Raw genomic sequence first — 139,178 nt, forward strand, 5'->3', positions numbered from 1 at the left:
TACAACGTAACTAAGACCATTTCATTTACGGCGAGTTCGTGTGGTAAGAAATTTCAACCTTTGAATAGCCCGTGTGGTAAGAAATTTACGACGAGTCCGTATGGTAAGAAATTTCAACCTCCGTGTGATAAGAAATTTCAATCTCTGAATAGCCGTGGAAAGTTGGTTAGTGTATTTTAATATCTTTAAAATACTTTTGTTTTTGTTTTTTTTAATTAAGTGTATTATTAAATTTTTTGAAATTCGATATTTTTAATAACGTAAAATGCATTTTTTTAATATTAATTTAGTATTTTTTTTTTAATATTTATACCATGATTTATATCTTAGTTATAAACTATTAAAATATGTTTTGAATCAATTTATTTTTTTATGAGTTTGTATAATATATTTCATGATTTTTTTTTTCTCTAAAATATATAATAACATTTTTTTGGGTTAAATTACAATTTAATTCCTAATTTTTTATATTTTTATCTATTTAGTGCGTGACTTTTAATGAATAATGAATTATTATTAGCTTTTTCTAACAATTTCAGAAAATAAAAGAGGAATAATACAATAAGACAAGAGTAATTAGATATTTTAATTATTTGTTGGAATATTTATAAAATTAAAATGGAAAATAAAAAAATGGGTATATTATTATTTATATAAAGGATTTAATTATTCACAAGCAACCAAAGTCGATTGGGCCTGGTTGAGTGAAGCGGACACGAAAGGAACCGAATAAGACCCGTGAAGCCCAGACCCGGATCCATTAACTCCGAGAATTTCAACTCCCCGACAGCCAGCGTTTGAGGATCGCCGGAACGCCATTTGCAATCCACTGGGAGCAGCGAAGATTCTTGATTGATACCTTTTGAGAGTAATTTATCTTTCAGAGGTACAATTTTCTTCGTGATTTTTTCTCCGAAATGAGTTTGTTGGATTTATTGCAAGTTTTCGACTAGTCTTTTTTGTTCGTCTCTCTAAATTTAGTGGAATTAGGGCCTAATTCCTTAATCAGATTTGTTCTCTTGTCTTTCCATTTTTGTTCTTGGGAGCTTGAGAGTAGTATTTGGAGTAAGCTAGTGTTTGTAATAGCGTCGGATTATGATATCAGTAATCGGATTTTCTTTTCTTTTTTTTTAATCTCAGATTTCTTCTAGGTGAGTTTGCGGTTTTGATTGTGTATAAATCGATGGATTTGAAGGCAGCGCACTGATGTCATTGTTCTGGATTGTGATTCGTCAATTTGCAGAAAACGAAGCGATGGTATATGACTTCAAACGCACATTCTTGATTGCATAATCAAACAACAGCCTTTTGTTTTTTATTCTAGTTTAGTGTTCTTTTAAGGAAGTGAATTTAGAGTTCACCACTGAAAGGGCTACAGATCTTTCAATCAAGATTCTTTCTTCGGATAGGTTTATAGTTTGTTATAGTTCTTTTCCCCCCATAATATGATTCGGCCTTTGCTTTACTCTCTCAGGCCACGTCAAAGAAAGTTATTACAAGGGAAGAGTGGGAGAAGAAGCTTAACGACGTGAAGATTAGGAAAGAAGACATGAATAAATTGGTAATGAATTTCCTTGTCACTGAAGGTTATGTTGATGCAGCTGAGAAATTTCGGATGGAGTCTGGGGCTGAGCGTATCCATTATTTAATTCAGTAACTAAGGCCCTCTTTTCATTTTTGTTTATGTGGAATGTTGATTTATGTGGTGTTCTTGAGATTTGCCTTTCTATTTGCTTCTCCTTATGGATATATAGCAGAAATCGATCTTGCGACCATAACGGATAGAATGGCCGTCAAGAAGGCTGTACAATGCGGTAATGTTGAGGATGCAATTGAGAAAGTGAATGATTTGAATCCCGAGGTTTGTTTCCCACACTAAAAACTTTGTTTGGTGGTGGTTAGAATAGATGTTCATCAAGATCTTTAGTAATAAACGTATAGGACGAATTATGCTCTGCAGCCTTTTGTTATGTTCTCTTCGTGCACATACCCAGAACATGAAAATATTTAACTGCTGTTGGCTTCCCGTGATGAAGATTCTTAATTTCACTTGCAAATTTGAGTGTTTTATGACATGTTATATGCTGTAGACCAGCTACCAATCAAAGTTCTTTACATACTTACCGCCTTCCCTGTCTTTGTAATTTTCATGTTCATTGAACCAAATCTTGTGTGTACTTGTGATATTAGATGCTAGTGGTCTCTTTAGCATCTACTCATGGTATATAGCTTGATGAACTGATGACACGGGTTTTAATGATCGATTAAGAAATTATCAATAATATTTTCTTCTTTTTCCTTCCTTTCTGAGGATGTGATTTCACTCCATTTGTGGTTTGATCCTAAGTGATCTTTTGAGTCGTAAATATGTATGGACTGAGAAGTTGGATTCCCAATCATCTTATCGAACAATAATAACTTTTTTAAAGAAAGGAAAATAGTAGTACACACACACGGAACAAATAAATATCATTCGTTGCTATCATGGCAGCTATCTGATTAAGTTTGATATGGTAACTGGAAAATAGTTGGATATTGTTGGTTTGATGTTCCCTCTTCAGTTCTTGATGTTATGTTATCTAAACACACGTCTAAAGTAAACTCTCTTGCAGATATTGGATACAAATCCCCAATTGTTTTTTCATCTCCAACAGCAAAGATTGATCGAACTAATTCGTAATGGAAAAGTAGAAGAAGCTCTTGAGTTTGCTCAGGAGGAGCTTGCACCAAGGGGAGAAGAAAATGTAATTTATGTGGCTTTCGCTTTCCACCTTTCTATCATCATATTGTAGCTTAGATCAATAAAGTATATAAATGCTTATGTACTCGTTGACATTTGAAATGTCTTATGTACACTTCAACTGTGGATTTCCCTTCACCTTCACCTGCTCTCCAAAATAACCCTTTTACTTCTTTCAGCAAAGCTTCTTGGAAGAGTTGGAGAGAACAGTTGCTTTACTTGCTTTTGAAGATGTTTCCAACTGTCCGGTGCGAGACCTTCTGGACATCTCTCAGCGCCTGAAGACAGCAAGTGAAGTTAATGCAGCCATCTTAACAAGTCAGAGTCATGAAAAAGGTTAAAATTCTTGCCACCATTTGCATTTGAAGTGCATAACATTAAAATAGTACTCTCTTTCCTACTTGAGAAATGCTGCTAGATCTCTGCCATGTCCAATAATAACACCATGGCAATGAGAATTGAACCTTTGGTTAATATCAGTACTCGAACAAAATCATTGATTTTGATCTCAACTCTAACAGAGACATGATAGTATTTTGAGTAAGCAGGCGCATCAATGGCAGACCAAAAGAAGTCAAGAACAGTCTAGTTTTCACCTGCAACCTGATTTAGTGTACTTATGGCTAACAAATTACAATTTGTTGTCGTTTTACAGATCCGAAGCTGCCAAGCTTGTTGAAGATGTTAATGTGGGCACAGGACCAACTCGATGAGAAAGCAGCGTATCCTCGCATCAATGATTTATCCACGGCTATGCTTGAAGATCCTCCTATTTGAATACGTCTTCCAAAAGAACGGTGAAAGAGATTTCTCAGCGTGTTTGATCGGAAGAAAAATAAAATCACGTAGGTTGATCATTTGTAGTTTCCTTATTGTCTTTCATCATCTTCGTTTTAGAATTTCCTTAGTTACATTACTGGCCTCAAATGCTAAGATGGTTGTGTACAAAAGATTATCAAACCTTTATTCTTCAAGTGTCAAATTGTGTGCAACATGTTTGTCCCGCTCACCTTCCTCACCTTACTTAGAATCTTACAATAATACAACCAAAATCCTTTCCATTTAGGCAGTGAAATGAAAACCAAGCTTGGGACTTTCTAAACCTCTCTATCCTATTCAAAAGGACATAATGATGAGAAGGAAACAAGCTATGTGCAAACAATCATCACTCAGATTTGACCCAAAAAACATAAACCCACATGGCGGAATTGTAAGGATTGCCACAATTCTGAAGTGTTCATATTTGGATGCATCATCAATATCCTCGCTGACTTTGGTGTGCCCATCATCAAAATTAAGAGCATAGCTACTAGGATCGTACTGAAACCTTAGTGGCCGCTTGCTTCCATTCTTGATGGCCTTCTTTAAAGCCGCCCTCACCCTCCAGAACAGATTCATACATTGTCTTTTACCGTAGGCATTCATCCTAGCCAGCCCTCTACTGCCCTTCAGTTTCATCCCAAGCGCGCAGGACCCGTTCGATGAAATTCCCCAGAGAAATGGCTGCAGATTTCTTGATAAATTAAAGGGTGTTGTAAATGAGGAGAGACACTCCCTTATACTGCTTGGATCGGAGGAGAAGAGACGATGCATATATTATAAGTAAAAGCGTTGGAGTTTTGAAGAGAGTGGGAGGAGTAGAGCGCAAGCTTGTTGGAATGAAGGCTAAAATTCTATCATTAAGAGGGAGGGGGATTGGTGGGGAAAAGAGGACATGGTTGGCGCAGAGGTGCAGTGGGCAGAGAGCCTCTCCAATGTCGTATCACTATCAGAAACTGTTGTTGGCTTGGCTGCTGGTGCTGCCGCTTCTGGTAGAAGCCACTGCTTTGATTGAAACGGTAATTTCCTAACCCATTATATTAGCAAACCATATGATGTATGATATAGACAAATTAGAACTATATGCAACAAAATTAAATGTTGCTACCATGTGGTCATTCATTAGGGAGAATTGATGTAATGGCCCAAATCCACTGTCAGTAGATATTGTTCTCCTTATACTTTTTCTTTCTAGATTTCTCTCAAAGTTTTTAAAATTTGTCTGCTAGGGAGAAGTTTTCACACCCTTATAAAAAAATGTGTTGTTTTCCTCCCCAACCGATGTGGGATCTCACAATTCACCCCCTTTCGGGCCTAGCATCCCCATAGGCACATGTTCCTTTCTCCAATCGATGTGGCACCCCCCTTCGGGGCTCAACCTCCTCACTAGCACATCGTTCGGTGTCTAACTTTGGTAGATATTGTTGTTTTTGGGCTATCTCTTTTGGGTTTCGTCATAGTTTTTAAAATGTGTCTGCTAGGGAGAATTTATCATATCTTTATAAAGAATGTTTTGTTCTTCTCTTCAACAGACGTGGAATCTCATAGTTGAATAGGACGAGGGAAGAGTTGATATAAGATATTAATAGTGGGTGGCAATATTCTGATGCCTATATGATTTTGTGGTGTGCTAAAGAGGGAGACTGGCAGTGGGAGTGGTAGTTCTAATTGAATAAGGCTGAGGAGTTGGATTTTACAGTCTCTACAGACAAAGGGGTAGCAGGCATAAATGAGGGAGGGTGCCTCTTCATTCATCAATCACTATCAAAAAGAATTCTTTGTCTTTGCTTTTCTTCTTTCAATCCTTACTATTTTGTCTCTAACTAAAGCCATTATCAACCATGGTAATTCAATTTCATAGCTTTGTGGGGCTTTTCTGTCATGCCCCTTTCACCTTCTTTCTTCTCTTCTCTTCTTCACCTTTCTTACCCATCCCTTTGCTTTTTCCTTTTTTTGTGCTCCCAATTTCCTTCGTCGATACGAAATGTTTTACTCAAAGATCTACGTTGATTCGATAATAAATACTGAAAACAACGTGTGAGATCTCACATTTGATGGAGAGGAGAACAAAGCATTCTTTGTAAGAGTGGAAATCTTTATCTAGTAGACTCGTTTTAAAAATCATGAGGCGGAGCCCGAAAGAGAAAATTTAAAGAGGACAATATCTACTAGCGGTGGGTTTTGGCCATTACGAATGGTATCAAAGCCAAATATCAAGTGAAGTGTCAGCAAGAAGGCTAAGCCCCGTAGTCATGAGGCGGTGTGCTAGCAAGGACACTGGGCGAAGTTAGGTAAGATGAAGATAATAAGCATTGAAAACAATGTTTATTGGTACGAGATATTTGAAGCGAAGTTAGGTTTATGTCCAAAATGAATAATATATACAGAATCCAGCTCTTGGGAGCTTGTACCTAATCTACCCGAGAGTCCCATTCCTTCTTTCGGCGAGATAATTCCAGGTGTTAGTCTTTTTCTTCCCTAGTACAGAGTTTTAGAGTTTTTGTGAGGGATATGAAACTATAACTAAAGAATAACAACTCTATTGATATCAGTTTCTTTTTAAGTGAAATCGAAAGAAAATCTATGAAAGTTTACGTCGAAAGTGAGTTTAAGTTTTCCTTCGTTTATTGGGTCGTGGGATTTTCTCGACAACCAATGGCCCAAGCTGAAAGCCTATTTATGTCTTTGGACCAATTGGACCATTGGTAGGTTGCTTAGTAGAAGAAACTAAAAGTCTATACCATATTATAATGAACTATGACCAACTCGAAATTTTAAATTGAATGCATGATAACTTGAGCAATTCGAATAGAGTTCACAATCTAACTTTGTATTTTCGAGTTAGGTTGAATTAGTCGTTTTTCTTTTTTAATTATTATTTTTTAAATCCTACTTATCCACCGTGCATATGTCATTAATAACTAATATTTAAATTTTTTGAAATTTTAGTTATTAAGGACATTTCATAAAGTTGAAATATCAAATATTTATAAGTTACTATGCATCACTAACATTGATTACTAATGTTCTTAAGTTAGTTTGGGTTTTAACCCTATTTTTGGATTGGTCGGGTTAGTCAGGTTGACCTAACAAAAAAAATATTGACCCACAAACGGAACCAAATTTTAGATATTCAAAAAATTCAACCATATCAAAATCGAAAAGAACCTAACCAATACTTCGGATTAGTCGAGTTATCAGATCACATGAACACCCTAAAGTCAATCATAAAACAACTACAATTGATTATTTAAAGAAAGATATAAAGATTTGATTTTTTTTAACTTTAAAAAAATAAGATTTATTACAACTTTATTGGTTACTAATACCACACTTTTGAAATTGTTTCCATTGTATCATATAATTTAGTTCATAAATGATAAATCAATTAAAGTTCATAAAAGCCAAAACAAATGATTTGAAATAAATAAAATTATAGTTAATATCACACTTTATTGGCTGCTGTTTGTCCCCCCTCAAAAGTCACATCTTTCCTTTAAATATGTTGTCATTTTCATCCGATACCAACGAGTGCGATGTTGAGGATAGAATGATTAAACTCCTTTTTCGATGATTCAATCATAAGAACTCCATGGTTAAGCGTACTTTACTTGGAGCAATTCTATAACGACTCAGATCCACTGCTAGTAGATATTGTCCTCCTTGGGTTTTCCCTTGCTGACTTTATCTCAAGGCTTCTTCTAGAGAAAGGTTTCCACACCCTTATAAATGGGTGTTTTGTTCTCATCTCCAACTAATGTGGGACATCACAATTCACTCCCCTTCGAACCCAGCGTTGTCGCTGGCATTCGTTCCTTTCTCTCATTAAATTTTGAACCTTTTGATGACTTTTTTTTTTTTTTTTTTTTTTTTTTTTTTTTTTTTTTTTTTTTTTTNTAGGTTCTTTTTCATAGTTTCTTTCTTTTTTGTTCCCTCAAATATTTGCCTTTTCTTCACACTATAAATAAAAAAATAAAAAATCACTTTTAAAATTTTTTGCCCTTTTTCTTTATTAAATTATATCCATAGCCAAAAAGCATGATTTATATAATAAAATCCATTATATGTAACTAATAGGCATGGTTTACAATAATGTTAAGTTCATAAAGTTGAATTATTGAGCCAAACAAAGGTCCCTCCCAATTTTCCACCACTCCTTTTGTATTATTCTTTTGAAAATTAAATTTTAATATATTTTTAGTTCTTTCCTACCCCGGAAGATTATTCCAATCCCAATTTTTATGTCAGGAAGTATGTCTAATCGATTCAGTCTTAGAAGATTCGTCAAAGAAAGGGTTAACATTGTTGGATGAAAGTTCCACATCAGCTAATTTAGGGAATGATCATGGGTTTATAACGAAGGAATACTCTATCCATTGGTATGAGGCCTTTTAGGGAAGCCCAAATCAAAGTTATGAGAGCTTATGCTCGAAGTGGACAATATCATATCATTGTGAAGAGTCGTGTTCATCTAAATCTAACATGGTATCAGAGTCATGCCCTAAATTATCCATGTCAATAGAATCCCCACATGTCGAACAAAGGACTCCAAAAGAAAAAGTAGTTGAGCCTCGATTAAGGGGAGGGGTCGGGTTCATATAAATAAACTTATATATATATATATAAATAAGGACAATATCTAAGGTGGGCCAGAGAAAAGGGATTGAATGGGGCCCATGGGAAGGCTTTTCGTACACTTAAGCCCATAGGGATAGGGCTGGTGTTGGTAGGGAGCCCAAATCCGTAACAGCTAGGCCTGCTATGGGCCCATCCCATCAAAAGCAGAGGATAAAACAATGCCGCCCTGTCTCTCACTCTCCCTGCACCCAAACAAAAGATTAATGCATAAAGTATACCCAACCCAACCATAACCATAACCAAACCCTACCTCTATTCACGGTCGCTATCACGTCTCGACTGCTAACTTTGAATCTATGATATAAATTTAATTTCAAATCAATAAGTCGAAAATATATTAAAACAATGACCCATATTTGAGTTGTTTCAGTTTGACACGATAGGTGAATGAAACGACAATAAGATAAAAAGAGGGTGTTCGGGGTTTTGAGTGATCACCGTGTGAATGATGGTCATACACTTGTCACGGCTATAATGCCCCAAAATGTACTATAGTCGTGAAATCTTCCTACCATGAGTTATATGCTATTTAAGTCGTGACGTATAAGGGTGATCAGAATTGTAACAAAATCACTGTTACAATTCCGATCGCAAAAATTTTGAAGTAATATGTCGCATTTAAGGGTGGACCAAAGTTTTATTTTTTTAATTAGAAATTACATTATTGTCTCACTCACACTCAACACACTTCATATTTTTTCTAATTTCTCAAATTTAAATAATTATAAATAATATATTAAAAAAAATTGACTCGTGGACCTTTTGACTGTTTTAACGGCTAGGATCCATTCTCCACCGCGCGGTAAGATCTGAACCGTTGATTACAATTACAAGACAATCTAACGGAACTTGATGCTCCAAATGTTTGTCTACGGTCTGACAAGCTGGACTGAAGCTGACGTGTTGTACCAGTGCAGTCCTTTTTTGTCCCCCACCCATTTATTTTTATTTATTTATTATTCATAGTTTCTCCACGTGTCGGATTTTTAGTGGTGGGACTTTCGGCCCGGGCACACGACCCGACACGGTGGCATGTGAGAGTGTGGGTCCGGTTTGATGGGATTCGGTCCGCAAACAAGGTGGGTCGGATCTAGTACCTTTATTTTATTTATTTAAAAATTAATTTTGTAGGGCTTCGTATGTCGGCGTGGCGTGTATTTTTTTGGATTTTTTTTAATACTCCGATTTTTTTTTTTTTAAACTTTTTATTAAAATATATTAATTTTAAAACCATTTCTTAGACTTTTTATTAAAAATATCAGTTTTGAAATTATTTTTATGATATTTTAAGTTACACCCATTCCCGCAAAGGCCAAAAAGATAATTTTTTTGTTTTTTATTTTTTATTTTTTATTTTTTATTTTTTATTTTTTAAAACCAATTAAATAATGGTAGTTTTTTTCCTTTTCAAGTTGTCTTAGGACAAAAAAATAAAATTATAGTATTTAATTTAGTGTAGAAGTGTTGGAGGGGAAATGGCAGTTTATGTAATTTTATGAGAATTGAAGGGGTAAATGGGAATTTGGAGTCGATCCAAAGGCTGGGGGAAGGAGGAGTGAGTTGTTGGGCTGGGCCCAATGTTGGCCCATTTTACAGCCTATGTGTTGTCCTCTGAGGAACCATCATTTTATTAATTATTATCGACGTTTTTTCTGTCTCAATAATACAAATAAAAATTATTATTTCTCGGCTGAGGGAGCTGAAATTTTTTAACTGTTCCAAGTTGATGTTCCTCGGCTATGGTATTGATGAGACCATCCACCTGTCGACTAGTTATGTATGATTGTCAGTCTCATAATTCTACGATTGACGTGGGATCCGATCTCATAATCCTACGATTGACGTGGGATCCGACAATTCACCATTTATTTCCTTTGGAGTCTAGCGTCCATCAGTCTCATAGTTTTCTCCTATCGAGGTGGGATTTGACAATTCACCTTCTTCTCTCCTTTGAGGCCAACGTCCGTCAGCCTCATAGTTTTCTCCAATCGATGTGCCATGTGACAATTCCCCCCTTCTCTCTTTTGGGGCCAATGTATGTCAGTCTCGTGGTTTTCAGTAAGTTTTCTCCAACTGATGTGAGATTTGACAATTCACTCCTTCTCTCAGCTTTCACTGATCGATGTGGGATATGACAATTCAACCCCTTCTCTCCTTTGGGGTCCAGTGTCACAATCACGGTTTCTAGGCAGCGTATTTGGACAAGCATGACTGTGACACCTAGTGTCTGTTAGCCTCATGGTTTTCTCCAACCGATGTGAGATCTGCAATTCACCACCTTCTCTCCTTTGGGGCCCAACATCGGTCAGTCTCATAGTTTTCTCCAATCGATGTGGGATATGACAATTCAACCCTTCTCTCGTTTGGGCCCAGCGTCCATCAGCCTCACGATTTTATCTAATCAACGTGGGATCTCACGATTCATCCCCTTCCTCCTGAGCCCAGTGTCCTCGGACATTGACACACCACCTGATGTGCCCACCACTAATTGATATTATCAGCTTTTGTCTGTTACATATTGTTGTCAGCTTCAACTGATGTGAGATTGCATTAGCCTTACGATTTTCTCCAACCAATGTAGGATATCACAATCCCCCTTCAAGACCAGAGTCCTCAAACGTAGGCACACAGTCTAATGTATTCATCGCTAGCCCATACTAGTAGCTTTCCCTCCGCGGTGAAAATTGGTGACTCAAAGAGGAAATCTGAAACACGGCAGAAATTGTGAGGGCTAAACCAAACCATTTCCAAAAGTGACTGTGGAATTACAAATTCCCAAAGAAAGCAATCCAAATTCCAAAGCTCTGTTTTCACCCTCCGCTGAACTGTGTTGGTGTGATGGTAGCCCACACCCTTTCTTTCGCCTGTCTCTCTCTCTGTTTGGGGCCTATATTACAACTTCAGTACCTGCTCAAGTTCTTGATAGCACCCAGAAGCCTCACTGCTCTGTGTCCCTCCCATTTTCTCTCCCTAATTCACCTACAATGACCTACAAAACCACCAGCCATGCCGAATCGCCCAAACTTCTCTGAAACTCTTCACCATCGCAATATGGGTGAGGAAAGCTATGGATGGTCCCCAACTGGGGCTCCTCTCGACGTCCAGAGACAGGACCACTGGAGGCACTTCGACAACTCCGTTGATGCTGTCTCTTTTGGTTTTGTTGCTACCGCCATTCTCGTCTCAATGTTCCTGCTTATGGCTATCTTTGAAAGGTTTTTGCGACCCACTCCCTCAGCTTTCTCTCACGACGGTGGCCGGAGGAGCCACCTTGACCCTGAGGCCCAGATGGGTTTTGCTGCAAAGCTTGGCCACCCCTCGCCCAAAGTGAGTTTCCCCAATTTGTGCCTAATTCTTCTGCAGTTTTTTTTAGAGTATGCTGTGTTTGGCAAATTTTTTTGAGGTGCTTCTTGTTCATTGTTGTTGGATTGTTGTATGTTCTATCTTTAGTTGGCTGTATGGGGATGCCATTGTTGCTCATTTGTGATGGCCCTTCTTCAAAATCCTTCTATATCTCTGTCTGTATGTCTGTGTTTGTTGGTCAAAGTTCTTGAAGTCTTGAATTCAAAATGGAAAAATTCTCGTCAGGTACTTGTCAATTGAGACAACCCATGTTGTAGGACTTGATATCAGAACAACTTGCTTTGTGTCTATCTTTGTCTTTCCTTCCAAATTACAATTTTAAAGGGTTCCTTGCAGTTTTGAAAGTTCAAGTTTATCTTGTAGTTCTTGCTTTCTTCCTGAATTCTGCAGTATTGGTTATGAGCACTGTGTTTTTATCACACCACATTATTGTCTCCTAATTATGGATTCTAGGCAAGAACCGGGTAGTTCTTTTGTGAGGTCCGATATCGGTGGGGGAGAAAACCTCTCCCTAGCAGACCTGTTTTAAAAACTTCGAACAGAGAAACTTGATAGGGAAAGTCCAAAGAGGACAATATTTGCTAGCGGTGGATTTTGACTATTACAAATGGTATTAGAGCCAGACACCTGGCGATGTATCAGCAAGGAAGCTAAGCCCCAAAGGAGGGTGGACATGAGTCAATGTGCTAGTAAGGATGCTGGACCCCGAGGGGGGTGGATTGGGGGTCCCACATCGATTGGAGAAGGGAACGAGTGTCAGCGAGGACGTTGGGCCCAAAGGGGGTGGATTGTGAGATCTCAGTTGGGGGAGGAGAACGAAGCATTTTTTATAAGAGTGTGACAATTTCTCCCTAGCAAATACGTTTTAAAAACCTTGTTTCGTTCATATTCTCGAACAATCAAGTTTGATAGACGAAGAATAGACTTTAGAATGTAATTTTTGAAATCTTACATTGTGACAAATGAAGAATGCTGACCAAATGTAAGAGCTCAAGTCCACTGCTAGCAGATATTGTCTTCTTTGAACTTTTTCTTTCGAACTCCCCTCAAGGTTTTTAAAATGCTTCTGTTAGAGAGAGGTTTCCACATCCTTATAAAGAATGTTTCGTTCTCCTCTCCAACCGATGTAGGATCTCACAATCTACCCCCTTCAGGGCCCAGCATCCTCGCTGGCATTCCGGTGTCTGGCTCTAATACCGTTTGTAACAGTCCAAGCTCACCATTTGCAGATATTGTCCTCTTTAAACTTTTCATTTTGGGCTTTTCCTCGAGGTTTATAATGCGTCTGTTAGGGAGAGATTTTCACACTTTTACAAGAATGTTTCGTTCTCCTCCTCAACCGAAGTGGGATCTCACACCAAACGTTGTTGATAAGATAACATTTCATAATTATTATCATGTGACCCATCTTTAACCTATGGATACGTCTTGCAGCCTTCTAAGAAACATATAAGGCCTACCTAGTGGTCTTGTCTAATTGCTCAATCACTGAGCTTGATACTAGTAGGTATATGTTTGGGACACTAACAAGTGCATATTTGTGTACTCAAGAACATAAAAAGACATATTTGTAACTACCTAGAAGTTGTTAGAGTTGCGTGGATATAAATAGAGTGAGCTTGGGAGGTAGCTAGAATTTGGATAGTAGTTTTTGTGAGATCCCACACTTTTGGAGAGGGGAGCGAAGCATTCCTTCTATCTAAGAGTGTGTAAACCTCTCCTTAGCAGACGCGTTTAAATCCGTGAAGGTGACAATGATACGTAACAGGCTAAATGAGACAATATCTACTCGCGGTGGGCTTGAATTGTGTTACAAATGGTACCAGAGCCAATCACTGGATGGTGTGCTAGTGAGGACGCTGGCCCCTAAGGAGAGTGGATTTTGAGATCTCATATTGGTTGGAGAGGGAAATGAAGCATCCCTTATAAAGGTGTGGAAAGCTCTCCCTAGCATATGCGTTTTAAACCTGTGAGACTAACGGTGATACGTAACAGGCCAAAGCAGACAATATTTGCTATCGGTGGGCTTGGGCTGCTACAAATGGTATTAGAGCCAGTCACCAAACGGTGTGCCAGCGAAAACGCTGGCCCCCATGGAGAGTGGATTGGAGAACAAAGCATCCCTTATAAGGGTGTAAAAACCTCTCCCTAACAGACACGTTCAGACAATATCTACTACGGGTCTTACCATTTTAGTTTTGGGTGAATCCACCTCTATTGCAGTGCTTTCATTTAGTTTCCATTTCAATTTATAGTTCCTATCAAAAGACAAAACATTTGGATCTATCTAACTTACCGACGAAGCTACGAGCAATGTATGGACTCGATCGTAAGTGCACCCTTATACAAGTGCAAACTTGAGCTAGTGCATGCTTGGGAGTAGTTTTATAATGGTCAAAATCACTTTTATCGTACCGTTTCTAGTTATTTTCGATCGGACAGCAAGTGATTTTCGTTGTTCTAAACCACTCCTAAACATAAACATGTAGGTACTTTGCTACACTGAGCAGTGAGCACTACACTGTTGGCTGTCTTCTGATATGTTGGCTTTTTATGTCTTTAGCTTTGTGTATCACTTCATTTTTGTTGTGTTTATATGCAGATGACTGTGTATTCCTATGGAGTTTCAGTACTAATGCCTGGAGATCATATTCCAACCTACATTGCTCACCCGGCTCCCGTCCCGTCTCCCCCGGAACGAATTCCATGGCCACAGCTACAACAAAACACCATATCCTACGCCACCACCAGCTCCCATTTCACTGAAACTTCAAGCTCCTTATAAGCTCAAACGAACCGAGCATGAGAGAGGTTCCTTAGGTTCTTATTCTGTACATACCCTCACAACCCTCCTTCAAGGTAGCAAGTTTCACATTTTTATGCCTCCCACAAGGTTTAGCTTTTATCTCTTTCAAGGCTCTTGGCTTCATCCCCTCAGCAATCATATAGAAAATGTAAAATGGTTTTCGAGTACAAGCAAACTTCGAACGTCGAGATATGTATGAATTCCTTGAGCTTTGAATTCAAACTCTTGAGCTAAAATTCTCGTCTCTGCTAAAGATCAATGAGTTCATAAACTCCCAAATGATTGATACTCTTCCTTGTATATTATTATGCCAGAGAATCCAAGAAAATGACGGCATATACACAAAATCTTATAAAATGACAGCCATTTCTTCTCATGGATCTTGTCTAAATTCTCCAGTTTTGGACTTGCTCTGTTTTTTTGTCGGTTCATATGCAGAAAAGCAAAAGTCAGACGCAATGTTAGAAGAATTGTTACTACCAATGCTGAAGAAAGTAAGTTAATGATGGTGATCGATCCTTCGTTTCCACTCAAACTCTGTTCTTCGATTCAGAAATCATCGCTGGGCTGACTCAAATTTACTTTTTCTTTCTTCCTTTTTGTCTTTAACTGATGTAAGAGCTAGTTCTGAGAGTTCAGAGTGTTTGTACCATAAAGAAAAACAGAGCCCATCAGTAGCTGCTTTGTTCATTTTGGAATACCATAAGAACTGATTAGCATGTGTAAAGCTAACACTAACTAAATCTTTGATATCCATTTTTGTGGCCTAAGGAACAGAGCAACCCAGAAATTAGATATTAAATAAGAGAGAGAGAGAGAGGCAGAGCAAGAAAAAAGGTGCAAATTTGTAGCATAATTGCTAGAGATTCACTTTAAGAGAAAACAGAGACTCACCTAACCAATACGGCCTGTTTCCTTAATTGACCATTCAGACATTCATTATTTACAGCTTACTACAATTTCCAGACCAAAAATAGGAACCCCACCGTTGAAGAACTCACAAAAACAGAGTACAGGAAATTGAATGGCACTGCTCGACGGTCCGGTGAACTACGCCGTCGTGTTCTATCAGAGGAAGATGAAGCATTCCAATGAAACAAGTGGGTTATCGAGGGATTCGTTTGTTGTTGGCCATTTTCCCTCAATCGTTTCGTTTTGTGCAGGCTGAGCCTGCCCTGTTTCTTTCCGGGAATAATCTCTTCCGCCGGTTGCTTCCCGTCCGGGCGACATTCCGGATCTTCGGACAGAAGGGCTCCGTCCTGCCGCTGTTCTCGAGGCTACGCTGTCGATCCGGGTGGTGGCAGGGGATCTCGACCGCCGATATGAATTCTCAGTACTGTTATGCAGGCGTGGCTCCGGCCTTAAACTCCGCCGGGAAAGTCCTTGCGCCATGTCTCTGCTCTGCACCAACTTCACAGTTCCGCCGTTAATCCGGCCTGGCGACTGATTGGATTTTCTCGTTGGCGATTTCCCCACTTGTCTATCCCTTCCAAGAACCCAATCATCGGAGTTAGGCCGGCTTTTGGGCAATTTCGCCGGAGATCTGGAAATCCTCTGACGAATCTCTTCGTAATCATCCACCTTCTCTGTTACAGTCGTAGTAGACAGCGTTTCGCTAAAGCTGCAAACGTCAGAAACCTCAGAAATTTCTTCAGTCGGGTGAATGGGTATTCCGCCATTGATCCTCCCAGAGAAGGATTCCCCAGTTTTCCTCTCCCCAAAAGACGATTTGGGTTTGGGGGTTTCGGAGAGAACTTCCTTGACAGACTCTTCTTCCAGCGGCGGAGGAGCTCTGTTTCCAATGGCGGTGGGTTTGGGATAGGAAGAGCCAGATCCAGAATGGTGCGGCGGAGAGGATGAATTAGAAGACCTAGAAGAACTGACACAACAACCCATTTTCTTCAAAATGGGTTTGGAGTTACAGAGATGGGGATTCACATTGAAAGTCAGAGAAGGTTCAGAATCATTGCGGGTTTTGAGGAAGAAGATGAGTGGAAAGTGAGAGAAGTTAGAAATGGATGCTCTGGTTCTGGTGAAAGCTCACGCACTCACGCAAGGAGAGAACAAAAGGGATCTCCCCCGCAGGCCCCAACACAAAATGGCTATCATTATCATGGGATTTAAGCTAAATTATGTTTCCACCCCTCCCCCAATTTCATAATATGATTATTTTTATATTATAAATTAATAAACAAATAAAATACAGAGGTTTTCCCTTGATAGGGACCAATCCCCACATAGAGATTCCTCGTTCCCGACCTCGATTTCCGGAAATGAGAAATGGGATAGAGACATAGATGGATAATCCCCACGAGGAAGGGATAGTGAGTGCCTCCCGACTATGCTTCGTTGTCATCCATACTCTCCTCACCTTAATTTTCTAAACTGAGGAATGAGATACAGACGTAGATGAATAATCCCCACGAGGATAAGGATAGTGAGTGCATCCCGACCATGCTCCGTTGTCATCCAGACTCTCCCGACCTTAATTTTCCGAAATGAGGAATGAGATAGAGACGTAGATGAATAATCCCCACGAGAGTAGGGATAGTGAGTGCATCCTGATCGTGCTCCGTTGTCATCCATACTCTCCTAACCTTAATTTTCTCAAAATGAGGAATGAGATAGGGACGTAGATGAATAATCCCCATGAGGATAAGGATAGTGAGTACATCTCGACCGTGCTCTGTTGTCATCCATACTCTTTGAGTACAGCGCTGAGTGACAAATAAGTGAATGTGATTCAGTCTTCCGTCACAACCAGCTCAATTAATTATAATATATATTCTTCAATTAACCCGTCATAAATATGAATTTTTGGCTCGAAAAAAAGTCAATTCGAGATTAGCTATAAAAAAAAAATGTAAAATAATGATTAAGATAAAAGATAGTTTTGGCATGTGGAGTGGAATAGGCATATTGGCCATCTCCATGTGCTTCATTATTATTCCTCTTTAACAACTCCAAACATTTTTGCAACTATTATATGAAAAGGAAGAACAATAAATAGCTTTCTCACTCCAATTATTTTATTCATTTTGTTTTATTCAAATGAAAAATAATGCATAAATTTCTTATGATTGAGCTACCGAAAAGGTAGGTATACCTTGTTGTTATACGTACTGAGTTTCAATTCTTTTAAGCTTTTCTTAGTCATCCTATCCTCAAGATCGCTCTCATTTGAATGTGGTTTCAATTCGTTCATGTAACCCCTCTTTTACTCGGGTGTTATATGCCCACAGCTTCCGTCTTAATTCGTCTCTAAACCCCGTCTTCACTCTTAGAAACAAAAAGTAAATAATGTAACCATGTCGCAAGAGATGATATGAACCAAGAGACATCAATCATACAATATACTTCAAATGATAAGATAAGGAATCAATACAAGGGGAATAAGATTCGGATTACCTTGTTGATCGAATATCTCAAGGCAAGAACATTGTTTGAGATTCGAATCACTCCAGAAGCAAGATCGATCATGTCTAGCTTCAATGATTCTTGTTGATCAAATATCACAAACACTTGTTTGAGATTCGAATCACTCCACAAGCAAGATTGATCATGTCGAGCTTGAATGATTCTACATGCAATCTAAACTACATAGAATTGCAAAGAAACTTAGCCATTGGCTAAAGAAGAGCACAAATGCTTCTTTCTATATATTTTCCAAGTCTACCTTACAAATACAACATACATGGCTTTATATAGCCTCAAAAATGAAACTACTAAAGGTATTCCAAGAGTTGTAACATTCCTACTTTATGACCATAATTAGCCATTATGTAAATGTAACCGAAATTAAATAACAAGTCTTAAAATACAATAACTCTAAATTACTCTAAATTGTAACCCACCCAAAATTTACAACAATCAAACTTCATTCTTCTTCAATGTAGCATGAATTGAAACATCTTTTTGATAATTTTGACAACCTTTTCTTCACAACTTCATTGAAGTATATTGTATGATTGATGTCTCTTGGTTCATATCAAGAGATGTAGGAGAATGTCGAGACACAAGACTTTCTAACTTTTATCTGACATTCATTCGGTCTCTCCTTTTAACACCTTGTGTGTTTTCTTGTAGGTTGAATAATCCTTAAGTTACATCTTCCGACATCCAAATTTTTTTCCTCCTTACTCCATGACTCTTTTGAAAGTTGTTGCCTCCACAAATGACTCATAAATCGAAGGGACCTGATACCACTTGTCGAGAGAAAAATGAGATAGAAAAAAAGAGATGACACAAAAACTACACTGGTTTGTCCCAAACTCGGAATTACATCCCGTCTTCTACAACTGTAGATCCTACCTAAATATCGAGATTACAAAAAGCATAACAACTTTCAGTAGTCCAACAAAAGCTATCGACTTTCCAATACCACAACTCGGTAGCTTAGATAGATAAACAACTAAGAACAAGAGAAACACTCTTTTTCTCTCGTAGTCTAAACTATCCTTGGTTTTTTTTGTAAAAGTTAAGGAGATCACAAAGGGACTCATTATCGAGAGTAAAGGAAGCTGAGTTGTTTGGGACAGAAATTCTTGGATTTGTGAAAGGTCACGACACCTCATGGTATGAGATGTTGGTTGCCTCCCCGACATCAAATGTTTCATTATTTTTTTCACTTTGTACGAAGGGGATAAATGTTTTTTCTCCTAAAGATACAAAAATGTTTAAATTCATTGCAATTTTGTTACTAGTTGAGATGTTGTTTCATAGATTGAAGTGAAGTTTACTATGATTATTATTGTTTCAATCAATGTTTGGTTCTTTTTTTATTTGAATCGATTGAAGATGTTGAAATTTGATAAAAAGGTCGGGTTTCAATCAATGTTTGGTTCTTTTTTTTTTTATTATTTCAATCAATGTCCCTATTGATCGACGAGCATTATAAAAAGGTCGAGACTTTTACTTGCTTGAGTTCACACTTCGAAAGGGAGGAAGGTTGGGTCAGCTAGGTTTTCTAGGAGACCATCGTTCAAAACATAAACACTAGTTGGGAAGAAGATCACCACCTTACCACTAGATAAACTAGTACTCAATCACTATCCGACCAATAGATAACCTAGAAATTGATCACCACTCGACTAATAGATAACCTAGTACAGTTTCCTCGAGAGGTGGACAAAAGTCATGAGACACCCTAACAACCCTTATCTGCTTAAGGACATTCATGACCTTACGATAAAATGATGAGATGAACGAAAAAACGAGTCTCCTAAATTTTCAGAACCTAAAATTGCTCTACATTTTTTAAAACAAATGGCTTAGATGATACATATTGATAGATTCCCGACAAATAGTATCAAAATCATGCTAAAAATGGAAGCTTTCAACTACAGGTATTCATATAACTCAAACCTGAACTAACCAACCCAAACTACAAAAATTGGGTCGGGTTAGATTTTTCTTCGGTTTAAGTTGAACTGAACTTTTAAAAATCGAGGTTGACATTTGATTTAGTCAACCTGACCAACCCAACCTAACTCGAAGATAGAGAATTTGGTTAGGTTGGATAGTGAATTCTATTAGGATTGTTCGAGTCAACCCAGCTCATGATATCTCGATATCTCATATGAAAGTTGGATCCATCAAGCTAAGGCCATATGAGAATTGGCTAGCCCATTGCACTAGGCCCAAAGTTAATCCATTAGCTCAATTCAATTCAAAAATATTATTTATATTTTAAAATCTGCAGATTTTTATTTTTATTTTTTTAATTAATTACTTAAAAAATATATATTTTTATTTAAAAAAAAGAATAACTTGGTCGGTAATCCTTTATTAGAGAATTAATTAGCCAATTAGCACTAAGAGAGAATTAATAAATCGATTGATTTTAAAGTGTCAACTATAATTTCTCTTTTATAGAAACTTATAGGATTGAAATATAAATATTATCAAATTATTGGACGTGAGACTTTTCTCCTAACAATCCTCCCATAATCACGACTCGGAATCTGGATTTGGGACTTACGTATCCCGACATTCCCCTATTTCCCCTGCAACATGAGTGAAGAGTATCATTACAGACCAACATGAGCTCTTCCAACCGTTACCCAAAACAAAGCATACTTAACAATGAAGTTTCTATGATTGAGCTACTAAAAAACAAACTGCACCTTGTTAGTATAGTTAGTAACTTTCAATTCTTTTAAGCGTTTCTTAGTCACATTATTCTCATGATCGTTCTTATTTGAATATGATATTGGTTCATTAATATTTTATTAATAAAGAGGCCGAAATTTTCAATTATATTCAACCTATGTTTTACCTAACATTTAAAAAAAAATCACAGGTCTATTTAACACAAAATTTATTAAAAATTATATTATGAAATTAAATATATACATTTAAAAAAAATTAAAACTAAACTAATAATTTAATTATATAAAGAAATATATTGGTAAGAACAATTTTTAAAGAAAATCTAAGCTTCTTTAATTATCTGTTAATTCAATTATACATCATAATCAAATTTAAAATAGAAAAACGTGAAAATATAAATATAGAAATATAAAATATATTGGAAGGAATCTTTTGGCCGTTTCAAACTGAAATTAATAGCCAACCATATGATTTTGACAGAAGTATTTCTTTTATTATTATTATTTATTTATTTTTAAAATTACAAAAATTTATATAAATTCGGTCAAAATTAAAGTTTGACTCGTCCTCGACAATACATTTATTTATTAGATTGAATATGAATCACTATTTTAAAGATTGAACTGATCCATCGGTTGATTTATTAGAACCACAACTCGTTTAGCCACCCGTGTATTTATATATAGTTTTTAATATTTTAAAATATATATTTATGTAATATAAAATTCAAAAATTTTAAAAATAACATACTAAATATAAACTTATTAGATAATTAAATTGAATTTGTTAATAGATCTTGTTAGATGAACACGACTCCCCGCAATGGTATGATATTGTCCATATCGTTTACTTTGAGTATACGCTCTCATAGCTTCCTAATGCCTTAAATTAGACGATGTGGGACTTTCATCCAACACCTCCCTTCGAACAAAGTACGTCTCCCTTTAATTGAGGCTTGAACCCTTTTCTTTTGCCTTTGAGGCTCACAATACTTTTGTTCGACATTTGAGGATTCTATTGGCATGACCCTAATGCCATGTTAGATGAACACGACTCTCCACAATGATATGATATTGTCCATTTTGAGCATAAGCTCTCCACTTTGCTTTGGGTTTCCCCAAAACGCGTCATACCAGTGGAAATAGTATTCTTTGATTATAAACTAATGATTATTCCCTAAATTAGCGGAGATGAGACTTTCATCCAATCAATCTGACTCAAATTCTAACCCAAAATTTGATTAAATGAGTCAAATTCAAGGATTGACTTCACAGACTTTACCGGTTAAGTTGGATCAATATGATTATGTAACGACCCATACCCATAATTCAGAATCTAAATTCGGCATCCAATAGTCCCAACATTTTCTTGCATCCATTGTGATATGGTTACATCACTTACTCCTCGCTTCTCATGATGAAGAAGCACGGTTGACCGTGAAGTTCCTATGATCGAGCTACTGAAAGGGAAAGTGCATATTGATGGTATAAGTAGTGACTTTCAAGTCTTTTTAGTTATCTTATTCTCATGATCACTCTCATTCAAATGTGGTCTCGGTTGACTCGTATGTCACATTGAAAATTTTAACTCATTGGATTCGAATTTAGGTTGAGTTTGAGTCGGGACCACTAGTAATCGCTCAAATTTTAAAAATATTTTTAAAAAGATATGAGGAAATAAATGTATGAGCCACAAGAAAATATAGGGGCGTGATGCTTGGGGCCAAGGAAAAACAGAAGGGTATTATGGTCAAATTGGAAACACAAAGAAAAAAGAAGGGTAATACGGCAATGGTTCTGTCACGGTCTGAAATGGAGATGAATTATATGGTTCCCATGTCTAAAAGCGAACAGCCATTCTTTTTCTTCCTTTCAATTCCATTCTACCATTTCACCTCACAACCTTTTCTCCACCGATATCCCAAATCTTGTTGAATTTCAGTTCAAGTTTGATCTTATCATGGCGGTTTCTTACCTCTTGAATCTTCAAGTGAATTGAGTTCATTAGCACGCCGTCGGGATTTTGTTTCTCCGATCTTGTTCTACTTCCCACTTGTGTTCTTAGTTTTTCTCGACAATGGCGAAGCGTGGATATAAGCTACGTATCCTTTGTAATCTTAAGTATTATGATTATTGTTTTTCTTTTGCTCAGACGTTTAAAATTAGCTTTAGTTTGATGATTTTCAATTGTTTTAGCTTTATCCTCACTGGAACCAGGTTTCTCAGGCGCTTAGAAGCTCCTTGAATCTAACCCATAATCCGATTTTAGAACTGGATTGATAGCGCTAGGAATTTGGATGCTCATTTCTTATGTTCTATGCTTGATTTATCGCATAAGGAGTAGAACTTGTTTTCTGCTGAGGAGTTCAATTCAACTTCAATCTGTAGTGTCATGAAGAAACTAAAACGATATGAAGTATTTTCTTGACCTATTTGAAACTAGAGGAAATTGCGGCACACTCGGCTAATGTAAACTGTCTGAGTATTGGGAAAAAAGCCTGCCGATTGTTCATAACTGGTGGAGATGATCACAAAGTCAATCTTTGGGCGATTGGAAAGCCCAACTCTTTGATGGTTCGTTGAATGCCTCCTTTTCCATCTTTTTTATACGCAATCAGAAAGTTGGGTTCTTATTTTTTGAATTTATTCATGAACTTATTTGATGGTTGCATAAAAGAATTGTATATTTTTTATCCTCACAATGTGCTTGATGATTATTTGCTTGTAGTTATGATTTCTCTAGTGATAGACTTGGAGTGTTTTCTTGTTCTTGTGCAGAGTCTTTGTGGCCATACTAATCCAGTCGAATCGGTAGCTTTTGATTCATCTGAAGTTTTGGTGCTTGGTGGAGCTTCTTCTGGTGCAATAAAGTTATGGGATCTTGAAGAGGCTAAAAGTAAGTTTACTCGACTAGTTTCTTACTTTGACGAAATCGAATATTAAACTATTAGAGAAATGATGTGATTTAGTATTGTGTCATGTTAATGAATACCTATTTTAAACATGGTTTTCGTGATGGCTTTTCATTGTTCATTTATATACCTTCAGATTTCCACATTTCAATTGTGAAGAAAAGCATAAGATTGATTTCCTTCATTGATAACCTCTGATCTTTTGCAATGTTCTTGAAGTGCAGTAGTTCGCACTCTTTCTGGTCACAGATCGAATTGCACAGCAGTTGAGTTTCATCCATTTGGCGAGTTCTTTGCATCAGGTTCTAGAGACACTAATCTTAAAATCTGGGATATCAGGAAGAAAGGTTGCAGTCACACATACAAGGGTCACACTCAAGGCATTAGTATGATCAAGTTCACGCCAGATGGTCGCTGGGTGGTCTCCGGTGGATTTGATAGTGCTGTGAAGGTAATAACGAGTCACACTATTAAGTGTTGTAACTTTCTATCATCGTCATTATAATGGCAATAATTTTAAGTTTCTCTTGCATAGGTATGGGATCTAACTGCTGGAAAGCTGTTGCACGATTTTAAGTTCCATGAAGGGAATATTCGGTCCATAGGTTTTCATCCACTTGAATTTCTCCTCGCGACGGGTGAGTGAAAGAAAATGAAGCAATTGATGCTTAAGTGGAAAGTTTCTTGAATACAAAACCATTAGTTTCTTGGTATACTGCTTGTATATATAATACAATACTCGCGTATTCGAATTCTAATATTACCCGCTCTTTATCGCAATACATCTCTGAGTAAAAAGTGACTGTGTCCAGGGTCAGCTGACAAAACTGTAAAGTTCTGGGATTTGGAAACCTTTGAATTGATTGGATCAACAAGACCTGAGGTATATCTATTCTTTAAAAAGAAAAACAAGTTGCCTTAGCTTTGCAATGGATGTTCAGTTTCTAGTGCTTCCTTTAGTTGCAGAGACTGTTAAATTCCATGTTTTCTGTGCCGAACCTTTTTCAACCGTTTTTTTAGAAGTTATTTCATTAGCATATCTTTTATACAGGCTACTGGAGTTCGTGCAATCACCTTCCATCCGGATGGGAGGACCCTGTTTTCTGGTCTGGATGAAAGTTTGAAGGTGAGGAGAGTTACTATTTCACGACTTTGTGATACAGAATAAAGTGTTACTACCTCCAAACATGTATCGGCACATTAACATTATATCTCTTTTCTCTGATACTGAAGGTCTATTCATGGGAGCCTGTCATTTGTCATGACTCCGTGGATATGGGATGGTCAACACTTGGTGACCTTTGCATTCATGATGGGAAACTTTTGAGTTGCTCATTTTATCGAAGCTCTGTTGGAGTTTGGGTAGCTGATATATCGGTATACTAACCTATATCTTTTCAGAAACTTGTTCATATTGTATTTATGTGCTGTTTTGTATTACTATTACCCACTTATCTTTCAAGTATTCTCAATTCCAGAATATTGAGCCTTATGGAGCTAGTTCAGTAACTGGGCAAAAGGAGCCAAAAGAACAGAAATCTAATTCTGCTTTCAAGAACAGTTTAGCTTCAAAAAGCTTTGGAGCTGGTTTGATGACTTCAAATTTACAATCTCTGTCTCCTGATTATGAAACCAAGGAGATAAAGAATATATACATAGACAGTAAGTCCTCATCCTTTGTCTGCAAGGAGGGGTCGTGTTAGAGGTGTTATGCAATCCTTATATAGGAGATATGTCTCTATTTGTGATGTATGCGACTCTTGGTATTATTTTCCTCAACAGACTTTGAATTGACAACTTCTTTGGGTAGAGTCATTTTTCGACACCGAGGAACAACTAATGATTTTGTGTGACATGTAGCTCACTTTGTGCATGCTTGTCTGCCTTCAAACATTGTTTAAAATCTAGTTTCTCGTCTCTTTTTTGTTTATGATAGCCACCGGTGGAAAGCCTGAGGCGGCATCTTTAAGCTCCCCAAAAGTTGTATTTGCATTGGGTTCAAAGGAGATAATCTATGATGCTAGCAAAAAGCAAAGTCCTGCATCAAGAGTAGAAACGAAATCTATTGAAGTATCAACGGTCAAACCCCCGGTTGTACCTTGTGATAGTCCTGAGGTTAAAGACTCCGCAAGCTCTATAAGGGAATCTATCACATTTTCCAAGACAAGACGTGGTATGTTACTCAGACCAGCTCATGTAAGAAAGCCATCAAATAGTAAAATGGATCTCGAAAAACTATCAGTGTCAGTTGATTCAAGTAGAAAAACTGATCTTGAGAGACTAGCAGTTGTAGATTCTGTAAATATCTGTCATACCACCAATGATTTGAATAAAGCTCCAGAACCAAACTTCGTAACACGGGTTGTATCGGAAGAAACACAAAAAGATTCTCATAGAATAAATTCTGATATCAGAAGTATCGAGACGTTTGAAAACATTCCCCGTGTGTCTTCTGAGACAACTTCAGAACAAGAAAGCTGTAAGATGTTCCCTTGATATTAAAATTGTTTATGTAGTTTTTCTCATGTTAATAGTATTTTCCCCCCAAACTTGCAGGCAACAAACCAGTTGTTAGTAGAAAAGGGGCAAACTCTGTTAAATTTGTAAATGGAGGTTTGTCATCTTTGTCCTCTTTACTACTTGTCACTGACAGGAAATATCAAGTAAACGTGTGGGAAATTTTTGGTCTTATATCCTATTTTTGCAGTTGCAGTTGTTCCTGGAAGGACACGCACTCTTGTCGAGAAGTTCGAAAGGAGAGAACAAACTATTGATGTACAGACGACAATTTCACCATCTTATGTCCTCGAATCGGAAAAGACAAAGGAGAAAACTAATAGCTATGAAGCACAGGTGGTAACTCCTCAGATCCTTGAAACTGAGAAGTCACACGAACAAGCTAATACCTATGGAGTACAGGCAGTGGCTATACCTTCTCACGTCTCCGAAACAGAGAAGGCGCGTGAACGAACTAATAACTACGAAATGCAGGCAGTGACGATTCCTTTGCACATCTCTGAAACTGAGAAGGCAAGAGAACGAACTAATAACTATGAAATGCAGGCAGTGATTATTCCTTCGCGCATCTCTGAAACTGAGAAGGCAAGAGAACGAACTAATAACTATGAAGTACGAGCAGTAATTACTCCTCGTACCCCAGAAACTAAGAGGATGACTACTAACTATGAAGCAAGAACAAGAAATAACTATGAAGCAATGACAACTCCTGTCACTTCTCTTGTCCCTGAAACAGATAAAACAGACAATTTACAGGTATGGTTACTTTGAAACATTAAATAGGCACTTAAATTATGATGATATCTGTTTACAGCATTTCATATGGGCATCCTTTTGCAAGATGCGTTTTAAAACCTATAAGATCCCACATCGGTTTCCTTTTGCAAGACGCATTTACAGCTGATCTCCTATGAGATCCTACATCGATTGGAGAGGAGAACGAAACATTTCTTATAACGGTGTGGAAACCTCTTCTTAGCAGACGCGTTTTAAAACCTTAAAGGGAAAGCCCAAAGAGGACACTATTTGTTAGCGGTGGGCTTGAGCTGTTTCATCTCCTTCTTCCTCTTTCTTTTTCTCATCTATCTTCTTAGTACTTAGAATTTTGGGTTACATTTGAAGTTATTTGAAATGCTATGCATTTGAGAAATTTTTGTGTTTCTGCTGGAAAATTATTTCTAAGCTGGCAGAAAATTGCCAATGCCAAAGAATGCTCACAAATGCGAGTCAGATGAAGATACGCATTTAAATTGTTTGTTCAAACTAAGTAGTTCTGTGTTTTTTGCTTAATGACAGAAAGGAGAACCTCAAGCTTCTGGAAGAGATTCTCCCTGTGCAAATGATCGGGATGTCATTGAAGACATAATGCAATCTCATGATGTATTCTTAAGTAGCCTTCGATCCCGGTTGACAAAACTGCAGGTAATTTTCTTTCTGCATGCAGATAATACAATGAACTAATTATGAGACTGTGAGATCCCACATCGGTCGGAGAGGGGAACGAAACATTCCTTATAAGGGTGTGGAAACCTCTCCCTATCAGATGCGTTTTAAAACCGTGAGGCTGACGCTGATACGTAATGGGCTAAAGCAGACAGTATCTGCTAGCGGTGGGCTTTGACTATTATAAATGGTAGTAGAGCTAGACACCAAGCGGTGTGCTAGCGAGGGTGCTCAGCCCCCAAGGTGGTGGGGGGAGGGTGGATTGTGAGATTCCACGTCGTTTGGAGAGGAGAATGAAACATTCCTTATAAACATGTGGAAAACTCTCCCTACCAGACGTGTTTTAAACCATGGGGCTGACAGCGATACGTAATGGGCCAAAGTAGACAATATTTGCCAGCGGTGGGCTTGGATTGTTACAGAAACAAATTGTGAACTACAACTATGGCTTTTAACACCGGTTTTCTTAACATTCACTTGGGGGGCGGGGTCATTCAAAAGGAGAAAAAACAAGGAAAAAAACACAAGAAACGTTGTATTTCACCGAAAAAGCATGCCGACTAATCAATGAGCTTGGTTTGAAAACAACTTTGTTCTGTGACTTTTATGTCTGTGAGGATTGGAATACAGCTGATAAATCCTAAAGGTTGTTTTTTTGGACCATTAACTTTTCTCGAACGTTACGTTCATATCAACGACTGTACTGCAGGTGGTACGACACTTTTGGCAGCAGAATGACATGAAAGGTGCCATCAATGCCATGACAAAACTCCCGGATCATTCTGTACGTATCTTTTGAGTTAGTTTATCCGTGTTGCTTTTTTATTTTATGCATCTTCAGTTTCACAAGCAACTAGTATCTTCTCTGTTCTCAAATGGGGCTTTTCTAAGAACCATGTCATGATGCAGGTGCAAGCAGATGTGATCAGCGTTCTCATCGAGAAGATGAATGTCCTGACTCTAGATTTATTCTCGTGCCTACTTCCCGTACTCGTGGGTTTATTGGATAGCAAGATAGAAAGGTAAGACAACGGCATAATGCACGTCGAAAAAACTACTAATTTCAACAGTTCAAAACTATCTTCCTTAAGATATAAGTTCTTATGGCTCACATTGTATCCATAGGCATGCCAGTTTGTCCATGGAGATTCTCTTGAAGCTTGTAGCAGTTTTTGGTCATGTTATAACCTCAGCAGTATCAGCACCTCCAGTAGTTGGTGTTGATCTTCATGCAGAGCAGAGGTGAATACATCTCATTTTCACGACGTTTCGAATATGTATTAACCGAACTAAATATCGTGTTATCTGCTTGTATCTCGAACTCAGGGTACTTTGCTGCAAGCAATGCTTCACCCATCTGCAGAAGATTCAAAAACTTCTTCCATCGTTTGCAAGGTATAATAATTTTCTTCTGGGAAACTGTCGATCAACATCTCAACGTGAATCCCGAGCGTCCAATAGGACACTACCGCTCAAATAACTCATTTTTCCTGCATAATTTTGCTGCAGGAGAGGTGGTTCACTAGCAAGAAGTGCTCAAGAATTGAATCTAGTACTTCAACAATGTTAAGTTTCGTTCACTATGTCAAATTTTTGGCAAAGAACAGATAAATAGTTAGGCTGATACCTCCAATAGAAAGAACTTGGAGATGCAACACCTTTACAAGTTGAAGCCATAAGCCATGTCCCACAATTTTGTGATTCATGGAGGGTGAAGCCGAGCAGAAAGACAACGGAAAACCTTAGACGACGAACGTGAAGTCGGCAGGTCGGGTTCTTCAGACGGAACAATGGAAGCCCTCCTCATTTTGATTCTTCATATTCCAGGTATTGTCTGTATCTTCTAATCAACGTCTTGTAAGTATGTGCCAATTCAAACATGTAATGCATGGAGATATTGAATGCAAGCATATGGGTAGAGCTGTTTGCTTCTGCTTGAAAGAATGTTATGTCGCTGATATGCCCTATGCCCAATTATGATTGTATCAGTAGCAGTGGCACATAGGTAAGTTGATGAAACTTATTATGGGGAAGGCAACTAGAGATGAACATAGTTTAATCAATAAGAAGGATAAAATTGGTTCTAAATGACAAAACAAAGTGCCCAAAGTCCATAAGTCGTTGACCCGAACCGAGCCGACGTGAATTGGCTGAGTATATAACGTCTTACCTTTTGACTTCAATTAGCTAGCATTGGAGTGTACGTGATAAATATCATAATTTTCTTTGTTTCGCATGACACTTATTTTTTTTTCAAAAACATAAGTTAAGGGTGTTCAAATGACCTAAAAATCCGACCAACTTGAAGTACCCAACCCAAACCATAAAGATAGGGTTGAGTTAGACTTTTTTTACTTTCTGGGTTTGGTTGAATTTTTGATAAAACAAAAAATTCGAGTTAGTTTACAAGTTAACATTTTTTTTTGTTGGGTTAACAAGTAGGGTTATAACTTAATACAAAATTCGAATGTTAGGAATATTTGACGTTTGTAACTGATGTTAGTGATACATTATGTCTGGTGAATGTTTCGTATTGGAATAAAATAGTTAAAAAAGAACCACTTGAACATCCTAACTTAACTAAGGTTTGAGTGGCTTGAGTCGATTTTTACAACCCCTACATTCCTAAGAACAACTCTCCTTAACAACTTGCCTCGAGAGAGTATACTTCCTCACAAAAAGGGTTGCAGTGATCAAGTTCGATTTGACGGGTGAAAAGATTTTTTTTTAATAAAGTTGCCAATGATATCTAAGAAGCTACACCTATATTTTCAATAAATCAAATATCAAAAATAATATAAGAGTCCAAATTAATTATAATTTTTTATTAGTGGAAGGATAATCCTTATTCTTATTTTAAATGGAAAGTAAAAAAAAAAAAAATCTAAAATATATTCAATTCTTACCGTATTAAACACAACTTCATAAATTAATAAAAAAATTTATGCCTTATCTCAAAAACATTTAATTTTTTATTTATTTAGAGGTATCTTTGAAATATTTAAAAATACTCTCAAAATTTAAAAAGATTTTATTAATACCTCCCAATTTTTAAATTATTTTTTTATTATCAATATATGGATGGACAGATCTCGTGTAACGACCCCTCATAGATTATCTCACTTTTTAATATTATGGGTAACATTATTTTTGAACGTTTTTAAAAATAAAATATTAACACACACTATTTAAAAAATAATCAATCTATCCATATCTATATATATATAATTTCAAATAAATATGTTTTTTAATGGAAAAATTAAATACTATAAATTTTTAAAAAAGGTTAAATTATTTGTTTTGAATTTAGGTGATTATTTATTTATTTATTTATTTATTTTGCTCTTCAAACCCCTATTAAAAGCAACGAGAAACCCCAATTCTCGCGATCACCAATAAAACCCCAAAATCCATTACTCACAAATAACCAATTTTTGTTTACCAAATAAAAAAAAAAGATGAACTGAACCCTCCAACCTACCCATCACCGTCCTCGCCCTTCCAAATCCGCTAATCCGCTAATTCGCACACCGGAAAACCATCTTCCTCTTTCAATACCTCTACCTTAAACCGCTTTTTCGCTTTACTTTTAAAGGCCAGCTAGGGTTCCGGTGACTAATACGGAGCGAATTCGTTCGTCGGCGCTTGTGAGAGAAACATGGGAGCGGAGGCGATACAAAAGCAGTGGGATACATGGGAAGAACTTCTATTAGGAGGAGCCATACTCCGCCACGGAACCACCGACTGGAACCTCGTCGCGGCGGAGCTCCGGGCACGGATTGTTCGTCCGTGCGCCTATACCCCCGAGGTAACTGCAATCTTTTTTTTTTTTTTTTTTTTTTTTTTTTTTTTTTTTTTTNTTATTTTAAACAAATAACACGAAGAAATCGTGTAATTTTCCTCGCAAATTTCAGCTAATTTATTAAATAAATTTAATAATTAAAAATTAAATTTTAAAAAGAAAATTAAAGATATTTGATTATCGAAAAAAAGGATGTAATCTGATTCCTCTGGTGTTCGTTATTATTATTATTTTATTCCTTACAAAAAAAATAAATAAAATGTGTTGACCTGTTCAATTCAACCATTTGAACAGCGTATTTATTTATATATATATATATATATATAATGAATGTTTATAAATAATTTTTTAAAAATTGGTATGTTCATATTTGCAGGTTTGTAAAGCCAAGTATGAAGATTTGCAGAAACGTTTTGTTGGATGCAAGTATGGGCAAAGTTTGGAATAACTTTCGATTAAAATACTTCTGAAAGCTATTTTTTGGAGAATAAATTATAAAAAATTCTCAAAATTATGTGTTTGGAATCTGAAATATAAATTGTTTGTTGGGTATATCATTACTAGAGCTTGGTATGAGGAGCTTCGGCGGCAACGAATCATGGAGCTAAGACGAGCTCTCGAGCACTCTGAAGACTCGATAGGGTTAGTATTATGTTTTGTTGCTCATAAACGCTAATGTTTTGATTTGAAATTGTGAGATCCTATATCGGTTGGAGAGGGGAACAAAACATTCCTTATAAGGGTGTACAAACCTCTCCCTAGGAGATACGTTTTAAAACCGTTATAGACGGACGGTGATACGTGGACAATATCTACTTGTGGTGAGCTTGGGCTGTTACATATACTATCAGAGCTAGACACCGAGTGGTGTGTCAGCGAGGACGCTGGCCCCCAAGGGGTGGATTGTGAGATCCTAGGTCGGTTGGAGATGGGAACTAAGGATTCCTTATAAGGTGTGGAAACCTCTCCTTAGTAGACAAAATTTTAAAACCATGAGGTTGACAGTTATACGTAACGGGCCAAAATGGACAATATCTGCTAGCGGTGGGTTTGGGCTATTACAAATAGTATCAGAGCCAGACACCGGGCGTTGTGCCAGCGAGGACGCTGGACCTCCAAGGGAATAGATTGTGAGATCCTACATCTGTTGGAGAGGGGAATGACACATTCCTTATAAGGGTGTAGAAACCTCCCCCTAGTAGACACGTTTTAAAACCATTAAGCTGACGGTGATACGTGAACAATATCTACTTGTTGTGAGCTTGGACTGTTACAAATACTATCAGAGCTAGACACCGAGTGGTGTACCAGCGAGGATGCTGGCCCCAAGGGGTAGATTGTGAGATCCTAGATCGGTTGGAGATGGGAACTAAGCATTCCTTATAAGGTGTGGAAACCTCTCCTTAGTAGATAACATTTTAAAACCATGAGGCTGACGGTCATACGTAACGGGCCGAAATGGACAATATCTGCTAGCTGTGGGTTTGGGTTATTACAAATAGTATTAGAGCCAGACACCAAGCGCTGTGCCAACGAGGACGCTGGACCTCCAAGGGAATAGATTGTGAGATCCTACATTGGTTGGAGAGGGGAATGGAGCATTCCTTACAGGCACTGCCAGCGAAGACGTTGGGCTCCCAAGGGGGTGGATTGTGAGATCCTACCTCGATTGGAGTTGAAGAGGGGAACAAAGCATTTCTTATAAGGGTGTGGAAACCTCTCCCTAGTAGACGCGTTTTAAAACGATGAGGTTGACGCCGATACGTAATGTGCCTAAGTAGACAATATCTGCACGCGGTTTGCTTCAATTCTATGGTAACTAATAAGGTTGAATAGATTTCAGGTCATTGGAATCAAAGCTTGAGGCTCTTAAGTCTAGGAGTGGAGACAAGTCTCTTGTCAATAGCTCTGATAGATCAGAGTCTTGGGGAGTTGTTCATAAACCAACAAATGAGCTATCTGCTGGTAGCTTTACACAGGAAAACCGAACGTGCAGCTCGGTCGAATGTCGGTCAGCTCCGTTTTTGGCTGATGAGACGGAGATTAAGCCGGAAGCGTCGCAGTTACGGTGCCTCAAATGGGGCAAGGTAGGAACAGGGAAGAAGAGATCAAGAGGGAAGAGAAAGAGGAAGGATTGTAGTAGTAGGGATGTTAAGGAAGGAAGTACCGGTGAAAATAACTTGTCTGAATCAGCTAACCCTTCAACTGTTTCTCATTCTAAAGATAACTCATGCTGCAACTCGTTCGAGCCACGTGAATCTTCTGATGCAAATGAAGCTAGCAGAAGCTCAACCATGGACGGAGTCGATGTTGATGTTCTAATGGCTGCTTTTAATGCTGTTGCCGAGAACAAAAGTGCCTCGGTATTTCGTCGACGCCTCGATAGTCAGGTACAATGCAACAAAGATGCTCTTCCTTTCATTGAATTGTGTTCATTGCTGATGACCATGTGAATATGCAACAGAAGAGAGGAAGATATAAGAAACTAATACGGCAACATTTGGATATTGAAACAATAAGGTCAAGAGTTGCAAGTCATTACATAACAACGCAAAAGGAGCTATACAGAGACCTGCTGTTGCTTGCTAACAACGCCCTCGTTTTCTACTTGCCGAACACGCGGGAGTATCGGTCTGCAGTGCTTCTCAGACGCCTCATTACGAGTACATTTCAGAAGCTTTTCAAAAACTCCCATGACAAAAGAACACAAACACGTGATCAGGTGGCAAAACCGCATCGTTTGCAACCTGCTAAACGTAATGAATCTAGAAAAGAAGTCAATCCAGGGGATGCCAAAACTCCTAGTGGGAATAGAAGGAGAAGTAATGCTAATTCTCATTCCTCAGTGGGATTAGCGAAGACAGAAACTTCGGCTTCGACAGTAAAGAGAGAGCCTCGTGGGACGAGAAAGAGTGTCGTTGGGACGTTGAAAAGTGAACGGTCTGCAGCAACGGTCGCTCGGGGAAGAAAACGAGGGAGAACGAAGTAAACGGTAAGAAATTTTGAAGTTTGCTGTTGTAGATTCTGAGCTAGAACTTGTAAGTTGATTGTAAACCAGGTAGGTTTAGGCTTTAGAAAGATAGTGGGAGTGAAATGGAGTACTCATTGTGTCATTTCGTTAGCTTGGAATGATTTATATTTTGAGTTTATCTGTCTCAAACAAAGCAAATGGAATGTGTTTCGATTGATGAAGAACATGAAACTCATTTTAGTGATTGATGAAGAACATGAAACTCATTTTAGTGATGCAAAATTTAGAATAACTGAAGTAGCTTTTGTTTTATTTGATATTGAGGGGAAAACTTCTTCTTAAAGGACTTATTTTAAAATCGTGAGGCTGACAGCAGTAACGACCAATGCGGATAATATTTGTTAGCAGTGGGCCTTTGGAGCATTAAAAATGGTAGATATGTAACGGGTCAACGCAGATAATATTTGTTAGCAGTAGGCTTTTGGGGCATTACATATGATATCAGAGCCCAACATCGGGCGGTTGCTAGCGAGGATGACGACGATATGTAATGGCCTAACGAAGTGGGCGGGAGGATGACGACGATATGTAATGGCCTCACGCAGTGGGCGGGGTTGCTAGCGAGGATGACGACGATATGTAATGGCCTTAGCAACCGTTCACGCAGTGGGCGGGGTTGCTAGGACGATATGTGACGATATGTAATGGCCTAACGCAGTGGGCTTTTGATACATTACAAATGGTATTAATACCGAACCGATTGATACATAATACCGAACCGATTGGGCTTTTAAACATTACAAATGGTATTAGAACCGTTCACGCAGTGGGCGGGGTTGCTAGGACGATATGTGACGATATGTAATGGCCTAACGCAGTGGGCTTTTGATACATTACAAATGGTATTAATACCGAACCGATTGATACATAATACCGAACCGATTGGGCTTTTAAACATTACAAATGGTATTAGAACTTGGGCTGGGCTTTTAGACATTATATTAGAACTTGGGCCGATTGGGCTTTTAAACATTACAAATGGTATTAGAACTTGGGCTGGGCTTTTAGACATTATATTAGAACTTGGGCACTTGGGCTGGGCTTGGCTTGGCCTTTTAGACATTATATTAGAACTTAGACATTACAAATGGTATAGAACCGCGTTGATTAGCCTTATTATTACCTTGTTTAAAAAGTTCCTCTAAACGTGAAAATATAAGAGTATTTTTTAAAATAAATATTAATGATTTTTTACTATTTCTCTTTTTATATATATATATAGTTAAAGAGTATATATATATATTTTTAATTATATTAGTAGTTTTAAAAAAGTTTTTTTTTGAAATAAAATAAAAGGTTTTAAAATATTTTTATTAATTTAATTTAATTTATTTATTATTATTAAGAAATAAATATTAAATTGAAGAAAAATAAGACATTACACATGAAAGTCATAAGGAAGGTGGCGGGTCCGAGATTTGATTCAAATTGTTCATATCGAGACATATGAGTAGAGATATCATATACAATGAATTCGTAGTGTTAATTAATCACTATCAGTGAATGAAGCTAACCGATCTCTACAAACTTAAAGTTTTTGCTCTCATTCAAATGCTTTATTTTTAATAATATTTTCTAATGGTTGAATTCATGAAAAGCAATTTTTGTTTGAATTGGTTTTTGGTTTGCTGTTTGTTCTCTTCTTTCTTGGGTTTGGGCAAGTAACCCTTATTTCTTGTCTATTGCTCATAGGAATAGATGTCTATGGTATGAGTTGGAATCAAAAGTAAAAGTATGAGAGCCCATACTCAAAATGGATAATGTCGTGCGAGTACTTGTCCTTTTATTTTCACGACCTGCCCTGGTCAGTACCTAGCCGGGCTCTCTTTGTTCCAATAAATCGTAGATAAAATTATTGATTTTATTTGAAACAAAAAAAATGGAAACAACAACAATCATAATAAAGATTTATTATTTGATTCCTATGATATAGAATCAACGTGCCATTCCTCACCATTATTCTTTATTTTAGTACTTTACTAAATAGAATTAAAAAACATTGTTAATTTTGTAATTAAAATCAGTCCTCTTTACCCAATCTCATTAGTAGCACCGATGAAAATAAGTCAACGTTCGAATTTTCATGATTCTTTTCTGATCCGATCTTTTTATTATTTATTATTACGACTTATTTTCGTCTTCGACAAAAAATTAATTTATATGCAATAATTGCATGGTAGCGGATATAGTTTAGTGGTAAAAGTGGGATTGATTCTATAAGGGATTGATAAGGCTCCCATCATTTCTATTGATAGTAGTAGGTAAGTTAATAATTTCAATTAACAAGTCTAATAAATAATGTACACAATTTGAAAGTTTTAATAGGAAATAGATATATTTTGTGTTGATGTTGATGCAAAATGTTTTTGCTTCCCTAAAAAAGTGGCGCTTCCTTCTATTTCGTTCTTTGACTCACTCCATTGCTTTCACCCTTTTCTCGCTCTCTCTTTCTCTTGCTCTGTTTCTCGGTCGTTTTCATTTTTTTTGCTCATCGACCCCTTTCTTTTTCCCTTTTCAGGATTTCTGTGATTCTTCACTGTTTTTGATCCACTAGGGCGTGACCCTTTACTGGGTTTAGCCAAGGATCTCTATTCTTTGCATTTGGCGTTTCAGCTGGACTTCTACAGATCTCTGTAACTGGGAATCTAGAAGGTAAATTTGTAGTTCTTGGGTCGATTTTGTATGCAAAGATCTGGCCCCACTGCCCATTTTTGGACCTGGGTCGGGTCCCATTGCATTGTATCTGTTCGTAAGTTTGGGTTTCGAAATGGGGAACAACTTTGAGATTTAGCCTAAAACATGCCTTAATCTTCCCATTTTCTGAAGCTTTCTTCGTCTTTGATTTAGGAATTTGGATCTTGTGGGTTCTTTCTTCTAATCCTCATAGATTAGCATCTTAAATGAATTGTGGGTATTATCATGAGACGGATGACAGATATTGTCCTATTTGGTCAGTTACGTATCGCCGTCCGTCTACTAGTAAGAGGTTTCCACACCCTTATGAAGAATATTTCCGTCACTCAAGCCTGTGCATTCTGCATATGAAGGGGACAGGGGAGTTGCTGCGTGCAAGCTTCTCTTGCTTTGTTTCATTCTTATCTCAGCTGTCCATGATCATGTGACCATCCATTTTACATTTAGTCTTGGATTTGTGTTGGGGTTTCCTTGTATATAACAAATTACTGTTCTTAAGCTTGTTGAGCTTCTGTTGATTGGATTGCTTTTGCTTTGGTTACTAATGATGTGATTTCATCTTGTTTGTGTAGTTATGGTGGCCTCTATGAACTCAATATAGGAGGGGTTGATGTCTATGAAGCCACATAAATCATGGGACATGTTCAGAGAAAGGATAGGAATCTACCTTCTGATGGGGTTTGTTCATTACTTTTTGCTATTAGGTTTTAGGTTTAGTGGAACTATGCTTTGAACTTTTCGAATAAGATGTACCCGTTCTGCCTGTGCGATGTTTGGTTTTCTTCGAGTATCCTAAGCGTACGATGGTTGTGTAGGGCAAATACGGCTTCAAAATGAAGCAGCTTCCATTTATGGGTGTTATTTGTACTGTAATGCTGTTCATTGTATACAGAACTACAAATTACCAATATTATCAGACAAAGGTAAGGTTGTTTTCATTGTATGGGAATTTTATGTTTGTTTGGAACAGCTGAAATCTGATATTTCCGTGAGATCCCATATCATTGGAGAGGGGAACGAAACATTCTTTATAAGGGTATGGAAACCTCTCGTTAGTAGACGCGTTTTAAAAATCTTGAGGGTAAGCCCGGAAGAGAAAACCCAAAGAGAATAATATTTGCTAATGGTGGGTTTGGGTGGTATAGAGCCAGACACTAAGCGAGGAGGCTGAGCCTCGAAGGAGGTGGACACGAGGTGGTGTGCCAGCAAGGATGCTGAGCTCCGAAGGGGGAGGATTGGGGGGTCCTACATCGATTGGAGAAGGGAATTAGTGCCAGTGAGGACAATGGGCCCCGAAGGGGGGTGGATTGTGAGATCCCATATCGGTTGGAGAGGGGAACAAAGCATTCTTTACAAGGGTGTGGAAACCTCTCCCTAGCAAACGTGTTTTAAAAACCTTGAGGGGAAGTCTGGAAGGGAAAACCCAAAGAGAACAATAATTGGTAGCGGTGGCCTTGGGCTGTTACAAATAGTATAGAGCAAGACACCTTGCGATGTGCCAGCGAGGAGGCTGAGCCCCGAAGGGGGGTGAACACGAGGCGGTGTGCCAGCAAGGATGTTGGGCCCCGAAAGGGATAGATTGGGGGGTCCCACATCGATTGGAGAGGGGAACAAATGCTAGCGAAGACGCTGGGCCTTGAAGGGGGTGGATTGTGAGATTTCATATCGTTTAGAGAGGGGAACAAAACATTCTTTATAAAGGTGTGGAAACCTCTTCCTAACATACACGTTTTAAAAGCCTCGAGGGAAATGTCTATTTGATCATACACTGTTAAGATTTCACCTTTGAGGTTCTCATCTGTAGTGAATAGATCATACACAGATACTCATCCAGTTTGGTCTATAAGTTCAAGCTATACTTAACTCTTTTTCCCTCTACAGATTGAAACAATCTTGCAGCCCTTCGAGAACGCAAAGGTAAAAATCCTGTCATTCCTGCCCATGTTTGACGATATCGGTTCCCTCCCCGCCTCCCGTTCCGGTGTTAAAATTACAATTCTCGTGATTATCATAAGTATTTAAATTTTATTCAGTAGTCAAGAAACTTTGTTGCTGTATCTACATGCTTGAATAAGGAGCATCGAAAATAAATTCTCACCATCTTCACCAATTCTTGTAAATGCCCTTTTAGGACTTCATAGAGGAGTCTAAAACCTTGAATGAATTGCCTCGTGGCATAGTAGAAGCTAGATCAGATCTGGAGTTGAGACCTCTATGGGGAACTAGTAGTTCGAGGTTACAGGTTGAGTTCTATTGCTATTTTGTTTCGTAAGGCTTATACTACAATGTGTTCTAGGTTGAGTTGTATCGCTATTTTGTTTCGTAAGGCTTATACTTATACTACAATGTATTCTAGTAGTTCATGTCACGCTCGTATAAATTTCAGGCTCATGATCACAGCAACCGTAATTTGCTCGCAATGCCAGTTGGCATTAAACAAAAGGATAATGTTGATTCTATTGTACAGAAAGTATGATCTTGCTATCATTTGATATTAATCATATTCATTGGAGTTATTCTGTATCTAACTCCTTTCATTCCAGTTTATTCCAGAGAACTTTACTATTATACTCTTTCATTATGATGGCAATGTCGATGGATGGTGGGATCTTGACTGGAGTAACGATGCTATACATATAGCTGCTCGAAACCAAACGAAGTGGTATGTTCGACTCCTCTGCATTTTGCCCCTCTATGACTAAGAAATCGCCAATCGTGTATGGACTTAGAACGGCTGCTGCTTGATTTTAATGGTTTCTCGTCTTTTGTCTCTCTTCAGGTGGTATGCAAAGCGCTTTTTGCCACCGGCAGTTGTGGCCGTTTATGATTACATATTTCTTTGGGATGAAGATTTGGGGGTCACAAATTTCAATCCAAGAAGGTATAGAAATAAACTCGTTTATCTTTAAATGTTCTTATCATGAAATCATCAATACTCGTTCTTTCCCTCCGTCATCACATTTGTGAGATCCCACATTGGTTGGAGAGGGGAACGAAGCATTCCTTATAAGGGTGTGGAAATCTCTCCCTAATAGATGCGTTTTAACACTGTGAGGCTGAAGGCAATACGTAATGAGCCAAAACGGACAATATTTGTTAGCGGTGGGCTTGGGCTGTTACAAATGGTAATGGAACCAGACATCGAGCAGTGTGCCAGCGTGGATGTTGGGCCCCAAGGGGGTGGATTGTGAGATCCCACATTGGTTGGAGAGGGGAACGAAGCATTCCTTATAAGGGTGTGGAAATCTCTCCCTAATAGATGCGTTTTAACACTGTGAGGCTGAAGGCAATACGTAATGAGCCAAAACGGACAATATTTGTTAGCGGTGGGCTTGGGCTGTTACAAATGGTAATGGAACCAGACATCGAGCAGTGTGCCAGCGTGGATGTTGGGCCCCAAGGGGGTGGATTGTGAGATCCCACATTGGTTGGAGAGGGGAACGAAGCATTCCTTATAAGGGTGTGGAAATCTCTCCCTAGTAGACGCGTTTTAAACCCGTGAGGCTGACGATGATACATAATGGGCCAAAGTGGACAATATCTGCTAGCGGATATCAACGTTTCAAGTTATCCGGATTAAAATATCCTGATCAACCATGTACACACACCTAACCTATCTGCAACCACCTAACCTTACTAAACAATTGCTAACTGCATCAGACCCTCACATTAGGATGAAACATCTCATTTGATAAATTTCAGTTACCTGGAAATTGTGAAGTCTGAAGGGTTAGAAATATCTCAGCCTGCATTGGACCCGAATTCGACTGACATACATCATAGAATTACTCTTCGTGCTCGAGCAAAGAAGATGCACAGGTAAAAGGAATGGTTTAACAGAACTCTATGAAGCATACGTAATCCACATAAATTTTTATCTAACGTTTAGTAGTCCGTGCAGACGAGTTTTTGGTCGTAAAGGCCATACGAAATGTTCACATCATAGTGAGCAGCCACCTTGCGTTGGGTAAGTGATTGTTGGATGCACTTACGTTTTCTCGCAAATGCTATTTATTTCGTCTATTATAATAAAACAAATCACATTACTTTTCTACTATGTATTTTAAAAAACATTCGGACACGTCGAACAAAAACTTAGTAATATCTCGGTTTTGATTCATCAAATATAAATGCAAGCAAGATTGGTATCTCTTCTTTTGTGAGATCCCACCTCAGTTGGAGAAGGGAACGAAACATAAGGGTGTAGAAACGTCTCCCTAGTGGTGGGCTTGGGTTGTTACAATGATATCAGAGCTAGCCAGCGAGGACTCTGAGCCTCCAAGGGGGTTGATTGTGAAATCCCACGTCGGTTGGAGAAGGAAATAATGTATTCCTTATAAGGGTATGGAAACCTCTCCCTAGTAAATGCGTTTTAAAATCGTGAGGTTGACGGTGATACGTAATGAGTCAAAGCGGATAATATCTACTAGCGGTGAGCTTGGGCTGTTACAATGGTATCAGAGCTAGACACTGGGTGGTGTGCCAACAAGGACGCTGGGCCTCCAAGGGGGGTGGATTGTGAAATCCCACATCGGTTGGATATGGAAACGAAGCATTCCTTATAAGAGTGTGGAAACCTCTATCTAGTAGACGCCATTTTAAAATCGTGAGACAGTGATGCGTAATGAGCTAAACCAGACAATATCTGCTAGCGGTGGACTTGGGCTATTACAATGGTTTCAAAGCTAGACACCGAGCAGTGTGCCAGTGAGGATCCTCACTGGGTTTCAAGAGGGTGGATTGTGAGATCCAACATCAGTTGAAGAAGGGAACAAAGCATTCCTTATAAGGGTGTAGAAACCTCTCCCTATTAGAAACAACAATACGTAACGAGCTAAAGTTGACAATATCTGTTAGCAGTGGACTTGGATTGTTACATCTTTCGTCTCGATTTCCTATCTGTATGGGTAGATAAACTAATATTTGAAATATTCCCGTTTCTAGATTTGTAGAAGGTATGGCTCCCGTATTCTCGAGAATGGCTTGGCATTGTACTTGGCATCTCATACAGGTAGTTTCTTTAATCTAGATCAACAATTGAGCTTCCTCTCCCTAACCACCCCAGTTTCATTCTAACATGTTATTTTGTTTATCCAGAATGATCTTGTCCATGGATGGGGAATGGATATGAAACTTGGCTACTGTGCACAGGTAAGGCTTTCTTGTTCATGTGTCCCTGAACTAGCACACCCCTCACACCCATGCCACCCTCCATTTCCATATCACTGCACCAGTATCTTGACTGATTGACACAGCTTAAAATGAAACAGGGCAGCTAAGTGTTATTCTCATCTTCCCTTTCGAAATTTGTTAACATGTTCTGCAGGGCGATCGGACACAGAACGTGGGAGTAATTGATAGCCAGTATGTTATTCATAAGGGCATACAGACATTGGGTGATGGCGAAAGCAAGGTAATTTCATCGCTCGGTTATGATTCGAGTATATCATATGGTTATGATTCGAGTATATCATATGATCGGTACCGTTCTCGACATGCTTAATTTTACTGTCCAAGTTTTCTTGAAAATCTGCCGAGTACTCAAATGTAACCATAAATTCTAAATCTCTTGCTGTTTTTACTCAGAAACATAGCCACTCCATACCAACCGGTGACGATGTTCGAGCCGAGGTTAGAAATCTGAAGTTAATTACATGGTTTCCTTCTCATTATCAGTCCCAATATCATAATGAGTTCTGATATGAACATGAGCAGATAAGAAAGCAATCGACATGGGAACTTCAGATCTTCAAGGATCGATGGAACAAAGCGGTATCTGAAGACGAGAATTGGGTCGATCCGTTTAAAGAACAATCAGTGAAAAGTGACCAAAGACGGAGGACACAAAGAAACCACCACCGCAACCGCCGCCACCACCGCCACTTTGTTTAGTATCTAGCAAGCAAGCATCCTAGCAGAGATTCATCAACATGGCGGTTGTCACTTCCTCCTCCCCCATAGCAGAAAGAAGAAAAGAAAGAAATTTGTAACTAATGGTATTGTTCTTCTGATCCCTAATGCCAACTGGTCTGCTTTTGACATGATATATACAATCAACTGGCTTCTTTCTAACTACCCATTGCTCTTTCTCCGAGTGTTGTCGAGTGTTATCAATTGAGCTATACTCAGGTTGATACAACTAGTGATTCGCCATCTTATTCAAGTATTTATTATTTCATCAATTTTTGTAGTATAAGGGATGGAAATGTCGACATGTCAAGTGAAAGTTTACCTTAAATTGTGAGTTACAATTTCTATGAGATCCTACGACGGTTGGAGATGAGAATGAAACATTCTTTATAAGATTGTGAAAATTTCTCCCTAAAAGACACGTTTTAAAACTTTGAGGAGAAGCTCAAAGAGGATAATATCTGCTAACGATAGACTTTGGCTATTACAAATGGTATTAGAACCAAACATTGGGGGATGTGTTAGTGAGGAGATTGAACCCTGAAGGGGGTTGGACACCCAGCGGTGTGCCTACAAGGACGCTGGCCCCAAGGGGGGGTGAATTGGAGGTCTCACATCGATTGGAGAGGAGAACGAATGCTAGCGAGGATGCTGAGCCTCGAAGGGGGTGAGTTGTGAGATGGATTGGGGAGTCCCACATTGATTGGAGAGGGGAATGAATGTTAGCGAGGACACTGGGTCTCAAAGGGGGGTGGATTGTGAGATCTCACATCAGTTGGAGGAGAGAACGAAACATTTTTTATGAGGGTGTTGGAGGAGAGAACGAAACATTTTTTATGAGGGTGTTGGAGGAGAGAACGAAACATTTTTTATGAGGGTGTTGGNCTAAGTTAAGGGCATGACTCTAGTACTATGTTAGGAATTACGACTCTCTATAATGATATAATATTGTCCACTTTGAGCATAAACTCTCGTGACTTTACTTTTAGTTTTCTCAAAAAGCCTCATACCAACGTGTCACTCTCTCTCAACAATCTAACCGTTGTGCGAAAAGAAGAAAACCCAAACGAATTACCAGCGACAGTAACAGGGGAATGGTCATCCTTGGCNGGAAACCTCTCCTTAATAGACACGTTTTAAGAAAATATCTTTTAGTAGTGGGTTTGTGCATTTGGTATAATAATAACTCGAGTTTAGGACCCCTTTGCAAATTTTCCTTAGAAAAAGTTTAAAAGATGAAGAAGCTTCATTCATACGACATGAGCACGTTTTTACAAGTACAAGCCTATACCGTAGCTTCCATGGAAGTCCTAGCAGAGATTTATTGAAAAGTGTCCAAAGATGGAGGCCATGATATCATATAATGGCCATGACATCATAGACAAGACGAATTCCAGCTAGCGTCAACAGCTCTAATTATCTTATCATGCAGGTTAGCTCCAGAGCAAGCAATGACTCCTCGGTCGAGACCTTCCAAATACATACAATTCGAGAAGTTGAGCGGACGACCTCTTGCATCCGTGACAACACCACCAGCTTCTTGTATGATAACCACACCAGCTGCATGATCCCATATCTTCTCCTTGTAACCAGCCTTGGCAAACTTCATGAAGATTTCAGCATCACCACGAGCTATGGCTGCATACTTCGCCATGCTGTACACTCTCAATGGTTGGTTTCTACAGCCAAACATGTAAACATAATCATATGGCATTCAAAAGATGAGTTTATAAGTAAAGAATACATATCCATTGGTACGAGGCCTTTTGGAGAAACCCAAAACAAAGCTACGAAAGCTTATACTCAAAAAGTAAACAATATCATACTATTGTGGAGATTCGTAGTTCCTAACAAATAGAATACAAGAGAAGCTTTGTACCTAAGTCCGACACTATGAGCAAGTCCTGCTGTGAAAGAATGGCTCGAATTCGCTTTCTCAACTGGCTCGCAAAACGTCGCTATAGCTGGATCGTCAACGGAAGACACTCGAATTGGTATAGCATAGTTTGGCCATACTAAGCTCTTATTTGCACGAACTAATGGTTGCATCCACGCTACACCGCTACCCTTTTGAGCATAAACCACGCAGCCTTTGTCCCAACACTCCGATGTTGCAGCTGATAGCTTCGATATGATCCGATGGTAACGAGGATGGTAGCATAGCCATTCCTTTCTCATTGGGTAATTTGGACAGCCCAGAACGCCCAGCACCACTTCCCCATCTTCTATCAAGGCAAGAGCTACAGCATATTGGTCGCCTCGTATGAAACCCAACGTGCCATCCACAGGGTCAAGGGTCCAAAATCTTGCAGTTGATCCATCAGATGAGTGGCTGCATTGGGCGATGGCTTCAAGAACCTCAGAAGTAGAGAGGGTTCTTTCTGGACGTTCCAATCCAAAGCGATGGGCTTCAGAAAGACACTCATTCACGGTTTCCACTACACATTCCAAGAGTTGGCCTGCATCAGGCTTGGAAAGAGTCTGGACATCTTCTTCAGCAATAATTGACACGTTTTTACCCCCAAAAGATTTGGATAGAACCCAGCTGATAATTGCCTGAACGCTCCAATCTGAAAGCAAGAAACCGAAAATCATGTCTCAAATGAACTAACAAACCGATAATTGTCCACTTTGAGCATAAGCTCTCGTGGCTTTGCTTTGGGCTTCCCCAAAAGACCTCATACCAATGGAGATAGTATTCCTTGATTATAAACCATTCCCTTAATTAGCCTATGTGAACGATACTCAACAATCCTCCTCTTGAACAAAGTACACTATAGAGCCTCTCCTGAGACCTATGGAGCTCCTCGAACAGCCTCCCCTTAATCGAGGCTTGACTTCTTCTCTGGAGTCTTTAAACAAAGTACACCCTTTGTTCGACATTTAAGTCACTTTTTACTACACTTCGAGGCTCACAACTTCTTTGTTCGACATTTGAGGATTCTATTGACATGACTAAGTTAAGGGCATGACTCTAGTACTATGTTAGGAATTACGACTCTCTATAATGATATAATATTGTCCACTTTGAGCATAAACTCTCGTGACTTTACTTTTAGTTTTCTCAAAAAGCCTCATACCAACGTGTCACTCTCTCTCAACAATCTAACCGTTGTGCGAAAAGAAGAAAACCCAAACGAATTACCAGCGACAGTAACAGGGGAATGGTCATCCTTGGCTTGAATATGGGCGTTGTTGTTCTTAAGCAAGTTGCTCTGAACTCGCTGACAAAGAAAGCAAGCCATCTGAACAGCCCCAACAGCGATTTGAAGTTCTTGAGAAAGTGATTCCGACCCAGAAATCAAAGGACCGAGCTGTTTAGATGTTGTACAAGAAATGCGAGATGGGAGCTTGGGGGAAGAAGAATTATGGAGGTCTGCATAGTTGGGTATGTTAGTGCTGTTCATTCTGCTCAAATGGAAGCCATGTCGGACATTAATGCCCAAATTTGCAGTATGTAAGGGCATAATCAGTGGAAGGGGAAGAGGAATTCAAACAAAGGGAAGCTCGAAAAGGAAGGAGGGCTTGAACGTAGCTGGAAGAGGAGCGAGTGTATATATAATTTCCGAACAGAGGCTAGGAATTGGGCAAGGACAAAAATGTAGAATATCTGAGAAATCTCTCTCTACTCTCGTTCAATTAGAATTGAGTATAAACAACCAATAATTAATTAGATATAATTATTGAAAATTAACTTGAAAATGACGTATTTATCATGTAATAAGTGTAGGTACCTTTCAAGTTTAAACTCCTACTTTAACGAGTCTTTGTAGACAAAGTCTTGAATAGGTCATTTAATCAAATTTTCAGGTACCCGATACCTAGTACAAATCAATTTAGGGATTCTAAGTCTATTTTGCACTTTAGATGGTTAGTCGGTTACCCTTTCTTCAAAACTCGAGTAAGTTCAGCTACTTTCATCGTTGATGAACACCTGCGATAATAAAACTTCTAAAACATGTTTGTGACTAACATCTCGGCATAATACATGTCTTTGTTTCGTTAAAAGTTTAAAACTCTTCCTAATCTTTACATTACAAGATTCCATTGCTTCTTGATTGGTTTTGGGGTCACTTTCAAAATCCAATAAAATGCTCATGCTTTTGCTTATGTTACGATTACATAAGACGAACATCACTTCTCAACGTTGATAGATTTAGGCTCCTTTGGATAGCAATGTGTTTACGATCCACTTTTTTTAGGGTCGAGCGTCTTCACTAGCACTATACTCGGTATTTGGATTTAATACTATTTGTAATTACCCAAGTCCATCACTAGTAGATATTGTCCGTTTTGGCCTGTTATGCATCAAAGTTAGCCCTCAGTATTAAAATGCATCTACTAGGGAAATGTTTTCTTACCCTTATAAGAAATATTTTGTGCCCATCTCTAACCGATGTAGAATCTCAGACTAAAGTTCTCAACGTGTATCAGTTTTCACCGTGAATTTTTCAATTACTTTATTGAAGTGTTGCAATTTTTCTAGTTCGAATAAATTCTAAAGCTGAGGTTATCAATATGTAAGCGAGATGTTTGGCATTAGATTAGCTTCAATGTTACTCACAAACAAATATTTGAAAGGGTAAAAACTAAAATGGTCTATTAATTTACTATTGATGGTTAAAATTCTTGAATATTTTCATTCTATTGGTAACTTTGTAAATGGAAAAGGCACAATTTCTGAGAGAAAATTTAAGATTTTTTTTTTTTTTTTTTTTTTTTTTTTTTTTTTTTTTTTTTTTTTTTTTTTTCCATTTACATATGTCAAACAAAATAATAAAAAAGAGTCATTATGACCTCATAATGACGTCATTTTATTAAACAAGTGGGAGACTGAAAAATATAAAATAGACAAAAACAATGTCTCGATTAAAATTTGGAATATAGATTTGACACCTAATAATTTCGTGTACTGTAACATACTCACGTTATTTATTCTTTATTTCTAAAAGTCAAGACTATTCATAACGGTCTAATTTCACCGCTAGTAAATATTATCTACTTTGACTCGCTACGTATCGTCGTCAATTTCACAGTTTTAAAATGAGTATATCAGAGAGAGATTTTCACACCCTTATAAAAAATGCTTCATTCCCCTTCTTCAACTAATGTTGGATCTCACAATCTACCTTTGTGGAGTTCAACGTCCTCACTGACACACCGCTCCGTGTGTGGCTCTGATACCATTTGTAACAGTCAAAACCCATTGCTAGCAGATATTGTCAACTTTAACCCGTTACATATTGTTGTTAAAGAGATATTTTTCACACTACTTGAAGTTCGTGGAATGAATGCGATATGAGAAGCTCACCAATAATGGATTGAAAAAGATGGCAAACTTATCTTTGGTGCTTCCCTTTACATTTTTAGGAACGACATCACTTCTCAATAATAAAAGATCGAGTTAGGTCCCGTTTGTTAATATTATCTTTTGTTTTGGATATCAATATGTTCATGATGATGTGTGCTTATGCATACACTCACGGTTTTGTTTTCACGGAAATAAACAATATTTATCTCAAAAATTGTATCAATTTTGGTAAATCAGACTAACTCGAAAAAGAGTTCACAACTCAACGTGACATAATCTAACTCAAACCTCTCTTTTTTGGATTGAGTTAATTAGATTATAGTAGAAATTTAGTAACAGCCCAAGTCCATCACTCGTCGATATTTGTCGATTTGGCCTGTTATATATCGTCATCAGCCTTACGGTTTTAAAATGCATCTGCTAGGGAGAGGTTTTCACACTCTTATAAAAAAATGTTTCGTTCTTCTCTCCTGCCGATATGGGATCTCACAAATTTATACCTGTAAAAATATTGGTTCAATGCTGATGTCATTACCGTGTAAGCTCGAAGTTGGCCTCAATTTTTGACTTTAACATTATCTTTGGATTAACTTAAACGTCATTGATTAAGACACATTAGACTATATATATATATGAATTTTCCACCCTAAGCTAATTGGTTTAGTGTTGATTAATAATGAAATTAATCAAACTAATTATATTTTCAATTCATAATATTTTAATTTAAAAAGAGAAGATGATGAAATAAAGTGAAAAAAAATGACATGAATGAAAGTAACATTTTTTTTTCCATTGATTAAAGTTTAAATATTACTTAAATACATAAAATTAAATGAAGGAAGGAAAAAGAATTAAAGGTGATTATTATATTATTTTCCACTAAATGACAAGAGTTGAAAATAACAAGCTAGGGTTATTGCCTAGAAATGGGCACATAGCATTTAATTTATGAGTCGGGATACATGAAATAAAACATTTTTGTATAGAGGTGTGAAAACCTCTACTTAATAAACGCGTATTAAAACTGTAAGACTGGCGGGCCAAAGTGGACAATATTTTTCAATGGTGGACTCGGGGTGTTATAAATGGTATTAGAAGCCGACACCGAACGATGTGCGAAAATATTCCTTATAAGGATGTGGAAATCTCTCTATAATAGACATGTCTTAAAACCGTGAAGCTAGTACGTAACAGACATTATAAGGGTATGGAAACTTGTCCTTAGTAAACAAGTTTTAAAATTGTGGGGTTGATATGTAACGAGCTAAAGTGAACAATATATGTCACGTTAAAAATATTAAATGACAAAAAAAAAAAAAAAGGATCAATTCAGTTTAATTTGACGGTTCGAGTTGGATTATGAACTTATTTAGATTGAGTTTGATTCAAATAAATGAAAACTTTATCGGTTGAGTTGGCTTATAAGGTACTCTAAAACTAAATTGGGTTAAACCCAACCAATCTATTCAAGTTAAATCCCCTCTTACTTTCTAATATGATATGATCCACGTCCCATAAAAGGGCAACTTTCTTAGTATCATAAGTTGGAGTTTCATATTGACTAATTAAGGAGAAGATCATAGGGGTATACAAATAAGGGACATTACGCTATTGTTGAAGTTCATTGTTTTTATTAGTTGCACGATCCCACATCGGTTGGAGAGTAGAACGAAACATGCTTTATAAGGGTGTGAAAACCTCTCTATAGTAGACACGTTTTAAAAACCTTGAGGAGAAGTTCGAAAGGGAAAACTCAAAGAGGACAATATATGCTAGTAGTGAGTTTGGACCGTTACCAATGATATCAAAGCCAAACACCGGACGATGTGTCAGCGAGGAGGCTAAGCCCCAAAGGGGATGGACACGAGGCGGAGATCCCACATCAGTTAGGGAGGAGAACGAAACATTCTTTATAAGGGGGGTGAAAACCCCTCCATAGCAGACACGTTTTAAAAACCTTGAGGAGAAGCTCGAAAGGGAAAACTCAAAGAGGACAATATCTACTAGTAGTGAGCTTGGACCGTTAAAAATGATATCAGAGCCAGACACGGGGTGATGTGTCATCGAGAAGGTTGAGCCCCAAAGGGGGTGGACACGAGGCGGTGTAGACCTCGAAGGGGGTGGATTGTAAGATCTCACATCAGTTGGGAAGAAAAACGAAACATTTTTTGCAACGGTATAGAAACCTTTAAAGGAATGTTGTCGTAATCGGGGTAAATTTTGATTGGTTGGTGGAGGAAATACGAAATTTCTTTATTTTTATAATGAATTGAATGGATACAAAATGAATGAAAATAAATAGAGATGAAATTGTTGTATTTGATGTTTGGCTGTACATTCATGTTTCCAGCAACTAAGAAGACATCCAAATCCAAAGCTGAGGATCCAATTGCAAGAAAATTTCTATATGAACACATTTACAGCTATGTACCAAACCCCCCAACCAAACCATCCTTAGAAAACGCCTCTTTCACTCACACCAACCAAACGACCGACCGACCGACCGACCGACCGACCAAGCAACCAACCAAACAAATGTTTCTACAACAAATGAGGCAAAATGACATTCAATATTGGTAGCAGAAGAATGATGAGTAGAACGATACCCAATATGACGGCATAGCAAGTCCATTTCCTTGAGCTTTTCTGATACTCCCGAGCTTCTTGGAGTTGCTCTGTTCCTCTTCTAACAAAGGAGTTGGCATGAGCCACATGGCTTTCGATGTCATTCAGCTGGTGTCCTTGGGCCTCCACCAGTGCTGCCATGTCCAAGAATATCTGATGCAGCTCAAGCAGATTCTTCTCGATCTCCTTCACTGCGTCGTGTCGTTCTTGAATCTCTGAAATGGTATCCATTATTTGACCTCTACCCTGTTCTTGAATTGCTTTCTGAAGGAAGCTCTCGCTTTCCCCACTTGATATCAAATTCTCTATTGTCTCTTCGTCTGCCTTCTGCCCTGTCACTGTGAAGTACCTGTTTCCAACAAACAAACAAACAAACCACTTCATTTTTTCATGTACATCGTCGTCTCGACCCATTATGGGTCATACCATCGTGGAGCTTTATGATTTCTTACATGGTATCAAAGTCATGCCCTTAACTCAGCCAATTAAAAAGTTGTGAGACTCAGAGGTGTAATCAAAAGTGATTAAGTGTTGAACAAAGAGTGTATTTTGTTTTGTTCCAGGGCTCTAGAGAAAAGAAGTCGAGCCTCGATCAAGGAGAGGTTGTTCGAGGGCTCTATAGGCTCAGGGGAGGTTTTATGGTGTACTTACGTTGGCTAATTAAGAGATTGCTCTTGTATTTATAAGAGTAAGGAATACATTTTCATTGGTACGAAACCTTTTAATGAAACTAAAAGTAAAGCCACGAGAACTTATGCTCAAAATGAACAATATCACCATTATGGAGGTTCATGACTTCTAACATGATATCAGAGTCATACCCTTAACTTAGTCATGTCAATAGAATTAGATATCAGAGTCATACTCTTAACTTAGTCATATCAATAGAATTAGATATCAGAGTCATACCCTTAATTTAGTCATGTCAATAGAATTCTCAAATGTCGAACAAAGAATAACTTAGTCATGTCAATAGAATTCTCAAATGTCGAACAAAGAAGTTGTGAGCCTCAAAGGTGTAGGCAAAAGTGACTCAAGTGTCGAACAAATGATGTACTTTATTCGAGGGCTCTAGAGAAAAGGAGTCGAGCCTCGATTAAGGGGGGCTGTTCAAGGGCTTCATAGGTCGATTAAAGGCAAACTGTTCGAGGGTTCCATAAGCTTCATAGGAGACTTTATGGTGGGGCTGATCATGGATTGATTACAAGGAATACATTTCCATATAAGTAAAAACTACGGGAGCTTATATTCAAAATGGACAATATCATATCATTGTAAAAGTGGTAGGTAATTACCTGCGCTCGACGGTTTCTTTGTACTCGGCGTTCATTCGAGCTCTAAGCCCTTGAAAATCATCCATAACATCCTTAAGCTTCTTTCCCAAACCGCTAACAACAGAGGTTCTGGTACGATCAGCAGAGGAGCCAGGGCCACAGCCAGGGAGGTTCCGATGAGCAGCATTAGAACGCTCAAGAGCCTCAAGCTTCCCTTTGATCATTTTAACACGCTTTAAAACCAGACCCACATCGCCCTCCATTCTGGACCTCAGCTCCTTCATGGTCTTAGCATTATGCACAATCTTACACTCCTCATTGTCCTGCTGCAATTTCTTGTACAAACTCTCAACCTGTTTCATATCATCCTTAACATTCTCAACCTCCTCAAAGAATTTGTCCAAATTCACACTCTCATTCCCAGGCTCCATGCTGTCCAGAAACGCCTGTTCCTTCAGATCAGTGTATTTTTTGAAGGAATTGGAGAATAAATCATTCATTTTGGATGGTTTTTGTTTGGTTTTTTGTCAATCAAATGTTGTCCGAAATGGGTTTTCAAGGGGGATTATGGGTGTCCTTTTCTTTCCCTAGACGAAGTTGTGGGGTGATTGGCTTCGTCCAATGAGGAAGAGAAAAGGGTGGGTTTGGGGGTGAAGGAACAACCCAGAAAAAAAAAAAGAACAAAAGAAAGTGAAGTTCCAACACCCCAAGATGGGTATAGAGAAATTAGAGAAGATTTGTGAATGGAATTGGTGTAATTAGAGATTTCAATAGGGATGAGCGTTTGAAAGGATTGGAGGGAATATCAACCACTTGGCGCCATTGTTCATCATGGCTCTTGACTTGGTCGTTTCTTTCCCTCAATTTACTCATTATTGCCTTCATATTTTTGTCCAATCAATTCTTCACGATATCAACACAATGTGGTGATATCATATACAAATAGATGTTGATATGGTCATCGTGTCCATGTGGTCGATCAAGCTAAAATTTTTATGGTAATATTGTTAAATTGGATGTTATGGTCGAGAAGATTTAAGCGTGACAATTAAGTATTATGATATATGATATGTATTTGGGTGACTCATCTGTAATAGTGATGTTATTTATAGAGCATTATAAGTGAGCTATTCTGTGGCACATACGCGTGTTACAGTGTGGGCGAGTGTACCAAGACGAGTGTCCTGAAAAACTTCCTTTGAAATGGGTTTTTCAAGGATCGTATTGGGCGGGTGGGCCGGTATTCTGCCCCAGCCCGCGTGTTGGAGGTTGCTATATACACCCGCTATCTGCTACAGTATTTGTAAATGACATGGCATGGGTACGAGAGGGCCAATGCCTCGATAGAACCCGAATGGATGGATGGATGGATGTTCGAGATGTCGTGCTTAAATGGTTGACTTTATTGCATGGGAAATTAAAAGGAATGACGACCCTTTCTACTAAAAAAAAAAAAAAAATGAATTCCTAATTTTTCATAATTAGTCCGTGAATTTTCTTGTGATACATGTGAGTAAGAACAAATTATGTGGAAAGGATTTATATTAGTCCGTGGGAATAGTCTTCTCTCACAATAAGCTAAAAGTAGGTAACGTCACTATGTCGTAGGAGATACAGAGGAAAGTTAGAATCATCGAATGTAGACTCTGATTTCCAAATCCTCACCATCGAACATATTTTTAGTCATTGAAAATATTTTTGGATCGTACGGAATAAAATATTGAAATATTTGTATGAAAATCATTTTGGTATAAAATTACTATTTATAATTAATGGTTAATTAGGTAACTTAGTAAATTAAATAAAGAATAAAAGCGTTTAAAAGAGTATTTTTTGAACATCCTCACTTTCCAGCCTAACAAATTAAGAAGGAACACATAGAAACGAAATATTACAAAGAACAATAAAAATAAATAAAAAACCGCCGTTGCCGGGGATCGAACCCGGGTCACCCGCGTGACAGGCGGGAATACTTACCACTATACTACAACGACTTGTTGATTATTTCTGACGTGTGAAAATAATTACGAATATACTACTCGATTATATATAGTTAAGCTTTTATTGGGCCTGCATGAGAAATTAATGGGCCACACCAGTGTGTCATGGGGGCCCACTACATCACCGTCCTATTTTGGGCCACGTACCCATAGAATCCACGTGGTTGTGAAGATATTAAAGGGAAAACCGCAAATACCTCTCCCTCAACTTTATCATTTAAAACTTTTGTTTCAATTTTTGTAATTATTTGGTCGAGATTATATATTTTACTCGTTTCATTTATCTGTATGGTTTAGTCAAACCCAATGACTCGTAGCTATCATTTCTATATCGAAGAATATGTTAATGTTTTGTATTCGACTGATAACGCGTTCGTGTGTTTCAACTCAGTTGATTGTGTTATATATACGTTACGCGTGTTAGTATAAAAAGTTGATATTAGAGACGAATTTGAAGCAATGAATTTGGATGTACATTTTTGACATAATGGGTGGGCTGGCAAGGAAGTGTGAAAAGAAAAGAAAGTTTTTTATCTTCAAAGCTAAGCCACACTCCATACATTTACATATGTTCTCTAACTCTCTCTTGTCCCATTTTTATAACAATTTCACTTCTTTTCTACTCAAAGGTTGTTCCATCCCCATCACTCTTTCTACCCTTTTCGTACCTAACACTCTCTCCCATGACGGTGTCTTTTTCTTACGAAATTGACTATACTCGAAATAATTTCTAGGGTTACGAGAGTATTATATTCTCTTTCCGTAACAGCCCAAGTCCTCCGCTAGCTAACATTTGTAATCGTCTAAGTTCACCGCTAGTAGATATTGTTCTCTTTGAGTTTTCCCTTTCGGGCTTCCTCTTAAAGTTTTTAAAACGCGTCTGATAGGGAAAGATTTTCACACCCTTATAAAGAATGTTTTGTTCTCCTCTCCACTGATGTGAGATCTGAAAATCCACCCCTAAGTGCCAAGCGTCCTCGATCTCACAATAATTGTGAGACGAACGAAGCAAAAGGAAATCGTCAATATAAACATAACTCAATTGATAAGATAATACTAATGCGATCTAAATACAGAACTATCGTATGAACAAAGTGTAACAGCCTAAGCTCACTACTAGTAGATATTGTCCTTCTTTGGGTTTTCCCTTTCGAGCTTCCCCTTAAGGTTTTTAAAACGCATCTGCTAGAGAGAGGTTTCCACACCCTTGTAAAGAATGCTCTGTTTCTCTCTCCAACCGATGTGGGATCTCACAAATATGTGAGATCGAGGACGCTTGGCATCGAAGGGGTGGATTGTGAGATCTCACATCAGTTGGAGAGGAGAACAAAGATCTCACATCAATTGGAGAGGAGAACAAAGCATTCTTTACAAGGGTGTGGAGACCTCTCTCTAGCAAACGCGTTTTAAAAACCTTAAGGGGAAGCTCGAAAGGGAAAACCTAAAGAAGACAATATCTACTAATAGTGAGCTTAGACTGTTACACTTTGTTCATACGATAGTTCTATATTTAGATGACATTAGTATTATCTTATCAACTGAGTTATGTTCATATTGGTGATTTCACATCCTTTTTAACGTATACTAAGTACATGAAACGAGTATCCATACGTGCATATGGGTTCGTTAAATGTTGCCCTATGCAAGTGAAAGACAACACAAATCTTTCACCTCACTCAACGAATTGCCTAACACATGCACTTCACTTCACATTATTGCACTCCCCCATCAAACATTGGTTGCCAAACAAACCAACAAACCCCATTTCCTTTTCCTTTTGCTTTATCAAACAAATTAATAAATGGGGTTTGAGTTTTGGTTTTTGGGTGTTGAAAAATTAAAACTTTAATATGAATGAACATGTTTGGAGTGAATATATGGGTCGCTATTAGGGTTAGGAAGGCATGTGCAGATGTTGCAAAGGGCCACAAATGAGAGAAAATCAATGCTATATTACAACAAATACGTTTCATTAGTCCCACCAACATGTTGTCCTACGATCCCCATACTAACTCTTTTGCTTTTTTAAATTTTTTTCATAATTGGAACGAGACAATGTTGTCGTTAGCTCTCGAGACATCTAAATCGACACCGAACGAGTTCTTCTTCTTCTTCACATGGTGATGGTCGGGACAACCTCAAGTTTGTCATATGACTCAACACATTTTCAAGTCCTAGTTGAAAGCTCTACGATTTTAGTTGTTTCTTGATAGTTGAAAAGTTGCATGTCGTCGGTTAATCTTAGTAATCGTTTATTTTTAGATGTTTATATAACTCGAGAATCCGACGGATTGGGACTACTCAACTCACACCATAACTATTGAGTTGGGTTGAATTTTTGGAAAATCGAAATTTCGAGTCGGTTTGTGAGTTCGACATTTTTTTTTGTTAGGTCAATTCGACCAACCTAAAAATATGATTACAACACAATCCAACTCTACTTTAATTTTAAGATGATTACGAAGATTAAGAATATTTCATATTTGTAACTGATGTTAGTGATGCTGTATGACTTGTGAATATAACATTATTATAGATAAGTACAATTCTTTTTTAATAATTAAAAAAAAAAAATAACTTGACAATCCAACCAGATCAAAAACAAAATAGATGGTTGGGTTGTTCTGTCACTAACTCAACCGACCTAAAATTTCAAAAACAAATTTCAACCTAGTTCAATCCTGTTGGATTAGTGACACATCGGCTAATTTAGGAAATGATCATGCTTCTATAATCTAGGAATACTATCTCCATTGGTACGAGGCCTATTGGGAGAAGCCCAAAATAAAATCACGAGAGTTTATGCTCACAGTGGACAATATTATACTATTATGGAGAGTTGTGTTCATCTGACAAATCCAACTCAATCGGTATACACTCAAGGCTAGTCGGTGAGGGATTTTGTGGTTTTATGGATAATTTGGGAAATGGGAAGTGACATATTTGTCTTTTGCTTGGCCATCAAAACCGTACGTTTCTCTTAGATTGCTTTCTACTTGAAAAGCTAATTATTTGAGAATTTAATTGGAAATGAGATTTTAAAAAGTTTGTAGTTAAAGGTCTCAAAAAGTTTGGACACGTCATAATCAATGGTTTGTTACGTCATAATCACACCCTTATAAATCTACCTCATCGCTGACACATTGCTCGGTGACAGACTCTAATACTATTTATAACCGCTCAAGCCCACAGCTAATAAATATTGTCTGCTTTTGCTCATTATATATTATTCTTACCGTTTTAAAACACATCTACGACAGAGAATTCCACACTTTTATAAGAAATGTTTTGTTCCCTCCTCCACGGGATGTAAGATTTCACACTAATCCCACCCCTTTGGATCCCAACATTCTAGCTGACACACCGCCCGGTTACCCGGTTACTGACTCTGATACCATTTGTAACAGCTCAAGCCCAAAACTAGTAAATATTGTCCCTTTTGGCCTTTTATATATTGTCGTTAGCTTCACGGTTTTAAATCACGTCTATTAAGGAGATGTTTCCACACTTTTTTAATAATGTTTTGTTTCCCACTCCAACCGATATCATTTTAAATAATCAAATTTTTGAATTACATTCTAGTAATAATAATATTATTGAAATATAGATGTATCTCAATAATAATAATAATAAAATAATATTTTTTAACTACTTTTAAAATTGTGGTAAAATAGTTTGGAAAAAGTAAAAATGATTGTTCTAAGGTTTTTACATTTTTTTAGTAAGTTATAAAAATCAATAATTATTAAAACAAATTAAGAGAAAATAAAAATTTAAGAAATAGTTATGTGAGTATATTTTATTTATTTATTTATTTCTTATACAAAAGAACTTTTAAAAGTTGCTTTTACAAAGCATTCTCATCATCACACACAGAAAAAAAAATAAAAATAATATAAAATAAGTGAATTTTTATTTAAAAAGGTTAAAAATTAAAATTAAAATTATTTTTATACATCAACAATTTGTCTTTAATTCAATAACTATAGCGTCGTGGAATAAACTTTTAAATTTTAAATACTTTATTTTCTATCATAACCTTATTATTTTCGTTTTAATTAGGTTAAAGCTATATTTTTAAAAGTATAAGATGCTAATTTTTTTTTAAAGTTAGCTATATGTTTAGAAATTTAGCAATTTTTACTTTATCCTATCAATTTATATTTAGTAAATATGTACTGACCCATGCCCAAGATTCGAAATTTATTCCCGTGCATTCACTACGACATGGTCACTACTCCTAAGACTCTTCCCACAAACCAACACGAGTCATTCCAGCATACTTTATCCTCACTCACATGCACCCTAAGAAAATTTGAGGTCACCCAACATAAAATTGGTCCTGCACTTGATGACCCCGACATCCCGTGCATCCACTGCAACATGGTCACTACTCCTAATTAGGAGACTATCCTCACAGGCCAATATGAGTCCTTCCTACATGACATTTGATGACCCTAACATCCCGTGCATCCCCTGCAACATGGTCACTACTCCTAGTTAGGAGACTATCCTCACAGGCCAATATGAGTCATTCCTACATGTTTTGTCCTCACTCACATACATCCCAAGAAAATTTGAGGTCACTTAATATAGGAATTGATCCAAATAGAGTACAATGTCCCGCTGGTATAGGTAAACCTTCAATTAAAGTTTTTCTTAGTTATTGATTTTGTAATAGCCCAAACCCAACTTTTGCAGATACCCACTTTGGTCCATTTACGTATCATCGTTTCATGGTTTGGTTTTAAGTTTGGTTTTAAAACGCGTCTATCATAGAGAGGGTCCAACCAGTGTTTCACACCATTCAGTGACTAGCTCTGATACCATTCGTAACAGCTCAACCCCACCCTAATGCTCACTAGCAATATTGTCCGCTTTGGCCTGTTACATACCACTGTCCCACCGTCAGCCAAGGCGCTTTAAAATTAAAGACGCTCTAAAATCGTAAGACTAACGGCTATACGGGTCAAAACAGATAATATACTAAGAAAAAAAATAATAAATCCTTCCTTTAAATTCTAAGGTACAAGAAGAAATTTGGAGTATTTTCCAATTTTGACCTTAATTAATATGATATTGGATTTTTAATTCTTTGAATTAAAATATAGTTATTTATTTTTCTGTTAAAAGAAGACATGGGAAAGCCTGTAGTAACCACAGACCTGCAATCTTGATAAGTAGCTCTGTATCACGGAGTTTCCGTTTTGCTTCCACAGAACTGATTCTTCGCCGGGGCCTGCACCGCCATCTCGCCGGAAAATGATTGTTCTCCCTTTCCAGTGACTACTAAAATGAGAAAAGAACGGAATCCCAGACCTGCGGAAACGGACCCGACGAACTCACCGGATGTCGCACTCGACAAGCCCAGTCTCCGGCAAGTAATTTTACTTATTTCTTCCTTGATATCTCTTTCTCATTCCGTTAAAGTATTTGCCTCCAAATGGAAATTAATCCGTGACAAGCTTGAAGAATTAAACTCCGGCTTAATCGCGGCCGATAACTGTGATTCCGACGAAACTCCCGCAATCTCAGACTTAATCCGGAAGATTATTGGAACGGTTACGGAATGCGACGATCTCGCTCGCCGCTGTGTTGACCTCTCTTTCAGTGGGAAGCTATTGATGCAGAGTGATTTGGATGTAATCTGTGCGAAATTTGACCGCCATGCGAAGAAGCTTTCGGAAATATATACTGCAGGCATTTTGTCGCAAGGTTTCGCTATCGTCGTTTCTAGGCCTGGCCTCGGAGCTTGTAAGGATGATATGCGGTTCTATGTGAGGGATATTGTAACGAGAATGAAGGTTGGTTGTTCAGATCTGAAGAGGCAAGCTCTCGTTAATCTTCTTGCCGCTGTAACTGAAGACGAAAAGTATGTGAAAGTGATAATCGAAATCGGCGAAACAGTGAATCTCCTAGTTAATTTTCTTGGTTCTCCGGAGACGGAACTTCAAGAAGCGGCGTTGCAAGTGCTTCATATAATTTCTGGATTTGATTCTTATAAAGCAGTTCTAGTCGGGAATGGGGTAATTGCGGCATTGATTAGGGTTATGGAATGTGGGAGTGCGGTGGGGAAGAAAATAGCCGCAAGGTGTTTGTTGAAATTCACTGAGAATTCTGAAAATGCTTGGTCTGTGTCTGCTCATGGCGGAGTGACAGCTCTGTTAAAAATCTGCTCCAATTCTGATTCTAAAACAGAATTGATCAGTCCTGCCTGTGGGGTTTTAAACAATCTTGTTGGTGTTGAAGAAATTAAGAGATTTATGATCGAAGAAGGAGCAATTTCAACGTTCATCAGGCTCTCTCGATCTAGAGAGGAATCTGTACAGATAAACTCCATCGTTTTTCTCCAAAACATAGCTTACGGGGATGAATCAGTAAACAAATTGCTGGTTAAAGAAGGTGGAATTCGTGGATTAGTTCGTGTTTTGGATCCAAAATCTTGTTCTTCATCCAAAACCCTAGAGGCAGCGATGCAAGCAATTGAAAACATCTGTTTCTCATCAGTTAATTATGTAAATATCTTGATAAACTACGGATTCATGGAGAACCTTCTTCATTTCTTACGAAATGGGGATGTTTCTCTTCAAGGAATAGCTCTGAAAGTTGCAGTAAAGCTATGCGATACATCAGAGGAAGCCAAAAAAGCAATGGGGGATGGAGGTTTCATGCCAGAATTCGTCAAGTTTCTTGGTGCAAAGTCGTTTGAAGTTCGGGAAATGGCAACCGAGGCTCTATCAGCGATGGTCATGATCCCCAAGAACAGGAAGAGATTTGCTCAGGACAATCGAAATGTGGAGACGCTTCTTCAAATGCTCGACACAGAGGAGGTAAATTCAGGTAACAAAAGGTTCCTCTTCTCAATATTAAACTCATTAACAGGAAGTAGTAGTGGAAGAAGGAAGATTGTGAATTCTGGGTATATGAAAAACATCGAAAAACTTGCAGAATCTGAAGTTTATGATGCCAAAAAGCTCATCAGGAAATTATCCACAAACAAATTTCGTAGTCTGTTAAATGGAATCTGGCATACTTGAATCTAATCTCCCTGTTTGTGAATACCCATCTCTTCTTCTTCTTCTTCTTACATGATTGTTTATTGAATCCATACCTGATTTGATTCACAATACTTGTTCATTCAAAAACTCAAAAAACTTAGAGTGTAGTGTTAGGATCGCTAGGAGGGAGTCCAAATGATCATGAGTTTATAAGTAAAAAATACATCTCCATATCAAAAGCAAAGTCACGAGAGCTTGTACTCAAAATGGATAATATCATACGAGATTTGTGATTCCGAACATAGCTCTAATTTAATGATTCTTAAAGAGCTAATCCATTAAAGAGAGGCACATGGGGGAAGAGAAGACATTGAATAGAACAGAGGGGAAGATGAGGAGTTGTAATCAAGCATCTGCCCATCTGCCATCTTCGGACATTGACCCTGAAACGACAGTGAACGTGCTGTATTTTTCTTCTGTAAGTTCCTTTTCTATATCCCATTTGTTGTGGCAGACTTCGCCAGTTTCTTATAGTATCAACAAAAATTGATGTAACAGCATGAATGGATGCTCTGTTTACCTTCAACAATGCTTACTTTAGTCTGCTAATTAATGTGATTATAAACCCTAATCAGATGGATTAGATTCCTTCATGTCAGGTCCATGGCGGTATCAATTCAGATTCTGCAATCTCTGTCATAAATGTATATAATATATAGGGTTTTAGGGACGAGGAGTAGTGGACAATTGGGAAGCAGGCAGCATAGGGTCTGACACAGTGGACCATTCGTTTACATTACAATCTTCTTGCAAATTGCAACCGATTGATAGATGTGTGAATGAATGAGTGTGAAACCCTCACATAAATATGATATTTTTGTGCTTAAATTTGAAAAAATTAGGGTAAGAATTTGGAATGTTGAAACGACTTTGCATTCTCTTGTGACATGACTACTGTAACGACTCAAGTCCACCGCTAACCGATATTGTCTTCTTTAGGTTTTTCCTTTCGATTGTCTTCTTTAGGCTTTTCCTTTCGAGTGGTTAAGGAAATGTTTCCATACTCTTATAAAGAGTGTTTCGTTCTTCTCTCCAATTAATGTGAGATATCACAATCCACTCCCCCCTTCAAGGCCCAGCGTCCTTGATGGCACTGTTCCTTTCTCCAATCGATGTGGGATCTTGCCAATTCCACTCCCTTTGGGACCAGTGTCCTTGCTGGCACACCACCCGAAAACCTAGCTCTGATACTATTTGTAAAAACCCAAGTTTACTGTTAGTAAATATTGTCCTTTCGGACTTTCTCTTCTGGGTTTCCTCTCAAAGTTTTAAAACGCCTCTTCTATGAAGAAGTTTTTTACACTCTTGTAAGGAATGTTTTGTTCTCCTTTCCGACTATAGCATCTCACATAACTTAACTAATATATCTATGAACAAAATATCACAACTAAACTGAAGTCTATGAGTTGACTACCACTATAAGAACAAACGAGCAAAAACTCTTAAATGAACGAGTTGAGCNCATCTGCCCATCTGCCATCTTCGGACATTGACCCTGAAACGACAGTGAACGTGCTGTATTTTTCTTCTGTAAGTTCCTTTTCTATATCCCATTTGTTGTGGCAGACTTCGCCAGTTTCTTATAGTATCAACAAAAATTGATGTAACAGCATGAATGGATGCTCTGTTTACCTTCAACAATGCTTACTTTAGTCTGCTAATTAATGTGATTATAAACCCTAATCAGATGGATTAGATTCCTTCATGTCAGGTCCATGGCGGTATCAATTCAGATTCTGCAATCTCTGTCATAAATGTATATAATATATAGGGTTTTAGGGACGAGGAGTAGTGGACAATTGGGAAGCAGGCAGCATAGGGTCTGACACAGTGGACCATTCGTTTACATTACAATCTTCTTGCAAATTGCAACCGATTGATAGATGTGTGAATGAATGAGTGTGAAACCCTCACATAAATATGATATTTTTGTGCTTAAATTTGAAAAAATTAGGGTAAGAATTTGGAATGTTGAAACGACTTTGCATTCTCTTGTGACATGACTACTGTAACGACTCAAGTCCACCGCTAACCGATATTGTCTTCTTTAGGTTTTTCCTTTCGATTGTCTTCTTTAGGCTTTTCCTTTCGAGTGGTTAAGGAAATGTTTCCATACTCTTATAAAGAGTGTTTCGTTCTTCTCTCCAATTAATGTGAGATATCACAATCCACTCCCCCCTTCAAGGCCCAGCGTCCTTGATGGCACTGTTCCTTTCTCCAATCGATGTGGGATCTTGCCAATTCCACTCCCTTTGGGACCAGTGTCCTTGCTGGCACACCACCCGAAAACCTAGCTCTGATACTATTTGTAAAAACCCAAGTTTACTGTTAGTAAATATTGTCCTTTCGGACTTTCTCTTCTGGGTTTCCTCTCAAAGTTTTAAAACGCCTCTTCTATGAAGAAGTTTTTTACACTCTTGTAAGGAATGTTTTGTTCTCCTTTCCGACTATAGCATCTCACATAACTTAACTAATATATCTATGAACAAAATATCACAACTAAACTGAAGTCTATGAGTTGACTACCACTATAAGAACAAACGAGCAAAAACTCTTAAATGAACGAGTTGAGCATCACCATATTTCAACACAAATAATTACAATCTTCAGTCCGAGAAATGAAAAAAACCCTGAGAATTCAAATATCTCGTTACTCACTCCATTGAACAAATTTTCAACCTTCAAAAAGCAAAACTCACACCATAGTAGACTTAGACTTGTAATCACCAAATGATAGTAATTACAATGTTATATGCTAAGCTTTTAATGCATTTTCAAAGTAAACCAAGAAAATTCAAAGTGTATTTCTTTGACTTCCACCTCTTTACACTCATACACTTGGGTATACCATATGATATCAAAACTAAAAGTACTATTTTCCTTTCATTCACATTAATTTTTGTAATTATAAATTATTTTTTAATATCCGTGGAGCCTACTTAGACATAGACTTCACATAATATAGCTCACATTTAAACATCACATTCCGTTCTTTTTCTCGACTTGACTTGTGCTATTTTATTTCGTTTTGTACAATATTGAATAGAGATATTCATATGACTTAGTAATCTAACCAACTTTAATTAATTAACTCAAACAATGAACGTTGAGTTTGTTAATTTAATTTGAATCGGTTTGTGGGTTAATAACTTTTTTGTTGAATCAACTCAACTACTCCGAAAATAGGGTTGCAAACTTACCGTACCATTCTAACCAATGTTGGTGATGTATCGATATTTAAGTTCTATAAGATTTTAGACCTAACCTAACCCAATCCAACTCATTAGACCTTTAAACCGAAGACCTAATCTAACCCAATCCAACTCATTAGACCTCTAAACCGAAGACCTAACCTAACCCAATCCAACTCATTAGACCTCTAAACCGAAGACCTAATCTAACCCAATCCAACTCATTAGACCTCTAAACCGAAGACCTAATCTAACCCAATCCAACTCATTAGACCTCTAAACCGAAGACCTAATCTAACCCAATCCAACTCATTAGACCTCTAAACCGAAGACCTAATCTAACCCAATCCAACTCATTAGACCTCTAAACCGAAGACCTAATCTAACCCAATCCAACTCATTAGACCTCTAAACCGAAGACCTAATCTAACCCAATCCAACTCATTAGACCTCTAAACCGAAGACCTAATCTAACCCAATCCAACTCATTAGACCTCTAAACCGAAGACCTAACCTAACCCAATCCAACTCATTAGACCTCTAAACCGAAGACGATGATTCACTCAAATTATGGATAAGCTTATCATGTGTAGTATTGCATAAACTCCATAGAATTTTCCACGATCTTTGTTTTGTTTTTTGTCTTTAATGGAATTAGTATTCCCATTTGACCGGCGTTGACTGGTTATTCCTAGTCACCTCCAACTTGCATGTTTCAGCTGATCTCACAACTTGATATTAGGGGGTTAAAGGCTTATGGTATTGACACATCATCAAATTAATTAATTATTATTTTAAAAAAAAAATATATATATCTTTAACAAAACTCAATTTTTTATAAAATAATTATAAAAAAAAAAAAAAAACACGAAATTTCAACGCATGGATTTAAGGAAAATAATCCTTAAATTACAAAACCCACCTGTTCTTATACTGAGATAAAACCTTTCTTTTTCTTTATTTAGATTCACACGTTTATATTTAATTTTGTGTTGGACCATTTGACAAACACGTAATTAGCGAATTCTTAGACGGTAGGAAGTGGCACGATTCAGTTGCCACTCTCCACCCATTTTTAGACGGCAATTTAGGAAGGGGCTAAATAGAAAATTTGTTTATAAGATTTCACAACCTGATTTTGAAAGCAATCAAACTTTCCGTCCTTCTCTGTTATTTTATGCATTTTATTTTTCTTCCAACAACCNCAAGAAAATTCAAAGTGTATTTCTTTGACTTCCACCTCTTTACACTCATACACTTGGGTATACCATATGATATCAAAACTAAAAGTACTATTTTCCTTTCATTCACATTAATTTTTGTAATTATAAATTATTTTTTAATATCCGTGGAGCCTACTTAGACATAGACTTCACATAATATAGCTCACATTTAAACATCACATTCCGTTCTTTTTCTCGACTTGACTTGTGCTATTTTATTTCGTTTTGTACAATATTGAATAGAGATATTCATATGACTTAGTAATCTAACCAACTTTAATTAATTAACTCAAACAATGAACGTTGAGTTTGTTAATTTAATTTGAATCGGTTTGTGGGTTAATAACTTTTTTGTTGAATCAACTCAACTACTCCGAAAATAGGGTTGCAAACTTACCGTACCATTCTAACCAATGTTGGTGATGTATCGATATTTAAGTTCTATAAGATTTTAGACCTAACCTAACCCAATCCAACTCATTAGACCTTTAAACCGAAGACCTAATCTAACCCAATCCAACTCATTAGACCTCTAAACCGAAGACCTAACCTAACCCAATCCAACTCATTAGACCTCTAAACCGAAGACCTAATCTAACCCAATCCAACTCATTAGACCTCTAAACCGAAGACCTAACCTAACCCAATCCAACTCATTAGACCTCTAAACCGAAGACCTAATCTAACCCAATCCAACTCATTAGACCTCTAAACCGAAGACCTAACCTAACCCAATCCAACTCATTAGACCTCTAAACCGAAGACCTAATCTAACCCAATCCAACTCATTAGACCTCTAAACCGAAGACCTAATCTAACCCAATCCAACTCATTAGACCTCTAAACCGAAGACCTAACCTAACCCAATCCAACTCATTAGACCTCTAAACCGAAGACCTTGATTCACTCAAATTATGGATAAGCTTATCATGTGTAGTATTGCATAAACTCCATAGAATTTTCCACGATCTTTGTTTTGTTTTTTGTCTTTAATGGAATTAGTATTCCCATTTGACCGGCGTTGACTGGTTATTCCTAGTCACCTCCAACTTGCATGTTTCAGCTGATCTCACAACTTGATATTAGGGGGTTAAAGGCTTATGGTATTGACACATCATCAAATTAATTAATTATTATTTTAAAAAAAAAATATATATATCTTTAACAAAACTCAATTTTTTATAAAATAATTATAAAAAAAAAAAAAAAAACACGAAATTTCAACGCATGGATTTAAGGAAAATAATCCTTAAATTACAAAACCCACCTGTTCTTATACTGAGATAAAACCTTTCTTTTTCTTTATTTAGATTCACACGTTTATATTTAATTTTGTGTTGGACCATTTGACAAACACGTAATTAGCGAATTCTTAGACGGTAGGAAGTGGCACGATTCAGTTGCCACTCTCCACCCATTTTTAGACGGCAATTTAGGAAGGGGCTAAATAGAAAATTTGTTTATAAGATTTCACAACCTGATTTTGAAAGCAATCAAACTTTCCGTCCTTCTCTGTTATTTTATGCATTTTATTTTTCTTCCAACAACCTACTGTCCACAATTTCCTCTCACCGAAAAGAAAGGATTTCTCTGGCGGATTATCGAAATCCAACGTTTTACCATGTCTAAATTATTTTTAAATAATTTATTGGTTGAAGTTGACCATCTTCTCTATAATTAATAATATTTCCCAACTCTAACCCTGTCGCTACTCTTTCTCTCCTTCTGCTGTCTAATTTCTAGTTCATATTGTTGTTGTTTGAGCTTGATCCAAAATGCCGGCTGTCGGAATCGCCGTCGGCGGCAGTAAAAAGGAGTATCCCTGCAACCTTACTCTGTATGTCACTTTAACATGTGTCGTTGCCGCCATGGGCGGTCTGATTTTCGGCTACGATATTGGGATTTCAGGTACGGATTCCTCAGTAATGGTTTTGAGCTAAATGGGTTTTTCTTTTTGTTGATTTTGTTTTGGTGGGTCGATCGGTGTAGGTGGGGTGACTTCCATGGACTCGTTCTTGAAGAAATTCTTCCCGTCGGTGTTCAGGAAGAAGCACGAGAACCAAACGACGAACCAGTACTGTCAGTACGACAGTGTAACGTTGACGTTGTTCACGTCGTCGCTTTACTTAGCGGCGCTGTTGTCGTCGTTGGTTGCGTCGACGGTGACGCGTAAATTTGGGAGGAAATTGTCTATGTTGTTCGGTGGTGTTCTGTTTTGCGCCGGTGCTATCATTAATGGTGCTGCTAAGAACGTTGAAATGCTTATTATCGGCCGTATTTTGCTTGGTTTTGGCATCGGCTTTGCCAATCAGGTACCTTCCTCTGTTTTTTGCTCTGTTTTGAGCCCACAAATTAGAAACAGAGAGCGATGGTGAAACATTTTGACAAACACAACTGGGGTTGTTTTTTCCATTAATTTATGTTGTTTATATGTCATAATCATGAAATAAAAAATGGGTTTCCTTTCTTTTTCAAAATTGAGTGGATATTTCTTATTACTCTATTTTGAATGGAGTTTATAAACTTTACTTAATAAATAACTCACTCACTTATCGAGTAACTTTGAGAATAATTGGTAGACTTAGTAAAATAACTTACTAACAATAGTAGAATTGGTAGTTGCTAAATTATGGACCAAGTTTTGTAGTTGTTCACTAAGTTTTATGCTTTAGTTAACAAGATGTTTAATAGTTGTTAACATGAGTAAAAGTTTAGGAAACAAAGTATGCTTTCTTCCCAACAACACAACAAGAGAATTAAAAAGGGGATTAAGGTTTTCTTAGGTTCAAAAAGCTCTCTTCCCTCAAATTTTTCATTGAATCTTGTACTTGTTTCGATGTAATTCTGATCGTGGGTCAAATCCAACATTTGGTATTAGAGTTTCTAGGATCCAAAATAAATGTCGTCACTATACAAAGTCATCGGAGGAGAAGTGGCAATGATAAAGAGTGGAAAGGAGGGGAGTGTAATGCTCCAATACCTGTTACTCACGAGGAGTAACTACACGGTATGGTTGATCAAGATGCATGTCAACTTACAGGCACAAGGCGTGTGGGACATCATCGAGCATGGTGACATTGAAGAGCTTAAGGATCGATGACTCTTGCCGTCATCTACCAAGCAGTTCCAAATGACATTCTTCTCATGTTGGCAGAGAAGGATTCGGCAAAGGAACGTGGGAGACGTTGCAAAAAATGCATGTGGGTGTAGAATGTGTCAAGGAAGCAAAGGTGCAAACCTTGAAGAGTGAGTTCGANCCTACTGTCCACAATTTCCTCTCACCGAAAAGAAAGGATTTCTCTGGCGGATTATCGAAATCCAACGTTTTACCATGTCTAAATTATTTTTAAATAATTTATTGGTTGAAGTTGACCATCTTCTCTATAATTAATAATATTTCCCAACTCTAACCCTGTCGCTACTCTTTCTCTCCTTCTGCTGTCTAATTTCTAGTTCATATTGTTGTTGTTTGAGCTTGATCCAAAATGCCGGCTGTCGGAATCGCCGTCGGCGGCAGTAAAAAGGAGTATCCCTGCAACCTTACTCTGTATGTCACTTTAACATGTGTCGTTGCCGCCATGGGCGGTCTGATTTTCGGCTACGATATTGGGATTTCAGGTACGGATTCCTCAGTAATGGTTTTGAGCTAAATGGGTTTTTCTTTTTGTTGATTTTGTTTTGGTGGGTCGATCGGTGTAGGTGGGGTGACTTCCATGGACTCGTTCTTGAAGAAATTCTTCCCGTCGGTGTTCAGGAAGAAGCACGAGAACCAAACGACGAACCAGTACTGTCAGTACGACAGTGTAACGTTGACGTTGTTCACGTCGTCGCTTTACTTAGCGGCGCTGTTGTCGTCGTTGGTTGCGTCGACGGTGACGCGTAAATTTGGGAGGAAATTGTCTATGTTGTTCGGTGGTGTTCTGTTTTGCGCCGGTGCTATCATTAATGGTGCTGCTAAGAACGTTGAAATGCTTATTATCGGCCGTATTTTGCTTGGTTTTGGCATCGGCTTTGCCAATCAGGTACCTTCCTCTGTTTTTTGCTCTGTTTTGAGCCCACAAATTAGAAACAGAGAGCGATGGTGAAACATTTTGACAAACACAACTGGGGTTGTTTTTTCCATTAATTTATGTTGTTTATATGTCATAATCATGAAATAAAAAATGGGTTTCCTTTCTTTTTCAAAATTGAGTGGATATTTCTTATTACTCTATTTTGAATGGAGTTTATAAACTTTACTTAATAAATAACTCACTCACTTATCGAGTAACTTTGAGAATAATTGGTAGACTTAGTAAAATAACTTACTAACAATAGTAGAATTGGTAGTTGCTAAATTATGGACCAAGTTTTGTAGTTGTTCACTAAGTTTTATGCTTTAGTTAACAAGATGTTTAATAGTTGTTAACATGAGTAAAAGTTTAGGAAACAAAGTATGCTTTCTTCCCAACAACACAACAAGAGAATTAAAAAGGGGATTAAGGTTTTCTTAGGTTCAAAAAGCTCTCTTCCCTCAAATTTTTCATTGAATCTTGTACTTGTTTCGATGTAATTCTGATCGTGGGTCAAATCCAACATTTGGTATTAGAGTTTCTAGGATCCAAAATAAATGTCGTCACTATACAAAGTCATCGGAGGAGAAGTGGCAATGATAAAGAGTGGAAAGGAGGGGAGTGTAATGCTCCAATACCTGTTACTCACGAGGAGTAACTACACGGTATGGTTGATCAAGATGCATGTCAACTTACAGGCACAAGGCGTGTGGGACATCATCGAGCATGGTGACATTGAAGAGCTTAAGGATCGATGACTCTTGCCGTCATCTACCAAGCAGTTCCAAATGACATTCTTCTCATGTTGGCAGAGAAGGATTCGGCAAAGGAACGTGGGAGACGTTGCAAAAAATGCATGTGGGTGTAGAATGTGTCAAGGAAGCAAAGGTGCAAACCTTGAAGAGTGAGTTCGAGGCTATCTGCATGAAGGATGGTGAGTCAATAGACGACTTTGCCATGAAGTTGGCGACGATCGTCAGCGGCATCTGTTCCTTAGGCAACATGGTGGAGGAGATCTCCGTCGTCAAGAAGTTCCTTCGAGCAGTTCCTCCAAGATTCATGCAAATTGTTACCTCCATCGAGCAGTTCGGCGACCTCAAGAACATGTCAGTTGAGGAGGTCGTTGGTCGTCTGAAGGTCCATGAGGAGAGGCTTTGGCTATGAAGACAAAGAGGAGGAAAAACACCTCTTACTCACGCATGAAGAGTGGCTCGCACGGACGAAAAAGAATGATGTGGTTGACTCATTTTTTCAAGTGCGAGAGGACGTGACAGCCATAACAAGGAAAACAGAGATCGTGAACGTAGTCATGGACATGGTCGTGGACGTGGTGGTAGAGGAGGTCGTGGCAATACCTCACAAACCCATGACAAGCCAACACTAAAAGGACAAAAGTATGATCAAGTGTTACTCTTGTGGAAAATATGGACACTATGCAGTAGAGTGCCGCAAGAAGAAGCGAGATGAGGAGGCAAATCTCACACTCAAGCAAGATCAAGAGCTTGAACTGATGTTGGCCTAGAAGATGCCCAGCCTGTTGATGCTCAACGAATAAAAGGTTATGGCGAACCTTCTCACAAAATGAGAAGATCAAGTGGAGACCAACATGTGGTACCTTGACAACAGAGCAAATAACTACATGACCGGAGATCGAACAAAGTTCAAGGAGCTTGATGAGAAGCTTATTGTAAACGTGAAGTTTGGTGATGGATCAATTGTACCGATCCAAGGCAAAGGATCCATCTTGTTCCANTCTGCATGAAGGATGGTGAGTCAATAGACGACTTTGCCATGAAGTTGGCGACGATCGTCAGCGGCATCTGTTCCTTAGGCAACATGGTGGAGGAGATCTCCGTCGTCAAGAAGTTCCTTCGAGCAGTTCCTCCAAGATTCATGCAAATTGTTACCTCCATCGAGCAGTTCGGCGACCTCAAGAACATGTCAGTTGAGGAGGTCGTTGGTCGTCTGAAGGTCCATGAGGAGAGGCTTTGGCTATGAAGACAAAGAGGAGGAAAAACACCTCTTACTCACGCATGAAGAGTGGCTCGCACGGACGAAAAAGAATGATGTGGTTGACTCATTTTTTCAAGTGCGAGAGGACGTGACAGCCATAACAAGGAAAACAGAGATCGTGAACGTAGTCATGGACATGGTCGTGGACGTGGTGGTAGAGGAGGTCGTGGCAATACCTCACAAACCCATGACAAGCCAACACTAAAAGGACAAAAGTATGATCAAGTGTTACTCTTGTGGAAAATATGGACACTATGCAGTAGAGTGCCGCAAGAAGAAGCGAGATGAGGAGGCAAATCTCACACTCAAGCAAGATCAAGAGCTTGAACTGATGTTGGCCTAGAAGATGCCCAGCCTGTTGATGCTCAACGAATAAAAGGTTATGGCGAACCTTCTCACAAAATGAGAAGATCAAGTGGAGACCAACATGTGGTACCTTGACAACAGAGCAAATAACTACATGACCGGAGATCGAACAAAGTTCAAGGAGCTTGATGAGAAGCTTATTGTAAACGTGAAGTTTGGTGATGGATCAATTGTACCGATCCAAGGCAAAGGATCCATCTTGTTCCAATGCAAGAATGACGACCAACGTTTACTGACCAAACTTGAAGAGTAACATTACCAATCGACCAATGTATACTATATCCCAAACTTGAAGAGTAACATTACCAATCTTGGTCAAATGACGGAAGAATGAAGTAGAGTGGAGTTGGTTGGCTCATTTTTAAAATGTTCGACATAAATGGAACCTTGTTGATGAAGGTAAAACTGTCGCATAACCGCCTGTACAAGATACTATTAGAGACCAGCCTGCCCACTTCCCTATTTATGTAAGTAGGGATGTCATATTCGAAGAAGAGAAGAAGTGGGATTGGTGCAGTGTTGGCGATAACAAGTAGATTGTTAGAGAGTCTAAACTCGGGAAGAAGAGGAAGATGCAACAGATCTAGAAAGTGCTCCTACAACAACACCAACAAATCCACACATGTCATCACCAGTGACACCGAAAGGCATGATGGACACTCCAGAACCAGGGAGCTCAGGCGAGAGCAAAGGAGGATCCACAACAGAGGATGGACCAAAGAAGTTATTCCAGAACAGAGGATGGACCAAAGAAGTTATGTTCTCATGCTGAAATTTATGCGGATACATTTGAAGAAGAATTAGATCCGGATGAGTTAGTGTTGCTCGTGGCCGAGGAGTTGACAACCTTACCGTGAGGCAACAACTAAGACGATGTGGTAGGAGGCCATGCAAAAAGAGCTTGAAGCCATTGAGAAGAACAAGACATGGACATTAACTAACTTACCGTTCAGACATAAGCCCATCAGTTTGAAGTGGGTGTTTAAGTTGAAGAAGAATAGTGAAGGAAATGTCATCAAGCATAAAGCAAGACTTGTGGCGAAGGGGTACGTGTAAAGACAAGGAGTTGATTTTGAGGAGGTTTTCGCGTTGTGGCCAGACTGGACACTGTAAGGTTGATTCTTGCCTTCACAACTCAGCACGGGTGGGAGGTCCATCACTTGGACGTCAAATCAGCATTCCTAAATGGTGACCTCCAAGAAGAAGTGTATGTTGCCCATCCTGAAGGGCTTGTCATCAAAGCCGAAGAACATAAAGTGTACAAGTTGTCAAAGGGCTTCTATGGTATACGGCAAGCACCGAGGGCGTGGAACATATGTCTGGACAAAAGCTTAAAGAGTCTATTTATGAAGTGCTTGCAAGAACAAGCAGTGAATACAAGAAACAATGGGACTGAAACACTCATAGTTGGCGTGTCCGTTGATGACCTGTTCGTCACTAGTTCAAGTGTGGAAGGTGTCAAAGAGTTCAAGCAGCAAATGATGAAAGAATTGGAGATGACTGATCTCGAGTTACTCACGTACTACCTCGGTATTGAAGTGGACCAAAAGAAAGATTGCATCATGCTAAAGCAATCGGCCTATGCTAAGAAGTTGTTGCAGTAATTTAAGATAGCAGAGTGCAACCCGATCAAGTATCCCATGGAAGCAAAGTTACAACTCGGGAAAGATGATGAAAGAAACTTGGTGAATTCCACTAAGTATAGGCATGTCATCGAAAGTCTAAGGTACTTGACTCATACTCGTTTGGACCTTTCATATGTTGTTAGAATAATGAGTAAGTACATACAAAAACCCACTATGATGCATCATCAAGCGGTTAAGCATATTCTCCACTATGTGAAGGGAACCACAAGCTACGTGTTGAAGTATCAAAGAGGGTAAGGTCCTGAAAAACTAGTCGGTTTTACCGATAGTGATTTAGCTAGAGACATTAACGATAGAAAAAGCACCGCATAAATGATATTTTATTTCAACGGAAATTTGATCTCTTGGCAATCTTAGAAGCAGCGAAATGTGACACTATCTTCCTGTGGGGCCGAGTTCATGGCAGCAACCTGCAGTGTCGTGCCAAGCATTATGGCTGAGAAATTTGTTGAGCGAAGTGACTAGAAGTGAACTAANTCCACACATGTCATCACCAGTGACACCGAAAGGCATGATGGACACTCCAGAACCAGGGAGCTCAGGCGAGAGCAAAGGAGGATCCACAACAGAGGATGGACCAAAGAAGTTATTCCAGAACAGAGGATGGACCAAAGAAGTTATGTTCTCATGCTGAAATTTATGCGGATACATTTGAAGAAGAATTAGATCCGGATGAGTTAGTGTTGCTCGTGGCCGAGGAGTTGACAACCTTACCGTGAGGCAACAACTAAGACGATGTGGTAGGAGGCCATGCAAAAAGAGCTTGAAGCCATTGAGAAGAACAAGACATGGACATTAACTAACTTACCGTTCAGACATAAGCCCATCAGTTTGAAGTGGGTGTTTAAGTTGAAGAAGAATAGTGAAGGAAATGTCATCAAGCATAAAGCAAGACTTGTGGCGAAGGGGTACGTGTAAAGACAAGGAGTTGATTTTGAGGAGGTTTTCGCGTTGTGGCCAGACTGGACACTGTAAGGTTGATTCTTGCCTTCACAACTCAGCACGGGTGGGAGGTCCATCACTTGGACGTCAAATCAGCATTCCTAAATGGTGACCTCCAAGAAGAAGTGTATGTTGCCCATCCTGAAGGGCTTGTCATCAAAGCCGAAGAACATAAAGTGTACAAGTTGTCAAAGGGCTTCTATGGTATACGGCAAGCACCGAGGGCGTGGAACATATGTCTGGACAAAAGCTTAAAGAGTCTATTTATGAAGTGCTTGCAAGAACAAGCAGTGAATACAAGAAACAATGGGACTGAAACACTCATAGTTGGCGTGTCCGTTGATGACCTGTTCGTCACTAGTTCAAGTGTGGAAGGTGTCAAAGAGTTCAAGCAGCAAATGATGAAAGAATTGGAGATGACTGATCTCGAGTTACTCACGTACTACCTCGGTATTGAAGTGGACCAAAAGAAAGATTGCATCATGCTAAAGCAATCGGCCTATGCTAAGAAGTTGTTGCAGTAATTTAAGATAGCAGAGTGCAACCCGATCAAGTATCCCATGGAAGCAAAGTTACAACTCGGGAAAGATGATGAAAGAAACTTGGTGAATTCCACTAAGTATAGGCATGTCATCGAAAGTCTAAGGTACTTGACTCATACTCGTTTGGACCTTTCATATGTTGTTAGAATAATGAGTAAGTACATACAAAAACCCACTATGATGCATCATCAAGCGGTTAAGCATATTCTCCACTATGTGAAGGGAACCACAAGCTACGTGTTGAAGTATCAAAGAGGGTAAGGTCCTGAAAAACTAGTCGGTTTTACCGATAGTGATTTAGCTAGAGACATTAACGATAGAAAAAGCACCGCATAAATGATATTTTATTTCAACGGAAATTTGATCTCTTGGCAATCTTAGAAGCAGCGAAATGTGACACTATCTTCCTGTGGGGCCGAGTTCATGGCAGCAACCTGCAGTGTCGTGCCAAGCATTATGGCTGAGAAATTTGTTGAGCGAAGTGACTAGAAGTGAACTAAAGTCGGAAACTCTCTACGTCGACAACAGATCTGCAATTGCACTGATGAAGAATCTAGTATTTCACAGACACAGCAAACATATTGACACTCGCTTCCACTTCATCCGTGAGTGTGTTGAGAAGGGACAAATTGTTGTAGAGTTCGTATGCACTAGAGAGCAACGTGCATATATTCTAACCAAGGCCTTGGTAAGGGTTAAGTTTGTAGAGATGCGGAAACTGTTGGGAGTGAAAAATCTCGAACGAAGTCAAGTCTACGGAGGAGATTGTGAGCTTACAAACTTGACTCGATAGAATGAGTCACTAACTTATTGAGTAACTTTAGGAGAATTACGAGTAGAATAAGTTTTTCAAGTTTTTCATTTGGCTCTTGTACTTGTTTCGACATAATTCCGATCGTAGGTCAAATCCAATGTTGAATGGGCTGTTTTTTTGTTTTGTTTTTTACAGTCTGTGCCGCTCTATCTGTCTGAAACGGCTCCATACAAATACAGAGGAGCTCTGAATATTGGTTTTCAATTGTCGATTACAATTGGGATTTTGATAGCCAATGTGTGGAACTATCTCTTCGTGAAGATCGAAGGTGGTTGGGGATGGCGTTTGAGTTTGGGCGGAGCTGTGGTGCCTGCTCTTATAATCTCTGTTGGATCGTTGATTCTTCCCGACACTCCGAACTCCATGATCGAGCGAGGACGCAACGACAAGGCTCGACAGCAACTGAAAAGAATCCGTGGAGTTGATGACATTGATGAAGAGTTTAATGATCTTGTTGCAGCCAGTGATGAGTCAAAGAAAGTGCAGAATCCTTGGACTAATCTTTTAAACAGAAAATATAGACCCCATCTCTGTGTGGCCATCTTGATTCCCTTCTTCCAACAACTCACCGGCATCAATGTCATTATGTTCTATGCTCCTGTTCTTTTCGACACTATCGGGTTCGAAAGCAATGCTGCTTTGATGTCAGCTGTGATCACTGGTTTCGTTAACGTTGGTGCTACTGTTGTGTCGATCTACAGTGTCGATAAATGGGGACGGAGGTTTCTTTTCCTTGAAGGTGGAGTTCAAATGTTTATCTGTCAGGTATGTATTCTTTTACTTATAAACACATGATCATTCATGATAACAATCCACAACAATCCTCCCCTCAAACAAAATACATTATAGAGCTTTCCATGAGGCCTATGGAGCCCTCGAACAGCCTCCCCTTAATCGAGGCTCGACTCCTTCTGTAATGGCCCACGCCCACCGCTAGCATATATTGTCCTCTTTGGGCTGGGCTTCCCCTTACGGGCTTCCCCTCGAGGTTTTTAAAACGCTTGCTAGGAAAAGGTTTTCACATCCTTATAAAGGGTGTTTCGTTCTCCTCTCCAATGAATGTGTGATATCACACATTCTCTGGAGTCTTCAAATAAAATACATCATTTGTTCGACACTTGAGTCACTTTTGACTACACTTTCGAGTTTCACAACTTCTTTGTTCGACATTTGAAGATTCTATTGACATGGCTAAGTTAAGAGTATAACTCTAATATCACGTTAGAAACCACGAATCTCTGCAATGGTATGATATGTCCACTTTGAGCATAAGCTCTCATGACTTTGCGTTGGCCTTCCCCGAACGGCTTCGTACCAATGGACGTGTATTGTTTACTTATAAACCCATGATCAATCCTAAATTAGCCAACGTAGGGCTCTCTCCCAACAATCTTCAACAGATGTTAGATAGAACGTGAAGTTCAAATGTTGATCGTGTTTGGTTTTTGCAGGCGGTTGTGGCAGCAGCCATTGGAGCAAAATTTGGAGTAAGTGGGAACCCGGATACGATACCCAAATGGTATGCCATAGTGGTGGTGTTGTTCATTTGCATATATGTTGCAGGGTTCGCATGGTCATGGGGGCCTCTAGGTTGGCTTGTGCCAAGTGAAATCTTTCCATTAGAGATTCGTTCAGCTGCTCAAAGTGTAAACGTTTCAGTCAACATGTTCTTCACGTTCGTAATTGCACAAGTGTTCTTGACAATGCTGTGCCATATGAAATTTGGGTTGTTCATATTCTTCGCCTTCTTTGTTGTGGTCATGTCCATCTTCGTAGCCTTGTTCTTGCCTGAGACAAAGGGCATTCCTATTGAAGAAATGAGCCAAGTTTGGAAGAAGCATTGGTACTGGAGAAGGTTTGTTCATGACACTGATTTCCCTGCTAAGAACAGAGGAGTTGAAATGGGGAAAGGAGGAGGAGGAGGATATGCTTAAAGTGCTTATTATTGCCTTCAACAATGCTTACTTTAGTCTGCCAATTAATGTGAGTATAAACCCTAATAAGATAGATTAGATTCCTTCATGTCGGGTCCATGGCGGTTTCAATTCAGATTCTGCAATCTCTGTCATAAATGTATATAATACATAGGGTTTTAGGGAGGATGAGTAGTGGAGAATTGGGAAGCAGGCAGCATAGGGTCTGACACAGTGGACCATTCGTTTACATTACAATCTTCTTGCAAATTGCAACCAATAAATATGATTTTTTATTTTAATGAGACCGTCCCCTTCATAGATTACAAAATCTGCATGTCTCTAATAATCACCGTATATAGAATCGATACATAATGGCTTACGTGAAATCTCACATCCGAGAAGGAAACCAATCATTTTTTACAATACTATAAAAACCTATCTTTGGCTGAAGGAAAGCAAAGTCAAAAGATGACAATATCTGCAACTTGAAAAGGAAAGTCTAAACAGGACAATACTTGCTAGTGGTGGGCATGGGCTGTTACAAATGATATCAGAGTTAGATACTGGGTAGTGCGTCAACGAGGATGCTAGGCCTCAAAGGGGGTGGACACTGGGTAGTATGCCAGCGAGGACGCTGGCCTGGGGTGTGGATTGTGAGATCCCATATCAATTGGAGAGAGGAACAAGTGTCAGTGAGAACGTTGAGCCCAAAAGGGAGGTAGATTGAGAGATCACACATCGGTTGAAGAGGGGAACGAAGCATTTTTTTATAAGGGTGTGGAAACATTTTCTGAGCAAACGTGTATTAAAAATCTTGAGGCGAAACCCAAAAGGGAAAACACCCAAATAAACAATATTTGCTAGTGGTGGACTTGGACTAAAGAAGACAATATAAGGGAGGTGGATTGTGAGATCTCACATCGATTAGAGTGGGGACCGAATTATTGTTTATAAGGGCTCATGTTGGTTAGAGAGGGGTACAAATTATTGTTTATAAGAGCGTGGAAACCAAGACAATATCTGTTAGTGGTGGGGAACAAATTATTGTCTATAAGGGTATGGAAAGTAAGACAACATATGCTAGTAATGAGCCTGAGTTAAAAGAAGACAATGCAACGGAGGTGGATTGTGAGATCTCATATTGGTTAGAGAGAGGAACGAAGATAAAGGAGGTGGATTCTAAGATCCTAAGAGAGGGGAACAAAACATTCTTTAAAAACCTCGAGGGAAAACCCGAACAAGAAAGCCCCAAATAAGATAATAACAGCTAGTGATGGACTTGGACTATTACAACTCCAGCATTCTCCTGTGACGTGATCACAGTACTTGTTTTGACGATTCAATCACTGAAAAAGGAAAAGGAAGGTGTATCTAGTTGATATAGACACCCAATTGGACGTAGAAGTTGAGTTTGTATATCATCATAGGATGAGTCATTTAATCACAAAACATGTTTCATTTTCATTAGATTTGGCTCAATCATTGAAGCATAGAATCTTATTAATGAATCATGTGAAAGTTTATACTAATTATGCACTAAATGAATAGAATATTGCTTAATCCAAAGCCTTTGTAGTTTTTATTCCTTTGACCTTATGAGACGAAAATGAGCCACCACTGAAAGGCCATGGCCCATATGTACCTTTCTAACTTGGCCCAAACCTACACATACATAGCAATCCCCTACTTTAATAATACAATATTCTCATATTTTTCTCTATATTTTTAATATCTTCCTTTTCAAAAAATAAAATAAATAATTATATTGTCTCATCTAATTTAGTAGTGTTTTTATTTATTTATTTTGAATTTAAGGTCCGGTTAATTTTTAGACTCTGACTCAATTATTGTTAGAACAAACACGATTCTAGATCATATTCAATGTGGGACTTTCATCCAACACCTCCTCTTAATCGAGGCTCGACTCCTTTGGAGTCTTAATCATTTACTGCTTCCCTCGGCACGACTAAGTTTAGGGCATGGCTCTGATACTATGTTAGACGACACAATAACTTTGCTCTGGTCTTCCCCAAAAGGTCTCGTGCCAATGGAGAGTGTATTCTTTGATTATAAACTCATGACCATTCCCTAAATTAACCGATGTGGGACACTTTCATCCAACACATCTAACAACCATAAGTTCATATTAATTCAATTTAACTCGATTTAATTTTTAAAAAATTTATGAATTTATCCAATCTAATCCGACTCATATTCCTAATGTAATCCTTGACATACCGGTTGAGTTAAGTTGGGTCGAGTTTATCCAATTGAGCTGTTTTAAAGCGTGGTTCCAAAAATATATGGGGGGGGCCCACAAGATTAACACAAATTGGAAATTACGAAAATGGGAATTTATTAAACTTTCTCTTTTGGTGTGAAAGTGTGAGTGTGAACGAAACCGCGTGTCCGTTGGCATTGCCATGTTCAAAAAAGTAATTTCACACCATAAATTCCATTTTCCGCAAGAAAATAATTGTATTTTTTTTTTTTTTTTTTTTTTTTTTTTTTTTTTTNGTCAATATAAATTATAAAAATAAATAAATAAATAAGAAATAAATATGAATGGATTATGGCGGCAGATGAGGAAATAAAGCAAAATTAGGGTAAACAAATTGAGGAAACAGCTTCCATTGTTTCATCCATTTCAGAATCACAGGTTTTGATCATGTGAACACCTCACCCACCATTTTCCCATATTCTTATCCTTTCTTTTATTTTCTATTTCTTTTCCAACTCACCACAATTTAATTATTCCCAATTTGCCCTTTTTTCTATTCCCGACATTCGAAAAAAAAAATGTGTAATAGCTCGAGCTCACAGCTAATAGATATTGTCTATTCTGACCCGTTACGATTTTAAAACATGTCTGTTAGAAGAGGTTTGTTTCCACACCTTATAAAGGCTTTGACCTATTACATATCACTGACAGTCTCACGATTTTAAAACGTGTTTGTTACGGAGAGGTTTCCACGCCCTTATAAATATATTTAGTCTTTCATACGTGTACAAAGAATTCAGTATCACGATTTTAAAACGCATCTGCTAGGGGTAGGTTACCACACCTTATAAAAAAAATGTTTCGTTCCCCTATCCAACCGATGTGGGATCTCACCATCCACCCCCTTTGCAGACCTAGTGTCGCTCTGATATCATCTGTAACAGCCTAAGTTCACAGCTAGCAAATATTATTTGCTTTAGCCTGTTACGTATCGTCGTCAATCTCACGATTTTAAAACGTGTCTATCAAGTAGAGGTTTCCACACTTTTATAAAGAATTCAGTCTTCCACACTGTTTTAAAACATGTCTGCTAGGGGTAGGTTACCATACCTTATAAAAAATGATTTGTTCTCCTCTTCAACCGATGTGCGATCTCACAATCCACCCCCTTTGCAAACCCAGCGTCCTCGCTAGCACACCACATGATGTCTGGCTCTGATACCATCTATAACAACCTAAGTTCACCCCTAACAGATATTGTCCCCTTTGGCCGGTTACGCACCGTCGTCAGTCTCACGATTTTAAAACGCATACACTAGGGAGAGGTTACCACACGTGTATAACGAATGTTTCGTTCTCTCTCCCACTGATATGAGATCCTACAAAATATTTTCTAAAACGTGGGCGAGTAAATGAGTTGAAAACTAAACAACAACCAAAACTTGGATAGCATATAACTCAGGTAAAAAACTCGGACCCCGACCCCATTTATCTATAGAGGACAAATCTCACTCTAGTCTTTCCTTATTTTTGGTTTAAACTACGTCCTTATAAAGTCCAGCTCAGATGAACGATGACTTATGGGTATTCTTATTTATTAATATTTAAGATACTAAGAGGAATAGGAAATTATGGCGTTGAAAATTATTAATTTCTATTAATAAAAATAAATGAAAATAGTGTGGGACAGCTATGGGGTCCCCGGTTTAAGTTGACTTTGACCTTTTCTCGGTTTATCATACCGACAGTCTGGCCTTGTATTTCTCTTACGTCATCATAATTTTTTTATTATTTTTTATTTCTCTTCCAATTATTATATATTTCATTATTGTTTCATAATAATTTAAACTAATTGGAATTAAATGCGTTTTTAAAAAATAATTAGTGTTTTTAAATTGGTGGTAAGTACAATTTTTGTATTGAGAAAAAATAAATTATTTGTCTTAGGTTTCAATTATGTCGGAAAAATATTATTAGATATCTTTTTTTCTCGTTATTTATGTTATAACGTGTAAATGGATGTGCTGGTTGATAGATTCGTTAATTTTCTTTAAAAAATTTAAATTTAACAAAAGTGGACTCTTACCCAAGAAAATTATAAGTATATATAAATAAAAGGTACTATATTTATTAGGGTTTAGGGTTTATACTGTGACGTGTAAATAGAGCGACAAGACTAGTAATAGAATTTCTCGTTTTTTTTTTTTTTTTTGGAAAACTAACATTTCGAGATCCCGTTTAGATAGAAAATGGGGAGGTAGTAGGGAACATTTTTTTTCCGTTAGATAAATGAGGTCGAGGATGGAATTATATTCCCCGTCAATTCCGTCACCGCCCCAGTTCAACTATATTTTCTACCCACAGATAAGTATATATATTAAAAATAAATTAGTTAATTTTATAAAATTTAAATTAAAAATTATGTTATACATTTATTTAATGGTTAAATACGGTAGTAGTATTAAAATTTAAGTTTTTAAAAATTATATTTATATATATATATATTTGATTATGAAATTTCATTTAAAGATTATATTGAAAAATGAAAATTATAAAGTAATTATTTTCTAAAAAAGAAAAATAAATGGAAAAAATTATCAAGGGGAACTCGACCCTGTATATTCTTTGGGGAATCCCCGCTCTGATCTTCGCAAAAATAAATGGATTATCTCGTGGGGAAAAAGAATAAAATAGGTGATGGGAAAGGGGGACAGGGAAGGTTTTTCCGTCTACGCTCCATGGACATCTCTACATGCAACGTGGACTATTTCTTATAAAATCGTGGCTATTTTTACTCGACTTTTAATTGTTATTAATAATTTATTAAAATTTGTTAGACCTAAAAGCAATGGTCCATGAATGTTTACTAAACCAAAATTATTTTATTTTATTTTATTTTATTTTATTATTATTATTTTTTTTTTTTATAATAATATGTTTGTAGGAAGTCCACACAAAATAAAATAAAACTTTAAACATTAATAAACTTAAAAAGTAAAATCTAAAAAGAAATCTTTATTTATAGTTATGGTCAGCTTCATAGACAGCAACTTTTGAAAATAATATTGACTCAGCACATAAAGGAAAATCAAACCAATATATTTATAATATCATCCAACCACTAAATTTATAAAATTTATAAAATTTATGAACAATAAACTTAAAAATATATATAACAATAAAAATAAAAATAAAATATAGACAAAATTGTCACGAGCATTAGTTATAATACACATTAAATTATAACAAACCGTCGAATTTGTAACCGAAATCCACCGATGGCAATATTGTCCTTTTTTAGCTTTCCCCTTAAAGTTTTAAAACGTATCCTCTAAGGAGAGGTTTCCACACCGTTATAATAAAGAATGATTCATTTTCCTCTCCAATTAGCGTAGTATCTCACAATTTACCTCCTTAAGGGTCCAGCGATGTTGACACACCGCCTGGAACCTGGCTCAAAATTTCCACACACACTTATAAGGAATGATTAATTCTCCTCTCCAACCAATATAGGATCTCACAATCTACCTCTTTTGTGGTCAGTGTCTGTTAGTGTCCTCGCTGGCACATTGGGACTTTTTCTTCGGGGTTTCTCCTCAAAGTTTTAAAACATGTTTTCTAGGGAGAGGTTTCCACACCCTTATAAGGAATGTTTCGTTCTCCTCTCCAACCAATGTAGAATCTCACATAACTTAATTTATGTATCTGAAACCTATGAACAAAATATCAAAACTAAACTGAAGTTTATGAGTTGACTATCACCATAAGAACAAACGAGCAAAAACTCTTAAATGAACGAGTTGAGTATCACCATATTTCAACACAAATAATTACAAATTTCAGGTCCGAGAAATGAAAAAACCCTGAGATCTTCTCAAAGATCTCGTTCCTCACTCCATTGAACACATTTTCAACCTTCAAAAAGCATCACTCACACCACAGTAGACTTAGACTTGCAATCACAAAATCATAGTAATTACAATGTTATATGCTAAGCTTTTAATGCATTTTCAAAGTAAACTAAGAAAATTCAAAGTGTATTTCTTTGACTTCCATATGATATCAATACTAAAACTATTATTTTCCTTTCCTTCACATTATAATTTGGTACTTATAAATTATTTTTTAATAATCCGTGGAGCCTACCTAGACAAACACTTCACATAATATAGCTCACATTTAAACGTCTCATTTCGTTCTTTTTCTTGACTTGTGCTATTATTTTTTTTTTCTTTTTGTACAATATTGAATATGGTATTCATAGGACTCGATAATCTAACGAGCTTTAGTTACTTAACTCAAACCATAAACATTGAGTTTGTTAATTCTTGTTCAGTTAAAGTTGGGTTGAAATTTTGAAAAATCGAAAAATTTAGATCCGTTTGTGGGTTAACAATTTTTTGGTTGGGTCATCCCAACTAATTTGAAAATAGGGCTCCAACCCAACCCTAACATTACGAAGATTAAGAATTTGACATTTGTAACGGATGTTAGTTATGTATTGTGGCTTGTGAATGTCTCGTATTTGATTTTTATAATATTTTAGTTATTAATGTAATATATATTTATAGATAAATAATTTCTTTAAAAAAAAATAACTCGATAATCCAACTTAATCCAACTGAAAAATATATAATTGAGTTGTGACCAACGCCAACCACATAAAATTTTGGATTATTTCAAAAAAAAAAAAAAAATTTCTCCAGCTCAACTCAATCCAACTTAACTCATATATAGGTATGATTCGAGCGGTCTTGCTTGGCGCGAAGGCTGTTGGTTTGGGGGTAGGGTAGGGTACTAAAGGTCCTCGGACTTCCAGGCGGTTTTTCTTTTGGGCAGTTCCCTGAACCGCTCCGTAGGGACTTTTTTTTAGCGCTTGCTTACTTCTTAAAGTCAGGATTAAAGATGGAGGAGCTTTCTCCGAGTGGGGATTGGCTATTAGACGAGACCCGAGTTATCAAGGCTCAAAATGACAAGGACTTCTCATTGAGCAGGATCAATGCTATCTTGAACGGTCAAGAGAACGAGGGCCGATGGTTGACTCAAATGATGGGACAAGCTTATCATGAGTAGTATTGCATAAACTCCCTACCATTTTCCACAAACTTTGTTTTATTTATTTATTTATTTATGGTAAAAGTAAAAAATATGGACGAAATAATGACGTATGCACTTAGAATTAGCATTCCCATTTGACCGGCGTTGACTGGCTATTGCCAGTCACCTCCAACTTGCATGATTCAGCTGATCTCACCACTTGATATTCCAACAATAATAAATAAATAAATAAATAAATAAATAAATCTTAAATTCAAAATTTCATGATCTTATCTACAGCATTTATTAGGGGTTTAAAAGCTTATGGTATTGACCCATCATCAAATTAATTAATTATTATTTTTTAATATATATATATATATATATCTTTAACAAAACTCAATTTTTTTTATAAAAATAATTTAAAAAAAAAACACAAAATTTCAACGCATAGATTTAAGGAAAATAATCCTTAAATTACAAAACCCATCTGTTCTTATCTAGATTTACCATGTCTACGCTAAAATATTATCATATTTTAAGATAATATTTTGCGATAATTCATAATTATTTTTCAATAATTTATTGCTCGGAGTTGTCCATCTTCTCTATAAATAACATTTTTCAACTCCAACCCTGTCGCCATTCTCTCTCATGCTATTTAATTTCTAGTTCATCTTGTTTTTGTTTGAGCTTGATCCAAAATGCCGGCTGTCGGAATCGCCGTCGGCGGCAGTAAAAAGGAGTATCCCGGCAACCTTACTCTGTATGTCACTGTAACATGTGTCGTTGCCGCCATGGGCGGTTTGANTGCAACCTTACTCTGTATGTCACTTTAACATGTGTCGTTGCCGCCATGGGCGGTCTGATTTTCGGCTACGATATTGGGATTTCAGGTACGGATTCCTCAGTAATGGTTTTGAGCTAAATGGGTTTTTCTTTTTGTTGATTTTGTTTTGGTGGGTCGATCGGTGTAGGTGGGGTGACTTCCATGGACTCGTTCTTGAAGAAATTCTTCCCGTCGGTGTTCAGGAAGAAGCACGAGAACCAAACGACGAACCAGTACTGTCAGTACGACAGTGTAACGTTGACGTTGTTCACGTCGTCGCTTTACTTAGCGGCGCTGTTGTCGTCGTTGGTTGCGTCGACGGTGACGCGTAAATTTGGGAGGAAATTGTCTATGTTGTTCGGTGGTGTTCTGTTTTGCGCCGGTGCTATCATTAATGCCGCTGCTAAGAACGTTGAGATGCTTATTATTGGGCGTATTTTGCTTGGTTTTGGTATTGGATTTGCCAATCAGGTACCTTCCTCTGTTTTTTGCTCTGTTTTGACCCCACAGAGAGCGATGGCGAAACATTTGGACAAACACAACTGGGGTTGTTCTTTTTTTCATTAATTTTTGTTGTTTATATGTCATAATCATGAAATAAAAAATGGGTTTTGTTTCTTTTTTGAAATCAGTGGATATTTCTTATTGCTCTGTTTTGAATTGGTTGTTTTTTTGGGTTTTTTTTTACAGTCTGTGCCGCTTTATCTGTCGGAAATGGCTCCATACAAATACAGAGGAGCTCTGAATATTGGTTTTCAATTGTCGATTACAATTGGGATTTTGATAGCCAATGTGTTGAACTATTTCTTCGCGAAGATCAAAGGTGGTTGGGGATGGCGTTTGAGTTTGGGCGGCGCTGTGGTGCCTGCTCTTATAATCTCTGTTGGATCGTTGATTCTTCCCGACACTCCGAACTCCATGATCGAGCGAGGACGCAACGACGAGGCTCGACAGCAACTGAAAAGAATCCGTGGAGTTGAGGACATTGATGAAGAGTTTAATGATCTTGTTGCAGCCAGTGATGAGTCGAAGAAAGTGCAGAATCCATGGACTAATCTTTTGAAGCGAAAATATAGACCTCATCTGAGTGTGGCTATCTTGATTCCCTTCTTTCAACAGCTCACTGGCATCAATGTCATTATGTTCTATGCTCCTGTTCTTTTCGACACGATCGGGTTCGGAAGCGATGCTGCTTTGATGTCGGCTGTGATCACCGGTTGCGTTAATGTTGCTGCTACTGTCGTGTCGATCTATGGTGTCGATAAATGGGGACGGAGGTTTCTTTTCCTTGAAGGTGGAGTTCAAATGTTTATCTGTCAGGTATGTAATTAGTTCAAATCAATCTTGATTTTGTTAGGAACCACGACTCTCCCTATATGATATTGTTTACTTTGGATATAAGCTCTCATAGCTTTGTTTTGGGCTTCCCCAGAACGTCTTAGATGTATTCCTTACTCCCTCCCAACAATCCTTCCCTTGATCAAAGTATACTATAGAGCCTCCCGTAAAGCTTATAAAGCCCTCGACAATGTGAGACTCCCTCCCAACAATCCTCCTTAAGGCCTATGGAGCCCTCAAACAGTCTCCCCCTTAAGCGAGGCTCACTTCTTCTCTAGAGTTCTCAAACAAAGTACACCTTTTGTTTGACACTTTAAGATTCTATTGACATGGCTAAGTTAAGGGCATGACTTTAATACCATGTTAGAAACCACGAATCTCCACAATAGTATGATATTGTAGAGCTTTGCTTCAGGCTTCTCCAAAAGGTCTCATACCAATGATCATTCCCTAAATTAGCTAATATAGGACTCTCTCCCAACAATCCTCAAGAACATGAAGTTCAAAAGTTGATCGTGTCTGGTTTTTTGCAGGCTGTCGTGGCGGCCGCGATCGGAGCAAAATTTGGAGTAAGTGGGAACCCGGATACGTTGCCCAAGTGGTATGCCATAGTGGTGGTGTTGTTCATTTGCATATATGTTGCAGGGTTCGCATGGTCATGGGGGCCTCTAGGTTGGCTTGTGCCCAGTGAAATCTTTCCACTAGAGATTCGTTCGGCTGCTCAAAGTGTAAACGTTTCAGTCAACATGTTCTTCACGTTCGTAATTGCACAAGTGTTCTTGACAATGCTGTGCCATATGAAATTTGGGTTGTTCATATTCTTCGCCTTCTTTGTTGTGGTCATGTCCATCTTCGTAGCCTTGTTCTTGCCTGAGACAAAGGGCATTCCTATTGAAGAAATGAGCCAAGTTTGGAAGAAGCATTGGTACTGGAGAAGATTTGTTCTTGACACTGATTTCCCTGCTAAGAACAGAGGAGTTGAAATGGGAAAAGGAGGAGGAGGAGGATATGCTTAGAATGCTTATTATTTTAATGTAATCACTTTGTAAGTGTTACTTTTTACCATGAACTTCACATATCAATATCAATTTGTCATTTAGATTGTGTAATTATTATCTTTCATGAACAAAAATATAGTGTCATTGTCATTGTGTGAGATCTCTTATTGAAGAGAGGAACAAAACATTTGTTATAAATGTGTAGACGCGTAAAACCGTTACGTAATGGGCTAAATCGGACAATATCTGTTAGCGGTAGACTTGGACTATTTCAAATGGTATCAAAGTTAGACACGGGGAGATGTGTCAGCGAGGATGCTGGCCTTTAAAGAGGTGGATTGTGAGATCCCACGTTGATTTGAGTGGGGAACGAAAGATTTCTTACCACATTTTAAAACCCGGCTCCAAGGGTGGATTATGAGATCCTACATTGACGGGAGAGGAGAACGAAACATTCCTTGTAGAAGCGTAGACACATTTTAAAACCAATACATAACGGCTCCAGGATTGTGAGATCTCACATTGATCGGAGAGGGGAAGGGCAGAGACGGGATTGTGAGATCTCACATTGGTTGGAAAATAAACGAAACATGGCATAGACCATTTTTAAACTGATATGTAACAACCTCAAGAGGAATGAATGGTAAGATCTCACATTAGTTGTAGAGGGGTACGAAACATAACAGTCCTAAAGGGTGGATTGCTAGATCCCACGTTAATTAGAGAGGAAAACGAAACATTCTTTAGAAGGGCATAGACGCATTTTAAAATCGATACGTAACCGACTAAAATAGACAAATATCTTTCCAATGGTGTCGAATGAACGAGTGGATTTTGTAAGATCGCATCATGAACAGCAGCCATTGATTTTCCTTTGTCAACGCACTCCCACGCCCAAAAAGAGGAGGGTAATGAGTAGTCGGTAGAACATAGGTCTTTAAACCAAGGCCATGGGCTTGCCATGGTGTGCGTATGGATGGGTGAAGAGCACCACCTACTTCCCCCCATCATTTGAAAACAACTTAGCACATTGTTTTGAATATCTCGGTACATTTTCTTTGTCTCTAATCAATTACATTTACACGTACGAACCATTTTTAATAAACAGTTAAATCGTACGTCATTTATAAAGATTAAACTTTTTTATAACAAAAATATAAGTATTAACTCTTTCCAAGTCACTTTCATTTCCTTACCGCCTTTAGATATGCACCTTTTTATTCATGAGTTAATTTTTACACAGTCGTGTTGTAATAGTCCAAACTCGCCGCTAGCAGATATTGTTCTTTTTGGTCTTTCCTTTTTTAACTTCTCTTCAAAGTTTTAAAATAAAGTACGTCCACTGTGGAGAGAGTCTAGCCCTACTCCAATCAATGTCTCACATTGTCCGATGACTGAGTCTGTTATCATTTGTAACGGCTCAAAAAAGACAATATCTATTAATACTAGGTTTGAACTGTTAGACGTGTAAAACATCTCAAACGACAATAAATACCGAACTTTATAAAGAATATAAGTAGAGGGGAAGAATTTGGACCGTGAAATTAAGAAATTAGGTTAGGAGAAAAAAAAGAGAGAAATGGGGATCACAGTATTGGTATGAAAGATTGTCACGACAATGAGAATGGCATGAATTATGTCATTGAACTTATCCTACTTTTAAGATAAAGCGTTCATTTTGTCCCATTTTATTCGTTCGTTCGTTCATCCATTCATAATCCATTTTCAACTTTACCATGATTTTCATAGTTTTAATCATTATTTTTTTAATACAAGTCTATTACTGATAGATAATGATTACGTGCATTCTGTTTGAAATCCATCGATGATTATGTTTGGTTGCCGATATAGACGATGTTGTATTGAGAAAACTAATTTGAACGAGGTACGTCGGTGAAATTTTTGTCTCTCTTTCTGCATTGAAACAAAAAATGAAATCTTTATTGGATATATAAGTGATAAACTGATTTTACTTGTATCTTTTTTCGTTACCTTAAATTTACTTTTGAATTGGGCCGGTCGACGGGCCCAAATCAATCGGCCCATGAACGTGCTTGGGGTGGCCCAAATGGACATAGGCCCATTATAAAGACAGCCCAGTTTCCACATTTGCTTGAATTTCATAATCCACCATTTTGAGTTTCTTCTAAAATTACTATAATTTGCATAAATATGTGGCAATCCCATCCTATAACAAAAATTGTTATAGCAAAATTACCATAATACCCTTGAATCTTGTACGACATAAAAATAGGTGAAAGGGACGCGCCCTATTGAAAATGTTTTTGAAATGCATGTGAGTGAAAATAAAATATGCTAGAAGTACTCGTGTTGATTTGTGAGAATGTAAGGAAATGTCGAGGCTATCATGTGTCAAATTTTGATTCAAAATCTTGATCAGAATTCTAGGACATAGTATAAGGACATAGTATAGATTAGAATTCATTCTCGACACATATGTAAACAAATTACATATTAATTTAATAGATTATTTAACTTTCACTTATATTACCAAAAAAATAATAATAATAATAAAAAAAAAAAAAAGTCTTTTGACCTATCAACATTTCTAAACTTGCTTACACTCTAAACGACATCGTTTCGAGAAGAAAACGACGGCGTTTAGTTAGGGCCCCAACAGCTCAAATACATAATCGTTCTGAGAGACTCCTCCGCCCGCTTAACCTTCTCCGCCTTAGCCGTCATTGCTGCACTCGAACCCACAGCACTGCAAAACCCCGCCGTCTGGTTCGAAGATCCAGAAGGGTCCCTCAGCCCCTTCGCCGCCGGCTCACGCTCCGCCCTCTGATCATTCATTCCGCCGGTCTCGCCGCCGTAAAAGAGCAGCGACAATGGTCTGTAGAAGAAAGTAGTAGAGTGGAGCTTGCTCAGCTGAAACGACCGGCGTCTTCGGTAATCGGTGTAGGATTCGTTTAAATGGGTCGACTTTCGATGAAAACTAGGGGTAGCTGGTGGGGCCCATATTGCCACGTTTCGCTTTTTCCAAAACATTTGGATAAGGACAACTGAATCGCCACGTCATTTTCTTGGATGCCTCGTTGTCATCCACGACGATTAATTATTTTTTTAATTTGATATATTAATGTAAACTGACACTGTCCCGGTTAAGATATAAAAAAAATACGTTTAATTTATATGATAATAAGATATTTATCTGTATTATTTATGAAAGAATGTCGTTTTATAACAAAAATAAAAGTATTTTTTTTAAAGCAATGACAAATATAATAATATTTATTGTAATATAATATGGATTATCTTAATTGATTGGTTTGGTATAATTTACGTCACGCTAAATTAATAAAAATATTCTTAAATTTTTTGCTTCTATCTTAAAAATACTCATAATTTTTCAAATTTGTTAATAATATCTTAAAATTTTTAAAAATAATCTTACCGTTAGTTTTGTATGAAAATCGTTAGCATGTTGTTTCAAAAATACCGTTGAACTTTTAATAGTGTTTCAAAACATACATGTTGAGAATATTTTGTACTAAATTATAATTTATCATATATACATATTTGATATTTTATTATAAGACAAATATCTTCTGTATATTGTTATTTTCATTTATTACTATTTCTATATCCTTGTAATTTATTTGATTATGAAGAGAGAACTTTCACACACTATTTAAGTGTGGTGGATTAAGCAAAAATTCTCATGGTATCAGAACACTTTTGGTTTAACAACTCCGATCCCTTATTTTTTATGGCTTCTGAATCCCCTGCTCATTTCTTTTCCACCACTCCTGCTTGCTTTGACGCCGCAAGGGCAATTTCCATGACTACCACATGCGAAGCCGATTGATTACTCTTCGGCTCCATCCTTTTGACCTCCAAATCACCTTTTGCCATACTTTGCACATACAACCTCACCTTTTCCAACACAATTGATTTTCCCTCAACTAACAGTCTCTTTCATTTTCTTCCCAATCTTCCTTTCATCCTTCACAAAAACTCTAACCTAAATCTATCAACCTTATGCAGAGATTTACCTTTGGAATCTAGGCGCCGCACTAGCCTCTTCGCCAACCAAGTCGTCGCTGCCCTTCTAGCCAAAATTGGCTCATTCGCTCACTATGGCGACTCTTCCGGCTTCAACATTATCTTTGTCCCTTGCTCTAGGTTTCCCCTTCTACTTCATGGGTTGACATATTCTCACTAGAGCCAAGGCAGCATTGTCCGTAAGTGACAATCCCTCTTCATGGGTTAGACATATTCTCGCCGAAGCCAAGGCAGCATCGCGCTGAGCGACGATCCCTTTGCAGTTTTTGATGGTCAAGAAAGTGTTTCTCTACGCCTCCTCCGAACCAAGTTGTTGACATCTTCACAGAAAGTGTTTCTCGACCTCTCTTTAAATTTTTCAGATCCAAATTTCACGTTCGTTCAAATTCGACGCTCAGCTTGCAGGGGGTGTTGAGGATATTTAGTACTAAATCCCTAAACCCTAAATTATAGCTTACCATATATATATTTTTAATGTTACTTTTCAAATACATGCATGTTTTTTAAATTGTAAGGGTATTTTTAATTTTTTTTTTTTTTAAATTAAAAGTGTTTTTGAATGGTATAGACTATTATTTCAACATCATACATTGAATGTTCTCTCTAAATTTATAAACTCTAGTAATTTAATGTATGTGACAAGTATAGTTTTGGAAGACATGACTTTAAATATTAATATTAAATATTAAAAAAATTAGAAAATATAGAAGAAAAAAAAAAAAAAATATTGAGACCATGGCCAACTCGGACCATCCAACCCTGGACCATAAAGGTTGGATTGAGTTGAATGTTTGAGAAATTGAAAAATTAGGGTTGGCTCGTGAGATGACATTTTCTTGGTCGGGCAACTCGACCAACCTGAAAATAAGGTTACAACCCAATCTAACTGCACCATACTTTTAAGATTATTATGAATATTAAGAATATTTGACGTTTGTAGTCGATGTTAACGATGCGTTGTGACGTGTGAGTTAGGTTAGATTGTAATTGTTCGGGACACCAACCCAACCAGTTTTAAATGAAAATAAATAAAACTTTTAAATAATTAGAAAATTAGCCTGTAATTATTTATTTAAACAACAATTAATTTATAATTTACACCTCAGCTAATACAGAGATCAGTGGTTGAGATTCAATTTTTATTTTTTAATATTAAAAAAAAGAAAAGAAAATTTTAAATAGCACTTTTAAACTCACACCACACAACCCTTGGATCTCATATCTTATTTCAGCATTAAAATATGTAACCTTTACCAAAGTCAGCACTTTATTAATTATTAATATATTTTTTTATATTAAATTTTTAATTTTATATAATTTTTGGTAATCAATCTCGACACGTAGGTTGCTTTTTTAGGTAATTCAATCACAAATATAATAATCTGAACACGGTTACTTAGGTGTATACATGGATTGGGTTGGGTTGAGTTAAGTCGAAAAAATCTTTTGAACTGGCTTGAGAGTAAAGCCTTTTAGACTAACACGAAATATTTTGAGTTGGTTGGGTTGGTGACTCGAGCAACCGAATAGAGTTCACAACCTTTGAGTTGGGTTCCGTTGTTGAATTGTTATATTTTTAATTACATGTACATTAATAACTAAAATTTCATGAAAATCAAATACGAATCATTCATAAGTCCCAATACATTATTAACATTGATTACAAACGTTAAATATTTTTAATATTCATGATAATCTTAAAAGTAGGATAAAGTAGGATTGAGTTAGGCTGTAAATTTATTTTCCGGTTGGTGGGGTTAACCCGGAAAACTAACCCAACCCAATGTTAATGGTTTGTGTTAGATAGTTCGAATTGGTCAAGATCTCGAGTCGTCATAGAATACGGCTTATTTAATTTATTAATTTTAGTTTTAAAATTTCAAATCTCTAGAAAAAACAATTATTAGAAACACATGCATAAAAATAATGATACAAAATATTATAATAAATGTCAATAATCATGTTGTTTTTTTATTTATGATAATATTTTATAGAAAAAGAAAATTATCTTGAAATTAGTGAAGAAAGAAAATGGAAAAATGTTGATTGGTTGGAATAATAAATGTTTCTAAATTTCGGAAAACACCCAATTATTAATTGCATTGTAAGGAAATGACCAATTCGACATTGGGTATATTCCGTCCGAAATTAATAGGTGAGGGATAAAATTGTCAATTCCTAAAAATATATATATAATAAAATGTTTTAGTCAAACTAATTAATGGCTACAGTGGCAGAGTGCTGAAAAAAGTGTGGATTACGTGGCTTGTTTTTATTCGTTACAGCTGGAGTTCTTTATTTCCCAATAAAATGTGATCCACCAATTTATCTTGAGGACATAAGTCAAGGGCATTTACATTATTAATTATATCCTTAAAATTATTTGAATTAATTTTATAAAATTTGGAAAATATAATATAACCCATCAATGAAAAAATTTAGATAACTGTAGTTGGTGTTGAACGGAATAAGTTAGAATGGTGTGGATGATCCGTACTCCAGTGGACATCGGTGCACTTAGGTTGTCAAGCTTATGGGTAATTAGTACGTGTTATTGTGAGTTAATTAGCTCGACTTGTTTGTCCAAACTTGAACATTAAGCATCATGTTGAAATCATTGTAATTGTTGGATGATGAAAGTCTCACATCGACTAATTTAGGGAATGATCATGAATTTATAATGAAGAAATACTCTCTCTATTAGTACGATGCCTTTTGGAGAAGTCTAGAACAAAGACATGAGAGCTAGTACCCCATTTCTGAAACTTCGAGTGCCAAAGTCACTGAATGGGTAAGTCGCCAATCCCTAAAACGGACAATATAATGTATATCTGGGTTACACTCCAATCCCTAAAACAGACTATGTAATGTACTTTATCTGGTGGGTTACACTCCAATCCCTAAAACGGACTATGCAATGTACTTTATCTACTGGGTTACGCTCCAATCCTTAAAACGGACTATGACTATGTAATGTACTTTATCTACTGGGTTACGCTCCAATCCCTAAAATGAACTATGTAATGTACTTTGTCTGCTGGGTTACGAGTGGAGTGTTCGTCTAACAATAACAGTCATGAAACATTTCTAAGAGAAGAACGGTTAGTACTTTTGGGTTCTTAAATAACATTAGTGGTATATTTTATTTGGTAGAAGTTGAAATGTACAAAGTATGTTTTATGAGTATTTTTACATTCAACTAATCACATTTGAGCTAGAGCATAGACACAAGTCGGGTGATTCTGTCACGATCATACTTTTTCAACCATGTAGCGTCGTGATCTTGACACGCTCATGACCAATCTTAGGCGAGGTTTGTCTTCACCAATCGAGCGTCGCTTGTAGAGAATCCAAGCTTGTTCGACCACACACGCCGCCTGCGCGTGTATGTTCAATCGTCTGCAACAAAACCAACTTACTTCTACGCTCGACCAAGTCATTCGGCTCGACCTTACCTCTACAGAGTCCAATGTCTCCCAAACTTCAACAGATGTAAAGTGCAGAAAATGAAAGTGATGAACACGTGCGAGAGAGAGAGAGAGAGTAAAAATCACAATCAGCAGCGCTGTAAAGGAGGACACGTCTCCATATTGAGTCACAAAGAGCTGCCACCAAACCCATCAATCTTAGCCTTCAATTCTAAGCCTTCCTTTGCTTATATATACAACTCTCTTCCATTAGGACTTAATGTCCTCTATTTCTCCCTCCTGGATTTAAAGAATCACCATGGGAAGAACACCTTGCTGCGATAGCACTGGGCTCAAGAAAGGGCCATGGACGCCTGAGGAAGATCACAAATTGGTTGATTACATACACAAAAATGGACATGGAAACTGGAGGAACCTTCCCAAGAATGCAGGTACTATACGGCTTTACTTGTGTGTGCACCATATTCTTCTTAAAAATCCAACCTTTTCTATTTTTGGAAACTATTTTAGGGCTCCAAAGATGTGGGAAGAGCTGTCGTTTGAGATGGACTAATTATCTAAGACCTGATATCAAACGAGGGAGATTTTCGTTCGAGGAGGAAGAAACCATCATTCAGCTCCATAGTGTTTTAGGCAACAAGTAAGTCTAAATCTTACTTTTTCTACTATTCTCCATAATAGTATGATATTGTCTGTTTTGAGCATAAGCTCTCACGTCTTTACTTTTGGTTTCCTCAAAAGGTTTTACAGCAATGGAGATGTATTCCTTACCTATAAACCCATGATCAACCCCTTAATTAGCCGATGTGCGACTCCTCCCCTCAAATAAAGTACACTGTAGAGCCTCTCCTGAGGCCTATGGAGCTCTCAAATAGTCTCCCCTTAATCGAGGCTCAAATCCTTCTCTGGAGACATCGAACAAAGTACACTCTTTGTTCGACACTTGAGTCACTTCTGACTAAACATTCGAGGCTCACAACTTCTTTGTTCGACATTTTAGGATTCTATTAAAATGACTAAGTTAAGGGCATGATTCTGGTACCATGTTAGGAATTATGGCTCTCCGTAATGGTATGATATTGTCCACTTTGAGCATAATCTCTCGTAGCTTTGATTTTGGTTTTCCAAAAGACCTCATACCAATGGAAATAGTATTCCTTGCTTATAAACTCATAATCATCCGCTTAATTTCACATAATATCGAACAAAAAGTTGTTTAATTTCGATCATTCAGGTGGTCTGCAATTGCGACACGATTACCAGGAAGAACGGACAACGAAATAAAGAACTATTGGAACACCCACATAAGAAAAAGGCTTCTAAGAATGGGAATCGATCCAGTAACCCACAGCCCGCGTCTCGACCTTCTAGACTTGTCGGCCATTTTACGCTCGACTCTCTACAGCTCTTCACAAATGAAGGTTTCAAGCCTGCTAGGAGTACAACCATTAGTCAATCCGGAGCTTCTAAAATTGGCTGCCTCATTAATGTCTTGTGAACGTAAAAGTCCAAGCTTTTCGCCTCAAAATTCTTCGCCAACCATTCAATTTCCTCATGAACAACAGCTGGTGGAGCCAACTGGAACTGAATTCAATGATGAGTGGCTAAGTGGCCCGATTTTGCCGTCATGTTTGAACCTGGATGCTAATTTTGAGTTGCTGGGTTATGACTATCATGGCTTGGATCAGCAAGAGCTCGCACGGACCGAGGGCAAGAACAAGAACAAGAACTTATGTTCGCCTTGTTCTTCAAGCCCGACACAGATGAATTCAAATTCATCGAACTTCACAAGTGCGGCGGAGGATGAAAAAGAAAGTTACTGCAGCCAGATTTTGAATTTTGAACTCCATGATATCTTTGATGAAGCTTTCATGTAATGAAAAATCAAATAAATCCGAAAAATTTAAACTTTCGACAATTTGAAGCATAGCGAAATAGTTACGAACTCGTCATGGAAACAAAAGTAAAAACTACCATAATAGTCAAATGGGTTTGACAATTATGGCTTTATTGTTCGTCGACCCGTACGTTCATAACCTCACGATACAATTTCTTTGACACACCCAACCATCCTTCTATCGAACAAAGTACATTGCAGAGTCTCTCCTGAGGTTTATGGAATTCTCGAATAATATCTCTTTAATCAAATTTCGATTTTTTCATTGGGGCCTTCGAACAAAGTACATATTTTGTTCAACCCTTATAATTAAGGACAAGACTTTAATACCAACTTCACGATGGTATGATATTGTCCACTTTGAGTATAAACGTTCATGACTTTACTAAAAAATCTTGTACCAATAAAGATGTATTTCTTACATATAAGCTTTTGATCATTCCTTAACTAACCAATATAGGATACACTCCCAACAATTCCGAGAAAGAGGAACTCTTTGAACGAATTTAGAGAAAAAGACCAAAAACCATGATTCCGGCGAGGAGACAGGGCGGTAGGTGGCGGAGTTGACGGTGGCTAAATGGTGGTGACATGTGTCGGAATCATCTCCTGTTTATAGTAAAAAGTGATAATCAGCCAAGGGGATTATTACGATAATTTTATTATATATTTTTTATTTTTTAAAAAGTCAAAAGGCTACGTGGCGGGAATACGGTGGGGACCACAAGGCAGACGGCGTTAAATGCTTTATTGACAATCACGGCATGGTTCATGTGTGATTACGTCACTTTCGACCCCACATTTTGTATTTATTGCTTTTTTAGTCAAATATCTCAAAACCGCGACCTTAATGAGTCCTACGTCAGCATATTCGGACACGTAGTCTCAATAATGCAAGGCCATCATCTAATATGAATTAAAAAAAATTCCAACTTTAATATTATAATATAGTTTTCGATCATTAAAAAAAATTCTATAAATATTATAATTAGACTGGGCGGGATACGGTTTTAGATGGAGATGAAGAATATAATCTCATTCTGATTCCATTTATCTAGCGAAAAAAAAAAATAAAAAACAAAATCATAAAAGCTTATACTCAAAGTATACAATATTATACTACTGCGGAGATTCGTGATTTCTAATATGGTATCACGATCATGCCTAATATGATATCACAATCATGCCCTTAATATTTAGCAATGTAAATAGAATCCTCAAGTCTCGAACAAAGTGTGAGTCTCGAAGGTATTGTCAAAGTGACCCAAGTGTTGAATAAAGAGTGTAATTTATTGCTTATGCTCAAAATGAACAATATCATACCATTATGGAGATTCGTAATTCATAACAATAGCTATGAGTAGTTCAGTTATTAGTCATAATGATTTTAATTAGGCATATTTGAGTGATTAACTTAACGATGTAACACACAAATGAAATAACAACTGAAACTACAACTTACAAACTTAAATTCATATGTAAAACAAGGTTTACTTTCGTTGTGAGATCCTACATTTAGTTGGAGTTGGAGAAGGGAACAAAACATTATTTATAAAAGTGTGGAAACCTCTTACTAGCAGAGGAGTTTTAAAACCTTGGAAAGGAAAACCCGAAGAGAACAATACCTGCTATAGTGGGTTTGAGTTGTTACAATTGGTGTTAGAGCCAGACATTGAGCGGTGTGTCAACGAAGACGCTGAGCCTCGAAGGGGGGATAGACACTAGGTGTGTGCAGCGAGGACGCTGGCCCCTGAAGGAGGTGGATTGTGAGATCTCACATCAGTTGGAGAGTGGAACGAAACATTTTTTATAAGGGTGTAGAGACCTCTCTGTACCATAGACGTTTTAAAATCTTGAGGAGAAGTCGGGAAGGGAAAGCCAAAAGAGGACAATATCTATCTACAGTGGGCTTGGGCTGCTACATTCTTTTTTGATGGTTCAATTGTAGGAGAAAGTTTTTCATGAATGCATGTGAGTGAGGACAAAACATGCAGAAAGAATTCTCTGTATATGAGTACTTGGATTGTTACATTCCTAGTCGGGTAACCTATTGAAAATTTTCCTCAAATGCAGTGAGTGAGGATAAAACATACTGGAAGAACTCGTGTTGGTATACGAGAATAGTTTTCATTCTTAGAAGCGAGAAATAAGTAATGTGACCACGTAGCAATGGATATTGGAGAATGCCGGGATCATCAAATATATCGAATCCAGATCCCAAATCCTAAACATGAATCGTTACAAAAAGTTACAATCGTGTTCGATTTTATCTTTCTTTCATATTTGCGGAACACCGCCCTCGTCGGAAGGCTCCGACCACCCACACCCGCAGCAACTTCAGCACCATTGCCTCTCAAAACGCACCCGACCTTCCCCCTCGCCACCGTAACACATCACAAAGTTGTTCTTTTGCGAATTTGAGGTTCCCCCATATTCTCTAATACACACAAATAACAATAAAACAATGAACAAACTGATTAAGAATGGCATACCTGAAAGCAGCTACAAAAGTAGAGCCAGAAATGAGGAAGAAACGTGATTGAATGTAGCGCTGATGGAAACATGGAGTTATAATTGGTGTCATTACATCAACGCTGCACTCAATGACGTATCTTTCAATCTGGTTTGAGATAATGGAGGCCGTTCCCTTTGTTTATGGATACTTTTATATTGAATGGTGGAGGGGCTGCAGTACACAGCTAGTTGTATACATTTGTACTATCCCTTATGGGTTCCTTCTTTTGGATGTTCTAATTAATTGGATGTTTGATGACTTTGGTAAAAGATATGTTTTTGTACTACTTTTTTTTGTTTGTACTACAACCTAGCCTTGTACTCCCTTTTCTTTAGAATAATTAGGAACTAACAAACATTCCCACCGAACCATTTCTTTAGGAGAAACTTTTTGGGCTAACCCGAGTAATCCGAACTTGTTTCACAACCCAACTCTTTGTTTTTGGATTGGGTTAGGTTGAGGTGTCGGGTTAAGACGAAAGGTTTAGAAAAGTTTACTTTGATTTGTTGGTTGGATGTGTAACTAAGGGGGAGTAGGAGCAACGTGTGACTACATACATCATGTGGCGGCGAGTGACGAGTGAGATTGGGAGTGGTGGAGTGTGTTCAATGTCATGGTTATGCTTGTCCAAGACGTGTTGTCTATGGCCACATGTCAGATGTCCTGGTCATGTTTGTCTAGGATGTGGTGTCTATGGGTGCATGCATATTCTAAATCCCTTTTACATATTTTCTTCTTAAATAGGCATTTACCATTTCATGTTGTGTCAATACGAGAGTCTATGACCGTTCACCAAAATCATATCTATACCCGTCAGGGCTAAAATACTTCAAAGTGTATTGTATGGGGATATGACTAATTATCACTTGTTCATACCTTGAATTATATGCTATTTAAGTCGTGTGGTTTCTTTCTTTACTTATAGTCATATAACATTGCTTTCTTCAATTCTTCAATTTGTTTTCAAATGTATTTCCTTGCTCACGTTTTCTAAAACATTTCTCGCAAACATGATCCGAGGCTCGAGCATACTTTGATTTTGGTCGCGAAGTCCGAATTTGTTACGGTTGATTTATTCGCTGGATTAGAACAAGTGCGGCACAATCGCTATCCTGCTATCACAAGAGTGCAATTGTGACACTCAGCCTACGTCTACGAGCGGGATGGGTATGGTGGCTTGGCGCCATGGATTTTTTGGTTGGGTAGGGTTCTTATTCTTTCAGCATCGTCGCACCATGTTTTATAATGGATCAAATTCCACGTGGGTTTACTTGATTTTTTTTCTCTTCCAACTCAAAAAAACCAATGAAATTTGGTTCTAAAAAAAAATAACCCAACCCAACTCTTATAATTTTTTTTTTTTGTTTTGTTTGTCGGTTATTAACTTATTCTATTTTTTTTTAATTAATGAAGTATGGAAAGTTATTTATAATTACCCATATTCTTAGTTATAAGATATGATTTGTAATTATTTTTAAATAGTTATAGTTAAAATGAATTGAGACCACATCCGAGAAATGTCAGAGGATAAGATGACTAAGAAAGATTTGATCAGAAGCACATTTTCTTCAATGACTCGATCATAAAAACTTTATAGTTAAACAAATTTTGCTTGGAGCAACTCATATTAGATGAATTCTTAGAAATTTTCTTAAAATACATGTGAGTGAGAGAAGGACTCGTGTTGGTCTGTAAGGATAGTAAAAGTGAAGAATAAGTAATGTGACTATGTCGAAGGAAAACGCTGGAGCTATCAGTGAGATTTTTCTTAAGATGCATATGAGTGAAGACACCGTATTTTAGCAAGGCTCTTGTTGGTATGTGAGAGTAGTCTTTCACTCTTAAACGCTAAAAGCGAAGAATAAGTAATGTGATCATATCGAAGCTATCAAATATCAAATTCTGAACATAAATCGTTACAAAGTCTAGGAATAGAGAAGACTAGGAGTTGTGGGCAATATTACAACAGACACAGGGAAGCAAGCTAGTGACTGAAATTAGAACCAAAAGTTGGTTCATTCGGGGCTTCTTCAGCACTTCACTGTGCCTATTGTAATGCTGCCTGCACTCCCACCAAATTCAATCTCCAGTTCTTAAAGAAACAAACCAAAAGGCACACCTCGGTATGTTCAATCTTGCATCGACACTGCTACTTATAGCAAAACTGGTGTGGATTTTGCAGTACAAGCATTGGCTATGAAGAACTCAATGAATTGTTGTACTCAGTCCTTTCCCATGGCTGCTGATTTGATCTCTTGGGTTACTTTTGCAGTACATTGTACTGGTTGAGTACTTGTACTGCATTTTCTCATCTTATTTCCACACATTTCCCTATTAATTGAACACAAAATGAACATATTTCCCCACTTGTTGACATATCATGAATAAGACAGTTGGATATTGAAAATTAATCATATCACGTGGAACACAATAAGTTAACAACTATTAACAATAATATAAATCTAACTTAGTTGGGATTTAAAACTTTATTTTGAAGCATCTTAAAAGCTGCCTAACACATCCTAAAGAAGCGTTTAGGCTAAACATGTTCCAATAAAAAGCGTTGAGGAATCCTGTGAGATCCCACATCGGTTGGAGAGGAGAACGAAACATTCTTTATAAGGGTGTAGAAAGCTCTCCCTAGCAGACACGTTTTAAAAGCATTGAGGGAAAGCCCAAAAATGAAATCTCAAAGAAGACAAGTAGTAGGCTTGAGTTGTTACAAATAGTATTAGAGCCAAACACCGTGTGATGTGCAAGCAAAGACACTGGGCCTCGAAGGAGTGAATTGGGGGTCCTGGAGAAGGGAACGAGTGCCAGCAAGAACGCTGGGCCTGGGGGGAGAGGGGGGATGAATTGTGAGATCCCACGTCAATTGGGAAGGAGAACAAAACATTCTTTATAAGGGTGTAGAAACCTCCCTCTAGCAGACGAGGTTTAAAAACTTTGAAGGGAAGCCTAAAAAGGAAATTCCAAAATTAGCAAGGCTTAGGCGGTTACAAATCCAAGACCATTAATATTCATTGTTCACAGCAAAACATCACACCAAGACTCACGTAGTATCACTTCCTAAGATTCTTGTTGACAAATCACAATTTAAAAACAATTCCAGCTTTCCACATTTTTATAAAGATCATACAAAGATTTAATATGAATACTGCCATTTTACAAGACTGTATACTCATTGGTTAAGAAAAGAAAAGGGGCAGAAAGGATTATAGAAGAAAATCACAATCATGAAGTACCTCGGGCGATGGACTAAGTCTTCATGGCAGGCCTCACCAGCCCCAAGCCAGAACCGCTTCCCAAATGCTTGAAGTCTGTTGCTTCAAGAGAATCCCCATGGCCAGCAAACCCTGTGCCTCCCTTCTCCAAGTTCACCAAATCCCTTCCCTTGCATCCTTTGTTGCACACAAGGCAAACTTTATCCACAGCCATGAACTTATCAGCACACTTCTTACAGAACACATGCCCACATGTGCTTAGGGCCACAAGAGACATTGTGTTAGTTAGAGTAACCTTACAACTAGGGCATATGTATGTAACGTCGTAAGATTTCGATTTCTTCCGCTCACTATTGTCCTCTGTGAAATGTATTGGGAAAAGGGACTTTAGCTTAAGTTTCTCGTTGCCTTCGGGACAGAATGTACTGCTCGAAGGAGCTCCGGCTTTAACAGGAGCTTCTGGTGTAGCTGAAGGCAGCCAAAAGGCCTTCATGGTCCGAAGTGCCTCTTCTTCGTACGACGTAACCTTTACACTATTTGCTCCATGGAAACCATTCTTATCTCGGCTGTGGTTGCGGTCGTTGTATTGTGGTACCGCACCGTGGTTTTGCTGATCAAATGCATCAAGCTCTCTAGCTTTCTGTTGCATCAATTTCTCTTCTGCTTCTTCCTTGTCTTGTTTCTGCTGAGCAGTATATGCAGCAAGCTTCCTGCAGGGTAACAAAAACATGCTCTTGAGGCCAGAGAGGGGTGTCTATGATAAAAATGATGAACAGAAGGACCAAACTGCATAGGCAAACCAGAAAAGGAAAAAATACATCCTATCACACTGTTCTGTAATGCAACATGCAATTCTTAAAACGCTCCCATCACAATGATACAATAGCGAGCCAGTCTAATATTCATATCAATAAAAACCTCAGGGTCGATAGCTGACTGTTAAACCAAAGTCCCAAAATCTCAGTCAGACAATACTAGAAATACTTCTACTAGATTTATTGTAACGGCCTAAGCCCACCGCTAGCAGATATTGTCCTTTTTGGGCTTTCCCTTTCAGGTTTCCCCTCAAAGTTTTTAAAATGCATCTGTTAGGGAGAGGTTTCCACACCCTTATAAAGAATGCTTCGTTCTCCTCCTCGACCGATGTAGGATCTCACATTTATGTTCTATGTACATTAGCTTTAGCTAAAACCTCATGAAGAGTATGTGTCATTAAAGGGTATAACCCCTGCACATTCTACAAAACGTTCTTTAATCTTTATTATACTGAAGACTTCGTTTGTCAGTAAACATAAAACCTTTTTGAGTCTATACTTTGACAGTTAGGAAGCATAAGAGAAATGAAGGAAATTTACAGCAAGTCTATTAATTTCTCACACAACATCGTAAGACATTACGTCTAAAGCGCAATATAGTAACATCTCTTGCAGGAACTACGACCAAGGTACCTTATTGGTATCTCTGAAACCCTTCATTGAACCGTGGCCAATCCATAGTGGTCGGTAATATCTTATTTCCTTACAAACTACCAACTATGATCCCAAACAATTGCCCGGAAATAAGATCAAATTTTCAAAAGAAATAAGAAATTCTTCAAAAAGCACGAACCAACACAGAAAACTAAGGAAAACAGTTCATAGACTAAGAAAATGCTATAAAACGATCATAATTCGATCGCTATACAAATACAGGAAGAAACTGGAATACAACTCTTTGGCACACCAATAACAACAGATTCATAAGGATCTAAATCAATCGCCATCCACTTCTACGTACATTTTCAAAGAATTGTTTCGACTTTTGGGTGGAATATACAATAGCCAAGCAATCAAATGTAAACATATAAATGAGTAAAAGGAACAAACCTCTGAATATCTTTCTTCTGAGCCAAAAGACACTCAAGAATGCATTCTTTACAAAACGTGTGACCCTTCTGGCAGCACATGGGATCGATGAAGGGTTTCAAGCACAGGCAGCAGACATCGAAGGGCTTGATCGAGTCCTTCCCAAGCCTCTCTTTCTGCGTTCCATATCCCAGCTTCCGCTTCTCATCATAGGTGAAGAAGGCTAGATCGTTATTGTTCTTCGAGTGTCTCTGAGGCATATTTCTCTACTCTCTCCAATTTAGAGCTCTGAAATTAACACAAATCAGCAAAATCAGAGAATTTGGGGAAGATGATGAACCCTAGAAATTAATGGAGCAAAATTCCCCTTTCCGAGTCGGGTCGGGTTTGTAGATAAATTGTAAAGAAGCAATTTGAAAACGTCGCCGTATTGAAGGTGATTTTGTAGGAAAATTTCTAAAATATAATTTTAAAGTTTGTATGATTAAGCCACCGAAAAAAAATACATCTTGTTCGTAGAGATAGTAACTTTTAATTCTTTCAAGTCTTATTGAGTCATCCTATCTTCAAGACCGCTTTCATTTAAATGGAGTATCAATTCAATTATGTATTCTTCCTTTATTCGAGTGTCACAATAGAAATAACTCATCTGCATATTATAACAATAACTTATGATAATATTACATACGATTACGAGATTTAGAGAACTTTAAGCCTATCACTAAAATGGAGATGAATGACTATTTAGTTGCAACGCACTTTGGTGACTGATACCTTAACACTCCATTCATTTATGTACTTCTCGTATGAGTGAAAGTACCAGTGTTGCAGGCATATTGTGAAAAAATAATCATGACCCTCCTACTTTCCAACCCTACGTCCTTTTGTTTGATCCTTATGAGGAAGATGTTAGGATGATTTTTGTTATCATGTTATACTTGTTTAAGTTGTTTTTGTTTTTGTATTTTCTAAACAGAGCTGTACAAATGGTATCGGAGTTCGATACCGGACGGTGTGCCAGCAAGGACGCTAGGCCCTTAAGGGAGGTGGATTGTGAGATCCTACATAGGTTGAAGAGGGGAACAAAACATTCCTTATAAAGGTGTCGCTCGGGTCAAAACGGACAATATCTACTAACGGTAGGCTTGAGCTGTTTCAAAAGGTTTAGTCTCAAACTTCAAAGTCGATTTCCGTACTTCGAAACCTTTAGAAGTTCTAATTCCTAACGAGAGTCAAGACTCGGACCAAAACAGACAATATCTATTAGTGATGAGTTTGAGCTACTACAAAAAGCCTATTCTAAGACTTCAAAGCCGATTTTCATACGTCTCGACCTCCTGAACAAAATCATAATGGATGACGAACATTGGAGAACGAAAGAGATTGGAGACATGAATCAAAATCCACATCCACAGACATAAATAAACGTCAATCACTCTCTGTCTTGTTCTGTCCAATGTCCAAATTTAATAAGCACTGAAAACGCCATAGCCACACATGTTCTTTCTTCCAATCTTCTACAATTTCCACCCATCACTCTCAGCCACAAATAAATCCACTCTCTACCAACCCTTTTCATATGCATACCCCTCCAATCATATGACCTGGGTGACTATTTTATTAGAACTCCATGGTTAAACGTGCTTTATTTGGAGGAATTTTATATTAGGTGACCTTTGAAAGTTTTCTTAAAATGAATATGATGGTTGGATTCGTGTTGGTCTGTGTGAATAGTCTTCACTGTTCAAAAGCGAGGAGTAAGTGACGTGACTATGTCGCATGGGATACAGGAAAATACCAAGGCCATCAAGTACCAAATCCGGACTCGTGTTGATTCCTGAAAATAAATAATTTTAATTCGACCTCTTAAGGTATACTAATTATGGGCAACCTCCATTGCACTTGCAATTTAAATAATATTACTTAAGTATGTTAATGATAGGCAGAAATCACATGGAGATGTCGAAAATTATATTTAAACTATATCCATTATGTATAATATATAGTTTTTAACATGTCTTAAATAAGTTTAATTTAGGATGATAATTGATAATCCCAAGAACTTTGCTCGAGATTCTTAATTTCATAAGCTTAATTAATACTATAATAGATACAAAAATCCAGGTCTTATCTTATATCATAACAAGTAAATAAAATAAACATCAAACTATTGGGGCCCATGCATGTCACCTTAACAGCCGTTTGATGTGTTCTTCGACCTCAACGATGAAGATGATTTAATTTCATGTTCTTGATTTTGACATTTTTTTTTCCAAACATTAACCCAAATCAAAGAACAATTCAATAGAAAAAAACCCATCTTTTAACTGCGTTCTTCGATCATTTTGACGAGCTCGAAACCGGTGGCGGCGACAATGGAACCACTTGATTCTCGTCGTCGTCGTTGTCGTTGTCACGACGATATCCATCGCTGGAATCTTGATGGTTGTCGGCGACGTTATTTTGGGCATTAAGACAAGATTGACAAACGGAGATGGTAGGGGAAAGCTTGCGGCCAGTGGCAGTCCAAGGCGTGGGGGATTGGCAAATATGGCATAGCAACGTGCGGGAGTGCTTCTCGACGATGAAGTTGGCTGAATGAACATTGGCGTCGCAACTCCAACACAAATTGGCTTGGTCGGATTCACAATATGTATTGGCTCTGGAAGTGCAAAGCTCACACTTGTTCTTCATTGTATTGGTGGGATGAGAGCATCGGATCCCTTTTGTTGTGGTTTGGGCTTTTAAAAGAACATAGGGACATATGGTGGGTAGGGTGTGCTTGGTTGTGTGCAAGTTGTTAAATTAAGAGCTATTTTGAATTAAATTTTTCTGTTTTTGATTCGACACAAGGGGGGAACTTGGGCCCATGTGTGTAGAATAGTGTTTTCTAGAAACGTCTGGTTTGCCATGTTTTTGAGAGTGGAGAATATGTGTTGAGGATTATTGGGAGTGAGTCCCACGTTGGTTAGTTTAGAGGAAGATCATGAATTTATAAGTGGGGAAGCCCAAAGCAAAGCCAAGAAAGCTTATTCTCAAAGTGGATAATATCATACCATTGTGGAGATTCGTGATTCCTAACGATAGAAATGGAGTTGATGGGTCTTGTTTTTGGGAATTTGAGCTTGAAAATGAGTGAGGATTTGCTTGTTTTGTAAGTGTAATTAGTGAAGAACTCTTTTAGTCTCTCATTCATCATGTATTTTCATCTTTGTGTGATTCCATTTCATCCTTTACTCTATATGTTGGTAGAAAGTAAAAGAATGATGATGTAGAGCTTTGAAAGTGTTGATTTTTGTGTTAAAAGGTTAATGTTTGTGTTGTTTTTATTTCTTCGCTTATTTGATGCACAAGGTGCCTCGTACAATATGAAAAGAGAAACTTTATGATGCACAAAGCCATTAGCCACTAGCCAACTTGGCTCCTCTCACACTAAATGATGCACAAATCGTGAGGAAGAGGGTTTGTCTCAATGCTTGTAGTTGCCGTCTAGCTTGTGAGTGTGACTCCAATGTCCATGTTTGTCTATGTTGATCGATCACTTTTGCGACGCACCTCCTTCATGAATCTTACTGTTTGCGAGTGTCAGTGTGATTGTTTGATCTCTTGAAATTCTTAGTATGTTTTGTAGTTACAACTCTGTCTGATCTTCTACATCAGAAATGTTTTTTTGAGAAACTCTGTCTGATCTTCTACATCAGAAATGTTTTTTTGAGATTAGCAGGTAGTGAATTTATTTGTATCATGAGTAGTTTGTGATTTTGCAAGTTTTGTGTTGAAAAAACTTATTTGGTATTATTGAAGTATAGCCGACATGATAGATGATTTCTTAATTGTTGGAGGAATTAAGAAACTCAACAATAATAACTACAACACGTAGACCAACATACATGATGCCTTATCTACGAGGACAAAACCTCTAGGAAGTCGTTGGCCGAAGGAAAATTATGACACAAGAGGAGGATCCTGATAGAGAATCAAAACAGGAAAAACAATGTTTACCTTGAAGACCACAGTCGAAGAAGAGATGTTGGAGCACATTCGAGATGACAAGACAATGAAAGAAGCATGGGATACGCTCGTGATGCTTTTTTCAAAGAAGAATGATACAAGGTACAATTTCTAGAGAACAAAATGTTATCAATTTCACAACATGCATGACGATTGCTCAGTACTTCCATAGGTCAAGTCTATATGTCGAGAGATTACTGAACTAGATTTAGAGTTCGTTATTGGATAATCTTGAATGAAGACATCCTCCATGAATTGCGACTAGAGTATAGAAGCTTCTTTATTACTATACAAGGAAGGCACACTCAAGTAGAGTTTGCAAATTTGCTAGCAAACGAAGAAGCCATAGCTAAGAAAATGGGAGGCATCGGGCTGAAGAGTGAAGAATAAGTTCTCTACATAAGTAAAGATCATAGCAACAATGAACTACGTGAATACAAAATTAGTGACAAAGGAAGAAGTCACCAAGGAACCGCACAACCTGAGAGAATTCAGAAGAATGACTACAAGAGTTCTCAAGAGAAAAGAGTTAAGGCATTTGCTACAATTGCGAAAAGAAGGATCACATGTCTAAAGATTTTGATCCAAGAGAAAAGTCCGTTAGACTTTCTCTTTTGGAGTCAACATCCTCGCTGACACTCGTTTCTCTCTGTAATTGATGTGTGATCTCAAAATAACCCACTTTCGGGGCCCAGTGGCACACCACTTGGCATCGACCCTCCTTCGGGACTCAACGTCATCGCTGATACACCGCTCGATGTCAGGCTCTGATACCATTTGTAACAGCCCAAGTCCACCTAGCAGATACTGTCCTCTTTGGACTTTTCCTTTCAGGGCCTATCATCCTCGCTCACACTCGTTCATCTCTCCAATCGATATAGAATCTCACATATATAAAAATATATTATATTTATATTTAAAAAGTGAGGCGAGGCAGGGAATTATGCGGGATTGAAGATGGCAACAAGAACTGCGAATATAATCCTAATCCCCATCTCCGTTCAACTAACAAGGAAAATTTTCTCATTACGCATCCCTCATATCTCCGTTTAAATAAGAACTCCTCACCCCTTTTGAGATGAATCTCCAAAGTGAAAACACACGGTTAAGTATACATCTCTATTCATATAGCTTACAATCTACTACAATAATTGATCGATAACGTAATCTATTTTCATTAGTTTTAAATTCATAGTTGCGCAATATTTTATCCCTCTCATTATCACATAAAACCAAGTGACACAAACCATATTTTAATATTCAATATAAAAGCAAGTAAAGATTATAAAATGCAAATCAAACAAACTTTACATTATGTATGCAATAAACAATCAAAGTAAAGAAAAACAAAGCATATGCATATGTAGTATATGTATATATATATATATCTATTTAAATTTCCTAAACTTTTGCTGAAATAAATGTGTAGAGAATTGCATCAATCCAGGGCTAAGTTTGAACATAAGCATACAAAATTCAGCTTCACTCAATGCACCATCTCCATCCAAATCTCCTTCTCTCACCATCCCCATAGCTTCTTCCTCATCCAATCCCAAAAACCCCATCTTTGTTCTTAAGCTCTCTGCCGTTATAACCCCTTTTTCTTTATCCATAAGCAAACCAAACCCATATCTCAGTTCCTCCATAAACCCTTTTACTCCAAGTTTCTCCACCATTGCAGGGAAGAAATCTCTGAACAAAACGACCCCGTTTCTTGACCCCATTGTGGATTATGAGATTGGAATGACAGGAATTTTGTTATTGAAGGGTATTTATTGAGAAAGGAAGCGTGGAAATGGGGGAAGACAACGAAGAATTTGGTTTTTATTTTATTTTATTTTATTTTTGTGAAAATTAATGAAGTTTTTGATGTTGTTAAGAAATGTTGGAACACGACCGTTTCTTTGTCGGAATTGTGGCTCCAAACTTCGTGGAAGCTGCTTGGGAAGGAACACACGAGACCATCGTGTTTAGGCTTTGAATTTACACGATGTTTCAGAGTTTAAATCCATAAAGATTGGAACTTGAGAATAATCTGTTGGGTTTTGATGGGTTTGACTGATGAGGACTTCAATCTATATGGATTGGGTTTGAATTGGTCTTCCAATTTGAATTAAATTATCTTATTTTCAAAGTTAATAATTATCATTTTTGAACTTATCATGTGAACAATTAATTAGAGATGAAGCATAAGGAGTAGACTTCTCATTAAATTGCATTACAACTTCCTTCAATTACTTTCATTATTTCCTTTCCTAACTTTATTTCTTATTTGACCCGGAAATTTTGATCGACCTAATTCGTAGGTTTTTGTTGAGTAATCAACTTATTTGAGTTAGGTTGAGAAACGAAAACTTTATGAGTTGAGTCGTTGTGGGTGATTGAGAGTAAGAAACACGGTCTGTATTGATACGAGACCTTTTGGAAAATCTTATTCTGAAAGAATAAATAGATGCTTTACGTATTAATACTTTACTTGTATTAGAATTAAATCTGATAAATGTCTCGACCCAAACTCGGTGCCATAAAATTTCTATTTCTATTATAAAGTAATTTCACGAGATTTTTCGTCTTTCACAAAAAGAAAATTTGGAAAATTTCCAACTTTTAAAAAAGTTGAAATTTTTATCTTTATAGGTGAAATTTCCATGAATTTTTATCTAAACTACCAAAAGTTGTGATAAATGGAATTAGAATTTATTTCTACATAAGAGTATTTTTCACTTTTATTGAGGGGGTAATGAATAAATTTTATTTATTTAATAAACCAATTAATATATTTGAACCCAAAGATATTTGATAAACTATCTACTTTTTAACATATGAACACTTTACCTTACCATTGCTTATCTATATTTAATTTATATGTTTTGATTCGATTGGTTATATTTTTTAATAGCCAAAGGTTATAAATACATACGAGAAACTCATACTGAACCGTTAAAATATGACATAAGTTCGACATTAATTTATCAACTGAGACCACATTCGAAGGAGAACGATCTTGAGGATAAGATGATTAAGAAAGTCATAAAAAAAATAAAAGTTACTATCTATATAACCAAGATGCATCTTTCTTTTGGGTTGCTCAATCATAAGAACTTATTGGTTAATCATGGTTTACTTAGAATAATTCTATATTGGGTGACCTCCTAGAAATTTTTGTAGGATGCCGTCAAATAGCTTGATCTGATTCTCATCCTGCATGTGAGTAAAAACAAAACATGTTGGAAGGATTCGTGTTGGTCTATGAGGATAGTCTTCACTCTTAAGAAGAAAGGAGTAGGTAACGTGACCATGTAGCAGGAGACGATAGCATTACCTTATGTCTTGATTCTAAACAATCATATCCATTAGAACCTTATAAGGTCGATCCAATTGTTTGATTCATGTTGTCATAAATGACCATGAATACTTATCTAGGCTTGGGTCATCTGAATGCAACGTTGCTTTTGTTGCAGCTAGAACAATTTTTATATATATCCGTGAAAAAAATTACCTATATATAACAACTTAGTAGTTATTACACATGTAATGTATATATTTAAATAAATAAGGTTAGAACATTAATTAGATTTAGATTGTACAACGTGTAAATCTTTCTCCCTAGGAACTCAATTTAGCTATTTATATGAAACGAAACCCAAATGGGCTGAGTAAAAAAAAAAAAAGTGATTAAATTAAACTTGAAAGAAAATGAAGCATCAAAACATCTTTTGTTTCATTATATTGCTTGCTTTTGAATCAAACATGATTATTAACTCATGTTTTGCATAATCCGAATCCAAATACCAACGCCCATTGTCTCCATGGGAAGTGGCTATTGTGAATCACAATTAGTTCATTACAAGTCGAAAAACGATGATTTAGGTGAACATGTGATCCAGCCTCAAGGCAAATACTATTGGATGTTGAGTGAAAATTTATGGCAAACAACACTGTTTTGGTGCAATTTCAGTAGCAAACATGGACAGACTTCTGGTGAAGTGTTTTGGCCAGATAAAGGAAATTGAAATTGGCTTAGTGATCGATGTGATCGATACCTGCATTTGGGCTGCGAGAGACGATGACATTTCCTTACGTCTTGATTCGCTTGATTCATATCAATTAATATACCCTTGAAAATGATTTCACCCAACCTTCGTTGAGTTGATTTCAACTCGAACACAACTTTCGATCCAAACATAATACTTTAGCAATGACAACCCTTATTAGTTCTTTAAATGTCAATCCACCAATGTCAAGCATGTTGATGATAATTAAAATAAAACTCAATATAGTTGTATTTTTTCTTTTTTCCTTATAATTAAATGACACATTAAGTTCATGAAGTTAAAAATGGTTCAAATAAGAAACGACCTTTTTTTTTCTTTTCTTTTTTAATTTTTATTTATTTAAATTATAAATTTAGTCTCTAAACTTTTATAATTATAAATTTGATTCTATTTCGATCCCTAAAGTGATGTTTTGCTTCATTTATTCGTTTAATTTTCCTGCACTATGATGTGTTATGTTAGGTCATGATATGCTATAACATACTATAAAATGTTTTGAAACATAGAAAAGCTGCAAAGCACATAACACTCACGGATCGAAACGATTTATGAAACGATTTATGAAAGTTTAAGTATGCATATTACTGAGTGTAATATGTGAGGAAAGAATAGGGGTTATCTTGTGAAGTATTTTAGCAGATATGGAAAATTGGTTTAGTGATCAATGTTATAATGTAATTGAGCTTCATTGGGTTGATTGCATTTCCTTACGTCTTTGTGTACATAAACATCGAGTTTCTTCCCCTTTACGATGATGAGTATGGACGCATAGGCTATGATGACTATGGTGATATTGCCGCTCATAACACTCAGGGATCTGTGACCTCTAGAGGTTGCAACAGACAGTTAGCTCGACTATGATGGGTCTAAGGGTGGTGTGAACCGCTTGAGTATCCATGCTCTCACGTGTGGGTCATGTGTAGGGAAGTATTGCACATCCAATTTTGTCAGAGCTGGAGGCCACCCCTATGATGGTTCTAACGATAGGTCCTTAGATCATGAGTTGCATGTGTTTGCATTCTCTGAACGCAATAGTGTGGGTCACTTACTGATTATTTCTTAAAATAATAAGTTACGTGCAATTTCTATTCCAGGCAGAGGGAAGGAATCTCTGTACGCCTTAAAATAGAATTGAAATTCAAGACCATGACACATGCATAGCTTAGTTGTACTTATTTTCTTAGACTTTTGTTAGAATAGGGTGTTTTTAATTTTAACGCTTATTTATTTCATTTAGTGTTTCGTTGCGTTGTTTTAAAAATATTTTTGAACACGTAAGTCTATGACAGTGTTTTAAGATGAAATTTATGTTTTATGACAAAGTTTAAAGCTTATTTTCGCGCCAAATAATTACGTTATGATGACGGTAACGACTCTAGGTAAGTAGAAATCTAAGGTCGTTACAGGTTTGGTTCATCAACTTTTGGTAACTAGTTCTCCAAATTTATATAATTGACAACAATAAACACAACATATCAACTTTCGAGCCTCAGTCAAACTTTTCCCAGTTTGAGTTTCCAAACATGAAATTTTATTGAGTTCCCAAATATGAAGAATAGTAAGTGTATAGACTCTTGAAATTTCGTCGAGTTCTCAAACACGACAACTATTTGATTTGAAATCTAGATTCATCGTGAACTCATTTTCTCCGTCAATTACTTTGTATTCAACCTTGCTAATAGGATCAACCTGAAAAAATAAAACCATAATCAACCAAATAGGATTAAGAACCACTTTTGTGTCTAGATAATGTACAAGAACGGAAGGCATGAAAATAATTAAGAACTCTCATAAGCTTTCTTTTTGTTTGAATTCGATATGCTATATAGATCAACTCAAGCCACCACTGTGTCCTTTCAAATATGTCCTAATTGATCAAAATGGTTGATCCAAGAATGAATTTGTTTTGTGGTTTTGTTGCTTGTTTTTGCATCCGTCATTAGCAACAACATGTTATCGATTAGATTTGGTTCCTTCGAATTCTCATCTCAATGTAACAATTTTTATACATATCTATGTAAAAACTTCCTATATATAACACCTTATTAGTTATTACATATGTAATGTATATATTTAAATAAATAAGGTTAGAAAATTAACCCGATTTAGATTGTACAACCTGTGAATCTTTATTGTATACCAATTTGATTTCACGATATATATATGAAACAAAACAAAATGGATTTGTGGGAAAAAAAAAAGTGTTCATATTAAACTCCAAAAAAAAAAAAATGAAACCTCAAAACATCTTATGTTTCATCATTGCTATTGAATCAAACATGATTATTAACTCATGTTTTGCACAATCTGATACTAAATACGAGCGCCCATTATCTCCATGGCGAGTGGTTATTTTGAATCACATGAAGGATTCCCCTCTGTTAGCTCATTGTAAGTCGAAAGATGACGATTTAGGTAAGCATGTGATCCAGCCTTAGGGCAAATACGACTCGATGTTTAATGAAAATTTTTGGCAAACAACGCTATTTTGGTGCTATTTTAACAGCAAACATGGGCACACTTCTGGTCAAGTGTTTTGGCCAGAAAATGGAAGCTGGCTTAGTGATCGATGTGAAAGTAATACCTGCCAGTGGGCTGCGGGAGACAATGGCATTTCCTTACGTTATGGTTCGCTCGATTCATATCAATTAATATACTCTTGGAAATGATCTTAGTCAACTTTCATTGAGTTGATTTCAACTTGAACACTGCTATCGATCCAAACATAAGTCTTTACGAATGATAACTCATATTAGTTCTTTAAATGTCACCTATTGATGATAATAAAAATAAAACTTAACATAGTTGTATTTTTGTGTTTCCTTTTAATTAATTTTCAAGTTGATGATAAAAAATGGTCAAATAAAAAAACATTTGGTTGAGTTATAAATTTAGTCCGTGAACTTTGAATTTGAGATTGACATTTACTTGACTTTTAAAATTATAAATTTAATTCATGAACTTTATATTCTTTTGTAATGGATCGATTTGCTGGTTATAAAATTGAAATTTTAGGGTTTCACCAGCCATAAAATTTAAATTTATGTCTAAAAATTAATTAGTTTTGTAAAATTTCAAATTTATCAAGTAAATGTTATATACAAATTTGATAATTTAGGAACCAACTAAATACTTTTGAAAGTTTGGAGGCTCAGTAGATACAAATAGCAAAATTTAGGAATAAAACTTGTAATTTAATCTAAACATTGGGTTACTTTCTTTTTTACGATTATGAGTACAGACGCGTATGCTACGATGATGATGATTATGTCGTGCATGACACTCAAGGGCCTGCTGACCTCCAGAGGTCGCTACAGATAGCTAGCTCGACTATGATGGATCTAGGGGGCACGAACTGCTTGGAGATTCATGCTCCTCCAATTTTGTCAGGACAAGAGGCCAACTCTCTGATGTTTTTAACCTTACGTCCATAGAGCATAACTTGCATGTGTTTGCAAATTTATGGCCCCTATAATGTGGTCACTTACTCAAATATTCTACGAAATACTCAGGTCGTATGCTACATCATTTTTAGTTAAAGACAAGGCTCTCCCTGTATGGCTGACGACAACATCGCAATCAAAGACCATGAAACGTGTATAGGCTAGTAGCATTTTTAAATTTTTAGACTTAGATTAAAATAGGTCGTTATGAATTTCATGTTTTAAATTATTTATTATTATTGTTTTAATTTTTTTTCTTATTTATGTTTTTGAACAAGTAAGACCATGTCAGTATTGTTCATGAAGATGTTATGTTTTACAATGAAGTAATGATTTAACGATAATGTTTTAAGAGTTAAATTCCGCATAAGAGCTTAGGTTAAGATGACGGTAGTGACTTTAGATTAGTAGAAATCTAAGTTCGTTGCATAATAAAATCCTTATTACATTTTTTTCTTTTTATGAGCATGGAGATCAATTGTTCCAAAGCTTTTAAGAATAGTCTCACTAATTTTATTCTAGTTTAAATTATTTTATGCAAAATTAGGTTTAGCTAGTTCAGTTCAAATTATTTTACAAAAATTTAGGTAAGCCAATTCACACGGTAGAATTCTAATTTATGTTTTGGGACTCCTAAGTAGAATTAAATTTCAGAGAGCAACCTTAAGCTAGCATCAAGGGCTCGTAGTAGCTTCAGCTTAGACAAACCAAGTAAGTGGTTCTACTATCGATCTCGATGGAAGAATTGTTTTATGTATGATAACACATGTCCAGTGGCCTCGCACGTGTCATGTGTGTGATATGCCTTGTGATGTGATGTGATGTTATGAATGTGTCATTATACGATATGCCAAATGTTATGATGGTATGAATAAAATGTTATGTGATATCACAATAAATTATGTAATGTATGAGATGTCATTATGTACTATAATGTTTAATGTTAGGTCAATGAAAGTTTATGTATGCATATTACCAAGGGTAATATGTGATGAAAGAAGGATTGTCTTACGTGATTTATCACAATAAAAATATGGGGACCTCATGTATAATTGTATGTTTACGTGCATTGAGATACTTCCCCTTTATTATGAGTACGGACACATACACTATGAGACTGAAATGACCATCATGCTTAGTGTTACGGTCATACCTATCCAATGCGTGTTGCCTATGGCCGCATGACAGATGTACCGATCTAGTTTGTCCATGATTGCATCTTTGTTCTAGACCCCTTTTACATGTTTTCATCGTATATAGGCTTTTACTATTTCACGTTGGGTCAATACGGGGGTGTAGGATCATTCACCAAACCATGTCTATACCTATGTGGGCTGAAATGCTCCAAAATGTACTATAGGGGTATGACTAATTGTCACTTCTTCCTACCCTGAGTTATATACTACTTAAGCCATGATATTTCTTTATTTGCTTATAGTGCTTTCTTTAACTCTTCAAATCATTTTCAAATGTATTTCCTCACTCACACTTTCTAAATCTTTTCTCGTATTGTGACTTAAGACTCGAATATACGCCGACGTTGTTTGCGACGTTCGAATTTTTCACAGCTGACTTGTTCGCTTGGTTAAAATAAGTGTCACACAATCGCTGTCCCGCTATCACAAGAGTGTGATTGTGACGAGTAGTATCAGAATCGAGTTGGCTCTTTGAAAAATATTACACAAACATGTCTGCTACAAAATAACTGGGCAAATCTCACACTAATCGATTAGCTAAAATCGAAGAACTGCTACTTTGCATGCTTATCTAGGCTTGGGTCGTCCCAATGCAACTACGCTCTTGTTGCTAGCTTGGTTGTATATTTTCATGGAATGTAAAAAACTGTGAAATGAAAGAAACTAAAGAATCATGCAATGACCATTGAAAATCTAACCAATATCTTTGAGTAAATTTTATAGACTTTAAACATTTATTCATTAGTAAACTATGATATTTGTGTCATTTGATTCATGGATTTTTATAATCATAAATTTATAGTGTTTGAGGTTTGGAATTATTTAAAATTCAAATTTATATTAATACATTAATTAATTTTTTTTTTATAATTTAATTTATTAAAAAAACAAGAATACAAAATTTAAAGTTTAGGTATCTATTATATACTTTTGAAAGTTTACGTTTGATCTCAACATAGATTGGAGAGGGAAACGAAACACTTCTTAAAAGGGTACAAAAACCTCTCTAGTAGAGCATTTTAAAACCATGATTCATGAGACGATGATGACGATGATGACGATGATGATACATAACAGGACAAAACGAATAATATCTACTGGCGGTGAACTTGAGATGTCACATTAAGAAAGTCAATTAAGTCTTAGAACTTTGACTCTAAGTGTAATAACCCAAAATTAGAATAAGAATAAAAAGAAAGAAAAGAAAATGAAAGTTGTCCCGCATCGATTATGTTGAGAAAGCGGGAAGATGGGCTCTACTATAAAATCGAGGTCTCTTGCTTTCTTTCATCCCATTTGAACAGTTTGGAGCGTATCGGAGAATACACTCTCTCTGTCAAAATTAAATTTTGTAAATTAATAGTTTGTTTATCTCTTTTGGATATGACTTTAATATATGATTATGATAAAAAAAAATGACCATTTTTAAAAAATAAAAATAAAATACGACTTCGTTGACATTTATATAATCATGATTAATGGTTTCACACGAGACTTAATTAATTGTTTATTTTGTTGTTTTTGTTTGTTTGTTTTTTCAAAAGATATATTCAACTAAATTGGTTCAATTTGCCTATTAATTATATGTTGATTTCCTTTTAATATTTTAAAATAACCAATGTCATTAAGATAGCTGAAAAGTCATTTTCATCATTTTCATCACGCTTATAAACAATGTTTTGTTTCCGACGAATGTGGGACTTCACATTCCACCCCCTTTAGTTTAGCGGTCTAACGTCTTTACTAATTACATCGTTCGGTGTCTAACTCTGATACCATTTGTAACAGCCCAGATTCACTACTAGCAAATATTGTCCGCTTTAATCGGTTACGTATCACTGTCAATCTCACGGTTTTAAAACACGTCTACTAGATAGAGATTTTCACACCTTTATAAGAAATGATTTGTTTCCCTCTCCAACTAATACGAAACTTCATAGAAACTTTCGTTCATGCAACGTTATCATCCATGTCAATTAATCGTTGGTGGCTTCATTTTTTTATGCCATGACTCTATTTTCTTACCTTTGAAATTGGATATATTGGAAATGGGAGCAATTGTTGATTGGTACAACATCTATTGTTCTTCCTACGTAAGATCATTAAAACAAATTGGTTTTTCTACCTAATGCACTATCGAGCTATAATTGTGGTAAGTGTCACATTGTTTACCGAATAGGTATCTAAATTTTGTTGAGATGAGTCCGTGTTGCCTTCATTTGGTCTACCAACAAAGCCAGGTTGCTTTGGAGAAGGAAGATCTACCATTTCACTATTGAGCATTGAAATAACGGTGGAGACGTTTGGTCTATCTTTTACAAATTCTTGAACGCATAAGAGCCCTACATGAATGCATCTCAAAATCTCTTGATGGTAGCACAATTCGTGTATCGCTGGTTCAATCATAGGAACAAGGTTGCCTTCCAACCACAGCTTCCATGCCTGAAATCAAGTTAAGAAGAAATTTGTATGAGACATTGAGATTTGAATGTTATTATCAACTTGTAAGTGGAGTTTTGTAGACGTACGAATCCCAATAAGCTTATGGCATATTCATGGTGGTAGAAATCGGTATTTTTTCTTCCACTGATAATTTCGAGCAATAGAACTCCAAAGCTAAATACATCTGATTTCTCCGAAAAATGACCTTGCATTGCATACTCAGGAGACATGTATCCACTATATTAAATAAACAAACATGAATGACTTTCTTTTAGCTGCATAAAAGTACGTAATCAAATTACTATAAAATGATGAGAAGTGTACTTACTAAGTTCCAACGACTCTTACAGTGTTAGCCTGAACTTTATTGTCACAAAAAATTCTTGCCATACCGAAGTCTGAAATTTTAGGGTTTAAGTCTTTGTCTAGTAATATATTACTTGCTTTCAGATCTCTATGAATGATTTTCAATCTTGAATCCCTATGAAGATAAAGGAGACCTCGAGCAATTCCATCGATAATATTGAATCTCTTCCTCCAATCCAAAATTTCTTGTTTTCGAGAGCCTATAAATGTATGGATTTAGTTTTGGTTAGTGAATCAACTACGAACACAACAAGAACTTTGTCAAATTATCACAAATATCTTACCAAAGATTAACGCATCCAAGCTAAGGTGGGGCATGTACTCATAAATCAACATCTTCTCTTCTCCTTCGATGCAACAACCAAAGAGGCGTACAAGATTTCTATGTTGTAGCTTAGAAATCACCTTCACTTCATTCATAAATTCTTCGTACCCTTGGTTGGAGGCTCTTGATAGCCTCTTTACAGCTATTTCTTGTCCATTTATCAGTTTCCGCTGTTGAAAATTGCCCACGATCGAAATATATAGAAACAAGTAATGAAAGTTGAAGAATAACTTGAGGGAAGATTGCTTTTGAACGGAAGAACTTTAAGCACTTATGGTTTATTAATTCTTTGAATAACTTGAGGGAAGATTGTTTTTGAACGGAAGAACTTTAAGCACTTATGGTTTATTAATTCTTTTTTTAGTTGGGTAAATAGCATGTCTCTCCTGAGTGTTTAAAGTGGAGATTGCATCATCGATCTCCTAAACTTTCAAATCAATAACTACTAAATCTTCCTAATCAATCTCCTAAACTTTCAAATCAATAACTACTGAATCTTCCTAATTGGTCTCGTAAACTTTCAAATCAGTGACTACTAAATCTTTATCAAATCAATATAGGTTAATAAGTTCTTTTACTAAGTCAAGCTTATTAACTCACAAATAAATATATTTTCATGAACGGATGTTCTTCTCATCGAGATTTTGATATAAAAAATACCTACCTTATAGACAGGACCAAAGCCACCTTGCCCAAGCTTGTTACTGAGAGCAAAATTGTTGGTAGCAATTGCTAGCTTCTCAATATCATAAAAGGGCACCTCTTCAAGTTTGATATCATCCCCAATCATATCATCCTCCCTTGTAAGTTTTGAACTCTTTTGTTTTTCCTTCTTTTCTGTAGGCCTCAAACAATTCAATGTAAGTTATGTTTGAATCCACAAATATAGAAGTAGTGTAATTTTTGGGTTACCTTGTTTGTAAGTCTTCCATTTACACCAAATAAATACGGCAATCATGAAGATGATAAAGGTCGTCGGTAGCACGATTGCTGTAATAGTTCCTTTCTTGTTATTTACATTATCTGTGAATGAAGGAAATAATACAAAAATTTAGATGGAAACAATATTGTAACAGTTTAAGCTCACTACTAATAGATATGGTTAGTATTGGCCCATTATGTATCGTTGTCAGCCTCATGATTTTAAAACACGTATACTAGAGGTTTCCACACCCTTATGAGGAATGTTTCGTTATCCTCTCCAACCAATGTGGAATCTAACAATCCACCCCCTTGGGGGCCAGCATCCTCGCTCGCACACCGATCGGTCTCTGACTTTGATATCATTTCTAACCACCCAAGTTTACCGCTAGTAGATATTGTTCACTTTGACTCATTACGTATAGTCGTCAGCCTCACGATTTTAAAACACGTATACTAAGGAGAAGTTTCTACATCCTTATAAGGAATATTTCGCTCCCCTCTCCAACCGATGTGAGATCACTTTGGCTCGTTACGTATCGCCGTCAGCCTCACGGTTTTAAAACACATATACTAGGGAGAGGTTTCCCCACCCTTGTAAGAAATGTTTCATTCTCCTCTCTAACCGATGTGGGATCTAACAATCCACCCCACTCAGGAGCCAACGTCCTCACTGGCACACCGCTCGATGTCTAGCTCAGATACTATTCGTAACAGCGTAAGCCCACCACTAGTAGATATTTCCCGCTTTGGCCCATTACATATCGCCGTCAACCTCACAGTTTTAAAATGCGTAAGCTAAGAAGAGGTTTCCACACCCTTCTAAGGAATGTTTCGTTCTCATCTTCAACCAATGTGAGATCTAACAATCCACCCCCCATTGGGGGCCAGCGTCCTCGCTAGCACATTGCCTAGTGTCTAGCTCTGATACCATTTTTAACAGCTCAAGCCCACCACTTGCATACATTATCCATTTCGGCCCGTTATGTTTACCCATCAGTCTCACAATTTTAAAACGCATATACTAGAGAGAGTTTCCGCACCTTATTGATACGAATGTAACCAATGTAATAAGAAAATTGGTGGTAGAAGTTTAGGGAGAGTACATACTTGAATGATCTAATTCTCCATAAGCCATTCGTAGGTAAAGATCAGCTCCACCCATCTCAAACTTTTGCATATCAATTAACTCCTCCCTTCTCCATTGCATACAACGAAGACCATCTTCATAAGCATAAGCATTACACGAACAATTGTTCAAGCACTCTTCTCTACATATATCTTCCGAATAAGAAAGAGTAAACCATTCAGCAAAGTAAGGCACTTTAACCCTTTCAACTTTCTGAAACCCATCTTCTTGAACACTACCATTGTTCAACCTCTTACATTGCAATGGCATCCTCCTAACACATCCACCACTCCAATTCCCTTGCTTCCACTCCTCCTCATGCCTTGGCTCAAACCCTCTTAAACAGCTACAAATTGGAAACAATTTGGGATTACAAACCCCAAATGCCCCACAAACACCATAGTAATCACACTCTGTTTTAAGAGACATCCAACTAACATCCCAATTCTTCGTTTGAGTATTCCAATGCATTTTCTCCAAATTCCCTTGCGAAGTTAGTAATACATAAGCAAACTCTTGAGTACTAAACTCATGTGGAATTGATAGGGTGTAAGTTTGTTCTTCAATTACGAGGTTGAACCCAGAGAGATAAACAGAGTCCATTTCGGGTACTCCGATGAATGATTGACCATTCCATGGACCAGATCTCCAATAAATGGTCCGACCATTCCAAATTACAGCTTCGGGGAAATTAAAAACTTCCATTGCTAATGAAAAGCTCCCCATAAATGGATTAGAAGGAGAAGCCCATGAGGTAATCTTGACGCTCTGTTTGGTTCTTGTGTTCGTGGTGACTTTCATGGAAGTCAAGAATTTATTAGATGGGTTTTTGAAACTCTCCCATATGATCTTCCCAGAAGAAGGATCTTCCAAAACGAGGTTGCCTGAATCCAAAATTCGGGCGATTGAATCTGTGTTGGTTGTTGTTGAAGAAGATGAAGAGATGTTTGAAGACCAGAGGACGGTGTCGTTCTGATCCAACACGACAAGATTCCCATCCTTGGAAATCGTGAAAATCCCCGAAGTATGATTGAGAGGGTTGTTTGCATTAGCTACCCATACGACAGTTTGTAAGGGGATTTTGTTGTACCAAATTCCGACATATCGGGCGGTTGAATTGAGTGGTGAGAAGAAGCCCAACTCGAAGGAGCTTCCATTGGATGTTATGGTAGCTGGGTCTTTGATGAAACTTGTTGATGTGATCGTATCTTTTCCATAGCCAAATCTTGAAGCGAAGCAAGTAAATGATAGAAGAAGAAGAAGACGACGACGGTGACGGTGACGATATGAAAATCTCGAGCTGATCCTTCTGGTTGCCATGGATTTCTCGATCATCATAGTTATTGAACTAAACTGGGTAGAAATTAGTATGTAAAAAACAGACTCGGGGAGGTTGTCAACCTCACAAAGTCATCCAATTCAACTCGTTCCAGTCGCTTTCTTGTTTTTTTTAAGTAAGAGTTGAAGATTATTTTTTTTATACAATAAAAATGTAGAGATGTCTATCGGGTAGGTAGGAATCGGAAATATTTCCCGTTCATATCAGCTACTATTTTAATTCTTTAATTCTGATAGTCCGAAATTTCTCATTTCTTTTTTCTTTTTTGCTTAATTGGGATGAAATTTACTTTGGGATTAGATTTTCAAATAATTTTTTTTTTTCATTTTTAAAATATTTGTTTCAAAAAGAATTTGAATGGATACTTGTAAAATAACACAAGATCATTTCAATATAGGTAGGTTCTTCAATATCTTGGCATCCTATAACATATGATTTTAATTAATAAAAAACTTCCTACTCTTGGGTTTTTTGTAATTTCGAGAGTCATAATCCACTATTTCTCTTCGAACTTGTTCATACGGCTTCTAAACAAGATTACCCACAAGTTTGATGAAGGAATCGAGTGCTGAAGGAGTCTCAAACACCAATTTCCATTCCTGATCGTCATTAAAGGAGGAAGTTGAAGCTTGAAATTCCAATCCGAACCTACAAGCAAAGTGGTCGAGAGACCAATCTCATTCGATTTCTGCACCTTCAAGGAACATTTCTATAGAAGACCACGAAGGTTAAAAGGAGTTCTACAACTTCAAATTTTAATATTACTATATTGTCTTGGTTAAGTGACCTTATCTAAAAGTCTTAGAATGGATATGTGGGGGTATTGACTTGGTATTCGGTGGAAATGGCTTCGAAGTTTCATAATATTTAAAATATTCTTTCCAAAAAAAACTATGTATTGAACCGACAATATTATATACCAATTTCGAAAAAAAAACTAATACAATATGCTATTGACTTTTTTAATACAAATAAATTTTGAGTAGGATAACATTTTAAGAAATGGATCAAATAGTGAGAATAAAGAAGTCTTTTTTTTTTTTTTTTTTTTTTCGTTTCTATCCACACCTCCTTCGAGTAAGTAAATGAACAACAACAATATGATAACATACAATTAATTAGGAGTAACAATTGGCCGTACTCCCCGGTATTATATTATGAGCCAATTTAACTCTGAAATGTCTAGCATAAAAAATGGTAAAAAAGTCAATGTGCCAANTTTTTTTTTTTTTTTTTGTTCTCGTTTCTATCCACACCTCCTTCGAGTAAGTAAATGAACAACAACAATATGATAACATACAATTAATTAGGAGTAACAATTGGCCGTACTCCCCGGTATTATATTATGAGCCAATTTAACTCTGAAATGTCTAGCATAAAAAATGGTAAAAAAGTCAATGTGCCAACAAAATACAAGGAAAATAGATATTTGTGCTCGAAAACAAATATACAAGCATGACCATGACACTCTCTATTGCTTGATTGTTTGAAGAGTTACTAAATTCAATATTCAATGCACTCACAATTGATTTTTGCACCAAGTTGTTTTATCCATTTGACAAAGAACTTGTGGCACCCGAGTAAAGGAGGGATACATGAATGAACTAAAATAGTGTCCGAATGAGAGCGATCTTGAGGATAGGATGACTAAGAAAAACTTAAAGTAAATGAAATTTACTACCTATACCAACAAGATGCACCTTTCTTTTCGATGGCTCAGTTATAGAAATCGTGTTGGTCTTTGGGGATAATCTTCACTCTTAAAAAGCAAGAATTAGATAATATGACCATTACTAATCGAAATAGATGAAACTCCTCTGTGCACACCTTCAACACTCGCCTCACAATTTGAATACCTTGCAAGGCTAGCGTCTCAATGCCAATTGTAGGGTCTTTATGCTCTATGTGCGAAGTTTTTGGCTTGTTTTGTGCATTTTGGAGAGTCCCAATGCTTTCCTCACTGGCGTTTTGGCTTGGTTTCGATATTCTCTGTTGTGCCGTAATGCCAAAACCTCGCAAAGCTCTAATATCACTTGTGTCGTAATGTCAGAACCTTCAAATCTCTGATCCTACTTGTTGTGTCATATAATGCCACAAAAAATGGTCTGATATCTAATTGTTGTAGCGAAATGCCACAACCAAAATGTTTTGATACCCCTTGTTGTGCTCAAATGTCACAACCAGATTGTACTGATACCCAATTGTTGTAGCAGAAGTAGAAGTAAGATCAATCCCACTCACACTGTCATATGAATCTACGTAACTCTCATAACTTCACATCTCAAAATAATGCTACACACTTATTCCACGAAGTTGGTCTATCTGTGTCGTTTATGTTCAACGAGCTCTTGCTACTTCTAAAGCTAATCACGTTCTACCATGTGATCTTCGTCTTCTACCTAAGCAATTTGTTCTCGTAGATGAACAACTGTTAGAGATTACATTTCATGACGAAGTGGCTGAGCTCAATCCATCATTAAAGATATGAACATAAGTTCTACGTTCAAATTTGTGGGAGAAGTTTGAAATCAAAACACGAGTTTCAGCCCAAATATTATATCACTGTTCGAGTCAATGACTAATTTTCCACCAAAATCAATCGTGCTCATCCACCTTCCAAGTTTCACTCATTACAATAAAGGGTCAAAGCTTCGTGCAACGAAATAAGAACTTGAAAATATGACTCCCACCAGCAATCTCTTATCTTCCCTCTTTTTCTTCACACTCATACCTCTGTTTTCCAGAAACTCCATAGCAGACGATACCTTAAAACAAGGCCAATCCATTAACGATACCCAATCAATTGTCTCCGCCGCCGAGATATTTGAATTGGGATTCTTCAGTCAACCCCAAGCCACAAATTTGAAGTATTTAGCAATATGGTACAAGGGCGTCACTCCCAAAACTGTCGTTTGGGTGGCAAACAGAGATACCCCTGTTTTAAGCTCCTCTGCCACTTTAAACTTCAGAAGAGATGGAAATTTGGTTCTTATGAATCAAACAGGCGCAGCTTTTTGGTCGTCAAATTCGACAAAATCAATTCAAAATCCAATAGCTCAGCTGCTTGACACTGGAAATCTGGTTTTGAGAGATTCAAAATCAGAAGATTATGTGTGGCAGAGTTTTGATTATCCGACTGATACTCTGTTACCGGGTATGAAAATTGGGTGGGACTCCAAAACGGGTCTGAATCGAAAGCTAAAATCATGGACAAGTTCAAACGATGTGTCCTCGGGAGAATTCAGTTTTAGCCTCAACACAAATGGGCTTCCTCAATTCTTTGTTCATAAAGGAAACAGAACAATGTTTAGAGGTTGGCCTTGGTTCGATCATGATTTTGGGCAGAGTTATGGTAATGGGTTCAATTACGATCTTGTCTTTGATGCTTCAACAGAGATATCATTTTCATATAACGATTCAGCGCATAGCCGTACGAGAATTGTGATGGATTCAAGTGGGTCAATTCTTCGGCATGAATGGAACGATGAGGGAGAAAAATGGCGAAAAGCATACTCATTTGATGGAGCTGGCTGCAATGACTACGATTTGTGTGGGAATTTTGGTCTCTGTAATCCCGCAGTGACAACAAGTTGTGGTTGTTTAAATGGGTTTGAACAAATATCAACAAAAAACTTGTCAAATGGGTGTGTTAGAAGGGATCCAAAGATCTGCGAAGCTGGAGATGGGTTTATAAAGATAAGCAAAGTGAAATGGCCTGATTCTACAGGGGATTCTGTGAAAATGAAACTGGGTGTTAAAGATTGTGAGGCAGAGTGCTTGAAGGATTGCGGTTGTTTAGCGTATGGAACAGTGCAAATTCCTAAAATTGGGCTTGCCTGTGTCAATTGGTTTCACAAATTGGTTGATATTCGTTATGTTCCTGATGTTGGGTCGGGAGATGATATCTATGTGAGAGTTGCTGCTTCAGAATTAGGTATCTGCTTAATAATTTTGCATGAACAAAGCTGAGTTGGGTCTGATTGTTTTGCTCTGTTTTTGCGTTTTGAAGAATCAGCTGATGAAAAGCGTAGTGTTGCAGTGGTTGTGGCTGTGCCGATTGTATCAGTGATAGCCTTTTTGGGTTTGATTGGCTGTTGGTTTTTCATGAGAAGACGAGTGAGAGGTAAAGCCTTGTTCCTCCTCATTTTCACGACCATATGCTTTGTTAGGAACCACGAATCTTCACAATGGTATGATATTGTCCACTTTGAGCCTCCTCTCGAACAGAGTACACTATAGAACCTCCCCTAAGGCTTATGGAGCCTTCTAATAGCCTCCCCTTAATCGGCTTGACTCCTTCTCTGAATTCTTCGAACAAAGTACACCCTTTGTTCGACACTTGAGTCACTTTTGACTATACCTTTGAGGCTCACAACTTTTTTATTCAACATTTGAGAATTCTATTGACATGACTAAGTTAAGGGTATGACTCTGATATCGTGTTAGAAACCACAAATCTCCACATTGGTAAGATATGGTCCACTTTGAGCCTCCCCTCAACAAAAGTACACTATAGAGCCTCCCTAAGGCCTATGAAGCCCTCGAACAACCTCCCTCCCCTTAATCTAGGCTCGACTCCTTCTCTGGAGTCCTCAAACAAACTCGAACAAAGTACTCTATAAAGCCTCCCTTGAGGGCTATGGAGTCCTTAAACAGCCTCCTCTTAATCGAGACTCAACTCCTTCAATGGAGTCCTCGAACAAAGTACACCATTTGTTCGACACTTGAGTTACTTTTGACTACACCACACTTTCAAAGCTCACAACTTCTTTATTCGACATTTGAGGATTCTATTGACATGGCTAAGTTAAGGGCATGACTCTGATACCATGTTAGTAATCACGACTCTCCACAATGGTATGATATTGTCCACTTGAGCATAAACTCTCATAGCTTTGCTTTGAACTTCCCTAAAAGGCCTAGATGTATTCCTTACTTATAAACCCATGATCATTCCCTAAATTAGGCAACGTGGGATTCCTCCTCATTTTCACGATCACGATCGTATGTTTAGTTCTATCACCATTTTTGTGATTTGTTGCCAAATCTCATGCAGGTAACCATGAAGTTCTAATAGTTCCTCCAATTCAAGAACATGAACTAGAGATACCCATTGGCGTTCTTGAGGCAGCTACTGAAAATTTCTCTGTTTTTAATAAGATAGGAGAGGGTGGTTTTGGGTCAGTTTACAAGGTGCTCTTTAAAACATCTCCTAATCTTCAATAAGTTCATGTTTTCTTTCGTTTAATACATGGAATTTCTTGCAGGGAAAGCTCCCAAATGGGCAAGAAATTGCAGTAAAAAAGCTAGCAGAAACATCAGGTCAAGGGTTGCAGGAGTTCAAAAACGAGGTCCTTTTCATTTCTCAGCTACAACATCGAAATCTTGTCAAGCTTCTTGGTTTTTGCATCCACAATGAACAAATTTTACTCATTTATGAGTATTTGCCTAACAAAAGTTTGGATTGTTTCATTTTTGGTTGGTATCAAGCAATCCTTCATTTACAATTACGTTTGATCTATCATATCATGACTGTTATATTTTAGATGATCAAAGACGTTCGTCGCTCACTTGGCCAAGAAGAATCGATATCATAATTGGCATAGGTCGAGGACTTCTGTATCTCCATCGAGATTCAAGGCTTCGAATCATACATAGAGATCTTAAAGCTGCTAATATTTTGTTAGACAATGAAATGAAACCGAAGATTTCTGACTTTGGTATGGCACGTATGTTTCGCGAAGATCAAACCGAAACAAAAACGAGGAGAGTTGTTGGAACTTAGTGAGTAACAAAGATCTTACTTTACTTTATTTATACGTTCGTATTCTAACAATGGGTAGTATTTTGGTACCTGCAGTGGTTATATGTCTCCCGAATATGTAATAGACGGTTATTTTTCAGTGAAGTCTGATGTTTTTAGCTTTGGAGTGATGGTTCTCGAAATCGTTAGTGGTAAGAAGAACAAAGGGTTTTTTCATCCCGAGCATCAACTCAATCTTCTTGGACATGTAAGTACGAAGAAACCGAGCGCCTTTTTTTTTCTTCTTTTCTTAGATTGATCTTGTCAATGGACTTGTTTTAGGCATGGAATCTTTGGAAGGAAGGAAGGAGCTTGGAATTAATAGATGTAATATTGGAGGATCAATTTGATGAACATGAAGCTTTGAGATATATAAATATTGGGTTGTTGTGTGTTCAAAGACGTCCAGAAGACAGGCCAATCATGTCGGCTGTGGTATCCATGTTGGAGAATGAGAACCTGAGATTAATGGTTCCTGAACGACCTGGGTTCTATGAGGAAAGGTTCATAGAGACTGGTATTGATTCATCATTAAATGATCAACTGAGTTCTTCATCTAATAATGTCACTGTTACATTGCTTGATGGACGTTAAGGAACCAAGTGATCATGTTTCTAACTATATTTGATTCATTATATGTTGTTGATTTTATGTTCATCAGTTATGTTTTTTTTTTCTTTCTTTTGTTTAGTCAGCTTGGTTGGATTNTATGTTTTTTTTTTTCTTTCTTTTGTTTAGTCAGCTTGGTTGGATTTGTATCTTTTACAAGAAAAATTTGTCTTTGTATTAGAAGGAAAATGATATGAGACAGCTACTACGAGAAATATCACGTATGATTGAATGCTATCGTAGATTCATAGACTTTAAACTCTTTTGTAGTTGAAATTTGTGAGATCCTCCATCGGTTGGAGATGGAAACGAAGCATTTTTTTTTTATAAGAGAGTGGAAATCTCTCCCTAATGGACGCGTTTTAAAATCTTAAGGCTGACGGTAATACGAAATGTGTCATGGACAATATCTGCTAGCGGTGGGCTTGCTGTTATAAATAGTATAAGAGCCAGACACTAGTGTGTCAGCAAGGACGCTTGGGGCTTGGGCTGTTACAACTAGTATTAGGGCCAGACACTGGACAGTGTGTCAGCGAGGATGTTGTGCCCCCAAAGGAGGTGAACCGTGAGATCCCACATCAGTTGGAGAGAGGAACAAAGCATTTATTATAATGGTTTCAGTGAGGACGTTGTGACCCCAAAGTGGGTGGACCGTGAGATCCCACATCGGTTGGAGAGGGGAACAAAGAATTCCTTATAATGGTGTCAGTGAGGACGTTGTGCCCCCAAGGAAGTGGACCGTGAGATCTAACATCGGTTGGAGAGGGGAACAAAAAATTCCTTATAATGGTGTCAGCAAGGACGTTGTGCCCCCAAGGGAATGGACAGTGAGATCTCACATCGATTGGAGAGAGGAATAAAGAATTTCTTATAACGGTGTCAGCGAGGACGTTGTGCCCCCAGCGGGTGGACCGTGAGATCTCACATCGCTTGGTGATGGGAACAAAACATTTCTTATAAGGGTGTCCGCAAGGACGTTATGCCCCCAAGGGGGTGGACCATGAGATCCTACATCAGTTGGAGAGGGGAATAAAGCATTCCTTATAAGAGTGTCAGCGAGGACGTTGTACCCCCAAGGGAGTGGACCGTGAGATCCCACATTGGTTGGAGAGGGAAACAAAGAATTCCTTATAATGGTGTTAGTGAGATCTCACATCTATTGGAGAGATGAACAAAACATTCCTTATAACGGTGTCAGCGAGGATGTGCCTCCAAGGGGGTGGACTGTGAGATCCCGCATCGGTTGGAGAGGAGAACAAAATATTCCCTATAAGGGCGTGAAAACCTCTCCCTAATAAACGCATTTTAAAATTATGATACTGACGACGATATGTAACGATCAACGATCTATTACAGAAGCACCTCCATTCAGTCTTCCTTTAAAGCCTTGTATAACACGGATTGTATCAACACATCCATGAATTTCATTTCACTTAGAACAACCTAAAGTTCATTCTTCCACTCACATAACCAGAAACACAGACTTAAAAGCAAATTGAATTGAAACGATTCAAAAGCAAAGTCATAACCTATTTATATAGTAGTTTGAGCTCATCCTTTCTTCACCAAATGTTACTCTTTCTATTGTTTTGTCAAAGAAAACTACACTATCTCAACCATACAAAACGATTGGGACTCAATAATAATCTAATTCTCACAGCTGTGTTCAAGATTGAATTTGACTTGGCATGTTCTTCATCAAACAAAGTCATTTTAAACTAATGATTAATTAATCTCAAGAACAGGAACAATGCTCTGAATTATACTTAAAAAAGAACAAAGTCACTTCTTTGATATTCAGCTCAGTTTGGCTAAGTCAAATCTCTTCTGCTGCTTCATGATGATTGTCAACTGTTATGCCTCTTACGGATCTTACCTCATCTTTATGACTTTTTCTCACTCGTAGAAGTTCTTCCTTAATTAATCTTAATTGTTTAAGGTAAGAGACAATTCAAGAAACCTTATAATACTCGAACAGATTCTAGAGTTATCTTCTTCATAGTAAACGGTGTGACAATGACGTTTCATTCAATCAATGCTGGCCTCAAGGATTCAATATGTTAAATTCAAAGTTGATATCTAAGTCAAAATGTTGAATGAAGCCATGGGAGAACTGATTTGCAGGTGCAAGCTTTCATCTTTTCTCTTTTTCTCGACGATCATTGCTCTGTTTTCAACAAAATCGTTAGCAATCGATAGCATAAAAGCAGGGGAATCCATTAATGGCAGTACCCAGATGTTAATTTCACCTGAAAGCAAGTTCGTGTTGGGAATCTTCAATCCCCAGGGCTCCAAATATCATTACTTGGGCATATGGTACAACAACATCCCACAAACTGTCGTGTGGGTCGCAAACAGAGACAACCCACTTGTGAATTCCTCTGCTCATTTAGTATTCAAAGGAGAAAACATTGTTCTTCTGAACAAAACAGGTGGGATTTTATGGACTTCCAATTCTCCACGATCATTGAAAGAACGAGAGGTTCAGCTGTTAGATACAGGGAATTTGGTTTTAAGAGAAACAGGGTCTCAAGATTATGCGTGGCAGAGCTTCGATTACCCGTCTGATACTCTATTACCTGGGATGAAACTGGGTTGGGATTCAAAAACCGGCCTGAACCGGAAGTTAACGTCTTGGAAAAACCCAAATGATCCATCGTCTGGGGATTACACATACAGTGTGGAAATGGATGGGCTTCCACAACTTGTAGTTCGTAAAGGGCCCATCATAACGTTTCGGGGCGGCCCATGGTATGGTAAAAGGTTTAGTGGAAGTGGGGATCTCAGAGCAACAGCAATTTATGCGCCGAAGTTTGATTATAATGGTGATGAACACAGAGCGCTGTTTTCGTATGAGGCGAGGAACAATTTCTCTGTAAGATTGGTGCTGGGCACGGCGGGGTTATTTCAGCAGCTGTATTGGGTGGAAGATGGAGAATATTGGTACCCATTGTATACATTGCCTGGAGATGGGTGCGATGTGTATGGAATCTGTGGGGAATTTGGTGTTTGTACGTTTTCACTCACAGCAGAATGTGATTGTATGGATGGGTTTGAACCCAAATGGCCTGATGATTGGGAAATGTTTAGGCGTTCTGGTGGATGTGTTAGAAAGGACAATCGAACCTGTGGAAATGGCGAGGGGTTTAAACGAATTAGTAGTGTGAAATTTCCAGATTCTTCAGGGTATTTTGTGAATGTCAATATGAGCATTCAAGACTGTGAGGCGGCGTGTTTGAACAACTGTTCTTGCTTGGCTTATGGAATAATGGAGCTTCCAAATGGCGGCTATGGCTGTGTTACCTGGTTCCATAAACTTATGGATGTTAAATATGTTGTTTATAATGGACAGGATCTCTATGTCAGAGTGGCTGCTTCAGAATTAGGTACTAAATTGCTATTCCTTCCATTCTATTACGAGTAAAGACGCTATTGTTAGGAATCACGACTCTCCACAATTATATGATACTATCCACTTTGAGCCTAAGCTCCCCTCGAACAAAGTACACTATAGAGTCTTCTCTGAGGTCTATAGAGCCCTCGAACACCCTCTCCTTAATCGAAGCTCGGCTCCTTCTTTAAGTACACCCTTTGTTCGACACTGTCACTTTTGACTACACCTTCGAGGATCCCAACTTCTTTATTCAACATTTAAGGATTCTATTGACATGACTAAGCTAACCATGTTAGGAATCACTACTCTCTACAATGGTATGATATTGTCCACTTTGAGCATAACCTCTCTGACTTTGTTTTAGGCCTCTCCAAAAGATCGAGATGTGTTTCTTAATTATAACAATGCTTCATCTGCTGTAGATTCAAACAACAAGAAACTTAAGGTTGCTGTCAGTGTGTCTGTGGCTTCATTTCTAGGCTTCTTGGGCTTTGTCATTTGCTTTATTCTTGGGCGTAGAAGAAAAGATAGAGGTAAGCAGTTTCTCTATTGCTTGATTGATCTGTCATTTGTTCATGGCTCATATATATTCCTTTTTGTTGTCTCTAAATCTTATGAACAATAGGTAATGTGATCACTCCTGAGATCACTGCAGGTGATATTCTAGCTCAAGAAAATGATGTTGAGATGCCAATCTATGATCTTACAACGATCGAGGCTGCCACGGATAATTTCTCTTTCTCGAATAAGATAGGTGAAGGCGGGTTTGGTCCTGTATACGAGGTACTCTTTCTTACTAACGTCTTTGTATTAAAACTCATTTCATAAATGAGTAGTGTGAGATCCCACATCAATTGGTGAGAGAAACGAAACGAAACATTCTTTATAAGGGCGTGGAAACCTCTCCTTAGCAAACACTTTTTCGAACCTTGAGGAGAAGTCTAGAAAGGAAAGCCCAAAGAGGACGATATTTGCTAGCGGTGGGTTTGAGCTGTTACATGTAGTATCAGAGCTAGACACAAGGCGTGTACCAAAAAGGACGCTGAGTCCCGAAGGGGGGTGGACATCGAGCAGTGTGCTAGCGAGAATGTTGGGTCCCAAAGGGGGTGGATTGTGAGATCCCACATCAATTGGAGAACGGAACGAGCCATTCTTTATAAGGGTATAGAAATCTCTCCTAGCAGACACGTTTTAAAACCTTGAGGGGAAGTGTGGAAGAGAAAGCTCAAAGAGGACAATATCTACTAGTGGTGGGCTTGAACTGTTACAAATGGTATCAGAGCCAGACATCGGGCGATGGGCCAGCAAGGACGCTGAGTCCTGAAGGGGGTGGACACTGGACGGTATGCCAGCGATGACTGGGTCCTAAAGGGGGGTGGATTGTGAGATCCCACATCAATTGGATAGGGGAACAAAACATTCTTTATAAGGGTGTGTAAACTTCTCCGTAGCAGACGCGTTTTAAAACAAAACTTTGAGGGAAAACTCAAAAAGAAAAGCCTAAAGAGGACAATAACTGCTAGTGGTGGGCTTGAGCGGTTACAAATGGTATCAGAGCCAGACACCGGGTAGTGTACCAGCGAGGACGCTAAGTCCTGAAGGGGTTGGACACCGGACGGTGTGTCAGCGATGACACAGGGCCTCACATGGGAGTGGATTGTGAGATCCCACGTCAATTGGAAAGGGGAACGAATCATTTTTTATAAGGGTGTGGAAACCTCTCCCTAATAGACGCATTTTAAAACTTTGAGGGGAAGCTCGCACTCTAGCAGTGGGCTTAAGTCGGTGTAACAATAGCTTTGGATAGACTATCGATATTACTTACATATGCTATATATTGTAGGGTAAGCTTCCATGTGGACAAGAGATTGCTATAAAGAGGCTGGCAGGGGGCTCTGGCCAAGGGCAAAACGAGTTTAAAAATGAGGTTACGTTGATATCCCAACTTCAACATCGAAATCTTGTCAAGCTTCTTGGTTTTTGCATTCATAAGGAAGAAACATTACTAGTTTATGAATATATGCCAAACAAAAGCTTAGACCACTTCCTCTTCGGTAGGTACCAAACTTGTTCATCTCCCTGTCTCCTCCTTTAGCAGAACAAATGTTCATTTTATCTCTCTAATTCATATCTTTCCCCTGATATAGATAACGAGAAGAGATATTTACTCAATTGGCAGAAGAGATTCGACATCATAATCGGGATATCTCGAGGACTTCTTTATCTCCACAGAGACTCGAGGCTAAGAATAATACATAGAGATCTCAAAGTAAGTAATATATTACTCGACAGTGAAATGAATCCGAAAATTTCAGATTTTGGCATGGCACGTATGTTCGGCGAAGATCAAACTACGGCAAAAACCAAAAGAATTGTCGGTACTTAGTAAGTATTAACACAATTTCACTCCGTCACAACATTTTTTCCCTTCACGTTCTTTGTAAGTTATGAATCGGTTCAGTGGCTATATGTCTCCAGAATATGCACTCGACGGGTGTTTTTCATTGAAGTCCGACGTGTTTAGCTTCGGAGTCATTCTTTTGGAGATAGTTAGCGGTAAGAAGAATAGAGGGTTCTTCCATACCGATCATCAACTCAATCTTCTCGGACATGTAAGTATCAATAACCAAACCGAACAAAACGCTTCTCGAGCATGGAAGCTAACATCAAGCTGTGAAATCTGCAGGCATGGAAGCTTTGGGATGAAGGAAATGCTTTGGAGTTGATGGATACAGCATTGGAGAACAAATTCCAAGCTTCTGAAGCACTACGATGCATTCAAATAGGGCTTTTGTGTGTTCAGCTGAGCCCTGATGACAGACCAACTATGTGGTCGGTGCTTTCAATGTTGGAGAGTGAAAACATGTTATCTTATCCTAAACAACCTGGATTTTACACAGAGAGAATGTTTTCTAGGACTGATAAATCATTAGCTGAAGCCTCTACTTCCAATGAAGTGACAGTTACTTTGGTACATGGTCGTTAGTGAGTATTAAAGTCACTTTGCAAAGAGTACTCATTTTCATTTGCATTGCATTGTTTGAGTATCAAATGAACATGTTCTTAGCAGTTCAAGATGTCTGGAACTTGGCCCATTTTCATTCAGTAGGCCAAGAAGTAGCTTCTGTTATGAACACTCTTGCTAGAGAACTTTTGTTCTTGTAGTGTTCAAACCTTGGAACAACCATATATGTTATAAAAAATCGAACGTTTTATAACTCATGTTCAGGATTTGGATCAGAATTTGGAATCCGGATTTGGTATCTGATGGCCCTGACGAATCTCGCGATTTGGTCATGCTACTTACTCTTCGTTTTTTAGAGGAAGATTATCTCCCACAGACCAACAACAAGTTCTTCTAGCATATTTTGTCTTCACTCACATGTATCATAGCATCTTAGAAGATTTCTAGGAGGTTTAAAATATATTTAACCAAGGAGACCTTATAATTGATAATTGCTCCAAGTAAAATACGTTTAAACATAGGAGATTTTATAATTGAGTCACTCAAAAGGAAGAAGGAAGGTGCAACTTGTTGGTATTAGTAGTAACTTTCATTTACTGTAAGTCTTTCTTAATCATCCTATCTTTAGGATCACTCTTGTTCGGAAGTGGTTTCGGTTCATTTATATGCCCCTCCTTTATTCGGGTGTCACATGGTTAGTTTATAATACCCGAGCTCAGCAGGTACGTAAATTTCCCCAATCTTCGCCATAATTATTCAATCATTCGGGTCAAAAGTCAACTGAGGGGCAAAATAGTAATTTTACACCCAATACACCTATTACTATTTTCAGGGTCTGCAATCCCTAGCCACACACGCATGAGTTTTGGAATTTCAGATCTGTCCGTGAGCTGTAATATAGAATGCTTGCTTCTATTATGAACGGTTAAAAGGCGAGAACTTGTGATCAACGCTTCAAGTGCTTGATGGATGTTATTGTCCTATTGAGCATGTATGACTACTTGTATGTCTTGTTGTATAATAGCTCCAAGTGTTTGAATGCTTGTTTCTGGGAGCCTAATAGCAAATTGATGCCATAGGGAGAGGACGCCTATAGAAGATCGAGCACCTTAAGAATGTGAGAGGCTATCAGCGGGTCCATACCAAAGTTCCTAATAAGGAGAGAATTTGTAACGCCCGGTCAATACTAAGTAAACAACTACTTATAGACACTCATTGCATCCGTGACCTAGCAGGTGAACATGAGTTTTAATCTAAGCTCTAGGTGTATTACTCTTGCTGCACAGTCTTGGGTAGCTAGCTTAGCCTATGCAATGGTAACCGGTATCTGAAGATGAGTCACTGTCTCCATAGACTCCATACCAGGTGATGACAACATAATGAGTTTTAGCCTACTTGTCATCAATGGGAGGTTAGCTAGCGAACCCATCCCACAAGCCATGAAGTTGTCCAAGGTTGGGGGCACTACCACTAGTACGTGTCAGGCCCACTGGCTACCCGCATGATCAACACTCTTCAACCGGACGAATCCTGAGTGCAAGGTAACCACTGACTACATGCATAGTCGGGTTGTGATAGAATCAACTCCAACTTCCTTCCTAAGATTTATGCAAAACCCTTCCAATATCAACGTACTAAAAATTCAGAACTTAATTCTAATTTTTTTATAAATAAATAACTAAAAACTCTTGAATTGGAAGGAAGATCGGAATCAAGAACTTAGAAAATCATACCTTTCATTCTTCTCGATTCTTGACAAAATTGAGTGGACCATTTGGAGCGAATTTTGACTTAACACTCTCTCAGGAACCCTAAATCCTTCATCCTTAGTCATGTGATTAGGTCTAACACGGACCCCAAGTTAGGCATCGGATCAAAATAAACAATTTTCTCCCTTAGGGTTGACTTTGATCGAGTATTTAATTTTTTTTTTTTTTTTTTTTTTTTTTGTCGGCCTATGTGTCACATGGTTAAATTGGTGATGTGAACATATTGAATCCAACATTAACATAGAAACAAAAACAATAAAATGATTATTTTCCTCGTATAACATCGTTACATT

At 37.6% G+C, this 139,178-nt stretch overlaps 17 protein-coding genes and 1 non-coding gene across 31 annotated transcripts; 11 read left to right on the plus strand and 7 right to left on the minus strand.

Moving 5' to 3' along the window:
• The first annotated feature begins 727 nt into the window (after nt 1-727).
• LOC111802566 (protein GID8 homolog) lies at nt 728-3,732 on the plus strand. 2 transcript variants are annotated; one of them, XM_023686979.1, is made up of 7 exons: nt 728-886; nt 1,141-1,257; nt 1,475-1,634; nt 1,755-1,861; nt 2,613-2,744; nt 2,920-3,076; nt 3,396-3,732. In XM_023686979.1, the coding sequence occupies exons 2-7, from the start codon at nt 1,207-1,209 to the stop codon at nt 3,515-3,517; spliced, it is 729 nt and encodes a 242-aa protein (XP_023542747.1). In that variant the 5' UTR covers nt 728-886; nt 1,141-1,206; the 3' UTR covers nt 3,518-3,732. The 2 variants fall into 2 exon arrangements, with proteins under 2 accessions (XP_023542747.1, XP_023542748.1); XM_023686980.1 differs by having other exon boundaries at nt 746-886; nt 1,152-1,257.
• A 7,286-nt stretch (nt 3,733-11,018) lies between these two features.
• Nucleotides 11,019-14,742, plus strand: LOC111802594. The gene is made up of 2 exons (XM_023687021.1): nt 11,019-11,524; nt 14,163-14,742. The coding sequence occupies exons 1-2, from the start codon at nt 11,204-11,206 to the stop codon at nt 14,343-14,345; spliced, it is 504 nt and encodes a 167-aa protein (XP_023542789.1). The 5' UTR covers nt 11,019-11,203; the 3' UTR covers nt 14,346-14,742.
• Nucleotides 14,743-15,189: 447 nt separating this feature from the next.
• Nucleotides 15,190-16,507, minus strand: LOC111802557. The gene has a single exon (XM_023686966.1). The coding sequence runs from the start codon at nt 16,260-16,262 to the stop codon at nt 15,435-15,437; it is 828 nt and encodes a 275-aa protein (XP_023542734.1). The 5' UTR covers nt 16,263-16,507; the 3' UTR covers nt 15,190-15,434.
• Nucleotides 16,508-22,227: 5,720 nt separating this feature from the next.
• On the plus strand, nt 22,228-29,306 carry LOC111802441 (katanin p80 WD40 repeat-containing subunit B1 homolog). 2 transcript variants are annotated; one of them, XM_023686807.1, is made up of 18 exons: nt 22,228-22,578; nt 22,920-23,050; nt 23,255-23,372; nt 23,613-23,839; nt 23,924-24,026; nt 24,201-24,271; nt 24,440-24,514; nt 24,622-24,765; nt 24,867-25,050; nt 25,325-25,867; nt 25,945-26,001; nt 26,096-26,661; nt 27,202-27,327; nt 28,058-28,132; nt 28,258-28,370; nt 28,474-28,590; nt 28,675-28,743; nt 28,858-29,306. In XM_023686807.1, exons 1-18 carry the CDS (start codon nt 22,554-22,556, stop codon nt 28,916-28,918), a joined length of 2,805 nt encoding a protein of 934 aa, XP_023542575.1. In that variant the 5' UTR covers nt 22,228-22,553; the 3' UTR covers nt 28,919-29,306. The 2 variants fall into 2 exon arrangements, with proteins under 2 accessions (XP_023542575.1, XP_023542576.1); XM_023686808.1 differs by lacking the exons at nt 22,228-22,578; nt 22,920-23,050 and having other exon boundaries at nt 23,264-23,372; nt 23,608-23,839.
• Nucleotides 29,307-30,736: 1,430 nt separating this feature from the next.
• Nucleotides 30,737-34,342, plus strand: LOC111802504. Of its 2 annotated transcripts, none has more exons than XM_023686901.1 (5): nt 30,737-31,156; nt 31,527-31,576; nt 31,715-31,792; nt 32,994-33,540; nt 33,615-34,342. In XM_023686901.1, exons 1-5 carry the CDS (start codon nt 31,007-31,009, stop codon nt 34,137-34,139), a joined length of 1,350 nt encoding a protein of 449 aa, XP_023542669.1. In that variant the 5' UTR covers nt 30,737-31,006; the 3' UTR covers nt 34,140-34,342. The 2 variants fall into 2 exon arrangements, with proteins under 2 accessions (XP_023542669.1, XP_023542670.1); XM_023686902.1 differs by having other exon boundaries at nt 33,671-33,880.
• A 2,198-nt stretch (nt 34,343-36,540) lies between these two features.
• Nucleotides 36,541-43,057, plus strand: LOC111802517. 4 transcript variants are annotated; one of them, XM_023686917.1, is made up of 15 exons: nt 36,541-36,833; nt 37,448-37,553; nt 37,691-37,798; nt 38,757-38,792; nt 39,007-39,117; nt 39,262-39,345; nt 39,419-39,537; nt 39,655-39,756; nt 40,578-40,694; nt 40,777-40,842; nt 41,820-41,886; nt 41,973-42,026; nt 42,202-42,288; nt 42,462-42,506; nt 42,591-43,057. In XM_023686917.1, exons 2-15 carry the CDS (start codon nt 37,509-37,511, stop codon nt 42,765-42,767), a joined length of 1,218 nt encoding a protein of 405 aa, XP_023542685.1. In that variant the 5' UTR covers nt 36,541-36,833; nt 37,448-37,508; the 3' UTR covers nt 42,768-43,057. The 4 variants fall into 4 exon arrangements, with proteins under 4 accessions (XP_023542685.1, XP_023542689.1, XP_023542688.1 ...); XM_023686920.1 differs by lacking the exon at nt 36,541-36,833 and adding an exon at nt 37,039-37,299; XM_023686919.1 differs by lacking the exon at nt 36,541-36,833 and adding an exon at nt 37,269-37,348.
• A 952-nt stretch (nt 43,058-44,009) lies between these two features.
• On the minus strand, nt 44,010-46,339 carry LOC111802509 (PAP-specific phosphatase HAL2-like). Its single transcript, XM_023686905.1, has 3 exons — nt 45,931-46,339; nt 44,665-45,355; nt 44,010-44,464 (listed from the first exon to the last, which is right to left on the minus strand). The coding sequence occupies exons 1-3, from the start codon at nt 46,250-46,252 to the stop codon at nt 44,161-44,163; spliced, it is 1,317 nt and encodes a 438-aa protein (XP_023542673.1). The 5' UTR covers nt 46,253-46,339; the 3' UTR covers nt 44,010-44,160.
• Nucleotides 46,340-50,424: 4,085 nt separating this feature from the next.
• Nucleotides 50,425-52,570, minus strand: LOC111802548 (syntaxin-124). The gene is made up of 2 exons (XM_023686956.1): nt 52,017-52,570; nt 50,425-51,070 (listed from the first exon to the last, which is right to left on the minus strand). Exons 1-2 carry the CDS (start codon nt 52,493-52,495, stop codon nt 50,638-50,640), a joined length of 912 nt encoding a protein of 303 aa, XP_023542724.1. The 5' UTR covers nt 52,496-52,570; the 3' UTR covers nt 50,425-50,637.
• Nucleotides 52,571-53,917: 1,347 nt separating this feature from the next.
• TRNAD-GUC lies at nt 53,918-53,989 on the minus strand. The gene has a single exon. It is a non-coding gene; the product is annotated as a tRNA-Asp (tRNA).
• A 5,152-nt stretch (nt 53,990-59,141) lies between these two features.
• On the plus strand, nt 59,142-61,643 carry LOC111802469 (armadillo repeat-containing protein 4-like). Of its 2 annotated transcripts, XM_023686852.1 has the most exons (2): nt 59,142-60,835; nt 61,322-61,643. In XM_023686852.1, the coding sequence occupies exons 1-2, from the start codon at nt 59,290-59,292 to the stop codon at nt 61,333-61,335; spliced, it is 1,560 nt and encodes a 519-aa protein (XP_023542620.1). In that variant the 5' UTR covers nt 59,142-59,289; the 3' UTR covers nt 61,336-61,643. The 2 variants fall into 2 exon arrangements, with proteins under 2 accessions (XP_023542620.1, XP_023542619.1); XM_023686851.1 differs by having other exon boundaries at nt 59,142-61,642.
• A 5,581-nt stretch (nt 61,644-67,224) lies between these two features.
• Nucleotides 67,225-77,791, plus strand: LOC111802607 (sugar carrier protein C-like). 2 transcript variants are annotated; one of them, XM_023687044.1, is made up of 4 exons: nt 67,225-67,375; nt 67,457-67,779; nt 75,978-76,607; nt 77,294-77,791. In XM_023687044.1, exons 1-4 carry the CDS (start codon nt 67,243-67,245, stop codon nt 77,774-77,776), a joined length of 1,569 nt encoding a protein of 522 aa, XP_023542812.1. In that variant the 5' UTR covers nt 67,225-67,242; the 3' UTR covers nt 77,777-77,791. The 2 variants fall into 2 exon arrangements, with proteins under 2 accessions (XP_023542812.1, XP_023542810.1); XM_023687042.1 differs by lacking the exons at nt 67,225-67,375; nt 67,457-67,779 and adding exons at nt 68,935-69,085; nt 69,167-69,489.
• A 7,851-nt stretch (nt 77,792-85,642) lies between these two features.
• On the plus strand, nt 85,643-88,339 carry LOC111802494 (sugar carrier protein C). Of its 2 annotated transcripts, XM_023686886.1 has the most exons (5): nt 85,643-85,797; nt 85,857-85,912; nt 85,994-86,316; nt 86,536-87,165; nt 87,717-88,339. In XM_023686886.1, the coding sequence occupies exons 1-5, from the start codon at nt 85,721-85,723 to the stop codon at nt 88,197-88,199; spliced, it is 1,569 nt and encodes a 522-aa protein (XP_023542654.1). In that variant the 5' UTR covers nt 85,643-85,720; the 3' UTR covers nt 88,200-88,339. The 2 variants fall into 2 exon arrangements, with proteins under 2 accessions (XP_023542654.1, XP_023542653.1); XM_023686885.1 differs by lacking the exon at nt 85,643-85,797 and having other exon boundaries at nt 85,834-85,912.
• Nucleotides 88,340-95,896: 7,557 nt separating this feature from the next.
• On the plus strand, nt 95,897-97,541 carry LOC111802549 (transcription factor MYB102-like). The gene is made up of 3 exons (XM_023686957.1): nt 95,897-96,069; nt 96,149-96,278; nt 96,873-97,541. Exons 1-3 carry the CDS (start codon nt 95,937-95,939, stop codon nt 97,513-97,515), a joined length of 906 nt encoding a protein of 301 aa, XP_023542725.1. The 5' UTR covers nt 95,897-95,936; the 3' UTR covers nt 97,516-97,541.
• Nucleotides 97,542-101,883: 4,342 nt separating this feature from the next.
• Nucleotides 101,884-105,496, minus strand: LOC111802547 (E3 ubiquitin-protein ligase CSU1-like). 2 transcript variants are annotated; one of them, XM_023686955.1, is made up of 3 exons: nt 105,140-105,496; nt 103,296-103,984; nt 101,884-102,381 (listed from the first exon to the last, which is right to left on the minus strand). In XM_023686955.1, the coding sequence occupies exons 1-2, from the start codon at nt 105,376-105,378 to the stop codon at nt 103,309-103,311; spliced, it is 915 nt and encodes a 304-aa protein (XP_023542723.1). In that variant the 5' UTR covers nt 105,379-105,496; the 3' UTR covers nt 101,884-102,381; nt 103,296-103,308. The 2 variants fall into 2 exon arrangements, with proteins under 2 accessions (XP_023542723.1, XP_023542722.1); XM_023686954.1 differs by lacking the exon at nt 101,884-102,381 and having other exon boundaries at nt 103,044-103,984.
• Nucleotides 105,497-107,458: 1,962 nt separating this feature from the next.
• LOC111802145 (zinc finger protein CONSTANS-LIKE 9-like) lies at nt 107,459-107,812 on the minus strand. Its single transcript, XM_023686412.1, has one exon. The coding sequence runs from the start codon at nt 107,810-107,812 to the stop codon at nt 107,459-107,461; it is 354 nt and encodes a 117-aa protein (XP_023542180.1).
• A 12,032-nt stretch (nt 107,813-119,844) lies between these two features.
• LOC111802445 (G-type lectin S-receptor-like serine/threonine-protein kinase At1g11330) lies at nt 119,845-124,486 on the minus strand. Its single transcript, XM_023686813.1, has 7 exons — nt 122,988-124,486; nt 121,869-121,979; nt 121,621-121,793; nt 120,916-121,126; nt 120,594-120,831; nt 120,352-120,502; nt 119,845-120,265 (listed from the first exon to the last, which is right to left on the minus strand). Exons 1-7 carry the CDS (start codon nt 124,342-124,344, stop codon nt 119,957-119,959), a joined length of 2,550 nt encoding a protein of 849 aa, XP_023542581.1. The 5' UTR covers nt 124,345-124,486; the 3' UTR covers nt 119,845-119,956.
• A 2,433-nt stretch (nt 124,487-126,919) lies between these two features.
• Nucleotides 126,920-130,742, plus strand: LOC111802147 (G-type lectin S-receptor-like serine/threonine-protein kinase At4g27290). The gene is made up of 8 exons (XM_023686415.1): nt 126,920-126,965; nt 127,014-128,279; nt 128,355-128,468; nt 129,402-129,538; nt 129,613-129,823; nt 129,892-130,129; nt 130,206-130,356; nt 130,431-130,742. The coding sequence occupies exons 1-8, from the start codon at nt 126,920-126,922 to the stop codon at nt 130,740-130,742; spliced, it is 2,475 nt and encodes an 824-aa protein (XP_023542183.1).
• A 2,584-nt stretch (nt 130,743-133,326) lies between these two features.
• On the plus strand, nt 133,327-137,332 carry LOC111802447 (G-type lectin S-receptor-like serine/threonine-protein kinase At4g27290). Of its 4 annotated transcripts, none has more exons than XM_023686817.1 (7): nt 133,327-134,143; nt 134,535-134,684; nt 134,807-134,934; nt 135,995-136,205; nt 136,299-136,536; nt 136,613-136,763; nt 136,838-137,332. In XM_023686817.1, the coding sequence occupies exons 1-7, from the start codon at nt 133,342-133,344 to the stop codon at nt 137,135-137,137; spliced, it is 1,980 nt and encodes a 659-aa protein (XP_023542585.1). In that variant the 5' UTR covers nt 133,327-133,341; the 3' UTR covers nt 137,138-137,332. The 4 variants fall into 4 exon arrangements, with proteins under 4 accessions (XP_023542585.1, XP_023542587.1, XP_023542588.1 ...); XM_023686819.1 differs by having other exon boundaries at nt 134,574-134,684; XM_023686820.1 differs by having other exon boundaries at nt 134,574-134,684; nt 134,819-134,934.
• The last annotated feature ends 1,846 nt before the right edge of the window (nt 137,333-139,178 follow it).

This window comes from Cucurbita pepo, chromosome LG09 (genome assembly GCF_002806865.2).
Source record: "Cucurbita pepo subsp. pepo cultivar mu-cu-16 chromosome LG09, ASM280686v2, whole genome shotgun sequence".
Taxonomy (NCBI): domain Eukaryota; kingdom Viridiplantae; phylum Streptophyta; class Magnoliopsida; order Cucurbitales; family Cucurbitaceae; genus Cucurbita; species Cucurbita pepo.

Bases quoted from the DNA above. Each gene is read 5' to 3' on its own strand.
- LOC111802566 (XM_023686979.1), top strand. From the start codon at position 1,207: ATGTCATTGTTCTGGATTGTGATTCGTCAATTTGCAGAAAACGAAGCG. The intron at 1,258-1,474 runs GTATATGACTTC...TTACTCTCTCAG, and splicing joins TTGCAGAAAACGAAGCGATG to GCCACGTCAAAGAAAGTTAT. The intron at 1,635-1,754 runs GTATCCATTATT...ATGGATATATAG, and splicing joins GATGGAGTCTGGGGCTGAGC to CAGAAATCGATCTTGCGACC.
- LOC111802594 (XM_023687021.1), top strand. From the start codon at position 11,204: ATGCCGAATCGCCCAAACTTCTCTGAAACTCTTCACCATCGCAATATG. The intron at 11,525-14,162 runs GTGAGTTTCCCC...GTTTATATGCAG, and splicing joins TTGGCCACCCCTCGCCCAAA to ATGACTGTGTATTCCTATGG.
- LOC111802557 (XM_023686966.1), bottom strand. From the start codon at position 16,262: ATGGGTTGTTGTGTCAGTTCTTCTAGGTCTTCTAATTCATCCTCTCCG.
- LOC111802441 (XM_023686807.1), top strand. From the start codon at position 22,554: ATGGCGAAGCGTGGATATAAGCTAC. The intron at 22,579-22,919 runs GTATCCTTTGTA...ATTTGAAACTAG, and splicing joins GAAGCGTGGATATAAGCTAC to AGGAAATTGCGGCACACTCG. The intron at 27,328-28,057 runs GTAATTTTCTTT...ACTGTACTGCAG, and splicing joins CCCGGTTGACAAAACTGCAG to GTGGTACGACACTTTTGGCA.
- LOC111802504 (XM_023686901.1), top strand. From the start codon at position 31,007: ATGGGAGCGGAGGCGATACAAAAGCAGTGGGATACATGGGAAGAACTT. The intron at 31,157-31,526 runs GTAACTGCAATC...TCATATTTGCAG, and splicing joins CGTGCGCCTATACCCCCGAG to GTTTGTAAAGCCAAGTATGA. The intron at 33,541-33,614 runs GTACAATGCAAC...AATATGCAACAG, and splicing joins GTCGACGCCTCGATAGTCAG to AAGAGAGGAAGATATAAGAA.
- LOC111802517 (XM_023686917.1), top strand. From the start codon at position 37,509: ATGGGACATGTTCAGAGAAAGGATAGGAATCTACCTTCTGATGGG. The intron at 37,554-37,690 runs GTTTGTTCATTA...ATGGTTGTGTAG, and splicing joins GGAATCTACCTTCTGATGGG to GGCAAATACGGCTTCAAAAT. The intron at 40,695-40,776 runs GTAAAAGGAATG...TAGTCCGTGCAG, and splicing joins CGAGCAAAGAAGATGCACAG to ACGAGTTTTTGGTCGTAAAG.
- LOC111802509 (XM_023686905.1), bottom strand. From the start codon at position 46,252: ATGCCCTTACATACTGCAAATTTGGGCATTAATGTCCGACATGGCTTC. The intron at 45,356-45,930 runs GTAATTCGTTTG...TCTTGCTTTCAG, and splicing joins TTCCCCTGTTACTGTCGCTG to ATTGGAGCGTTCAGGCAATT. The intron at 44,465-44,664 runs GTACAAAGCTTC...GTTTGGCTGTAG, and splicing joins GCTCATAGTGTCGGACTTAG to AAACCAACCATTGAGAGTGT.
- LOC111802548 (XM_023686956.1), bottom strand. From the start codon at position 52,495: ATGAATGATTTATTCTCCAATTCCTTCAAAAAATACACTGATCTGAAG. The intron at 51,071-52,016 runs GTAATTACCTAC...TGTTGGAAACAG, and splicing joins AAAGAAACCGTCGAGCGCAG to GTACTTCACAGTGACAGGGC.
- LOC111802469 (XM_023686851.1), top strand. From the start codon at position 59,290: ATGAGAAAAGAACGGAATCCCAGACCTGCGGAAACGGACCCGACGAAC.
- LOC111802607 (XM_023687044.1), top strand. From the start codon at position 67,243: ATGCCGGCTGTCGGAATCGCCGTCGGCGGCAGTAAAAAGGAGTATCCC. The intron at 67,376-67,456 runs GTACGGATTCCT...CGATCGGTGTAG, and splicing joins CTACGATATTGGGATTTCAG to GTGGGGTGACTTCCATGGAC. The intron at 76,608-77,293 runs GTATGTATTCTT...TGGTTTTTGCAG, and splicing joins TTCAAATGTTTATCTGTCAG to GCGGTTGTGGCAGCAGCCAT.
- LOC111802494 (XM_023686886.1), top strand. From the start codon at position 85,721: ATGCCGGCTGTCGGAATCGCCGTCGGCGGCAGTAAAAAGGAGTATCCC. The intron at 85,798-85,856 runs ATGTGTCGTTGC...TGTCACTTTAAC, and splicing joins ACTCTGTATGTCACTGTAAC to ATGTGTCGTTGCCGCCATGG. The intron at 86,317-86,535 runs GTACCTTCCTCT...TTTTTTTTACAG, and splicing joins GTATTGGATTTGCCAATCAG to TCTGTGCCGCTTTATCTGTC.
- LOC111802549 (XM_023686957.1), top strand. From the start codon at position 95,937: ATGGGAAGAACACCTTGCTGCGATAGCACTGGGCTCAAGAAAGGGCCA. The intron at 96,070-96,148 runs GTACTATACGGC...AAACTATTTTAG, and splicing joins GAACCTTCCCAAGAATGCAG to GGCTCCAAAGATGTGGGAAG. The intron at 96,279-96,872 runs GTAAGTCTAAAT...TCGATCATTCAG, and splicing joins CATAGTGTTTTAGGCAACAA to GTGGTCTGCAATTGCGACAC.
- LOC111802547 (XM_023686955.1), bottom strand. From the start codon at position 105,378: ATGCCTCAGAGACACTCGAAGAACAATAACGATCTAGCCTTCTTCACC. The intron at 103,985-105,139 runs GTTTGTTCCTTT...GTTACCCTGCAG, and splicing joins CAGAAGAAAGATATTCAGAG to GAAGCTTGCTGCATATACTG.
- LOC111802145 (XM_023686412.1), bottom strand. From the start codon at position 107,812: ATGAAGAACAAGTGTGAGCTTTGCACTTCCAGAGCCAATACATATTGT.
- LOC111802445 (XM_023686813.1), bottom strand. From the start codon at position 124,344: ATGATGATCGAGAAATCCATGGCAACCAGAAGGATCAGCTCGAGATTT. The intron at 120,832-120,915 runs GTAAGATATTTG...ATACATTTATAG, and splicing joins CTTGGATGCGTTAATCTTTG to GCTCTCGAAAACAAGAAATT. The intron at 120,503-120,593 runs GTAAGTACACTT...TATTTAATATAG, and splicing joins GTAAGAGTCGTTGGAACTTA to TGGATACATGTCTCCTGAGT.
- LOC111802147 (XM_023686415.1), top strand. From the start codon at position 126,920: ATGACTAATTTTCCACCAAAATCAATCGTGCTCATCCACCTTCCAA. The intron at 129,539-129,612 runs GTGCTCTTTAAA...AATTTCTTGCAG, and splicing joins GTTTTGGGTCAGTTTACAAG to GGAAAGCTCCCAAATGGGCA. The intron at 130,357-130,430 runs GTAAGTACGAAG...GACTTGTTTTAG, and splicing joins AACTCAATCTTCTTGGACAT to GCATGGAATCTTTGGAAGGA.
- LOC111802447 (XM_023686817.1), top strand. From the start codon at position 133,342: ATGAAACTGGGTTGGGATTCAAAAACCGGCCTGAACCGGAAGTTAACG. The intron at 134,685-134,806 runs GTAAGCAGTTTC...AGATCACTGCAG, and splicing joins GCGTAGAAGAAAAGATAGAG to GTGATATTCTAGCTCAAGAA. The intron at 136,764-136,837 runs GTAAGTATCAAT...TGAAATCTGCAG, and splicing joins AACTCAATCTTCTCGGACAT to GCATGGAAGCTTTGGGATGA.